General features: G+C 36.1%; 3 protein-coding genes across 3 annotated transcripts; 2 read left to right on the top strand and 1 right to left on the bottom strand.

Moving 5' to 3' along the window:
• The first annotated feature begins 26,937 nt into the window (after positions 1-26,937).
• LOC123526889 (uncharacterized) lies at positions 26,938-75,045 on the top strand. Its single transcript, XM_053522724.1, has 18 exons — positions 26,938-27,670; positions 32,196-32,267; positions 39,300-39,704; positions 45,776-45,994; positions 47,139-47,222; positions 47,622-47,793; positions 47,913-48,046; positions 49,643-49,758; positions 50,400-50,555; positions 53,251-53,473; positions 56,389-56,639; positions 57,269-57,409; positions 59,192-59,348; positions 61,137-61,296; positions 61,786-62,741; positions 67,406-67,621; positions 67,996-68,066; positions 74,920-75,045. The coding sequence occupies exons 1-18, from the start codon at positions 26,938-26,940 to the stop codon at positions 75,043-75,045; spliced, it is 4,392 nt and encodes a 1,463-aa protein (XP_053378699.1).
• A 16,488-nt stretch (positions 75,046-91,533) lies between these two features.
• Positions 91,534-107,299, top strand: LOC128545962 (macrophage mannose receptor 1-like). The gene is made up of 6 exons (XM_053523960.1): positions 91,534-91,808; positions 100,679-100,826; positions 104,325-104,390; positions 104,900-105,184; positions 106,308-106,493; positions 107,222-107,299. Exons 2-6 carry the CDS (start codon positions 100,754-100,756, stop codon positions 107,251-107,253), a joined length of 642 nt encoding a protein of 213 aa, XP_053379935.1. The 5' UTR covers positions 91,534-91,808; positions 100,679-100,753; the 3' UTR covers positions 107,254-107,299.
• An 11,227-nt stretch (positions 107,300-118,526) lies between these two features.
• Positions 118,527-143,543, bottom strand: LOC123526949 (serine/threonine-protein kinase 10-like). The gene is made up of 11 exons (XM_045306203.2): positions 143,371-143,543; positions 142,850-142,963; positions 142,301-142,407; positions 138,614-138,793; positions 137,889-138,022; positions 136,586-136,662; positions 134,545-134,621; positions 130,486-130,566; positions 123,726-123,819; positions 123,490-123,566; positions 118,527-119,610 (listed from the first exon to the last, which is right to left on the bottom strand). The coding sequence occupies exons 1-11, from the start codon at positions 143,510-143,512 to the stop codon at positions 119,470-119,472; spliced, it is 1,224 nt and encodes a 407-aa protein (XP_045162138.2). The 5' UTR covers positions 143,513-143,543; the 3' UTR covers positions 118,527-119,469.
• Between the last annotated feature and the right edge of the window lie 636 nt (positions 143,544-144,179).

The following is a 144,179-nucleotide window of genomic DNA, read 5'->3' as shown; positions in this document are numbered from 1 at the left end:
TTTGATGTATGCCTTCAGGGTCTTATGATATTTGGAAGATGCACATTACTGTTATTTGCGTGTCATAGCATGCTATTTGACAAAGGGATTAATAGAGCTACTACATAAAAAGACCTTAATTAATACACATGCCCGAGCATGTAGTTCATTTGAAATTTTAAAATCAATTTTGACTGGAAGGACAATTCTCATTTCTTCTTCTTTTCCTTCTTCTTCTTCTTCAAAAAAAAAATGACTGCAATAAGATTACATAGAATAAAGTATAAGTTTTCAACTTTATTTAAATGACTTTCATACTTAATGTACTTGACATTACAGCATTTTACATAAAACTAAATAAAATATATCGTACAAAGTACATTTCAGAAAATGGCAACAATATAATTATTTCAGAGCATTAAAACATTTAGAAAATCAGCTTATTTAAAAAAAAAAAAACATAAAAAAATCAGAAAATTAATTTACTTATTTATTTGATCTGTTCATTCTTGAAAAAAAAACAAACATTCTTTTTCAAGACACTTAAAAGATTCGCTGAAAGATGAAAGAAACAACTGCTACGATTTTAAGCAAAGAAGTTGAATAAAAAAATGTTATGTTCTCAGATATTTAGTTTAGTTTAATATTTATATATGCAAACTGAGAAAATGTTGAATAAGCTTGGAAACTTGTTTTAATTATAACTTATCCGTAGCGCCGAAGAGCTGACAATACATAATGTGTCACTTTTTCCAGACCCTTTTAAAATGCCACAAAATCGATTATTACAAAAACCTTACTTTTTTTGAAAAGTATATAGATTGTACCACAGCGTAAGGACTGTAGATAATAAAATAATGACTCTTGATTTGTTTTATTTGAAAATAAAAACATCACAACCCACACCGCTAGTTAATTCGCTACGAATTGCAGGGTCCTGCTTTCACCTCCAAGGTGATTTGCATAATCGATTGCTCCGGATGTGACGTCATGCCGACCTGATCAATAAATAATGTAATAGGGGGCATTATCCTGTTATTTGGTCGGCGGACCAGAAACTTTCGGGTCTTATTTTCTTGTAATAATGTAACTTTCTTGAAATTATTTATCATGTTTCTCACAGGTAATGGCGGTAGATGTTATTGGGGTCAAAAAGTAGTCCATCCTAAAAAGTAGTTCCTACAGTGTTGCAAAAAAAGTCCCTAGGCATACAGACACTAAATAGCCTGAGCACCTATGAAAAAATGGTAGTCACATAATGGCGGATTCAAATAGTTCTCAGTTTTTTTTGCTGTAAGAAGGATTTTTCCTTGAAATCATTGCTATATATTGGTTGAAATCATATTGCATGCCTATACTTGACATACTGGTAGCATTTGCATGTTGAAAAAAGACTCCAGACTGATTTAACATTTGAAATTTATTCATACACCCCTACCCTAAATTGTGATTGTCATTTCAGTGTAAAAATTACGGTGTGTCCGTTTGACCAGAAATATTTTTCTTGCATCAAAGATGACCCCTACTTTTCTTTGGATATTTTTACAGTATAAATATTGCTCTACAAGAAAATGTAAGTTAAAGAAATTTAAAATGGGTCTAGGTGTGTATTGCAGCATTGTGAAAACTTGTCATTTTATATAGAATATATAGTGATGGCTATTTAGTGTGTTGTAACCTAAAAAAGTCTTTTTCATTCCTCTATAGTCTGTATCAAAAGACTAATGCTATTAATTCCATACAGTGTTGAAAAAAATAGTCCCTAACCTCAGGTGACTATAGTCTGTATCAACAGACTAATGCTATTTATTCCGTTAAGTAACCGAATACAAAAACTACTTACATGTCAGTTAGCAGTCCAAAATTACTTCCACAGCAAATGAACAACGAAATATATTAAAGACTTATGCAATTTATACAGTAAAGTAAACGGAATATAAAAACTACTTTCATGTGAGTTAGCAGTCCAGTCCAAAATTATTTCCACAGCAGATGAACAACGAAATTATATTCGGTTTGCTTTACGGAATAAATAGCATTAGTCTTTTGATATAGACTATAGTCACCCGACGATATATACTCCTGGTATTTGGTCTGCATCAGAAAACTTCTACTGGTTCGAGTCGTAAATTCGGCCACTTTTTGCGGTTTTTCATAAATATTTCTTTCTTTATACAATTGATTTGTACAAAATTTCTACCACATGTGCTTTAATACAAGCAACATTGATTGTTATCATTTACAGCCGTTTACAGTATGGTAAACAATAAAACCGCGCTTAAAATAACGGACAGGTTTAGCCTCCACATTTTCCCTTCTAGAGGTTGTAAATATTCGGCCACTTTCTGAACATAAAGTTGGTTATATTTTCAACATTGTCTTGGATATAAATCAATGCTACAGCCAAAATCGTTCTTTTTTCAACAATGCAATCAATTTTCAATAGCATACCTCGGGAAATATTTGCCAACAGAGATTTAAAAAGCGCTTGTCATCCCTCTCACACCAGCAGGACGTAGTTTAATTTTTACGTCACTGTTTATCACACATTCTAGCACAAAACTGCTCTTCTTGTCACTTTTCGGGGGTGTTTTAATAGGAGAGTAAAGAGATTCTCGCGCTCACAAGCTGTTATAACACCTTTTTTTATATTTGCGCGTTCCGTGGCAAAGCATAAACGTATTACAGCCCCAAAACGGATAATTCAAAATGAAATGATGTTAACGTGATTAAACAACGTAGACATGGAAATTCAATGACGTTGAGGGACAAAATATTCATTTACTTGGTTTTAACGCGTTTAATGCTAGTTAGCGAATGTTCTTTTCGTGTTATAAAGTTTAGATTTGAATTAACCCTTGCCGGGCCTCAGCATAAACGAGCGCGTGTGATGACGTCACGCGACCCGTGAGACAAAATATTTGCTATTTAGAGTACACAACTTTAGGGATGGACAACTTTTTTCTACTCGCCTCAACTTGTTGTTTTTTGCCAACTTTGTTGCTAAAGCAAGTGCTTGTGGTGACACAGATGCGTTTTCAAGCATCTGGCTCGAAAAAAAGCTTTAAATGGGTGGCCGAATATTTACGACCTGGACGAATTTACGACTCGAACCAGTATACATTAACAAATTATTCCAATAGTCAATATCAAAAGACTAATGCAAATCGCGAAAATGTTTATATCCGCTCTCATCCCTGCACAAATTTGTCAGATAAGCCCACTCTAGAAATATATCTGGATTTAATCCATTGACATACACGAATGCAGCTAATAATAAACGATCAAAATGTTTAACACCTATCTTCCAAAACAGTCTTCTTATCAGCTTTGGCCACTTTTTAGCATCTCCAATAATGTCTTGTAACACTTGCAATCAAAATCCAGGCATATTAACATCTCTGTGAACTAGGTTAATGGGTTCATTCGAAGTACATGATTATCTTGTGATCTGAACGGAAAATTATGGGTAAACATTGTCTGCAGTATGCCTGACCGGTGCTATACTTTAGGTATTTGGTCCGCTGTAAAAGTCTAGTTTCATAACAAAATGTTTCGATGAAAACATATCTTCTTTCTAAAAATTCCACCCTAAGCCAGAAATGCCCAATTTTGCGGACCAAATAAGTTCGTCGTTGCTATATATACTCCTGGTATTTGGTCCGCATTAAAAAACTTATAAATATATTAACGAATTATTTTAAAAATGTCACCCCCAAAAGACTACCAAGCCCCATTGTCTGAAAAAATGCTCCCCCAAAGAAAACCCTTTTCTTGGGGATACTTCCCCTTATAAGGCATTAGAATGAATCTATTGGAAAACAATTTCGTCTCTCTATATATACTCCTGGTATTTTGTCCGTGGACCAAATAAATTCTTCGTCGCTATATATACTCCTGGTATTTGGTTCGCATCTGAAAACTTCTATATTAACGAATTATTTTAAGAATGTCACCCCCAAAAGACTACCAAGCCCCATTTTCTGAAAATATGCCCCCCCCAAAGAAAACCCTTTTCCCGGGGATACTTCCCTTTATAAGGCATTAGAATGAATCTATTGGAAAACATTTTCGTCACTATATATATACTCCTGGTATTTGGTCCGCACATGTATAATTTATTATGTGTATTCCTACGCGACCTTACATGACCTCAACAGTGAATGGGGGATGGATACACTATGATTTTTTTTACAGAACCGAAGCTAAACATACCATTTAAATGTTGTGGAATTTATTTGGTCCGCGGACCAGATAACAGGATAATGCCTAATAGGGGTTCCCTATCTATTTATGCGCCTTATTACAGTCAAAATGAAATATGAAATACTAATGATTATGCCAATACTTACTAATGTGTTACTTTTCTAGTACATGTATTAAGTATTTGTAATGATTACACCTCTGATAATGAATTTATGTTGACCTTTTAAAAACTAGTTAAAGAATAAACTTGTCTTGCTGACATTTTATGAATGTATATTTTGTGTTTTGTTTCTGCAGGTTGGTGTCAACAGCTGTCTGTTTTTCAGTAAAGCCAGTATCAAGGTAGATATCTCTTTGCACCTGTCACATGAAACTTTTTCATATATTTAAAAATTAAAGTCTCTTATTTAAAAATATGATTTTTAATTCAACCCATTTCAAGTTTCTACACCAATAATAATTAATGTTTAATTTATTAAAGCAAGTAGCCTGTTCCCCTATATTCTCGCGGTACTAGTGACACTAAATACAGTAAGCAAGCAAATAAAAATGTAACAGTTATTTTGTTTAATAACTAATTTAAAATAATTCATTACCTATCAAAACATACAAGTTTTGACACAAAATATTATTAAAATACTCCCGACAGTCACGTGTCAACATGTACACTTTCTACCATTTTGATTTTGTATGTCCTTGGTATTTTCTCGTTAAAGATGTTGTTGTTGTAGTTGTAGAATTATTGTTAGGTTACATACCACGATATTTGTTTATTTCCAGTACACTATACTAAGGAATTCTGTGTCTGTTTGTAAAAATAACAGTTTAATTATAACAATATTGGTAAAATTATGTGAAATGTTCCACACCTGGTGCTTAACAATTTACTCATTTTGACAACGTGTAAACCTGATAGAGCTGTCCCTTCTCAGAACCCTGACCTTTGAACCTTTGTATGTGACCTCTAAAATTAGTCTGTTTCGGAAATTATGGTACCAAGGCAGGAATTAAATGGAAGCGGGGCATTATGGGATCGTCGTTCATCCGAATAGGGCCTATTTATAACAGACAACATAAACAAAACATTGGCGAAAACGATGTTAACAAGTGAAAAATACAGGATATGTGTTTAATTGGATAGAAATTTAAGTATTTCAACTATTTTGAAAGTAACTCACCAAAATTCTATGCATTCTGGATAAATTGATTAAAATTTGAACTGAAAACGAAGTAAGTTGTTTGTAAACAATGTCAAGATGGCGCTGCAGTGCAAAACGGAAATAACGCTAAATTACCAATGACGCGAGAATACCGCGGATGACTATATATCTTAATATATTACGACTTGGATTTTTAACCAGGTTTTCAATGAAAACCTGAGTTATTCGATTGGAGTATGTCGTTGGTCGGGCGGATGGGCGGGCGGCGGCGTCAAACTGGTGTTTCCGGTCAATAACTTTTGTTTCGGTAAAGATATTTGAATAAAACTTGGTATGTATGTAGCTTATATCAAGACAAAGGCTGGGATTGATTTTGGGGTTTCTGGGGTCAAGGTCAAGGTCACTGTTACTTAAAATAGAAAAAGGGTTTCCGGTCAATAACTTAATTTAGGAATGAGCTATCATGATGAAACTTGGTGTATAGAAAACTTATATAAAGTTGTAGCTTGGGATTGATTTTGGGGTTTCTGGGATCAAGGTCAAGGTCATTGTTACTAAAGATAGGGTTAGGGTTTAGGGTTAGGTTAGGGTTAGGGTTGTGCTTTAAAGTGGTGCACTGTGATTCAGTATACTTTTTTATTCTTATGAAAAGTGTTGAAAACCTGGTTTCGTGGCATTGCCGCTTTTCTTGTTTAATGTCTTCGTTTTCTTAACAGTAACATGCAGATACCAGTTAGGCTTAAATTAAAATTATGTTTGTTTGCCCTTTACCTACCGACCCGATCAAATTGTCCCGACTCAAATAATTTTATTGCATTCCAGAGAAAACAATTATTTTTATTTGCTTATCAGAGGGAAACAACTTATTTGGTGGTTGGAACTGGCGATTATTTTATGTAGCAAATGCATAAATAATTATGCCAAGTGAGAAAGTAACCCACGGTCAGCTAGTAGAAAATTGATAAAGCGGACTGTTTATTATCTTGTGTATTCCAAACGTGTCAACTATGCCGATAACGTTGTCTAAGGCCGTAGGATGCAGACCACAATTAGGCAATCTGACCAAAGGACATAATTTTACAAATCTAGTATCTAATTTACCCACGAATCTTAAAGATATCAAAACGTCAAACCGGTAGTTTTCCATTCCACGAGCACGTGCGACCTGTCATAATAAAATTATCTAATTTACATTGCTCGATGTTACTTTTGGTTACACACACACAGACAACGCGCGTAGTGCATTCATTTTTAGCTCATCTGATTTTTTGAAAAAAAATGATGAGTTATTGTCATCACTTGAGCGGTTGTCGGCGTCGGCGTCGGCGTCGGCGTCTGCGTCGGCGTTGCCTGGTTAAGTTTTATGTTTAGGTCAGCTTTTCTCCTAAACTATCAAAGCTATTGCTTTGAAACTTGGAAGACTTGTTCACCATCATAAGCAGACCCTGTATAGCAAGAAACATAACTCCATCTTACTTTTTGCAAGATTTATGGCCCCTTTTGTACTTAGAAAATATCAGATTTCTTGGTTAAGTTTTATGTTTAGGTCAACTTTTCTCCTAAACTATCAAAGCTATTGCTTTGAAACTTGGAATACTTGTTCACCATCATAAGCAGACCCTGTACAGAAAGAAACATAACTCCATCTTGCTTTTTGCAAGAATTATTGCCCCTTTTGGACTTAGAAAATCAGTTTTCTTGGTTAAGTTTTATGTTTAGGTCAGCTTTTATCCTAAACTATCAAAGCTATTGCTTTAAAACTTGCAACACTTGTCCACCATCATAAGCTGACCCTGTACAGCAAGAAACATAACTCCATCTTGCTTTTTGCAAGATTTATGGCCCCTTTTGGACTTAGAAAATATCAGATTTCTTGGTTAAGTTTTATGTTTAGGTCAACTTTTTCTCTGAAACTATCAAAGCTATTGCTTTGAAACTTGCAACACTTGTTCACCATCATAAGCTGACCCTGTACAGCAAGCAACATAACTCCATCCTGCTTTTTGCAATAATTATTGCCCCTTTTGGACTTAGAAAATCATTTTCTTGGTTGAGTATTATGTTTAAGGCAACTTTTCTCATAAACTATCAAAGCTATTGCTTTAAAACTTGCAACAGTTTTTCACAATCATAAGAGGACACTGTACATCAAGAAACATAACTCTATCCTGCTTTTTGCAAGAATGATGGCCCTTTTTAGACTTAGAAAATCATGGGTAGGACAATATTTCTATTATACAAAAAAAATCAGATGAGCGTCAGTACCCACAAGGCGGTGCTCTTGTTTAATATTATCGCTTCAGGCTTTTAGCACCGCTCGAGAAGTACCTATAGTTTGAATTCTATAACAATTTTAATAAGATACTGACAGGAATGTAGTCAAAATTCTATAAAAACGGTCGAATAAATTTAAATTTAGTTATTTGTAAAATTTCAAACTGTGCGATCTTAATTACTTATTTCTTTCTAAGAGTAAATAAATGATATATACTATGGGCATAAAGTTCAGACTTTTGACCAGAAAGTACAAAAAAAAGAACAGAATAAAAAAATCTTAAATAATGAAAAGGCGTCAGCAATTTAGATACATGGGGTAAAACGATTTTTGGCAAAGAGATTTATGTTAATGCGGCAGAATAGGTTACCAGTTTTGTGTGGTATCGTTTGACACATTTACCTGTCAGTTTGTACAGGATATTGCATTTGCTTTAACAACTTAAAGAAGACACTTTTTATACGCCCAAAGGGACGTATTGTGTTATGGTCCCGGTGTCCGTCTGTCCCTCCGTTAGCAATTCTGTGTCCGCTCTGTAACTCTTGAACCCCTCGAAGGATTTCAAAGGAACTAGACACAAATGTTCACTACACCAAGACGACATGCAGAGCGCATATTTTGGATGTGTCATTTCAAGGTCAAGGTCACACTTAGGGGTCAAAAGTCATATGAGTGTGTTCCGTGTCCGCTCTGTAACTCTTGAACTGCTCGAAGGATTTCAAAGAAACTTGGCACAAATGTTCACCGCACTGAGACGACATGCAGAGCGCTTGTTTCGGATGACTAGCTTCAAGGTCAAGGTCACACTTAGGAGTGAAAGTTCATATGAGTGTGTTTCGTGTCCACTCTGTAACTTTTGAACTGCTTGAATGATTTCAAAGAAACTTGACACAGATGTTCACCACACTGAGGCAATGTGCAGAGCGCATGTTTTGGTTGACTCGCTTCCAGGTCAAGGTCACACTTAGGGGTCAAAGGTCATATATGACTTTGCTTTGTATATATTGCTCTGCATTGCAGTGCTCGTTTTTATTTTGCAGATCCTTTTTTGTTCTCTTACAATAATTTTTGTTTTTTAATTACTTCCCTTTTTTTGTTACTATAAATAGCTTATTTTGAAACTTTTTTATTATTGGCCGTAGGGAAAAACCGAGACCACCTTTTTGTGGTACAACATGGATGGATGTATTTTGACGTAACTTTAACTGGTAAGAATTTTTTTGTGGACTTAGAATTTTTATACGCCCAATTGAAAAACGGGACGTATTATTGGAACGCCCCAGGCGAGCGGTTGGGCGGGCGGGCGGCATCCACAAACTTTGTCTGGAGCATATCTTCTTCATGCATGGAGGGATTTTGATGAAACTTGGCACAGTTGTTCACCATTATGAGTCGGAGTGTCATGAGCAAGAACCAGGTTCCTAGGTCTAAGGTCAAGGTCACACTTAGAGGTCAAAGGTCAAATTCAAGAATGACTTTGTCCGGAGCATGTCTTCTTCATGCATGGAGGGATTTTGATTTAACTTGGCACAATTGTTTACCATCATGAGACGGAGTGTCATGCGCAAAACCAGGTCCCTAGGTCTAAGGTCAAGGTCACACTTAGATGTCAAAGGATACAAGAATGAAAACTTCGTCCGTTGCATATCTTCTTCATGCATGGAGGGATTTTGATATAACTTGGCACAAATGTTCACCACCACCAGACGGAGTGTCTTGCACAAGAACCAGGTCCCTAGGTCTGAGGTCAAGGTCACACTTAGATGCCAAAGGTCCGACACAAGAATGACTTTGTCCAAAGCATTTCTTCTTCATGCATGGAGGGATTTTGATGTAACTTCGCACAATTGTACACCATCACAAGACGAGGTGTCATGCGCAAGATCCAGGTCACTAGGCCTAAGGTCAAGGTCACACTTAGAGGCCAAAGGTCAGATACAAGAATGACTTTGTCCGAAGCATTTCTCCTTCATGCATGGAGGGATTTTGATGTAACTTGGCACAATTATACACCATCATGAGACGAAGTGTCATGCGCAGTTCCCTTCTTTAGAATTACTTCCCTTTGTTGTTACTATAAATAGCTTAGATTGTAACTTTTTCATTACTAGTCGTAGGGAAAAATTGAGACCACTTTTCTGTAGTACTGTAAAGTTAGGGGAATTAACTCCTGATTTTATTATGATAACTAAAAAGTCAACCAACAATTCCATTTTACTATGTACCTTTTATTTCTATGGTTCTAAGATATATATGTAATGTTCATGTCCATCATATTAAATAACAAAATATATTTCCAAAACATTATTTGAATCTTTCACTTCATTATCTCATTAATAATATTTTCTTCGTAATTTCTGATCTAACTCCAAATTTTGACCTAAACAGTTCTTAGTCTTAGAGTCTTCTGACCACAACAATTTGCAAACTTCAGCAGCTTCTGAACTGAGCCACACCTACAGATATCATATCTCACAGGGCTGACCCTTATTATACCTTTGTAAAAGAATAGGTAACTTATAAATATTCATTAATTAGGATACTAATGATGATTCCATCTTTTCCCACCAAAACTAAAGATCAAAGGCACTTTCAACTATGTGTGATTTTTGACAAGTAATACCATAAGAAATTGCAGTATGTATATCATGCTGCTTTCTAGACAAAACCAGCATGGACATTATGTTATATCAAAGACAAGCTATGTACACTTAATTAGCTCACACCTTGCCTAACTTAGAGATGGTACCTACCCAAATAAATCAAAGGGGGACAACTCTGAATTGATCAATAAACTGAAGCCAACATTAAACATTGATCAAAAGTGAAAGAAAAATCAGATAGGTCCTTTTTCAAACAACTTATCAGGCAGACAAAATATGACCTACATTTGTTTAAATCCCTTTGTATTCAATACATAATATGCACGCTTTTCTCAATGAATGACTTACATTGACAGTTATTTTGTAAGTTGTATTGAGGCCCTAATAGAAAGTTTAGTAATGCATGAAGATTATAAAGAATAATGCATACATTCTTCTTTGAAGAAAATTAACGACATTAAGAAATGTTATTAAGTTTTGATCTTCTAGCCAAAGTTTTTTATTTATTGTTCTCAATGGTGATACATTGGTTTACACAACATTTATATATCAAAATGTAAAATGTATATATCCAACAATGAGAAATAACAAAAAAAGTTAAATTGGTAACACAAAAAATCATTGTCGTCAAATATAATTACAATGTTTTAAGGTAGTGGTTGTAATTACTACATGTTAAGGTAGCTGACAGGTAATGACTCTATGCAATGTATTTTAAGCAATTCTCAATTTAAACATTCTCTGGAGGGAACTAGCACGATCATTTGCTTTCCTTGAAAAACGAATAAATGCTGAAAAAGCATATGGAGATTACTCTATTTGATGATTTTCGTTACAGGTCGTAGTTAAACAAACTAAAGGGTGTTTTATTTATTGTTGAAAACAAAGTAATTGGATAATTTCAGATATCAACATTAATTTAAAACATATACTGTTTACACAACTTGAAAAAAAGGTTTCTGTTGGGGCCTCTCATTTACAAATATATCAACAATTATCACCTGAATTGAGAGCATTCATGAGTGGAAAATATTGATGGTAAATTGGTGTAGGGATTTGTTTACAATATAAAATCTTTAATAACTTCTTTAAGGTACATTTTTGGTATGGTTTTGGTAAGCTTATAATAAAGACCATGTCATTGTCTTTCACTCAGAAATTGTTCAAGCGTTTTAGACTCTTGGCTAGTCTTGGAATTTGACTTTATTAAAAGACAAAAGGAAGTTCAGTATAGGCTCTTTCAAAATGTTGAAAGTAGAGTAAACTTACCTTATACTCTATTGAATTTATTTAGCTGTGGGAGCTTTTGATATAGACTATAATTGGGAAAGTCCTAAAATCTTTGAAAACGGTCAATACAAGAGTTGTCCATTTTGCTTCAGATATTTTGAGAAAGTCATTTTTTAGATATCAAATATTTCTATTTTGACATGGAGAAGACGAAAACCGTAAATATATTTAGGAAATTGGTGCACTTAGCTATCATTTCACTCTGAAAAAACCTATAAAGATGAATTTGATTTTTTTAGGTACCATCTCTACCTAACTTATACTTAATTCTGTCCAGACCATAATAAATATGCAGCTGCTGTGCATTCTTGATTTGACCCAACAAGTACTTAAAAATTTATCAAATATTAATAATGCATAATATCAAATTCATCAAAAATAATATTCATAATCATAACTCTGTGACAGTACAACATGCATGTTACATCCAATTTTGAGGTGTATTTTAACAAATCTCTTCCTGGTAAGGATTTTTTTGTGGACTTACAATTATTTTTTTTTTTTAAGATTAACTTCCCTTAGTTGTTACTATAAATAACTTATATTGTAACTTTTTTGTAATTGACCATAGGGAAAAACCAAGACCACTATTCTGTGGTACAACATAGATGTTACTTTCAAATTTTAGGTGTATTTTAAGGTATCTCTACCTGGTAAGGAGTTTTTATGTGGATTTAGAAAAACAAAATAATTACAATAGTTACTAAACAACCACAAAATTAAAATTCCATTTGCAAATACAGGTGCTAGAGTAAAGAAATTTGCTGTGACGGGCGTATATTGTGACATTCTGGCACTGGTTTTTTTTTTGGAATTTCTTCTTTTTTGTTGTTCCTGTCCTTTGGGCTTCAACAGTCAAGTTCTTTAAATTTTGCTCCCATCCTTTGATTTAACCCTTTGGGCATATATTGCCCCAATTGGCGGCACTCTTGTGTATTGAATAATTTAAAGAAACGAGGCGGTACGATCAAACAGTGATTTGTCACATGGCGCGAAAACATGACGTAATTCCATGACAATCTCGGGCAACTATACCGCTTTGATCTCCACTTCAAACATGCCATGATACCGACACACTTCTTTTAGCTCTTGGAGTGGGTGTTAATTGATGATGAAAACAAGGCCAATTACTTAGTTTATCAACAGAATAATTACCGATAACCGTTAACGCCTTTTATTTCGCTTTCAGCACTGTGGGTGGATGATGATTACTGTGTCCATATTTCATAAGTCTTGAGAAAGTGAAAATAACTAGTCCTAACAATTTCGGAAAATAGGGTAGGGGCTAGACTGTGATTATTAATACTATCGATGCAGTTATTATGGAGGGCAACTGGGTGGTGGAGATGACAAAAACACAAATAAAATTAATAAATTACAAGAAATGTAATTTATTTAAGTAATATAAAGATCCTTACTACCTTGACTTACATATTTATATATGATATGTATATATAGAGCCGGCTACCTAGACCTTTAGTCTGGGTAGCTGGAACTGGCTATGTAGACTAAAGGTAGGTAGCTACACATCTAGGAAGCCGAACTTGCTACCTAGCCACTGCCTTGCTACTAATTTCACTTTAAAGGTCACTTTGACACAAAGTTTGTGAGGACAGCAGAAAGACTTTTTAGCTCACCTGTCACATAGTGACAGGGTGAGCTTTGTGATCGCCCTTTGTCCGTCGTCCGTCCACAATTTCTTGTCTGCACGATAGTGGTTTCATTTATGATTTTATTTTAACCAAACTTGCACACAACTTGTATCACCATAAGATCTTGGTTCCTTTCTTGAACTGGCCAGATCCCATTATGGGTTCCAGAGTTATGGCCCCTGAAAGGGCCAAAATTTGCTATTTTGACATTGTCTGCACAATAGCAGCTTTATTTATGATTTGATTTTTACCAAACTTGCACACAACTTGTATCACCATAAGATCTTGGTTCCTTTCTTGAACTGGCCAGATCTCTTTATGGGTTCCAGAGTTATGGCCCCTGAAAGGGCCAAAATAAGCTATTTTGACTTTGTCTGCACAATAGCAGCTTCATTTATGATTTGAATTTAATCAAACTTGCACAAAACTTGTGTCACCATAAGATCTCGCTTCCTTTCTTGAACCGGCCAGATCCCATAATGGGTTTCAGAGTTATGGCCTCTGAAAGGGCCAAAATTAGCTATTTTGACCTTGTCTGCGCAATAGCAGCTTCATTTATAATTTGATTTTAACCAAACTTGCACACAACTTGTATCACCACAAGATCTTGATTCCTTTCTTGAACTGGCCAGATTCTTTTACGCGTTCCAGAGTTATGGCCCCTGATAGGGCAAGAATTAGCTATTTTGACTTTGTCTGCACAATAGCAGCTTCATTTATGATTTGAATTTAATAAGACTTGCACAAAAACTTGTGTCACCATAAGATCCTGGTTCTTCTCTTGAACTGGCCAGATCCCATAATGGGTTTCAGAGTAATGGCCCCTGAAAAGGCCAAAATTAGCTATTTTTACCTTGTCTGCACAATAGCATCTTCATTTATAATTTGATTTTAACCAAACTTGCACACAACTTGTATCACCACAAGATCTTGATTCCTTTCTTGATCTGGCCAGATTCTTTAATGGGTTCCAGAGTTATGGCCCCTGAAAGGGCCAAAATAAGCTATTTTGACCTTGTCTGCACAATAGCAGCTTATTTATGATTTGATTTTAACCGAACTTGCACACAACTTGTATTACCATAAGATCCTGCTTCCTTTTTATACGCCCTAAGAGACGTATTGTGTTATCGCCTCGGTGTCCGTCAGTCTGTCTGTCTGTCTGTTGGTTTGAACCCCTTGAAGGATTTCAAAGAAACCTGACACAAATGTTCACCTCATCGAAACGATGTGCAGAGTGCATGTTTCGGATGGCTCACTTCAAGGTCAAGGTCACACTTAGGGGTCAAAAGTCATATGACTTTGTTTTGTGTGTATATTGCTCTGCATTTGCGTTGCATTGCAGTGCTCCTGTTTTTATTTGGCAGATCCTTCTTTTGTTCACTTACTATAATTTTTTAATTACTTCCCTTTTATGTTACTATAAATAGCTTATTTAGTAACTTTCTTATTATTGGCCGTAGGGAAAAACCAAGACCACTTTCCTGTGGTACAACATGGATGGTACCTCCAATTTCTAGGTGTATTTTGACATATCTGTACCTTAAAGAAAATTTCAACTATATTTTCTCATGATTCTTTTGATTGATCTTGATTATGACTTTTTGACCTTCTTGTCCCTAAGTGCAATGATGACAGGTGAGTGATATAGGGCCATTATGGCCCTCTTGTTTGAATAACTTACCATAGTTAACCATATTTTATAACTAATACAGGTTATAAAATGCTTGAATTAAGTTGAAAAAGTAACTGAAATAGGCTACATAACTTCAAACAGTTACACTTCAGACAGCTTATAGGGAAGACAACTATAAAATATCAGATCATAAAATAAGTCATCCCGATAAGCCAAATGATTAAGGGTAAATGCATATGTTCCTTTGATTAATGAAATTTTAAAGTATATTCCATTGAACAGTATTGAAACAATGTTCACATAGTTTAAATGACGTGTCATGCACTTTCATTAACAATCCAACATGGCATCTGTGCAATATCTGGTACAGCGTATAGTCTGTTTTCTTTATAGTGTCTGGCATTTAAACATATATTTATGCATTGAAATATATATTAACATGATTCAAGTATTTCATAACTTCTTAACATAAAAATACATAAAAAGAAACTGACTATAGAAGTGTGCAGCATTTGCTGACAAAGCATGTGACGTAAGCATAGGTATGTCATCACAAAGCCCTGAAATTAACCAATACTTTATCCTTAAATCAGTACTGGAAAGTGTACTGCATGTTAAGAAAAATAAGTCAACAAAATAATAGGTAAGACTTTTGGATACGGGTTTACCCTGCTACAAAAGTTACAAGTGTATTTCTGACAATCATGCATATAGCATCTTTATTTTATTCCAAATCACATCCAAAGGATGTTCATGTGCTACACAAAATAGTCCCATTCATGAACAATGCAGATGAAATATCAGTGATCAAGCAGTTATAATTCAACATGTGTCCATTCAAACTGACCATTTAGGTTATATAAGATCTATCAATGGTAAGGTTTCCCATCTATGAGGCACACTTGTATTTGTTTCTAATTCATGTAACTATATTTATAGACTGGCATTTAAACAGAAAATAAATTTACTAAAAACACGCAACCATTAGAACCACCAGACATCTCAAGGTTTTGATAGCCCGCCCGCTTAGCTCAGTAGGTAAGAGTGTTGGTCTACGGATCTCGGGGTCGCGAGTTCGATCCTCGGGCGGGGCGTATGTTCTCCCTGACTATTTGATAAATGACATTGTGTCTGAAATCATTAGTCCTCCACCTCTGATTCATGTGGGGAAGTTGGCAGTTACTTGCGGAAAACAGGTTTGTACTGGTACAGAATCCAGGAATACTGGTTAGGTTAACTGCCCGCCGTTACATGACTGAAATACTGTTGAAAAACGGCATTAAACCCAAAAAAAAAAAAAAAAAAAAAAAAAAAAAAAAAAAAAAAAAAAACGAGGTTTTGATTTATTTAGTATGAGGTCAAAATATGAAAACATGTTTTTAGCTCAACTATTTGAAGAGTAGTCTAGCTATTCTACTCACCCTGGCGTCGGCGTCACACCTTGGTTAAGTTTTTGCATGCAAGTTGCATACAGCTATCATTCTAAAGCATATAACTTTGAAATGACTATTCGGAGAATAGGGGAGCTATCCTACTCGTCCCGGCGTGAGCGTTAGCGTGAGTGTGCACAAATGTTAAAGTTTGCGTACCACCCCAAATATTTTCAAAGTCCATTGAGATATTGCTTTGATATTTTGCATACTTGTTTACCATCATGACCCCAGTCTGTAAAAAGGAGGAGGCAACTCTATCAAGCTTTTTGACTGAATTATGGCCCCTTTTCAACTTAGAATAAATGTTAAAGTTTGCGTACCACCCCAAATACTTTCAAAGTCCATTGAGATATTGCTTTGATATTTTGCATACTTGTTTACCATCATGACCCCAGTCTGTAAAAAGGAGAAGGCAACTCTATCAAGCATTTGGACTGAATTATGACCCCTTTTCAACTTAGAATAAATGTTAAAGTTTGCGTACCACCCCAAATATTTTCAAAGTCCATTGAGATATTGCTTTGATATTTTGCATACTTGTTTACCATCATGACCCCAGTCTGTAAAAAGGAGGAGGAAACTCTATCAAGCTTTTTGACTGAATTATGGCCCCTTTTCAACTTAGAATAAATGTTAAAGTTTGCATACCATCCCAAATACTTTCAAAGTCCATTGAGATATTGCTTTGATATTTTGCATACTTGTTTACCATCATGACCCCAGTCTCTAAAAAGGAGGAGGCAACTCTATCAAGCATTTTGACTGAATTATGGCCCCTTTTCGACTTAGAATAAATGTTAAAGTTTGCATACCACCCCAAATATTTTCAAAGTCCATTGAGATATTGCTTTGATATTTTGCATACTTGTTTACCATCATGACCCCAGTCTGTAAAAAGGAGGAGGCAACTCTTTCAAGCATTTTGACTGAATTATGGCCCCTTTTCGACTTAGAATAAATGTTAAAGTTTGCGTACCACCCCAATTATTTTCGAAATCCATTGAGATATTGTTTTGATATTTTGCATACTTGTTTACCATCATGACCCCAGTTTGTAAAACGGAGGAGGCAACTCTATCAAGCGTTTTGACTGAATTATGGCCCCTTTTTGACTTAGAATATGCTTATTGTAATGTTATAGTTTTACTCATAGCTTATATTATACTATCAAGCACTGAGAATAGTCAAGCGCCCTGTCCACTGACAGCTCTTGTTCTTTTTCTAGGTCAATTACCAACCTCACTGGGTCAAGTTTCATAACTCTGACATATATTTTGAGCAAATTATGCCCCCTTTTGGACTTAGAAAATTCTGGTTAAAGTTATACATGCAAGTTACTATCTCCAAAACTAATGCAGATATTGAATTGAAACTTCACATGTGTCCTCGGGGTTATGAAACTAGTTGATAGCACCAAGTCCCATAACTCTGACCTTCATTTTGGCCAAATTATGCCCCCTTTTGGACTTAGAAAATCCTGGTTGAAGTTTTGCGAGCAAGTACATACAGCTATTACTAAAAGGCATATAGATTTGAAACTTATTTTGTCTTTTTCTAGATCAATTTCCAACCTCACTGGGTCAAGTCCCATGACTCTGACATGTATTTTGGGCAAATTATGCCCCCTTTCGGACTTGGAAAATTTTGGTTAAAGTTTACATGCAAGTTACTATCTCCAAAACTAATGTAGATATTGAATTGAAACTTCACATGACTGTGCCTTCAGGGTTATAAAACTAGTTGATAGCAGCAAGTCCCATAACTCTGATATGCATTTTGGTCAAATTATGTCCCCTTTTGAACTTAAAACTCTTGATATTTAACCTTTTTATGCCCCCGAAGGGAGGCATATTAGTTTTCAACTGTCCGTCCGTTCGTTCGTTCGTTAATTCATTCGTCACAACGTTAACTTTTTGCATGAAGGCACTTTTCTCGCGAACCAGTGCACCCAGGACCTTCAAACTTCACAAGCTGATAGTACTTATTGAGTATACCACACCTACTGACGTTGGGATCACCAGGTCAAAGGTCAAGGTCACAGGGGCCAACATTAACTTTTTGCATGAAGGCACTTTACTTACGAACCACTGCACCCAGGACCTTCAAACTTCACATGCTGATAGTACTTATTGAGTTCACCACCCCTACTGACTTTGGGGTCACCAGGTCAAAGGTCAAGATCACAGGGGCCAACGTTAACTTTTTGCATGAAGGCACTTTACTCGCGAACCACTGCACCCAGGACCTTCAAACTTCACATGCTGATAGTACTTATTGAGTTCACCACCCTTACTGACCTTGGGGTCACCAGGTCAAAGGTCAAGATCACAGGGGCCAACGTTAACTTTTTGCATGAAGGCACTTTACTCGCGAACCACTGCACCCAGGACCTTCAAACTTCACATGCTTATAGTACCTATTGAGTGCACCAACCCTACTGACTTTGGGGTTACCAGGTCAAAGGTCAAGGTGCTGCAGGGGCCAACATTAACTTTTTGCATGAAGGCACTTTACTCGCGAACCACTGCACCCAGGACCTTCAAACTTCACATGCTGATAGTACTAATTGAGTACACAACCCTACTGACTTTGGGGTCACCAGGTCAAAGGTCAAGGTCACAGGGGCCAACGTTAACTTTTTGCATGAAAGCACTTTACTCGCGAAGCACTTACACCCAGGACCTTCAAACTTCACATGCTGATAGTACTTATTGAGTACACCACTCCTACTGACTTTGGGGTCACCAGGTCAAAGGTCAAGGTCACAGGGGCCAATGTTAACTTTTTGCATGAAGGCACTTTACTCACAAACCACTTCACCCAGGACCTTCAAACTTTACATGCTGATAGTACTTTATGAGTACACCAACCCTACTGACTTTGGGGTCACCAGGTCAAAGGTCAAGGTCACGGGCCAACGTTAACTTTTTGCATGAAGGCATTTTACATGCGAACCACTTCACCTTAGGACCTTCAAACTTCACATGCTGATAGTACTTATTGAGTACACCACCCCTACTGACTTTGGGGTCACCAGGTCAAAGGTCAAGGTGCTGTGGGGGCATTTGTCACCATTAGTGACAGCTCTTGTTGGGTAATATTTTCCTGCTTCTGGGGCAATATTTCCAATAGTCGAGCTTGGCTGTCTTACGGACAGCTCTTGTTGGTTTAAGAATAGGCTGACACTATTTTGTCTTTTTGGTTCTGTAGACAGCAAAGTTATTCGTCTGGAATCTGTTCATTAACCAAAGTAAGTGCATATGCTAGGGAACGAGAAGTTTATTATGTCTCCCACCACACAGTGGTGTGGGAGACATATTGATTTACTCCAGTCTGTGTGTGTGTGTGCGTGTTTCTATGTGTCTGTCACAAAGCTTGTCCGCACTCTAAGTCGAACATTTCTCATCCAATTTTCACCAAACTTGAACAAAATGTGTTTGACCATAAGAGCTCGGCCAAGTTCGATAACTAGCCAAATCGGTCCAGACGTCTTGGAGTTATAGCCCTTGAATTACCAAAAATCGGCCTTTTTACTCTTGTCTGCACTCTAATTCAAACATTTCTCATCTGATCTTCACCAAACTTGAACAAAATGTGTTTGATCATGAGACCTCGGCCAAGTTCGATAACTAGCCAAATTTGTCCAGGCATTTTGGAGTTACGGCCCTTGAATTATCGAAAAATTGGCAGTTTTACCCTTGTCCGCACTCTAAGTCGAACATTTCTCATCCGATCTTCACCAAACTTGAACAAAATGTGTTTGACCATGAGACCTCGGCCAAGTTCAATAACTAGCCAAATCTGTCCAGGCATTTTGGAGTTACGGCCCTTGAATTATCGAAAAATTGGCAGTTTTACTCTTGTCCGCACTCAAAGTCGAACATTTCTCATCCAATCTTCACCAAACTTGAACAAAATGTGTTTGACCATAAGACCTCGGCCAGGTTTGATAACTAGCCAAATCGGTCTAGGCATTTTGGAGTTACGGCCCTTGAATTACCGAAAAATCCGCCTTTTTACTCTTGTCCTCTCTTTAAATCCAACATTTCTCATCCGATCTTCACTAAACTTGAATAAAATGCGTTTGGCCATAAGACCTTAGCCAAGTTCGATAACTAGCCAAATCCACCCAAGCACTTTTGATTTATGGCCCTTGAATTACTGATTAGATCCACTCATCCAGACCATATAATTGGATCCACTCGTCTAAACCATCTAAAGAAACTAGACATTTTACATAGGGGCAGTTGTGGGAGACATGCGCTTTTCTCAAAAGCATCTCTAGTTTATATATGCATAAAGCTGTCAAAATACTCTAGTCCATAAGGACACTATAATTATTCAAGGACCCTTTTGGAAATTATAATTAAGCTGTAACTTAAGGCTTTAATAGGTTATCCTGTGTATTACATAATTATGTCATAGTACACTGGTCTAGTCACAAAAAATATGTTTTTGATATCTCACTATGTTAATTATGTGGTATTTGTAACTGTATGACTTATTTATTTGCATGAATAATGTAACCCAATTTTGGTTGTCTAACCAGTGTCAAACCACAACATCTGTGCACTGACTCTCATTAGAAACTGATTAATGTCATTTAAATGTGTATATTTATGACAGGGTTCGCACAGGCCTTGAAAAGTCCTTGAAAATGACAAAAACCCTAAAAAACCTTGAAAAGTACTTGATTTTTGAAAAAAACTCCTTGAATTTGACCTTTCACTCCTTGAAAAAATTCTTTCCGTAACTTTGCTTTGCAAAAAGAATTTAAGGCTTAAAATAAATCGGAGAAAATGAAAATAAATTCGTAAAATTGCAGGATCGGGTCACTCGTATGCTATTATAGTGGTCTACGGCCACACTTAATCGTTATTTACAGAGTGCTATTGTTGTTGTTGTCTTGAAATTTCCTCCGTTGACTTGTCGGAGCACCCAAGAGATTCTCTTGGTAGATATCGAAGGCGGGTAGTAATCCTTTCCAAAAAAATTATTATGAACCCTGAGTCGACGAATCGAAGACCACCACAGAATAATATATCCAATCCAAGAATGAAAACACTTTTTATCCAGGAATTACCTTATGGTTGATTTTAATCTTATTTTATTAAATCTTAATACTTTCGCAGCTTGTAACTAATTTCAAGTTAAGATGAAATTCACTATAGTTCATAGATACTTTAAGTATATTACAATGATATTAATATTTTAGTGTATACAGTAGATATACATGTTTCACTATTATTCATAAGTGCCTTACTGTAGTATGTTTCCCTGATATTAAAATTTTATAATATACACTGAGCATATACACATGTGCCTCCCAAAATTTATTCTCTATTATCATCTGTATGTACGCTATATGGGACCTATTTACACAGGTATTTAACTGTCCGATATACATATCAGTTTATTACATAACTCCATCAAGCAATTTTGATCTTAGAACATGTAGATCAAATAGGAATTTTCTCGAATATAGTTCTAAGTACTCTATGCTAGAGTCTTTGACTGGTATTACTTTTTGAAAATCTGGATGAGAGCAATCTAATACCATTTGTGTAAATAAATTTGGAGTCAATGTTTGTATGATGTGAACTGACTGATTAAGAATACTAGCAGTTCTTAATATAAATTGATTTCTAATTGTTGTGTATTTTTCACAAGTTGCGATTAAGAGTTCACGAGTTTCTGGGTGTTTTTTACATACACCACATGTTGGATCAACCTGGAACTGATTAAATTTTGCTCTGTTTGCCTGTAGAGTATATGTACCTGTTAAAAATTTAACTTTCAACTCTGCTTTCTGAATATGGGTGGTTTTCAAAATAATGAAGCAAAAGTGTGACATAGGGGTTGAAAATTCAAACTTATTTCTTATGGTGGTCACCTATTTTTTATTATAGCAAATACTTCAAATTTCAAGGAAATAACTTTGGGGAAGTGTTGAGAAATGCCAATCAGAAAATATTTCAGCCTTTAATTCGAAAGTTCAGTGAATTTCCAGTAAGGTGGGTGATAAATGTTGCATGGTTTTATGACAAGGAAATATGTATAACAGTAATTTTTTCAACATAAATGATAAGTAATGGGTGTATGTGTATGGTTTGAAACTTATTTAAACATATGTTTGTGGACATTGGTTTTTAAAATCACCCTTTCTGCACAAATTTGACATGAAAATAAAACTTTACCTAGAAAAGTTGTTGCTGAATGCAAAATAACTATCATATAATTATAAAACCAACTTTTTTCTGACATGTTGCATGTTTATAAACCACATGCCAAATTTCAAGAATGTCCAGTAATTCTAATTTCTAGAATTGTCTACTCAAAATTGAGTTATTTTAAAGATGCACAGGGGACACATACTGAAGATCAGTGTAATATTCATCCATTATTAGTTTTCTATTCATAAAAAGACTACTGGTAATAAACTTTAGACAAATACTATCAAAAAATAGTTTATTCCACAAAATAACTACAAAATTGAAAATTTTCACTACAAAAACATGAAAATTCAACAAAATGTAATGCTTTAAATGAAAAATAAGTGACTTTATACATAACTAACAAATTGAAATCATTTAATTTACATGAACTGCTTATTCATATTAGAAAAATGACAAAATACCATGCATGATAAAATGGAATAGTAAAATTCATACATACTTTATAATGTTACTAAAAAGGGTGCACAGGGACAGATTGTATCAAAATTTTATTCATAGAATATGTTCATGGTAAGTAAAATTCTTTTAACTACATAATATTTACTAGTGAACATTTACATATTTAGGTAAACTTAAGAGCTTAAGAAGCAATAAACTTGATATTTCCACTTTTAAACTTGAAAATTGGCAACTTCGGAAAAAAATGCAAACAATGAATTTTTAATTGTCCAGGGTTTCTTATATAATGCTAAATTATCAAGTAATGCCTAAATTTTGCATACACACTGCTAAGAATATAGAAATGCCACCACAAATTACAGTAATGCTATGATAATTGATATATGTCAAAAAAAAGGGTGCACAGGGGACATCACTTTTGGCCTTGTGAATGTTTAACAGTCAGTAATATGTGAAGTTGAAGGCTGCTTTTGTATCTGTTGTAACTCCTTTTCAAGGAAAATAAAGTAAAATCCCATTTTATTTAAAGAATAAAAGAAATCTGACACTTAACAACTGAAAAGGTGCACAGGGGACATTTTTAGGTGTATAGACATTCATCAAGTTTCTGAGAAAGTCGATTTATTAAAGAAAAAAATCATACTGTGTCTTCACAGCTGAAAGGATAAAGATCTTAGAAAAACATTAAGACTTTAGAAAAGTAATAGGGTTATGAAATTGTAGTGTTCAACATTTAAATTTAGTATTTTTTTCACTATTTTTCGTGAAAAAGGTTCCATCACAAGATGTGAAATATTGGTAACAATAAGATGTAGGTAATGAAAAGAAGTATTTTATTTAAATGTGCAGAGTTTAAGTTACATTAAAAAGCCAAAGCTGTAACAATAAATCATGGTTTTAAAAAGTAAAGCTCAGTTGAAAACTATACTTCATGCAAAATGTCACACTTTTTTGGGTGCACAGGGGACAAAATTAGCTATATAATTTAATATAACTTTAAAACTGCTTGAGCCATCAAGATAAAATTGCACACATTTATTGAGTACATTGATTTGGATATATTTTGCTCCAAAACACATTCTAAAACTGAACTGAATTAAAGTAAGGTGAGAGAGAAGAAAAAGCTTCATTATTTTGAAAATCACCCATATCATGAATGTTCGGTCTGACAGTTGCATATACTGAATGTATCTTTCCAACTTTCAGGGTGAGAGGGTTTAGGTACTTTAATGATGACTTCTCTCTAATATCCTTAATCCAGTCCTGTTCTATGCTATGGTTAGTTTCATATCTTAGCATATCTTTCCATCTTTCCTTGTTTGGTGGATCAGATAAGATTTCATAAGCTGTGGGGAGGTTATACTGTATCAGCAGACGTCTTGCTCTGGAAACCATACTGTTATCTTCAATTGATTTCACTGCCATTTGTCGGACTGCGATATCACATTCTTTTGTGCCAGGGTTGGTCAAGATGGAGTAAAATAGATTTAACAGATTTTTGTGAATTACAGTTTGAACTGGAAGTATTCCTAGTAGAGCTGCTGTTGCAGATGTTGCAGTACGGTCAGGTAGATGCTGGATTTGCTTTAAGATTTTAATTTGAAATTTTTCCAGGGTCAGTTCATCTTTCTTAGTAAGTGGTAGTGTTTCAAGCCCATATGTAAATCTTGGGACTACATACATGGTCCAATAGTGTGCTTTTATTTGTTGTGAAACCCCTGTTTTCCCATGACATCCTGTTCCCATTAAAGAATACACAGTCGTCTTCCACGTTCGACTCTTTCTTGGATGTTTACTTTTCCATCTTGACGTCTAGTAATACCTAGGTGCACAGTTTTGTCAGCCAGATCAATGGTTTTGCCATGTAATTTTGGATTATCTATAGTTTTTTTTGAGTTATATTGTATAGTACTGCTTTTTGTTGGGTTTATTCTATACCGAGTGTCATTACTATATTCTTGAACTTGTAAGACCATCTGTTTCATCTCTTTATCTTTTGTAGATACAAGTGCAAGGTCGTCTGCACAAGTTACATGTTGAATTTTAGTTGTTCCTATTCTAACACCATCAAAGTTTTGTTCTAATTGTATAAGTAATGGATTGTTGTACCTTTTATAGTGACCAGATGATAACACCCCTCCTTGTCTTACACCCTGCAAAAGTGGGAAATTTTTAGACATTAGTCCTTTCCATTTGACAGCAGAGGACATGTTTTGATACAAATCTTTGAGAAGCAGCCAGTCAGCATCCACAATTCCATCAAGATATAATCTGCGTAGCAAAATACTATGGGATACCACATCAAATGCCTTTTGTGTGTCCAGTATTTCTACTGTATCACCGTTTGCATGTTTCCGTTTCCGTTTAAAAAAGTACGGGGAATAATAACTCGCAATTTTTAGCTATTTGCGAGTGTTTCCAGTGAATTAAAATGAGTAAGAAAAATAAACATGTTTACTCAAGTAAGCGGGAGACAAAAGACGAATATAATCAGTGGCTGAAGCCCTATAGAGCAGACAGAACGAAGTGTATTTGTACGTCGTGTGACAAAATTTTGAGGTATCAGTAGGAGTGTGCTAAAAAATCGCAAGAAAAGCGATAAACCTCAGCAAAATAGTGAATCACATCAATCTGATAATCGAATTACGTCATTTTCAAAGGTGTCACAAGTGATGGTTGTTTTATTTTTGCATTACATAATAAAAGTTGTTAGATTAGGTCGTGGTTTTGAAAAAAAATAGTGCTTGAAATATTGTAAAAAGTCCTTGAAAAGTACTTGAATTTTGTCTCTGATATTCTGTATGAACCATGTATGAATTTTAACCATTTCAGACATGTGTTTATAAATAACTTCTAATTTATTGCATGGTTTATTTTATGTAAGTTAAAGGAAAATGGGATTAGAAATATTTTAAGGTAAAAGATGAGTCCATAGCATTTAATTTGGCGAAATAAGAGCGTGAGAGACTTCTGGCATGATTTCTGATTAGGTTTCATTTTGAGATTCGTGACAGCATAATTATTAACCTCTCTGAGCTGATTTTTTTTAACTGGGTAACTTCATGCTTTAATGTCAACATAAATTCACTATTAGAGATGTTATCATATCAAATACACTGCACATATACCAGATAACATTCCCAATGGATTTCATTTGGATTTTCTAACAGAAATATGCAGAAAAAGTTTGACGTAACAGGGACAGTCAGAAGTTATCACAAATCTTTGTGAAAGTGACTCAACAATTTTCTATATTTGACCTGTTTTAGCAGCTGGCAAATGGAAAAGACAGCTGAGCTTTGGCCAGATTTGAACAAATTCATGAGATTTGGTAGGATTTCTATCATTTTATTTAACATTCCCAAATTAAATAGCTCCTAGCATCACACAAAGTCATTAACATATACAGTCAATGGTATTATAGCTAAGATCAGCTGTCATTCATTCATTCATTTCACATAAAATTACTTGTTTCCTTTTCAGGGATAGAGTCCATTTCTGAAATCAAAGTATGCGACACACTAAAATATTACAGTCTTGACATAAAGGCCTCTGGGCTTAAAATTGTTTCTTACACTATCAATAAATGGAGAAGGCTTGGTCTTAAAGAAACAACACTAAATAGAGTGTTCTCATATGGTTAGAAGATGATTTAAGATTATATTTATTTAAGATTGAATAAGGGGGCCTTTGTGGCCGAGTGGTTAAGGTCGCTGACTTCAAATCACTTGCCCCTTATCGATGTGGGTCCGAGCCTTACTCGAGGCGTTGAATTCTACATGTGAGAAAGCCATCAAGCTGGCTTATGGATGGTCGCTGGTTCTTAGTAACTTGGTTCCCGCTCATGATGAAATAATGTATGGAGAGGCACCTGGGGTCTTTATCCACCATCAAGCTGGAATGTCACCATATGACCTATAATTGTGTCGATGCGATGTTATAGCCAGCAAAATAAATGAATAAATAAATAAGATTGAATAATCTATATCCACTTACCTCGGCATGCAAGCATGTGTTTAACAAATAGCTCTTATTATTGTATATTTAAGGTTCTAACATTAAACAAAGATGACAACAGCAGAAGAAGAAAATTACTTGAGGTCATCTTTCCTACTGCTGAAAGGAGGAACGTTCGCAGCAAGAAAGGTTGTTATTCGAGAGGAACAAAAAGAGATCCAAAAGTCTGGTCGAGATCTTGACGATCTGTTGATGGATAACAAGGGAAGGCTTGAACATGAATTCCGAAATTATAAACACAGGGAGAAACTGTTTCCCGCTGATGGAAAGACTAAGGTTGAGGACTGGGATATTTCATTATTGACTGGTGTCTTGCGGATTGTTTTTCGTTCAACACTGAGTGAAGATGAAAGGAAAGCCGTAAGGTCTATAAAACTTCAAAGGAATGATGTTTATGCTCACAGAGCCACAGCAGACCTTTCTTGTGATGATTATTCGGATGTGTGTGATGAGTTAAAGGAAGCATTGAGGAATTTAACATCAGAGTTTTCTGAAGGAGTTAAAACTGAATGTGAAGACATAATCAATTCATGTCTTAATGGCCCAATTGATATAAAGTCACATATTGAACATCTGAAACGTGTGTCTGATACAGATAACATGTTTCGTACAATCTTAGAGAAAATAGATAAAAATGGAAAAGAAACAATGGAAAATATCAAAGAAGTTGTTGGACAACAGCATGTAAGTTTAAAGAAGGATATTGCAGAAGATATATCCAACAGTCAGGATGTTATTTGCAGAACTGTCAGAGATACACAGTTGACTAAAGCAGGTAGTACTGGTAAAATATACTGAACAGCAAAAGAAGCTATCCAGTTTTACAACTGGGGTATTTTTTATTAAAAAACTTTAATTTATAAATCACTTGTGTTTTTCAAATCTCATTACACTTGAAGAATTTGTCTTCATGTGTAAAATTTTAAGAAATCAATCAACTGTGAAGTCAGTAGTCCCACAATAGGCGTTCTGCACGCAATTCACGTGTGCCTGTAATTAACAATGTTCTTTGTGAAATTTTATTGCTATTGGAAATACTGATAATTGACTAACCGAAAAAACAGCAAAAAGTTTAAAAAATATTGTTGGTTGCACCGCCCGACTGAATCAAGTTTAGCGCGAACGCCCAATTGGGATGTTACAATGCAACTGACGTGCAGAAGATATAGCCTTTCAAAAGGCTATTGTGGGACTACTGACTTCACGGTTGATTGATTTTTAAAAATTTATCAAGTGAAGATCCTCAAGTGTAAATTTGCTATGAAGAAACAATTCAAATTTGAAAAATCAATTTTTTATTTCAAAATATACCAGTTATACATCTGGATAGTCTTTTGCTGTTCAGTATAGTAAAATACATTTTGCTTTCTAGTTAGAACAGCATATTGGTTATTCTGTGATTCTTTTTACTTTTTTCCTGCAATATCAGATTATCACTGAACAAGTGCCTGTAGATATAGTTCATTCTCACTTGTGGTTACTAAGATAACAGCATACATACTGGGCTGTCCAAGGCTGAGTGGTTAAGGTTTCTGCCAACTTGCTGACTTCAAACCTGAAGCCCCTTGCAGAATGATGTGGGTTGCAGCCATTTAATTTTCTTCCATCCTCTGATGTAACCCTTCGGGCGTATATTGCCCCACTTGGCGGCACTCTTGTTTTTAGCTCACCTGTCACATAGTGACAAGGTGAGCTTTTGTGATCACCCTTCGTCCGTCCGTCCGTGTGTCAGTGCCTGCGTCCGTCAACAATTTCTTGTCTGCACGATAGTGGTTTCATTTATGATTTTATTTTAACCAAACTTGCACACAACTTCTATCACCATAAGATCACGGTTCCTTTCTTGAACTGGCCAGATCCCATTATGGGTTCCAGAGTTATGGCCCCTGAAAGGGCCAAAATTAGCTATTTTGACATTGTCTGCACAATAGCAGCTTTATTTATGATTTGATTTTTACCAAACTGGCACACAACTTGTATCACCATAAGATCTTGGTTCCTTTCTTGAACTGGCCAGATTCCAATATGGGTTCCAGAGTTATGGCCCCTGAAAAGGCCAAAATTAGCTATTTTGACCTTGTCTGCACAATAGCAGCTTCATTTATGATTTTATTTTAACCAAACTTGCACACAACTTGTATCACCACAAGATCTTGCTTCCTTTCTTCAACTGGCCAGATTCCATCATGGGTTCCAGAGTTATGGCCCCTTAAAGGTCCAAAATTGGCTATTTTGGCTTTTGCAGCCATATAGAGACTTCATTTATGGTTTTATTTAATACAAACTTCTAAAATATCTTCAACAACAATAAATCTTGGATTCCATGACAAATCAGATCCAATCATAGGTTCCAGAGTGATTTTATATCTGCTTACCTGTCCTGATTTTAATCAAAATGGATTTATATCAGTAAGTACTTACAGGACTTATTTAAAATTTCATTATTGTTATTAGTTGGACTGAGATGACCAGGGTAGATAACTATGGACTGATTTATGTCAAATTACCTCCCTTTATTTCAAATTAAAATTGTTGTATCTCCATAACTAATGAAGATACTGATCTGAAATTTCATTTATGTCAACAGATTTATTTGGCAGATCCTTCTTTTGTCCACTTCAATTGTTTTTAGCTCACCTGAGCAATGCTCAGGTGAGTTTTTCTGATCGCTCGATGTCCGGCGTCTGTCGTCCGTCGTCTGTCGTCTGTCGTCTGTCGTCTGTCGTCCGTCGTCTGTCAACATTTAGCTTGTGTATGCGATAGAGGCTGTATTTTTCAATTGATCTTCATGAATTTTGGTCAGAATGATTGCCTTGATGAAATCTAGGCCGAGTTCGAAAATGGGTCATCTCGGGTCAAAAACTAGGTCACTAGGTCAAATCAAAGAAAAACCTTGTGTATGCGATAGAGGCTGTATTTTTCAATTGATCTTCATGAATTTTGGTCAGAATGATTTCCTTGATGAAATCTAGGCCGAGTTTGAAAATGGGTCATCTCGGGTCAAAAACTAGGTCACTAGGTCAAATCAAAGAAAAACCTTGTGTATGCGATAGAGGCGGTATTTTTCAATTGATCTTTATGAATTTTGGTCAGAATGATTACCTTGATGAAATCTAGGCCGAGTTCGAAAATGGGTCATCTGGGTCAAAAACTAGGTCACTAGGTCATATCACGTAAAAACCTTGTGTATGCAATAGAGGCTGTATTTTTCAATTGATCTTCATGAATTTTGGTCAGAATGATTACCTTGATGAAATTTAGACCAAGTTCGAAAATGGGTCATCTGGGGTCAAAAACTAGGTCACTAGGTCAAATCAAAGAAAAACCTTGTGTATGCAATAGAGGCTGTATTTTTCAACTGATCTTCATGAAGTTTAGCCAGAATGATTACCTTGATAAAATCTAGGCCGAGTTCAAAAATGGGTCATCTGGGGTCAAAAACTAGGTCACTAGGTCAAATCGAAGAAAAACATTGTGTATGCAATAGAGGATGTATTTTTCAATTGATCTTCATGAAATTTGGTCAGAGTGATTGCCTTGATGAAATCTAGGTCGATTTTGAATATGGGTTATCTGAGGTCAAAAACTAGGTCACTAGGTCAAATCAAAGAAAAACCTTGTGTATGCGATAGAGGCTGTATTTTTCAATTGATCTTCATGAATTTTGGTCAGAATGATTTCCTTGATGAAATCTAGGCCGAGTTTGAAAATGGGTCATCTCGGGTCAAAAACTAGGTCACTAGGTCAAATCAAAGAAAAACCTTGTGTATGCAATAGAGGCGGTATTTTTCAATTGATCTTTATGAATTTTGGTCAGAATGATTACCTTGATGAAATCTAGGCCGAGATCGAAAATGGGTCATCTGGGATCAAAAACTAGGTCACTAGGTCATATCACGTAAAAACCTTGTGTATGCAATAGAGGCTGTATTTTTCAATTGATCTTCATGAATTTTGGTCAGAATGATTACCTTGATGAAATTTAGACCAAGTTCGAAAATGGGTCATCTGGGGTCAAAAACTAGGTCACTAGGTCAAATCAAAGAAAAACCTTGTGTATGCAATAGAGGCTGTATTTTTCAACTGATCTTCATGAAATTTAGCCAGAATGATTACCTTGATAAAATCTAGGCCGAGTTCAAAAATGGGTCATCTGGGGTCAAAAACTAGGTCACTAGGTCAAATCGAAGAAAAACATTGTGTATGCAATAGAGGATGTATTTTTCAATTGATCTTCATGAAATTTGGTCAGAGTGATTGCCTTGATGAAATCTAGGTCGATTTTGAATATGGGTTATCTGAGGTCAAAAACTAGGTCACTAGGTCAAATTAAAGAAAAATCTTGTGTATGCGATAGAGACTGTTTTTTTCAATTGATTTTTATGAAATTTGGTCAGGTTGATTGCCTTAATGAAATCTAGGTCGAATTTGAATATGGGTCATCTGAGGTCAAAAACTAGGTCACTTGGTCAAATCAAAGAAAAAACTTCTGTATGTGATAGAGGCTGTATTTTTCAGTTGATCTTCATGAATTTTGGTCAGAATGATTGCCTTGATAAAATCTAGGTCGAGTTTGAACATGGGTCATCTAGGGTCAAAAACTAGGTCATATCTAAGAAAATGCTTGTTTTATCGCAAGAGACCAATTTTTTGGTCCAATCTTAATGAAAATTGGTCAGAATATTTGTTTCCATGAAATCACTAGGTCAAACGTGTTTTACACTGTTATGGAGTGTTTCTTAGGTGAGCGACCTAGGGCCATCTTGTTTTAATTACTTCCTTTTACGTTACTATAAATAGCTTATTTTAAGTAACTTTTTTATTATTGGCCGTAGGGAAAACACAAGACCAGTTTTCTGTGGTACAACATGGATGGTACCTTCAATTTTTAGGTGTATTTTAACATACCTATACCTTGTAAGATTTTTTTTTCTTTTTGGTTAAATTTCTTCCCTTTGTTGTTCCTGTCCTTTGGACTTAGATATTTTTTCTGAGGACCTTCTTGTCCTCAAGTGCAATGATAACAGGTGAGCGATATAGGGCCATCTTGGCGGCACTCTTGTTTTATTGTTAACTTTTCAGTATCCTTGACTGATTACAATTATTTATCCAAATGTTAGATAAGACTTCTGAAATCAAACACATCTGATTGCAAAAAAAAAACCGTTACTTTCTGAATTTCATGAAAAAGTTTTGATGCAAAGTTATAAGGGTAGGGCTACATTTTGTATTGTGGCTTTTATGCAGAATTGTAATACATTTTACTAATTTACATGTTTGTTTCACATGGTATCTGTTTTGTTTTGCAGACTTCACTACACTTGTAAGAGATGCAGTTCAACAGGCATTACAAGAGCAACGAAGTACAAGAAAAGTGAAAGGTAATATTGGTGTATTTTTTTAAGCTTTGTCTTAACTATGGTTCTCCTTTAATCATACTCCTGCAAAAGAAGTTTAGGAGAAGTCACCACGATCACAGTGACATTAAGAGTAAGTTGTTTCAGATTAATAGCTAAAGATTACATGGGTTTACGGCCTTCAAAGTCATAGGATTTTTGCCTGTCATCAGCTGATATAAGTAGATGGCCTCTATTGCTTAAGGGTAGCCTGGTTCTCTGGCTGCATGGTTATTTTTAGCTCACCTGAGTTACTGTGATCGCTCAATGTCTGGCGTCCGTCGTCTGTCTGTCTGTCGTCTGTCAACATTTAGCTTGTGTATGCGATAGAGGTCAAATGATCTTCTTGAAATTTGGTCAGAATGATGACCTCAATGAAATCTAGGCCAAGTTCGAAAATGGGTCATCTGGGGTCAAAAACTAGGTCACTAGGTCAAATAAAAAAAACCCTTGTGTATGCTATAGAGGCTGTATTTTTCAATTGATCTTCATGAATTTTAGTCAGAATGATTACCTTGATGAAATCTAGGTCAAGTTCGAAAATGGGTCATCTGGGGTCAAAAACTAGGTCACTAGGTCAAATGAAAGAAAAACCTTGTGTATGCGATAGAGGCTGTATTTTTCAACTGATCTTCATGAAATTTTGTCAGATTGATAGCCTTTATGAAATCTAGGTCAAGTTCGAATATGGATCATCTGGGGTAAAAAACTAGGTCACTAGGTCAAATCAAAGAAAAACCTTGTGTATGCAATAGGAGCTGCGTTTTACACCGGATCTTCATGAAATTTTGTCAGATTGATTGTCTTTATGAAACCTAGGTCAAGTTCGAATATGGGTCATCTGGGGGTAAAAAACTAGGTCACTAGGTCAAATCAAAGAAAAACCTTGTGTATGCAATAGGGGCTGCATTTTACACCCGATCTTCATGAAATTTGATCAGAATGTTTGTCTGGATGAAATCTAGGTGGAGTTTGAATATGGGTCATCTAGGTTCAAAAACTAGGTCACCCAGTCAAATTAAAGAAAAACCTTTAGTATGCAATAGGGGCTGCATTTACACTGGATATTCATGAAATTTAGTCAGAATGATTGCCTTGATGAAATCTAAGTCAAGTTAGAATTTGGGTCATCTGTGGTCAAAAACTAGGTCACTAGGTCAAATCAAAGAAAATCCTTATGTATGCAATAGAGACTATATTTTTCAGTTGATCTTCATGAAATTTGGTCAGAATGATAGCCTTGATGAAATTAAGGTCAAGATTGAATATGGTCATCTGGGGTCAAAAACTAGGTCATTAGGACAAATCAAAGAAAAATGTTTTGTATGCGATAGAGGCTGTATTTTTCAATTGAGGTTGATGAAATTTGGTCAGAATGATTGCCTTGATCAAATCTAGGTCAAGTTCGAATGTAGGTCATCTAATGATCTTGGCTCAAAAACTAGGTCACTAGGTCAAATTGAAGAAAATACTTGTTTACACTTAAGAGACCACATTTTTGGTCCAATCTTAATGAAAATTGGTCAGAATATTTGTTTCCATGAAATCACTAGGTCAGACATGTTTACACTGTTATGGTTTGTTTCTCAGGTGAGTGACCTAGGGCCACCTTGGCCCTCTTGTTTTCTATAAATACAGGAAACATTTTATTAGAAAATTTTAAGACTCTAAAATAGCACAATTTTATCTGATGGCTGATGTTTGGAGCCAGCGCGAATAAAAAATATCAATGTAGAAACAACCTTCTGGAGTAACTTCCCTCTTAATGAAGACAACTGACATATGTAAATAAGAACAAACATAGGGACAGGAGCCAGTCTAGCTTTAGGGTTCAGCAGGTCAAAGGTAAAGGTTAAACAATCTGACTCAAGTACATCTCCTATTACACTACGCTTAGGATCTGAGAACGAGCTATTGATAGCCTCGTTCTGACGACCCTTTCGCTAGCCAATCAGAGCTTAGCTTACAACATTTTGCAAATCTATATTTAGCCTTTGTTTTTTAAAATAAATAAAAAAATTCAGTTAGCTTCTTACCTGTTAGTATCCTGCCACTGCAGCAATCTACTATACAACAACCCCATCCAGCGCCTCCTCCCCCCATGATTTTAGCTCACCTGTCACAAAGTGACAAGGTGAGCTTTTGTGATCGCGCGGTGTCCGTCGTGCGTGCGTGCGTCCGTAAACTTTTGCTTGTGACCACTCTAGAGGTCACATTTTTTGTGGGATCTTTATGAAAGTTGGTCAGAATGTTCATCTTGATGATATCTAGGTCAAGTTCGAAACTGGGTCACGTGCCATCAAAAACTAGGTCAGTAGGTCTAAAAATAGAAGTCTAGAGGTCACATTTTTTGTGGGATCTTTATGAAAGTTGGTCAGAATGTTCATCTTGATGATATCTAGGTCAAGTTCGAAACTGGGTCACGTGCCATCAAAAACTAGGTCAGTAGGTCTAAAAATAGAAAAACCTTGTGACCTCTCTTGAGGCCATACTTGTGAATGGATCTCCATAAAAATTAATCAGAATGTTCATCTTGATGATATCTAGGTCAAGTTCGAAAGTGGGTCACGTGCCATCAAAAAGTAGGTCAGTAGGTCAAATAATGAAAAAACGTTGTGACCTCTCTAGAGGCCATACCCTTTATTGGATCTTCATGAAAATTGGTCAGAATGTTCACCTTGATGATATCTAGGTCAAGTTTGAAACTGGGTCACATGCCTTAAAAAACTAGGTCAGTAGGTCAAATAATAGAAAAACCTTGTGACCTCTCTAGAGGCCATAGTTTTCTTGGTATCTGTATGAAAGTTGGTCTGAAAGTTCATCTTGATGATATCTAGGGCAAGTTCGAAACTGGGTAAACTTCGGTCAAAAACTAGGTCAGTAGGTCTAAAATTACAAAAATCTTTTGACCTCTCTAGAGGCCATATTTTTCAATGGATCCTCATGAAAATTGATCTGAATGTTCACCTTGATGATATCTAGGTCAAGTTCGAAACTGGGTCACGTGCGATCAAAAACTAGGCCAGTAGGTATAAAAATAGAAAAACCTTGTGACCTCTTTAGAGGCCATATTTTTCATGAGATCTTCATGAAAATTAGTGAGAATGTTCACCTTGATGATATCTAGGTAAGTTCAAAACAGGGTCACGTACCTTCGAAAACTAGGTCAATAGGTCAGATAATAGAAAAACCTTGTGACCTCTCTAGAGACCATATTTTTCAATGGATCTTCATGAAAATTGGTCAGAATTTTTATCTTGATAATATCTAGGTCAAGTTCAAAACTTGGTCACATGATTCTTATGTACTAATGTTTCAGCCGGTTAGCTCAGTCGGTAGGCCACTTGCTCTGTAAGGGAGGGGTCCCGGGTTCGAGCCCTGGAATGACTGCACATGTTTCTTACTCTTTGACATTCGAACAAGTCGTCTGATTGGTTCAAATAAAAATAGATTACGAAAATAAAAATAGCAATATTGGAAATCCAAAATATACAGAAAACGAATGTGAATGGGTCAATCTCAGATCTTCGTTTAGAAGATCAAGTACTTTAGTCAGATTGAGGTTAAACTCACCATGAGATTGCAGATGATTTCCCTTCATAAAATAGAGAATTGTTTCAAGATCCTATGTCTACCAGATTTTATTTCATGATTGTCTATGGTCAGTGGGGATCAGTTTTTCAAAGGTCCAGATCACATTAACCCTATTTCTTGAGCATTATTTGGTCTACAGCCTCGAAACTTCATAGGATGATTGCCTGTTGTTAGCTGATGATCCATTTTGTTGAAGGGGTCAGTACATCAAAGGTTAAAGTCACAATGACCTTGAGAGAGAAAATAGTTTTAGGTCAGTAACTGGAGCAGGCTAGGACATTCAGCCTTCAAACTTGATTAAATTAGTTCTTGTGTTCAGGAGATTAGCCATTATGTTTTTAGCTCACCTGTCACAAAGTGACAAGGTGAGCTTTTGTGATCGCGTGGCGTCCGGTGTCCGTGCGTCCGTCCGTCCGTAAACTTTAGCTTGTGACCACTCTAGAGGTCACATTTTTCATGGGATTTTTATGAAAGTTGGTCAGAATGTTCACCTTGATGATATCTAGGTCAGGTTTGAAACTGGGTCACGTGCCATCAAAAACTAGGTCAGTAGGTCTAAAAATAGAAAAACCTTGTGACCTCTCTAGAGGCCATATATTTCACAAGATCTTCATGAAAATTGGTCAGAACGTTCATCTTGATGATATCTAGGTCAAGTTCGAAACTGGGTCAAGTGCCGTCAAAAACTAGGTCAGTAGGTCAAATAATAGAAAAACCTTGTGACCTCTCTAAAGGCCATATTTTTCATGGGATCTGTATGAAAGTTGGTCTGAATGTTCATCTTGATGGTATCTAGGTCAAGTTCGAAACTGGGTCACATGCGATCAAAAACATGGTTAGTAGGTCTAAAAATAGAAAAACCTTGTGACCTCTCTAGAGGCCATATATTTCATGAGATCTTCATGAAAATTGGTCAGAATGTTCAACCTGATGATATCTAGGTCAAGTTCAAAAGTGGGTCACATGCCATCAAAAACTAGGTCAGTAGGTCAGATAATAGAAAAACCTTGTGACCTCTCTAGAGGCCATATTTTTTCATGGGATCTGTATGAAAGTTGGTCTGAATGCTCATCTTGATGATATCTAGGTCAAGTTTGAAACTGGGTCACGTGCCTTCAAAAACTAGGACAGTAGGTCAAATAATAGAAAAACCTTGTGACCTCTCTAAAGGCCATATTTTTCATGAGATCTGTATGGAAGTTGGGCTGAATGTTCATCTTGATGATATCTAGGTCAAGTTCGAAACAGGGTCATGTGCGGTCAAAAACTAGGTCAGTAGGTCTAAAAATAGAAAAACCTTGTGACCTCTCTAGAGGCCATACTTGTGAATGGATCTCCATAAAAATTTGTCAGAATGTTCATCTTGATGATATCTAGGTCAAGTTCGAAAGTGGGTCACGTGCCGTCAAAAAGTAGGTCAGTAGGTCAAATAATGAAAAAACATTGTGACCGCTCTAGAGGCCATATTTTTCATGGGATCTGTATGAAAATTGGTCTGAATGTTTATCTTGATGATGTATAGGTCAAGTTTGAAACTGGGTCAACTGCAATCAAAAACTAGGTCAGTAGGTCTTGAAATAGAAAAACCTTGTGACCTCTCTAGAGGCCATACCCTTGAATGGATCTTCATGAAAATTGGTCAGAATGTTCACCTTGATGATATCTAGGTCAAGTTTGAAACTGGGTCACGTGCCTTAAAAAATTAGGTCAGTAGGTCAAATAATAAAAAAAAAACTTGTGACCTCTCTGGAGGCCATACTTTTCATGGGATCTGTATGAAAATTGGTCTGAATGTTCATCTTGATGATATCTAGGTCAAGTTTGAAACTGGGTCAACTGCGGTCAAAAACTAGGCCAGTAGGTCTAAAATTAGAAAAATCTTTTGACCTCTCTAGAGGCCATATTTTTCAATGGATCTTCATGAAAATTGATCTGAATGTTCACCTTGATGATATCTAGGTCAGTTTCGAAACTGGGTCACGTGCGGTCAAAAACTAGGCCAGTAGATATAAAAATAGAAAAACCTTGTGACCTCTCTAGAGGCCATATTTTTCATGAGATCTTCATGAAAATTAGTGAGAATGTTCACCTTGATGATATCTAGGTAAAGTTCAAACCAGGGCCACGTACCTTCGAAAACTAGGCCAATAGGTCAAATAATAGAAAAACCTTGTGACCTCTCTAGAGACCATATTTTTCAATGGATCTTCATGAAAATTGGTCAGAATTTTTATCTTGATAATATCTAGGTCAAGTTCAAAACTGGGTCACATGAGCTCAAAAACTAGGTCACTATGTCAAATAATAGAAAAAACGACGTCATACTCAAAACTGGGTCATGTGGGAAGAGGTGAGCGATTCAGGACCATCATGGTCCTCTTGTTTATGTAAGTAAGATGAAGGTGAGAGTCACTGTGGCATTGAGGCTGAAAATTGTTGCTCATTAGTAACTAGAATAAACAAGGACATGCAGACTTCTGTGATTGCCTAAGCTCATTAGATAATCCCTATAGCTTTTGTTGTCTTTTGGTCATGGTAAAGGCTAAAGTGATAGCATACTGAACACAGAAAATTACATACCTAGTTACCTCTGATAAGTTGTTCTGTTGGGCAGATGTATATTAGAAACAGCTCTTGTTTAATTTTTGCTGACTTTAATGGTTGTATATAATTTCATTTAATGCCAAAATAAAATAAATGCCGCTGTTACTTTCAAGCTGTATAAACTTGTATCACACAACAAATAGTATGTTGACTCTTCTATTTGTCTGTCTCCAAACACATGTCTATGTACTATGGCTTGATTTTGCATATCAATTCACATTTCCAGTTGGATGGGGAAATGTGTTTCTGCTAAAAACTGTCACTTGTTTCACTAATTCTGATACAGACAGCTTTTAATTTGAGTATGCAGAATATCAAGACATTTGCTTTCTATTAGTTAGTCAACATTTTGACTGCTGACTTTTTGTTACAAACATGTTTACCTAATAGGTAAAATATTGTAAATATTGATGGATGAGTAACTTTTAAAAAATTTGGTGGCCTGATGGTCTTGTTTTATCCAGCATGACTCAGTCTTGAGGTACTTGGTTCAGGCACTTTGAATTTCTGAGATGACTTTCAGTGTTGTCCAGTCAATTTTAAAAGTGACCAGTGCTTGTTCTTCCTAGGAAAAAGTGCTTTAAGTGTGTTGGAGCTATATAATACACTGACATTGTAAAGATTCAGAGGGTCTGTTTGCAAAGAGCTAGGCTAACTTAGCTGGGGGCTTTCTCTAGCACTGTCCCTCTAGTCATTTTGCTCAGTGTCTTTACGGGTAGAAGATGAATTTGATCCCCGATGGCTGCTTTTGTATGTAAAGCACCTTTGATATCTGGTATTACAATGATAGAAATAAAAATATTACAATTTAATTTGCAGTTGTTGATTCAGAGCTTGAAGTAAGTGGAAAGGACGTTGACAAACCCAATATTGACCTGGCAGAACAAATGATAAAAACAGTGACAAATGAAGCAATCAGGAGAATGCAGACGTCAGAAGAACTTGTTGATATCCGGGAAGCCATCCAGGAAATCCTAGATGAGATAGCTAGTAGGACAGGTGTCAAAGCACTTGAAGCAGACATAGCCTGTGTTGTGATCCGATTCAGTTATAAGACATACGAACAACTGCTAAAACTTCTTGTATATCTGGACAGTGACGATATAAAACTTCGTTTAGCTAAACTAGCTGCGTTACTGAGTCATCGCTTACAGACAAAAGAGCAACTGCATTTGTCAACAAGTCTTTCCATTAAATGTTTACAAAACATTTTGGATGAGTTAGGTAAGTTATTTACGTTTGTTAGTAATGTCAGTAAGTATTGACCTGTCACTCATTAATCTCCGCTTATATTTATACCCCCACCAAACATGTTTGGAGGAGGGGTATATAGGAGTCAGTTTTGTTGCGTCACGTCCCGTCGCGTCCCGAAATCTATTATCTCAGTTATTACTAAATGGATTTGATTCAAACTTAAAATAGATGTTCCATCTAGATGAAACTTGGCACAGTTGTTCACCATCATGAGACGGAGTGTCATGCGCAAGAACCAGGTCCCTAGGTCTAAGGTCAAGGTCACACTTAGAGGACAAAGGTCAAATTCAAGAATGACTGTCCGGAACATATCTTCTTCATGCATAGAGGGATTTTGATGAAATTTGGCACAATTGTTCATCATCATGAGACGGAGTGTCCTGCGCAAGAATCAGGTCCCTAGGTCTAAGGTCAAGGTCACACTTAGAGGTCAAAGGATACAAGAATGAAAACTTTGTCCGGAGCATTAATTTTCTTCTTCATGCATGGAGGGATTTTGATATAACTTGGCACAAATGTTCCCCACCACAAGACGGAGTGCTGTGCGCAAGAACCAGGTCCCTAGGTCTAAGGTCAAGGTCACACTTAGAGGCCAAAGGTCAGATACAAGAATGACTGTCCGAAGCATTTCTTCTTCATGCATAGAGGGATTTTGATGTAACTTGGCACAATTATACACCCTCATGAGACGAAGTGTTGTGCGCAGTTCCCTTCTTTAGAATTACTTCCCTTTGTTGTTACTATAAATAGCTTATATTGTAACTTTTTCATTACTAGACGTAGGGAAAAATCGAGACCACTTTTCTGTAGTACAACATGCATGTTACATCCAATTTTGAGGTGTATTTTGACCAATCTCTACCTGGTAAGGTTTTTTATGTGGACTTACAATTTTTTTTTTGGATTTTTTTTTTTTATTATTTATTTTTTTTTTTTTAAAGATTAACTTCCCTTAGTTGTTACTATAAATAACTTATATTGTAACTTTTTTATAATTGACCGTAGGGAAAAACCAAGACCACTTTTCTGTGGTACAACATAGTTGTTACTTTCTAATTTTAGGTGTATTTTAAGGTATCTCTACCCGGTAAGGAGTTTTTTTGTGGACTTAGAAAAACAAAAGAATTACAATGATTACTAAACAACCACAAAATTAAAATTCCATCTGCAAATACAGGTGCTAGAGTAAAGAAATTTGCTGTGACGGGCGTATATTGTGACATTCTGGCACTCTTGTTTATTATCAGTCCTATGTAAAAAGTAAATACATTTTTCTGCGGTAACATGGGTCGGTAAGAGACTTTTTTTGTATTCACTTTCAGTGTATCTCTAATATTAGAGATTTTTTATATTTACCTCATCCCTCATCCAGGGCACATAATTATACTAGTATTACTTATATGTGGAAGCCCAGGATGAAGTACTCCAAAGACGAGTAAACTTCTTTTTAAGTATTAAGTTTTTTTGACATTTTTATATTATTCTAAGTGTTTTTAAGATTACTTATGGTTGCCATTCTTCTGTGACAAGACGGTATGGTGGGGGTATGAGTCACTCCTGTGACAGTTCTAGTTTTTGATGTTTTCCTTAGTTTGCACAATATTTGTATCCTGAGAAAATATCTATACTAATTGAAATAACTGATAAGTTAACCAGTGGAACAGTTTCGTAGTGGTAACCTCTCCCACTTCTACGCATGTTACCATGAGTTCGAATTCAGTTCAGAGTATGTTTTTTTTTTTAGCCCACCTGAGCCAAACGCTCATGGTGAGCTTTTTTGACTGCACAATGTTCGTCGTGCGTCGGTCGACAATTTCTAAAAAAATCTTCATCTTGAAAACCACTGGGCAGAATTACACCAGACTTCACAGGAATGATCTTTGGGTGGTCCCCTTCCAAAATTGTTCAAAGAATTGAATTCCATAAGAACTCCGGTTGCCATGGCAACCGAAAGGAAAAACTTTAAAAATCTTCTTGTCTAAAACCGCAAGGCATAAAGCCTTGATATTTGGCATGTGACATCATCTAATGGTCCTCTATGAAGATTGTTCAATTTGTACCCCTGGGGTGAAAAGAGGTCCTGCCCTGGGGGTCACAAGCTTTACATAGACTTATATAGTTGGAAAAAACTTTAAAAATCTTCTTGTCTAAAACCACAAGACCTAGGACTTTGATATTTTGTATGTAGCATTGCCTTGTAGTCCTTTACCAAAATTGGTTTAATTTTAACTCTGGGATGAAAAGAGGCCCTGCCACAAGGGGTCTCAAGTTTTACATAGACTTATATAGGAAAAAACTTAAAAAATCTTCTCGCCTGAAACTGGAAGGCCTAGGCTTTTGATATTTGGTATGTTGCATTGCCTTGTAGTCCTCTACCAAAATTGTTCAAAGTATGCCCCTGGAAGGAATAGAGGCCCCGCCCTGGGGGTTACAAATTTAACATAGAATTATATAGGGGAAAAATACAAATCTTCTTGTCTTTAAGTTCAAGGCCTAGACCTTTGATATTTGGTACGTAGCATTGCCTAGTGGATCTCTAACAAGATTGTTCAAATTTTGTCCCTTGGGTGGAAAGAGGCCCTGCCCCGAGGGTCACTTGTTATATGAGTTATATAGGAATATATACTTCAAAAATTATCAGATCATATTACCTAGACTGTTTAATTATAATTACCTGGTGACCCCAATGGATTAGGGGTAACTTGACTCTGACCTTGACCTACTTTCTTGTGTTTTAAGATACAGCCTTGAAATTTGGATGACTTGTACAGTTTTGCACACTGATCTTAAAACTGACTTTCAGTGACCATGAATTTAACCTACTGACCTACTTTCTAATATTTTAGCCTTAGTGTGCCATTTTAAACATGTGGCTCATATTACTCAGGTGAGCGATTCAGGGTCATCATCACCCTCCTGTTTAATTTTATTGTAATGCATTTGTGTCAATAATACTTTTATTCTTACTGTATCCAGGGTTCCCACGCTTTCTGGAAAACTAGAAAAGTCCTTGAATTTTTCATTTCATTTTCAAAGCCTTGAAAGTACTTGAATTTTAAAGAAAGAGCAAAAAACCTGGAAAAAGTCGGGAATTTTGTTCTTTCTGTATGCTCACAATATTGCCAGTGTACATAAAAAGCAAACATATTTAAATAGAGAAACACCGGCATTGCTATCTCTCTTCTTGAAAAATTTGCATCTTCAACTGTTCACATCAGTTGAGATTTTAGTGGTGTTACACCTACTTAGTCTATATGGAGTTGTCTTTCTTTGTAAAGCGTCTGGTGATTAAGATGAAAGAAAAATGTGGCACACTTCGAAAAATGATTTCTTTCCTACAAAGAAGAGAAATTGGCAAAGCTAGTGTAAAATACGACCTCAAAAGTCTGAAAATTGACAATAAATCAGTATGACTACATTGTCCATGCTTATAATCTGACTGAAATACATCTGACAAATTGCAGAACACCCCTAAAATTGAACCACAAGGTGAAGAGATGCTTATCAGCACAAGAAGTCAATCTCAAAAGCAACCTACTGACAACTTTGAAAAGTCTTAAATGCTTGGTGAAAATTGAGTCCTGTTTTTTAGTTTGATGACATTTACATGTATTATACCCTCACCGTTAAGTTCAAAGGGGGTATATTGGAGTCTGTCCATCTGTCCATTTATGTCTGTCCATGATTCTTGTGATTAGAACCTAACTCTATTTAAAGGGTTTTGTTGAAACTTTACAGATCGGTAGTATATGACATGAGGATGTTCATATTACAAGATAATGTGGCAAAGGGGAGATAACTCGGACCTAGATATTTTCCATTATGTCTCTTAAACAGTACTACTTTTACCAAGTGACAGTGAGCGAGGCAGAAGTATTCATCCCCTTTAGGGATAGCTCTAGCTTATTTTCTTAAAGTTCTAGCACCTATTAAAGATCTTAGACATGTTAGAGGCAGTGAAAGAATTTCACTTCTGATGGAACTTGAACCTACAATGTCTGGATCAGGTTTGGGCGCTCTACCTTTGAACCACGAGGCGCTCTATTAGTCCTTGAATTTTGTAAAAAAATGCTTGAAAAGTCCTTGAATTATTTCCACAGAAAAGAGTGGGAACCCTGTGTATTTAAGATATCATTTTATTGATGCCAGCTCTTTGAATGGCCGATGGAATGACATCCAGTCTTGAAGATTTAGTCGACATTTTGTAGAATCGTTTACTGACATGTATGTAGAAGAATGTTCAGTAATAGAGTGCTTCTTTCAATAAATGATCAGCAAATCAAATTAAAATCAAATTAATTATGCGACATAATGATTACAAGAAAGTGTATTATTGGTTTTTAGCTCACCTGAGCACAAAGTGCTCAAAGGTGAGTTTTGTGACCGCCCTGTGTCCGTCGTCTGTCCGTCGTCAACAATTTGACTGTTAACACCCTAGAGGTCACAATTTAGGCCCAGTCTTAATGAAACTTGGTCAGAATGTTACCCTCAATAAAATCTTGGACGAATTCGATATTGGGTCATCTGGGGTCAAAAACTAGGTCACCAGGTCAAATCAGAGGAAAAGCTTGTTAAACCCTAGAGGTCACAATTTTGGCCCAATCTTTAATGAAACTTTGTCAGAATGCTTTTTATTTCGAGACAACCGAAATTCGAGTTATGAGGAGGGACGTATATTGACGAAATGATGAAAAAACGTTGGTTCCAACTCCTTTTTGTACCCCCCGACAACAAAGTTGTAAGTGGGGGTATACTGGTTTCAGGTTGTCTGTCTGTCTGTAGACGCAGTCTTGTGCGCACCATCTCTCCTTATCCCCTTGACAGAATTTAATGAAACTTCACACAAGTGATCAGTACCAACAGTAGTTGTGCATGGGGCATGTTAGGTTCTTTTAGAAAAAAAATTTGCAGAGTTATGGGACTTTGTTTTTTTGTTACTATACTATACACATAGACACAATCTTGTGCGCACCATCTCTCCTCATCCCCTTGACACAATTTAATGAAACTTCACACAAGTGATCAGTACCAACAGTAGTTGTGCATGGGGCATGTTAGGTTCTTCTAGAAAAAAAATTTGCAGAGTTATGGGACTTTGTTTTTTTGTTACTATACTATACATATAGACACAATCTTGTGCGCGCCATCTCTCCTCATCCCCTTGACACAATTTAATGAAACTTCACACAAGTGATCAGTAACAACAGTAGTTGTGCATGGGACATGTTAGGTTCTTTCAGTGACAAAAATTTGCAGAGTTATGGGACTTTGTGTTTTTGTTACTATACTAAATACATAGACACAATCTTGTGCGCACCATCTCTCCTCATCCCCTTGACACAGTTTAATGAAACTTCACACAAGTGATCAGTAACAATAGGTTCTTTCAGTGACAAAAATTGCAGAGTTATGGGACTTTGTTTCTTGTTAACATACTATGTACATACAGTCTGCATATGCAATCTTGTGCGTGCCTAATCTACATACCTTGCACACAATTTAATGAAACTTCACACAATGTGATCAGTACCAACCCTAGTTGTGCATGGTGCATGTTACATCTTTTAGATAAATATTCAGCATGTATGGGACTTTGTTTTTGTTACAGTCCACATAATTATGCAATCTTGTGTGCGTCAAATTGCTATGTACTGTGTCAGTGCATGCGGTGGAGGGGGGGGGGGGGGGGGGGGGAATCGGGGTACATTCATCACCTTTAGTGATAGCTCTAGTTTAATCTCCAGCTATTGGGTGCACTATAAATGTAGTATACCTTGCAATAAATCTTTTAAAACGCAACACAAAATGATTATACATTTTGTATTTTACATTCAAACCTGTGGTAAAGACCACCTCTGAACAGAGACCACCTGGCACTAAAGACCTTATGTTTTGTTTCCCATTCTAACGTTTACAGTGTAAACCCAGGTGATGATGGACAGATATAAGGATAAATAAAGTAAATCAGTACAGAGCAGCCAGTATTAACTTTACAGCCAGACATTTTCCATAATGTATGAATGCTGTAGTTTTTGTTACAGAAACAGAATCTCGAAGCGAGTACAAGCGCACTGTTCGTTTACCAATCCAGTTTGAATCTGTAGAAGGAATGGCACATGTCTGGAACTATTTTGAAAATGGTGGGGCTACAAACAGTTTAAACAAACTGTCGGAAGCATTATCAGCAAAGCTTGGAACAAAGATAAAGCTGACATCATCACTAAATGTGGATCAGTTTAAATCAGCTTTGGATGATTTTGGTATTTTATTTAGTTTTCAAACATTAAATTATTTATGAACATATTCTTTGCCCTAATTAGGCTATCACACATTCATAGTTTAAACTTTAAAAATATGCATTGCTAATTCATTTATAGATAAAAAAACACATGGCATATACTGTGAAATCAGATATATTTGTGGAGGACTTATTTTGAAAAAAAATATAGGTAGATGGCAATGAGACGATGTGCAAAGTACTTGAACCAACTCTATTGGTCAAAGGTCAAGGTTAAAGAATCATTTAGTTTCTTCCCCTTTAGTATCCTGTCACCACCACCAACACACCCACGCACCCTGCTGTCCCCCAAACCTCACAAAAGAATACGTAATCTTTAAATCTTCTGTTCTCCTCTGATATTACCTTTTGGGCATATAATTTATTGATTCTAGCTTTAATCCAGAAATTCATGTCACATAAAAATAGTTGCTTACACAATGAAATTTTAGTAAGAAAGTATTTTGGACACTATTAGATTACAGAATTTTAAGTACCATATACTTAGCATTTACAATCTTTGCCGCCTCATAAATATACAAAGTAAGCTAGACATATGTACTATAAGTACAGTTTAAACTCAATATCTCGAACTGGCAAGGGATGGCTTATTTTGGTTCGAGATGAACATGTTTGAAGATATTTTTGAGTCAGCTGGAATTTTGAGATAAGGGAGTTCAAGATAAAAAACTTGTTGTAGTTATTTATTTTAATTTTTATTTGTTAATTATTTGTGTTGAAAGTTTTGATATAGGTACAGAATAAGGGCTACAGTCAGGGCTTTTTCGATAACCAGACAAAACGCACCAGGCTGTCTTGGATTATGGCCCTTGAATTACTGCAAATTTAGCCTTGTCCACTCTCTAGATTGAACACTTTTCATCTGATCTTTACCAAACTTGCTGACATTTTGTTTGTGGGCATAATATCTCGGTCAAGTTCGATAACCACCTAAATTGCTCCAGGCACTCTTGGATTACGGCCCTTGACAGTCTGGCATTCTTGTTAAAATTGATTTTGAAAAGCCATAAAATCATATTTTTTTAGCTTTATTCTGTTTAAAATTGTGTTCATCATAATATAAATCAGAAGTATCATATCTTTTTTTTTTCTCTAATTGACAAAAGGTTCCGAGAATACATCAACCCGATTGACAGACCAGTTGCGAGTAGGTGATGATACTACACAATCAGTTGATGAAGACAATCAAGGTACCTTTTAATCATTACAGCATGAAGGTTTGATTGTTGTGCCAAGCCATGTATCAGTTGAAACTTACATAAAATATGCTAATTTCTCTACCTCACCATTTTGCATTGATCTGTTGCTCCATTAAACAACATAAGAAGGGAAAGTTTTATGATTACACATTGTTGTCTCTTTAAAACTTGTTTATGTCAGGCTCTATCTTTCCATTACTTTAACTTAAAGTGACAAGGCTTTGAAAAGATAAAAAATTGCAGTACTCTTCGACAGCTCTTGTTTTAGCACCAGATTTTCATGGGATAATGAATAAGTGTGTGACAAGCAGTTTAGTTCACATTTGAAGTGACTTCATAACCCAGTTTCAGATACAGACAATGAGACAGCTTCTTGTGTGGATTTGACAGACACGAAATCCAATGAAAGTCAGAAAAACATAGGCGGAATAGAATTATATTCCTCTATAAGCGGATTAGCTCCCCGTAAACTCTATGAGCTTCAAAATATTCTAGACAGTAACCCAGATGACACAAATTGGCGGGCACTGGCATACGTTGTACACAAGAAGTATAACATTAGGTACGATTTTATTTAGTGATAGTAATTTTATACTTGGACCTATGATACAGGAACCAAATGTTGCATGACAAATTTTAATTTTAATTCAGAATTTGACACATAAGTTTTGTATTTTGCAGGCCATATTTGATGGATGGCTTTAAACGTGAGGGTAGTGCTTCATCAGCGTTACTTAAACACTTACAAGAACAAGGGATGACTGTCAAGGAATTGCAAGACTACTTGAATGAAATAGGAGTCAAATTCTGTTTAGGTTAGTGTGAAAATCAGAAGGTAGTTTGCATGTTTAGAAAACCAGAAGTAATGGCATATTAGTTTTTCCCCTCTAACATAGAATAAAGCTTTGACTCGGCATACAGAAATGAAAATCAGTTTAGGAATAAATGACATCCTGGTACTGAATTTATTAAAATGGCAGCTTTATTATAAGATAAACAATAATATTAAAATGTTTGATAAATTAAATGAATAAATTTTACCTTAATATCAGCTTGAAATGTATGGTATCTTATTAATCATGGGCAGCTACATGTATCTCAAAAATAAGCAATGGACCTATACATTGTAGTTAACAATATTATAAGCCATATGTTTATTTATGTTGTGAGAAGTTTCAAACTACACACTTTTAGTAGAAAAAAATTCTATTCACTAAAATGTGATCGAAATTATTTTTTCTCATAGATTCCCATTATGGCATTTTGCTGGAGATCAAACATTTTCTTTTGCTGAATTTTCTAAGGACATCAGGAAGTTTTGAAAAATCTGCAGTTTTATCAAATTCTACATTAAAGAAAAAATTTTGATTTGAATGTACAAAACTACCTTAAATAAAATTTGGAAAATGTCCAGGGACTAGGATTTCATACCTTTGTTAGATAATGCAGAAATAGAAATAAATGTTTTATATTTCACAAAAGCCGTGTCGTTCAAATATCCTTCGTCAGATTTAAAGTGTGTTCAGTAACAATGCACTACAAGTTTAGAGAAAATCCTTATTCTAGGATTTACGTTAAATCAACATTTTGTGAGCTGGGTTTAACACCAGCACAGTTATAGGTCATATGGTGACCTTCAGCTTTTGATGGTAGATGAAGACCACAGATACCTTCCAGGCATCTTTTTAGTCACAGGTGGGCACCAATAAGCTGGATGGATGGCTTCCTTACATAAAAGAATACTTCACTCTAAGCACGTAGACATAGAGTCACAAAACTTTACAGGAATGTTGGTCAGCATGTGTAGTTGTGCACCTGGGGTTTTGCGTCCTGATTCATCCAGTCATGTAGGAGTTATGGCCCCTGACTTAGTAAAAGATTGGACATTTTAATGTTGTGTCGTGCGTAGCTCCAAAAGTATTTGACATAGAGTCACCAAAGTTTACAGGAATGTTGATCAGCATGTGCAGTTGTGCACCTGGGGTTTCGCGTCCGGATTCATTCAGTCTTGTAGGGGTTATAGCCCCTGACTTAGTTAAAAATTGGTCATTTTAATGTTGTGTCGTGCGTAGCTCCAAAAGTATTTGACCTAGAGTCACCAAAGTTTACAGGAATGTTGGTCAGCATGTGCAGTTGTGCACCTTGGGTTTCGCGTCCGGATTCATTCAGTATTGTAGGAGTTATGGCCCCTGACCTGGGAAAAAATTGTCATTTTAATGTCATGTAGTGGGGGCATCTGTGTCCCATGGACACATTTCTAGTTATGTTTGTATATCTAATATAACTGGAGTACATGCTAAAGATTTCAGAGTTTTACACTAGGTACCATATTAAAATTAGCATTGCAAAGGTTATATATCAGAATGCTATCATATCTTAAATATCAAATGTTTTGTTATGAAATGTTTCAGAGGATAAATTACAAGGTAGAAAAAGCAGCATTAGTATTAAAACATGTCATGGTGAAGAGTGGTCTGAAGTTAGGCTAGAAGCTGACCCAGAAGACGATGGAAATGCACAAAGCAAGGTATATTAAGTTAGGAATTGAAGGGACATGCGCAGCCAGATTTGTACACAACTTTCAAGACTTTAGAAAGTACTTTTCAGCTTATTTAAATAAAAAAAATATATACAGTTTTGATAACTTAGTGATGGAAAAGTGTGTTTTGATTTACTTTGAGTATGCTAGCATCACTTCCATGTCATACAAGGAAAAGCAGAAACTTGAATGCAATAATATCTTGCGAATCAGCTGTTAATTTGAAAAAATTTAACATTTTAGATTTTGCTTTGCTTACTGATAATTGGTTATTGCCTTTTGTTTCTCCAGCGATGTTTCTGTGTACGTCAAGTCGGAGAATATATTACTAGAATAGCTAGGGAAATAGCTTCACTAAGCAAAGAAAACGTTTCCCAACACAAAAGTGATGCCACACAAAAGTTTTTATAGCAACAATTTCATACAAGTTAGTGTTGGATATAACCAACTTGATGTCTACAAAGGCACTGCTTATCTGTTAGTTAAAAGTAATGCAGCAGCTATGAAGTAAATTACTTCTTATTATAACTAGCTTGTAGTAAAATCCAAAATACGAATTGAGGTAAGACCTATTTCCTAATCCATAAAATGATTATGAACACTTTATGCTTAATGTTTTTCCTTTTTAGCATCAATTATTATTTTCCGACATTGAGAAGATCGAAGACATGCTCGATGCTTTACAATTGGCAGATCATTATGGAGTTCTTATAGACAATTTGGAAACATTGGATGAAGTTAAAAAAGCATTGTACTTGCATTTTCAGAATGAAGAAGGGAAGAAAGTAAATATTTAGGTTTTGCTTTTCTGTCATCTAAGCTATACACTGTTAGATTTGTTTGATCAAGTAAAGCCTAGAAAAAGTAGATTTCTGATTGAAATTCTTTATGTGATTTTTAGCTCACCTGAACACAAAGTGCTCAAGGTAAGCTATTGTGTCTGTTGTTTTTCATGTGTTTCCAACAATTCTACTGTTACCATTGTAGGTCACAATTTTTGGCCAAATCTTAATATCTTAATGGAACTTGGTCAAAGTATTGCCATCAAAATCTCGACAAAGTTTGTTACCGAGTTATCTGAGATCTGAAACTATGTCAACTAATAGGAAAGCCAGGTTAACGCTGTAGATACCATATTTTCTATCTAATCTTCATAAAGCTTTTGTCAGAATGTTTTTATACGCCCGTTTGAAAAACGGGACGTATTAGGGGAACGCCCCTGGCGGGCGGGCGGGCAGCGTCCACAGACTATGTCCAGAGCATATCTTCTTCATGCATGGAGTGATTTTGATGAACCTTGGCACAGTTGTTCACCATCATGAGACGGAATGTCGTGCGCAAGAACCAGGTCCCTAGGTCTAAGGTCAAGGTCACACTTAGAGGTCAAAGGTCAGATTCAAGAATGACTGTCCGGAGCATATCTTCTTCATGCATGGAGGGATTTTGATGAAACTTGGCACAGTTGTTCACCATCATGAGACGGAGTGTCATGCCCAAGAACTGGGTCCCTAGGTCTAAGGTCAAGGTCACACTTAGAGGTCAAATGATACAAGAATGAAAATTTGTCCGGAGCCTTTCTTCTTCATGCATGGAGGGATTTTGATTTATGTGGATTTAGAAAAACAAAAGAATTACAATAATTACTAAACAACCACAAAACTAAAATTCCATTTGCAAATACAGGTGCTAGAGTAAAGAAATTTGCTGTGACGGGCGAATATTGTGACATTCTGGCACTCTTGTTTTCGCAATGGATTCGAGTTCACGTTTGAAATTATGTAGCCTGAGATCTGAAACTAGGTCACTGGGTCAAATCATAGAAAAACCTTGTTATCATAAATGATTGTCAGAATACATATATTTGTCTCTATGAAATAAAGGATAAAGTTTAGTGACCTGAGGTCATAAGCTAGGTCATGGGGTCAAGTCATAGAAATACCTTGTTAACACTCTAGAGACCACATTTTCTACTTGATCTCTACAAAACTTTGTCAGAATGTTTGTCTCTATGAAATTCTGTTGAAAACTCTGTTACCTTAGGTTGAGAATCATAGAAAAACTGTTGTGCTACATTTTCCACTAGATTGTCATAAAGCTTTGTCAGAATATTTATCTCTGAAACATAGATCAGAATTAAAACTGGGTTAACCAAGGTCTTAAACTAGGTCGCTAGGCCAAAACATAAGAATCTACAGGACATTTTTTGTTTGGTCTTCTTAAAGCTTTGTCAGAATGTTTGTCTCTATATAGTCTAGATAAAGTTTAAAACTGTGTCACATGAGGTTATAAACTTAATTCACTAGGTCAAATCATTGGAAGACTTGTTACCACTCTAGAGGCCACATTTTCTACTTGATCATCACAGAATTTTGTCAGTGTTTGGCTCTATAAAGTCTAGTTCAAAACTTGGTTATCTGAAATCTTGCACTAAGTCAAAAAATTGAAAAACATTTTTCATACACTGGAGGCCACATTTACTTCTTGATCTTTATAAAACTCTGGCAGAAGGTATAACTCTTTGAGATCAAAGTCAGATTCAGAACTGGGTTACCTGAGGTCTTAAACAAGGTCACTAGGTCAAATCATAGAAAAACCTTGTAAAACTCTAGAAGTCTCATTTACTACTGGATTCTTATACATGTAGACCTTTGTCAGAATGTGTGTCTATGAAATCTTAAGTCAGGTTCAAAATCAGATTATCTAGGTCAAAAACGAGGTCACTTTGTCAGATCATAAATCTATAAATTATATGTTTTAATTATGTCACCCACCATTCAGTGGTGTGGGAGACATATTGATTTACTCCAGTCTGTGTGTGTGTCTGTCACAAATCTTGTCCACACTCTTTAAGTCGAACATTTCTCATCGGATCTTCACCAAACTTGAACAAAATGTGTTTGACCGTAAGTCTTAGGCCAAGTCCTATAACTACCCAAATCGGCCCAGGCACTTCGGAGTTATGGCCCCTGAATTACTGAAAATCGGCCTTTTTACTCTTGTCTGCTCTCTAAGTCGAACAGTTCTCATCCGTTCTTCACCAGACTTGAACTAAATGTTTTTGACCATAACTCCTTGGCCAAGTTCATTAACTAGCCAAATCGCCTGAGGCACTTCAGAATTATGGCCCTTGAATTACCCAAAAATCAGTCTTTTAACTCTTCAAAGGTATTTAAAAAATTGTAGTGTGTAAACAGTAATATAAAGACTGACTTACTATCTAGATGATTAGGCAGTTGTGGGAGACATGCACTTTTCTCAAAAGCAGCTCTAGTTATTTATACTTGCATATATGAACTTTGGGTCTAGTATACCTTTAAAATGACATCAAGACATTTAAGTAATACAATTTAATGCAAACAGTTTTCAAACTTTACACATGAATTCAATACCGTTATAAGCAAGAGGAAAACCCCTATTGTGTTTCAGTTGCTTGAAGTTCAAACTGTTTCATGTAGCAGTAAATATCCTTAATCATTCCAGGCTGTGACCTCCTTTCCTCATGTGTTTAAAGATACTACATATAGAAGTAGGGAACTGCGTTCCATCATGACCAAATTTTTAGACATCATCCACAAAAAAGGACCATATAAGATAGCCAGTCAGTTGGTAGAAGAGATGCTTAAAACTGATGGGACTAGTGAAAACATTACAGATGACTGTGAGACAAATATTGATGGCCAAAATTGTGCCATAATCTTTGCAGGTAAGCACTGAGAGAGTAGGACACTTGGAGCAGTAGTAATTGTTGTATCACTGGAATCAAAGTTTCAGAAGGTCATAAGAGTCTTCTTACAGTTTGTGGGTTAGTTTGTCTGGTTAGTCTTTTGATGAGTTGGAAGTACTTGTTAGAATTGTCACAGATTTGTTAATGAACTTGATCAAGGGAAGAATAAACTGTGCTTAAATTGGTCATATTCGCTCACCATACTAGTACAAGTGTTATTATTTCAATGATTAACATTATATTTATTATCTATCTTAATTTTTAGCTCGACTACACGAAGTGGGCGTCTTTCCGCATCCCCACCTTGGTTAAATTTTTTTTACACTTTCTCTTTTTTCAACTTATCTCTGTAATTACTTGATGGATTTGATTCAGACTTGAAATAGTTATTCCTCATCATCATCCACATCATCTGACATAAGGGCCATAACTCTGGCACCAACATTTCATGATTTATCTCCCCTTTTCACTTAGTTTTTAAGGTTAAAGTTTTGATGCACTTTCACTCTATCTCAGTTATTACTGAATGGATTTGATTCAAACTTAAAATCGTTGTTCAACATCATCACCCATGCCATATGACACAAGGTGCATAACTCTGGCACCAATTTTTCATGAATTATTCCCCCTTTTTACTTAGAATTTCAGGTTAAAGTTTTGATGCACTTTCCCTTTATCTCTGTTATTACTGAATGGATTTGATTCAAACTTAAAATAGTTGTTCAGCATCATTACCCTTATCATATGACACAAGGTGCATAACTCAGGGACCAATTTTCCATGAATTATGCCCCCTTTTACTTAGAATTAAAAGTTAATTTTGATACATTTTCACTATATCTCAGTTATTATGAAATGCATTTGATTCAAACTTGAAGTAGTTGTTCCACATCATCACCCACATCATATGATACAAGATGCATAACTCGTGTACCAATATTTAATTATGCCCCCTTTTTGCTTAGGCTGTACTTGTATAGTGTTTTGATACACTTTATCTGTACTTCTCTTATTACTTAATATTTTTGACACAGACTCGGGCTATTGTGCAATATCTTCACCCACCATTGGAGTTAATAAACACTCCAGTGACAGCTCCAGTTTTCTCAGATGTGCCCAGTTTCACTATCCAGCATCGAAATAGTCGAGCACGCTGTCTCCTGTGACAGCTATTGTTAGCTCACCTGTCACATAGTGACAAGGTGAGCTTTTGTGATAGCGCAGCATCCGTTATCCGTCTGTGAGTAAACTTTTGCTTGTGACCACTAGAGGTCACATTTTTCGTGGGATCTTTATGAAAGTTGGTCAGAATGTTCATCTTGATGATATCTAGGTCAAGTTTGAAACTGGGTCAACTGCGGTTAAAAACTAGGTTAGTAGGTCAGATAAGAAAAAAACCTTGTGACCTCCCTAGAGGCCATATTTTTCATGGGATCTGTATGAAAGTTGGTCTGAATGTTCATCTTGATGATATCTAGGTCAAGTTTGAAACTGGGTCAACTGCGATCAAAAACTAGGTCAGTAGGCCTAAAAATAGAAAAACCTTGTGACCTCTCTAGAGGCCATACTTGTGAATGGATCTTCATGAGAATTGGTCAGAATGTTCATCTTGTTGATATCTAGGTCAAGTTCGAAACTGGTCAGGTGCCGTCAATAACTAGGTCAGTAGGTCAGATAACAAAAAAACCTTGTGACCTCTCTAAAGGCCATATTTTTCATGGGATCTGTATGAAAGTTGGTCTGAATGTTCATCTTGATGATATCTAGGTCAGTTTTGAAACTGGGTCAACTGCGGTCAAAAACTAGGTCAGTAGGTCTAAAAATAGAAAAACCTTGTGACCTCTCGAGAGGCCATACTTTTCAATGGATCTTCATGAAAATAAGTCAGAATGTTCACTTTGATGATATCTAGGTCAGATTCGAAACTTGGTCACGTGTTTTCAATAACTAGGTCAGTAGGTCAAATAATAAAAAAACCTTGTGACCTCTCTAGAGGCCATATTTTTCATTAGATCTGTATGAAAGTTGGTCTGAATGTTCATCTTGATGATATCTAGATCAAGTTCGAAACTTGGTCAACTGCAGTCAAAAACTAGGTCAGTAGGTCTGAAAATAGAAAAACCTTGTGACCTGTCTAGAGGCCATACTTTTGAATGGATCTTCATGAAAATTGGTCAGAATGTTCACCTTGATGATATCTAGGTCAAGTTCGAAACTGGGTCACATGCCATCAATAACTAGGTCAGTATGTCAAATAATAAAAAACCTTGTGACCTCTCTAGAGGCCATATTTTTCAATGGATCTTCATGAAAATTGGTTAGAATTTTTATCTTGATGATATCTAGGTCAGATTCAACACTGGGTCACATGAGCTCAAAAACTAGGTCACAGTGTCAAATAATAGAAAAAACGATGTCATACTCGGTTTAAAACTGGGTCATGTGGGGACAGGTGAGCGATTCAGGACCATCATGGTCCTCTTGTTTTTGATAAGTACATGCAATAGTTTATTACATTAGGTCTTATAATTGCATAGATTATATTAGAACTGTACTGTTAAAAAGGCATTTTATTTCTAGACTTGTGCATGCTACTTTAACACATCCAGTGAAAATATTGCTTGTGAATTAATGGTTACTGTGATTATTTTGGTAAAGCATGAATCACATAATAAAGTCAGACTTTGTTATAACATTTCTTATATTCCTTAATATACTTAATAGATAATACATGTACATCTTAAAGGTATTTGGTAACAGTGAGTGAGAATTTTAAGAATAAACCGTATTTGTTGCTATGAATAAAGTTTGTATCATTCATTTTATGAAGTCAGATTTTCTCCAAACACGCTCAGTAGAGGAAAATGTTACATGATTACTTTTATTGTCCTCAGGTGATCCCTCTGCAGAAACATCATGTATCCTGAACCTGGTCCTTGGTGAAGACCTTTTACCACTGGATGACTGTTTTTCTCCTCCATGTACTGTTATACGTTATAGCCCTCAGAGATCCGTGCGTGTGGTACATGCACACGGAGAACCAGATGTGTTACATGATTTAGATGGAGAAGTAATTAAAAGGCTCAGAAAAACGACACAGATTATGGATCACTTGGAACTAACTTTACCCCATCCGATATTGCAGGTGAATCAAACAATGAACACTATATAAATCCTTTTTAAACTACCTTTATTTTCATAAGAATAGGACAAAAGACATTTCAAATCACTGCAGTGCACACTGTCTTTCAAGCCGTTCATTAAGAAAATATAAGATTTTCATAACATTAAAAACTACATCAAGTAATATTTGAAGGATGACCATTCAAACAGCCAATATATTTCATATACATTGTGTTCCTGGAAATTTTACATCTTGTGTAATTCATATGAATTGAAAGAAGGAGGGGCCTCCGTGGCCGAGTGGTTAAGGTCGCTGACTTCAAATCACTTGCCCCTCATCGATGTGGGTTCGAGCCTCACTCGGGGCGTTGAATTCTTCATGTGAGGAAGCCATCCAGCTGGCTTACGGAAGGTCGGTGGTTCTACCCAGGTGCCCGCTCGTGATGAAATGCACGGAGGGACACCTGGGGTCTTCCTCCACCATTTAAGCTGGAAAGTCGCCATATGACCTATCATGTGTCGGTGCGACGTTAAATCAAAAAAAAAAAAATTAAGGAACTACATTAAGAATATACATAAATGACAGATAATAAAACTTGATTTATAACTACATTATCATTTATAGATGTGTAACGAATATTTCTCTTCCAGTCAGGTGTCATACTCATTGATGATACCTCTTTATTTGATCTGGATCTGGAATTTCTTCTAACGCACACATTAAAGCAAACAGCTGTTCTTGGACTTGTGTATGTTAGTTGGATAGACAGTGTTGGAAGCATACAAGACAGGGTTTGTAAACAACTTAACTATCTTAAGCCTGTTTCTGATGAAATAAGCAAGAACTTATTGTATAGAAATATGACTACTAATTTTAATACTCTTAAACATTTCAGTAATAATTCAGCTTGGTGTACAGGTACTTCTTCTGTATTAAGTCAAGTTCTTTAATTTTAACAGAGCTGAAATTTGTTCAGGGTGTGCTACTCATGAATCATCTAACAGATTATTGCAAGTTTGTGGCAACTGTTATGGACCATTCTCTCAATTATGAATGTTCAGCCCGACCCCTTACGAGTTTGCCAGAGCTAGATCGGCAGATCTTAAAAAAAAAAAGAAGCATTTTTAAACAGATTTTCCTAATGAACCACTTGATGTTATTTCATCAAACTTGGTTTGTAGCTCCCTTTATGGACCTCTGAGGCTCTCTTACTTACGATTGTTCAGCATGTCCCCTCATAAGCCCCCCCCCACGCCCCCACAAAAGCTTAAAGATTTAAACAGTCTTCTCATGAACCACCAAACTTGGTCTACAGGTAGCATCCTTGTGTAGCCCAGTGGTCTGATGGAAGCACAATTAGTCTGAATGTTTGAGGTCTGAATCACCAGCTTGGCTATGGAAATAGTATGATCAATTAGCATGTGATAGGTCGGTTTATATAATTTTCAGTAAATTAAATACTTTCTTTTTCCAGCTGATAGAATGAAATGAATGGAAAATATCAAACACAGTTGTTTGCACCATACTGGATATATCCGAAATGCTAAACAGAAACATGACATGCTCTTCTTTGGCAGAAATATATACCGTATTTTGGTGTGTATAGGTCGCGGTAATGTATAGTCCGCATCTAATTTTTGCGCTGGAAATGGTCGGAAAATTTAACTTCTAGCGTATTAGTCGCAGTTAAATTTCGGATTTTTTCCCCAGCAATATTTAATACTTACCGGCAAAAAAGTTATGGCGGTGGCCATATTGATGCCGCGGACTGAATTATTATCAGAACCTGATTGGTGGAAATCGGACTGTGTTATTTTCGTTCCCAACCGTTTCGTACCAACAGTAGTATCGGTAACAGACTACATCAAAGAAAAGCGGCTTTTTGACACTAATTGGCAGAAGACGGTTTGCGTTTACATTCTGTTATCATGCAAGTTTAAGTGTGAATTGTTTGCACAGCAATTATAACACCTTTCCGTGTCATGTAATTAACCGCGTTCTTTTGATTCTGAGTAAAAAGATTAACAAAATATCTCTTTTTGGATTTTTTTCTTTTATTTAAAAATCAAAATTAAAAAATAATCATTCAAGTTTTTTAATACGCTAAGAATTAGTATAAACAATGTTTGGAATGGAGGACGGATCTGTCCGGATTTTATCCAACCCGGAGTACATGTCAATGGCGTCCAGTAAAACGAAAGTAGAAACAAACGTAATTCAGACTGCAAAAACATCTTTGAATTAAAGTCATTCGTAATTTTAATAGTCTGTATGAGTTATTTACGATATATTTTATTGAAAGTAACCGCTGTTGGTTGAAAAGCCGCCGATATTGATATTTTTTATCCATTTTGTTCGTTCGTAACAGATGCACGTAATTTTGCGAGAGCTACGGTCAGAAAATTGGCCCGAAAAAAAAACTGCTGGCAATGTTCTGTCGTATAGGTCGCAGGAACTTTTTTAGGCAGCAAAATGGGTAGAAAAAGTGCGACCTATACACACCAAAATACGGTATTACTTACCATATTTTACTAATACAAAAACAACTTGTATTAAATTATTTCCAATTTCAGGTATGCGGACTGCTGACTATACTGGACCGACCAGTTTCTCCAGAGAGTGATAATTACTTTCATACCAGTTTTGATCCAAAATCTGCACTGTTTGTATTTAATCATTTGGACCGTATACCAAAAAAGCACATAGACTTTGTAAAAGTACATGCTATAGGTAATTTTATTAGTCTGTAAAATCCTCTCCTATCGTTTTTTCTGCTGATACATAAACTTGCATCTTATTTAAACTGTAAAGTGGTCTTTATGATAAAGGTTCCTGACTTCAAAACACTTGCCCCTGACAGACGTGTTTTTTGCTTGGTGCATAGAATTTTTCATGCGAGGAAGCCATCCAGCTGACTTACGGAAGGTTATTGGCTCTACCCATGAGTCCATATGTGATGAAAAAATGGCCTTATAGAGACCTGGGGTCTTTCTATGCCATGAACAGCTAGAAAATAGCCATATTTCTTATAAACTGAGTCAGTCTTAAAGTTATATAAAACCATCAAAATAATATTGAAAAGTAAATTGTGCCTACATTTTCTCAACGTATCTTCTTTGTTTAAAGAAGTTGATAATCAGTGTTTAAAGAGAGCATTCTAGCAACATTCTATGACATAAGATATCTGTATACTACTACGAACAAAGTATAATATTAAGCGCTGAAAGAGTGGTATTAAACATTTGATCTGTGACCCAGGTCATTTTGTATTCAAGCTCCTAGCAGTCGTCTTCAGAGTTAGTTCTAGATTTTAGCCTTACAGTTTGAGCTATTCTACTCGCACTGGTGTTGTTGTCAGCACACCCTTGTTAAAATTTTGCAAGTAGGTTTAGCTATCTTTCCAAAGCATACAGCTTTGAGACATCTTTTCTCTTTTTTTCTAGGTCAGTAATCAGTCTCATTGGGTCAATTCCCATAACTCTTACATGTATTTTGACCACATAATGCCCCATTTTGTGCGTAGAAAATCCTGGTTAAAGATTTGCATGTAAGTTACAATTGCCAAAACTAATACAGATATTGAATTGAAACTTTAGGGTTATAAAAATAGGTAATATCATCTAGTCCCGTAACTCTTGCATTTGTTTTGGCCAAATTATGTCCCCCTTTTGGACTTGGAAAATCCTGGTTTGACTTTTGCATGCAAGTACATATAGCTATTATATAAAAGCATATATTTTTGGAACTCTTTCCTAGGTCAATGACCAACCTCTCAGGACCAAATCCTATAGCTTTGACATGTAATATTGGTTAAAGTTTTGCATGTAAGTTACTATTTCCAAAACTAATGCAGATATTGAATTGAAACATCGCATGTGCTTTTGGGTTATAAAACTAGGTGATAGCATCCAGTCCCATTATTCTGATATTAATTAGGCCAAATATAATGCCCCTTTTGGACTAGGAAAATCCTGGTTTTAGTTTTACATGAAAGGTTCAATCTAAAAATCTAAAGTAAATATTGAATTGAAACTATACATGTTTCTTTTGGTTTATAAAACTAGGTCATACCATACAATCCCATTAATCTGATATGTATTTTGCAAAATTATGTCTTCTTTTGAACTTAGAAACTTATGGGTAGAGTTTTGCATGAATCTACTCTACTACTATCTCTTAAAACTAATGCAGATACTGGATTGAAATTCTAAAAATATTTGAAACTTTAGGGTAATATTCCTGCTTTGGGGACAACAATTTGAATAGTCAAACATTGGCTGCTTTTATTGACATGACATTTATTGATTTAAACTGCTGACGACTCAAAGTTGGATCAGTTTTTAACACAAATGTTTAATGGTTTCCATGTGACTGTAATGTGGCATTTTGTGTTGCTTGTATACATTTCTTTATTATCTGCTTTGACTTTAAACTACTTTTATCATGCAAAAATCATAAGTTATAGTGAGAATGTAAAAAGTCGCTGATTACAATTTTTCTAGACATGTATACTTCCAGGTAAACTTTTGAAGTATTGGCCAAGTTTTGAGGAGTCACAGGTTGTTTTCTGCTCCATGTTGAAAACACATCAAGATGGAAACTTCGACAAACAGTTACTGGTCAAGTTAAACAATCTTTTCACATCTGCAGTGCAGATACTAACCAAGCAGTCTTACAAGTAAGTTTGCGGAACAGTTGTTTCGTGTTTATTGTCTAAGGTATAAATGTTTCTCTCTAGGATTTTTTATTTATATAGCATTAATTATGCTTGCAACTTGCATTTCGTTTCTTATCAGTTTAATAGGTATTAAATGGTAGTGTGCATGCATATTTGTAAAAGGTTAGAAATTTTGTGCTGTCCATGAATAAATATTTACAAAATGGATAGAATTTTCAAATTATTTTGTGATGGACGTTGATTTAAGTAGCACCATTACAATTAAGGAAAACATGTTTGAAATATGTTTTCTTGTAATCATGGTTCTATGACATTATTTACAGAATTCATTTCCTGCCTGTTACGATTTACACTTAGATGGAACTATCTTATTAAGGCTGTCCAAAAACGAAAATGAAGTACATTTATATATACACACAATTATGTATGATAATAATATACATCTGTCGGTACCCTGCAGGAATATTAAATTAATTTTGATGTTTTCAGATGGATGGAAAAGGTCATTAAACAGACGACACATTATCTAGTCACAACTGAAAGACTCCTGAATATGACTGAACATGACCGACGAAGAGAGTGTGAAGTATTAGAGAGACAGCTGAACAACCTGAAAGATAAATTGTCAGTATTTAGGAAACTTAAAGAAAATGGAAATGTTGTCTTTGTAAAACTGAATGAGTACATCAAATCTAAACCTTGTGAACAAATACTTACACAAAGTTGGTCAGTCGAAGAGATCCCATCTGTTGATTCTGAAGTTGTAACCTTTCAGTGGCCAACGATATGGATGGGAATTCGTAAAGCTTTCTATGATAAATTGAATGAGTGCATTGAAAAGTGGTACATAGAAGAAAGGAGTATAAGCAGTTTTGAAGAAGAACTTCGTGTTACAAAAAATGATTTGGAAAAAGAACTGAAAAGCATAGAAAAAGAAATGCATTCTGATATGGCACACAAAGTGATGGAACTCTCTGAAAGCTTGCTACCACCAGTTCCAGACAAAATGTCCGTTCTTTTACACTGGAAACGAGTATGGGGAACAAAGCTCTTTGGTAGACAGATGGATCATTCAGTGAAAGAAATCGAAATGAAAATTAGCGAATACACAGCTGATCCATTAAAATTTGCTGAGACAATTGCAATGGAAATGTATCAGGGACTTTTATGCCAGTTCAGCCAAATTGAGTCGGAACTGATATTTTCGGAAGGTAAACGCACTGGTCTTCAGCAGATTCCTCTTGTTGAACATTTTGCAAAGTGTTTTGTTGAATATATAGATGCCTTGGAAGAAAGATTGCTAGACATTATTATGGCAAATTGCAAACTCCTTAACCAGCTTGGTGGTACTGCTGAAGAATACAGAAGAGACAAGCAACAGTATGAAAATATGATGTGGTCCATGATTACTCTGCAGAATTCATTGATGGAGTATAACGAGAAAGGTAAATTTTGAAATTGCCAGCCTATATTTGCGGATGTAATGATGCTTAGTGTCAGTTCTGCAGCAAGTAATTATAAATGTAGAGGATTATGAAAAGAAGCTTAATATTTTCCTAAAACATAATTTTAATTTTTTACTCACAAACTTTTAATTGATCAAGAATTGGGCATTTTTTAGTTTTGTACAATGTTACGTACACCTATCTTTAATTTTAGGAAAATGGGCTGTTTGGTATGTGTTTCATCATTGGTTGCATGAAAGTTACTTTAAGTAGTGAGCACTGTTTTCTTCAAGGATTCATGGGAAATTATTTGCCTTTGTCAGTCTGTCTGTTTGTCTCAGTCTTTTTAGCTCACGTGTTACATAGTGACAAAGTGAGCTTTTGTGATCACCCTTCGTCCGTCGTCCGTAGTCCGTCCGTGCATCAGCAATTTCTTGTCTGCATGATAGAGGTTTCATTTATGATTTTAATTTAACCAGACTTGCACCCAACTTGTATCACCATAAGATCTTGGTTCCTTTCTAGAACTGGCCAGATCCCTTTATGGGTTCCAGAGTTACGGCCCCTGAAAGGGCCAAAATGAGCTATTTTGACCTTGTCTGCACAATAGCAGCTTTATTTATGATTTGTTTTTTACCAAACTTGCACACAACTTGTATCACCATAAGATCTTGGTTCCTTTCTGGAACTAGCCAGATTTCATTATGGGTTCCAGAGTTATGGCCACCTGAAAGGTCCAGAATTAGCTATTTTGACCTTGTCTGCACTATAGCAGCTTCGTTTATGATTCGAATGTAATCAAACTTTCACAAAACCTGTGTCACCATAAGATCTCGGTTCCTTTTTGTACCCCCCAACAACCAAGTTGTAAGGGGGGTATACTGGTTTCAGGTTGTCTGTCTGTCTGTCCGTCCATAGACAAATCTTGTGTGCACCATCTCTCCTCATCCCCTGGACACAATTTAATGAAACTTCACACAAGTGATCAGTAACAACAGTAGTTGTGCATGGGGCATGTTAGGTTCTTTCAGAAAAAAAAATTGCAGAGTTATGGGACTTTGTTTTTTGTTACTATACTATATACATAGACACAATCTTGCGCGCACCATCTCTCCTCATCCACTTGACACAATTTAATGAAACTTCACACAAGTGATCAGTAACAACAGCAGTTGTGCATGGGGCATGTTAGGTTCTTTCAGAAAAAAAAAATTGCAGAGTTACGGGACTTTGTTTTTTTTGTTACTATACTATATACATAGACACAATCTTGTGTGCACCATCTCTCCTCATCCGCTTGACACAATTTAATGAAACTTAACACAAGTGATCAGTAACAACAGTAGTTGTGCATGGGGCATGTTAGGTTCTTTCAGAAAAATTTTTTGCAGAGTTACGGGACTTTGTTTTTTGTTACTAAACTATATACTTAGACACAATCTTGTGCGCACCATCTCTCCTCATCCCCTTGACACAATTTAATGAAACTTCACACAAGTGATCAGTAACAACAGTAGTTGTGCATGGGGCATGTTAGGTTCTTTCAACGACAAAAATTGCAGAGATATGGGACTTTGTTTCTTGTTAACATACTATGTACATACAGTCTGCATATGCAGTCTTGTGCGCGCCTAATCTTCGGAACCCTTGCACACAATTTAATGAAACTTCACACAAGTGATCAGTACCAACCCTAGTTGTGCATGGTGCATGTTACGTTCTTTTAGATAAATATTCTGCATAGTTATGGGACTTTGTTTTTTGTTACTATACTGTTTGTTTGTTTGTTTTGGGTTTAAAGCCGTTTTTCAACAGTATTTCAGTCGTGCAATGGCGGGCAATTAACCTAACCAGTGTTCCTGGATTCTGTACCAGTACAAACCTGTTCTCCGCAAGTAACTGCCAACTTCCCCACATGAATTATCAGAGGTTTGAGGACGAATGATTTCAGACACAATGTCTTATCAAATCGTCACGGAGAACATACGCCCCGCCCGGGGATCGAACTCACGACCCCGCGATCCGAAGACCAACGCTGTCCCTACTGAGCTAAGCGGGCGGGCTTGTTACTATACTGTATACATACAGTCTATATACATACAGTCCACATAATTATGCAATCTTGTGTGCGTCAAATTGCCATGTACTGTGGCAGTGCATGCAGGGGGTACATTCATCACCTTTAGTGATAGCTCTAGTTTGAACTGGCTAGATTCCATTATGGGTTCCAGAGTTATGGCCCCTGAAAGGGCCAAAATTAGCTATTTTGACCTTGCCTGCACAGTAGCAGCTTCATTTATGATTTGAATTTAATCAAACTTGCATTCAACTTGTATCACCATAATATCTTGGTTCCTTTCTTGAACTGGCCAGATTCCATCATGGGTTCCAGAGTTATGGCCCCTTAAAGGTCCAAAATTTGCTATTTTGGCTTTTGCAGCCATATAGAGACTTCATTTATGGTTTGATTTGATACAAACTTGCAAATATCTTTAACAACAATAAATTTTTGATTCCATGAAAAATCTGTCAGACCTAGTCATAGGTTCCAGAGTTATCTGATTACCTCTCGATTGTAATCGAAATGGATTTATATCAGTAAGTACTTATAGGACTTATTTGAAATTTCATTATTGTCATTAGTTGGACTGAGACAATCAGGGTAGATAATTATGGACTGATTTTATGTCAAATTACCTCCCCTTATTTCAAATTAAAATTGGTATATCTCCGTAACTAATGAAGATGCTGATCTGAAATTTCATTTATGTCAACAGATGGACTTGGACAATCAGTGGAGATACATATTGACAGAATTTATGACAAATTACCTCCCTTTATTTTTCATCTAAATGAATACACCTTAGCAGCTTCTATTGAGATTGGTTCAAAACATTATTTATGTCTTCCATGGTAAGAAATAGTCATATTAGATACATCTTGATTGAACATTTATCAGAATGAATACATTACTAATATATTATTGTATAGGCTTGTACTCTGTATCTTCTAAATGCATAATACCAATGCATGATTACCTCACCTGATTTTTATAAAAATGGATTTATCTTGGTAAATATTTATAGAACTCATTTGAAATTTCATTATTGTCATTAAGTTGGACTGAGGCAATCAGGGTAGATAGCTATGGGCTGATTTTTTGTCAAATTACCTCCCTTTGTTTCGAATTAAAATTGGTGTATCTCAGTAACCAATGAAGATACTGATTTGAAATGTCATTTGTGCCATCAGATGAACTCGTACAATCAGGGTAGATAACTTTTAACTGAACTTATGACAAATTACCTGCCGTTACAAGAAAATGTTTGTCCTGATGATATTTAATATGTATGCCTATGTTCTCTATGGCAAAACTTGATCATACCAGTTTGAGCAATGGTACTCAGGTGAGTGATACAGGCCATCATGGCCGTCTTGTTTCAGATAGTGAAGTGTGTCCTGGAGACAAGAAATTTTGCAGAATTAATTATCATGTAAAGTTATGCAGTGTGTGTTTTCTTTCTGATTTTATTTTGTGACCACAGAGTTATGGCTCTTGAATTACCATTTTAGCTCAACTATAAGAAGTATAAGGAGAGCAGTCCTACGTGACCTGGCGTCGGCGTCCTCCCGCGTCCCCACTAGGTTAAAGTTTTTTTTACACTTTCTCTTTTTTCTTCTTATCTCTGTTATTACTTGATGGATTTGGTTCAAACTTAAAATGATTATTCCTCATCATCACCCACATCATCTTACGTAAGGGCCATAACTCTGACACCAATATTTCATGATCTATCCCCCCTTTTTACTTTTTAGGTTAAAGTTTTGATGCACCTTCACTCTATCTCTGTTATTACTGAATGGATTTGATTCAAACTTAAAATATTTGTTCATCATCATCACCCACATCATATGACACAAGGTGCATAACTCTGGCACAGATATTTCATGAATTATTCCCCCTTTTTACTTAGAAGTTCAGGTTAAAGTTTTGATACACTTCCACTATATCTCAGTTATTACTAAATGGGTTTGATTCAAGCTTAAGATAGTTGTTCAGCATTATCACTCACATCATATGACACAAGTGCCGGAACTCTTGCACCAGTATTTCATGAATTATCCTCCCTTTTACTTAGAATTACAGGTTAAAGTTTTGGTACTCTTTCACTCTATCTCAGTTCTTACGAAATGGATTTGATTTGATTCAAACTTAAAATAGTTGTTCCACCTTATCTGAAGAATTTGAAGAAGGTGGTTCTATTATTTTGCCGAGAATCAGTTGGTCAGCATGTCTGTCTCTATACACCATAAGGTTTCTGATGAATAAACAAGAATGGTTGTCTTACGTGGTCAAATTTCAAAGGTCAGAGGTCAAGGTTGAAGTTACCTACAGACAGATAATTGTATTTCTACTCAATAACTAAAGAACGCATTGGCCTACAATTGTCGTCATACTTCATAGGAGGATTGCCTGTAGTCAAAAGATGACCTCTATTGTTTTCAAGGTCTTGAGGATCAAGGTCACAGTGACCTCAAGACTGGAAGTGGTTTCTTCAAGCTTCATAGGATGATTGCCTTTTGTAAGTTCAGTAGATCAGAGGTCAAGGACACAGTAACAGCTTTATCCAATCAGCTAGTTGTATCCAGTTTTTGGCTGATAGTTTCAGATAGTGACATATGCAGTGGCCCCAAGGTGATAAGATTCAAGTCCCCAACGCATATCGTTACAACAATAAATAAGTCTGAAGAGGAAAGAGAATCTGATGAACACCTCCAAGGACATGGTCTGATGAGTTATGTCACAGCAAATAAGGATGTAGGATACAGTAGAGACACAAAAGAGGTTGATTTCCAATGGCAGAAAAGCAGTAAAATTGGTATGTATTAGTTTTTACAGTTATTTTGACACGATTTCTTTGCTAACATATTGTGTTACAGATATTTTCAGCCCTGATTGACAGCTTTTTTCATGACTGTGCATTTAGTGAAATTTGATACCGTAACTATATGTTCATGGATTATTGCAAAATATGTCCAATTCTTTCTTGACTTGAATTATTAACTTTGCAAACATGCATTCATTATCTTTGAAAAAAATACCCTAAATGGAAATTAGTACTTCAGCTCGATCTTTTGAGGGTTTGTAGAGCTACTACTCTTCTTGTATTCATTTAAAAAAATTAAATAAAAAGGTTTGCTGTCACCTAGACTGCTCTTGTTTTGAAATCATATTCTGAACAATACATTTCAGGTGAAGGGCGATTTGGCAAGGTGTATTCTGTTGTAAATGTACGTAGGGGTGAGCTGATGACAATGAAAGAGGTTTGTATCATTGCCTCAAAAAATGCTTATGTTGAGTTATTGTGATTACTTAATGGTACTTTCGTCTATTTACCATGTTATCCAAAGTCATTTTGTCTGAAATATGATTTTTAGATCACTTTAGGTTGAAGAGTGAACATTTGGTTGACTGTGTTCCTAAAGTTCTTTGCTGTCTAAATTGAAGAATTCTTATCCAGTGTTCACTAAACTTGGTAACAATATTCATGGGCATAATATCTTGGCCACGTTCAGTAGTCAGCTGGATGCTGATCCTAGCGGCTTTAGAGTAACAGCCCTTGAAATATGAAAAATTATTAAAGTTGATAGTGTCTACACTCAAACTTGAGAAGTTCATATGCAATATTCACCACACTTGGTCATAATGTTTATAGACATAGTGTCTTAACCAAGTTCAATAATCTGCCGGATCCTTCAAGACTTTCTGGAGTTATGGCCCTTAAGTGACCCGAAACCGCAAATAATTGACAACGTTAGCTTTGCAATTTGAGCAGTTTTTATACATTCTTCACCAAACTTTGTCACATTTTTTTCTAGCATAATATTTTGGCATGTTTGATAACCGGCTGGATTGTCTCAGAGATTCTGGAGTTAATGGCCCTTGAAGTACTCAAAATTGCCAAAAGTGTTGCTCTCTAACTTGAACAGTTCACACCAAGTGTTGATAAATTCTTATAAACAATAATTATAATGGGCATAATATCACAGGCATTTGTGATAACCAATCAGATACTCCCAGTCACTCTTGAGTTATGTCCCTTGAATTACCTAGAATTGCGAAAATAACACAGTCTTCCCTTTATAACTTCAGCAGTTCTTTGATTAAATTGAGAAAAATAACAACTACTGTGCTTTATGATTCAAAATGTTTTTTGGCCGGGTTTTTGAAGAAAAATCCGGCTTATAGATTAGGGCTGTTCAGGCGGATGGATGGGGTAATGAGTCTCATGTTAACCTTTTTGTTCATTCACTTTTCTCAGCAACTATTTCACCTAGGACCTTGAAACTTCATAGGTGTGTTGCGCTTGATGTGTACATGACCCCCACAGGGACCTGAACATTGAAAATGGTTTCCACTCAATATCTGGACAAGTATTTCACCTAGAACCTTGAAACTTCATACTTACGTTGGTCTTGGATGTGTACATCACCCCTTTTGATTTCGGGTTCACTGGGTCAAAGGTCAAGGTCACAGGGACCTGAACATTGAAAATGGTTTCCGCTCAATATCTGGACAAGTATTTCACCTAAGACCTTGAAACTTCATATTATTAAGTACGTGGTCTTGATGTGTACATGACCTCTGTTGATTTTGGGGTCAAATGTCAATTTTCTGGACCTATTTTTATGCAAATATTTTTTCGATGACCGTTTCGAAAGGTTGTAAAGGTTATTTTTATTGGTCAAAAGCTGTTGGCCACCAGAGCTGAAAAGAGAAAGGCGTCTAAACCACTGATTTAACAGAAATGTTCAAGGTGACACTGTACCAAGATTTTTCAAATTATTCCCATTTGTCAAAAAACATGGTCACTAAGGTTTGGGTCACTTTTCACAACATGTGTTTTGTTGAAATTAACTTCAAAAATCTTATCAGGAATTGTTGGCCCAATTTTAAAATAATTTCACACAAATGATCCTTGGGTGACTTTCTACCTGGATTATTTGATTTTATTCTGATTGGTCAAAAACAAACATGATCACAATGCCCTGTTTGTATTTATTATTTTAAAAAAATCTTCTTTTCAGAAACTGCATTTGTATTTAAAAGTCTTCTTTTCAAAAACAGAAACTGCTGGCCTAATTTTAGAACAAATTTGCAGAGATGTTCCTTGGGTGACCTTTCTTAGGTATATTCTAATTCCTTTAAAAGCATGGTCACCAAGGCAGAAAATCCTCAAACAGCATAGACTAGCATCTCCTAAATTGTTTGTCCAGTCTTTAAATAATTATACCCCCCCCAAACATGTTTGAGGGGGGTATATAGGAGTCAGTTTTGTCGCGTCCCGTCCCGAAATCTATTATCTCAATTATTACCAAATGGATTTGATTCAAACTTAAAATACATATTCCACCTCATCACCCACATCATGTGACACAAGGTGCATAACTCTGACACCATCTTTTTTTATGAATTATGCCCCTTTTTACTTAGAATTTAAGGTTGATTTTGATGTATTTTCACTATATCTCAGTTACTACTGAATGGATTTGATTCAAACTTTAAATAGATGTTCCACCTCATCACCCACATCATGTGCCCACATCATGTGACACAAGGTGCAAAACTCTGACACCAAGTTTTCATGAATTATGTCCCCTTTTACTTAGAATTTAAGGTTAATTTTGTTGTATTTTCACTATATCTCAGTTATTAATCCCCCGCCGTGGCGGAGGGATTATAGGAATGGTCTACTTCCGTCTTTCCGTCCTTCCGTTCGTAACAAAATCGTGTCCGGTCCATATCTCCTAAACCCTTTGAAGGATTTTCATGAAACTTGGGTCAAATGATCACCTCATCAAGTCGATGTGCAGAACCCATGAGTCAGCCTTGTCGGTTCAAGGTCAAGGTCACAACTCAAGGTCAAAGGTTTGAGCCTGCCATTTTGTGTCCGCTCTATATCTCCTAAACCCCTTGAAAGGAATTTTATAAAACTTGGGTCAAATGTTCACCTCATCAAGACGATGTGCAGAACCCATGAGTCAGCCATGCCGGCTCAAGGTCAAGGTCACAACTCAAGGTCAAAGGTTTGAGCCTTCCATTTTATGTCCGCTCTATATCTCTTAAACCCCTTGAAGGAATTTTATAAAACTTGGGTCAAATGATCACCTCATCAAGACGATGTGCAGAACCCATGACTCAGTCATGCCGGCTCAAGGTCAAGGTCACAACTTAGGGTCAAAGGTTTGAACCTTCCATTTTGTGTCCGCTCTATATCTCCTAAACCCCTTGAAGGATTTTCATCAAACTTGGGTCAAACGATCACCTCATCAAGGCGATGTGCAGAACTCAAGGTCAAGGTCACAACTGAAGGTCAAAGGTTTGAGCCTTCCATTTCGTGTCCGCTCTATATCTCCTAAACCCCTTGAAGGAATTTTATAAAACTTGGGTCAAATGATTACCTCATCAGAACGATGTGCAGAAATTATGAGTCAACCATGCCAGCTCAAGGTCAAGGTCACAACTAAGGGTCGAAGGTTTGAGCCTTCCATTTGGTGTCCACTCTGTATCTCCTTAACCCATTGAAGGATTTTCATCAAACTTGGGTCAAATGATCACCTCATCAAGAACTCTTGAGTCAGCCATGTCAACTCAAGGTCAAGGTCACAACTGAAGGTCAAAGGTTTCAGCTCTGTATCTCCTAAACCCCTTGAAGGATTTTCATGAAACTTTGATCAAATGATCACCTCATCAAGACGTTGTGCAGAATTCATGAGTCAGCCATGTCAGTTCAAGGTCAAGGTCACAGCTAAAATCAAAGATTTTAGCCTTTCACTATCCATAGCAGTGGCGGGGGATTTAGCTGTCTTTCAGACTGCCTTGTTACTAAATGGATTTGATTAAAACTTAAAATAGTTGTTCCACCTCATCACCCAGATGATGTGACATAAGGTGCTTAACTCTGACATAAATTTTTTATGAATTATGTCCCCTTTGACTTCAAATTTAAGGTTGATTTTGATGTATTTTCACTATATCTCAATTATTATCCCCCGACGAAAGTCGGAGGGATATAGTTTTGGCGTTGCCCGTCCGTCCGTCCGTCCGTCCGTCCTTCCGTCTTTCCGTCCGTCTGTCCGTCCGTCCGGAGCCATATCTAGGAAATGGTTGGGAATATTTATTTAAAACTTCATATACATGTTCACCACAATGAGTTCTTGTGGCCCGTCAAGTTTCAGTCAGATTGCCCAATTAACACCAGAGTTATGGCCCTTAGAGTTTCTAGTGTTAACTATATAGGGTACTATAAATATGGCAATTTCTGCATCATAACTTTTGATATATTTGACCTAGAACTATGAAACTTAAACAGAATTTAGATCACCATAATGTGGTTGTGTACACACAATTTCATTTGGATTTATTTGTAAATTAAGAGTTATTGCCCTTTAATTGTATAAAAATCCACATATTTGTACATAACAAACTTACCATTTTGTAGAATTTCATTAAATTTCTTTCATTCTTTTCCATGAACATTTATTGTAAACATGTGAAGTTGTGTACCCACACCTGGTCGCCCCCTTACCTTGATCACACACCTCCCCCCCTATCCCCTCCCCCCCCCTCCCCCCCCCCCCCCAAAAAAAAAAAAAAAAAAATTCATTCCTTATTTTAGATTTTTTTAAACAAACTCATATACATGTTACACATGAGGTTATGGGCCATCAGTTTCAACAGATTGCCAAGTAACACCAGGGTTATGGCCCTAGAAGTTCAGTTTAATTTAAGGTACTATAGACATAGATTGCCAATTTCTGCTCATAACTTTGATTATATTGACCTAGAACTATGAAACTTAAACAGAATTAGAGCACTATAATGTGTTGTGCAAGGACAATTTTGTACATTTCTTTTTTGTAACTTCAGAGTTATTGCCCTTTAATTGTCAAAAAATCCACATATTTGTACATAACAAACTTTACATTTGCAGAATTTCATTAAATTTCTTTCATTCTTTTCTGTGAACATTTATTATATAACATGTAAGTTGCGCACCCACACTTTTTTTTTTTTTTTTCTCATTATTATTTTAGATTTTTTTCAAACCTTCCAAGTTGTACTATTCCCCACCTCACTTCTCCACCCAGTCATGCCCACCACTGATCATGCATCCTCTGCCCCCCTCCCCCACTCCAACTTAACCCTTTTACCTTTTTTTTTTCATTTTTAATTTTCAATCAATATTTATAATCAGCATGTGAAATTTTGTTTCCTCTCCCGTTCCCCTGCACCCCCACCCCCTAAAAAAATAAATATATACATATATCTATATATAGATATATATATTTCCATCCTTTTTTTTTTTTTAAATGTTCAAACCTTCAACATGTTAAGTTGTGACTGCACAAACCTTGCCCTCAGCCATGTTCAAGATATCTTATCTGTGTTCTCTTAAGGACATCTGATCTTTTAAGTTCAAATGTACATGTAAAACAGCAACACCTGGTGCCAAACCACTCAAAGACAATATTTCATTCCAGTTAAACTTCAAGCTCACATTTCAATTAACTGCATGTAATTTTAAAAGCTAAGCTTATTACAGTAAGCATATCCCATTCAAAATAAATTCTTTACTCCGGATCAAAGTATCATACATTTATTGTGTACTCTTTAATTAACATCCTTAACTTTTTGCCGGATATATCTTTTTGCCATTCCTCACCACAAACCCTTTCGGCGGGGGATACCAATTCATTGAATTTGCTTGTTACAAAATGGATTTGATTCAAACTTAAAATAGATGTTCCACCTCATCACCCACATCATGTGACACAAGGTGCATAACTCTGACACCAATTTTTCATGAATTATGCCCCTTTTTACTTAGAATTTAAGGTTAATTTTGATGTATTTTCACTATATCTCAGTTACTACTGAATGGATTTGATTCAGACTTTAAATAGATGTTCCACCTCATCACCCACATCATGTGACACAAGGTGCATAACTCTGACATTAATTTTTCTTGAATTGTGTCCCCTTTTACCTAGAATTTAAGGGTAATGTTGATGTATTTTCATTATATCTCATTCTGATTGGCTTAGAGCCAAAGGGAAGTAACCTTTTTTTAACTTTTGTACTGAGTTTCTTCCCCTTAAATTCCAGGAATTAGTCTATTTTTAGAAATCCTATTTTTAGATTTTCAAAATTTTAGGTATTTTTCTAACTTTTTTATTATAAGTCCTATGTAAAAAGTAAAAACATTTTTCTGTGCTAACATGGGTCGGTAAGACACTTTTTTGTATTCACTTTTAGTGTATCTCTAATAGAGATTTAATATATTTACTAGTATTACTATACTAGTATTATACTAGTATTACTTATATGTGGTAGCCCAGGATGAAGTACTCCAAAGTATTTTTAAGATTTCTTATGGTTGCCATTCTTCTGTGACAAGACCGTATGGTGGGGGTATGAGTCACTCCTGTGACAGTTCTAGTTTGACAAGTGTTTCAAGGATAACCCTCTGCAAAGGTTGTGCAAATTATTTTTGTTTGTCAAAATATATGGCTGCCAGTCTCCCCTCTGTGTGTGTAGTTTGAGTATAGAATAAACATTCTGGTCAGAAACTGTGCACCCGATTTTAAAATAAGTTTATACTGATGTTCCTTGATCAGATTTGTCAACAAAAAAAAAACATGGTCATAAAAGGCATAGTCATTTTCCTCTTTATATTTGTGAATTGTAGTGGAAACCTTAAAGTTTGAAACATTTCATCAGAATCTGCCTGCCAGATGTTAAAATAATTTTGAACAAAGATTTCTTGGGTGATCCTTTTCCAGTATTATTCTAATCATTCTGATTCATGAAAATCACCAGAGCTAAAAAAAAAGTAAAAATAGGGAAAAAATCAGATGCCAGCTGCTCCTGGAACAGCGGTCTGATTTGAAAATTCTTGCCCAGAATTTAATTCAATGTTCCTTAAATGAACCTCTACTAAAAAAAAAACCCAAGAAGGTGGTGATTTAGTTTTCACAAGCTCAGTGTTATACTTCTCTTCTCAGACTCTGCAGGCGATTTTTTACCAATTTGAAAGTAATTAGGCAGAAACTACTTCTTGTGATATAGCTGTTTAAGCCAGTTTCATTAATGATAATTCTTATACAATTTCAGATGATATTCGCATTATCTGATGAGCAGTACCACATAAATGACATCATAGATGCAGTAAAGATACTTGAGGGAGTGAATCACCCAAATCTTGTCAAATACTACGGTGTTGAAGTTCACAAAGTATGACATTAATTTTCTTTTTTATACAGGGTCCCGACGCTATCCGGGAAAGTCTGTGAATTTCAAAAATTGACTCCCGGCCGTGAAAATACCGGGAATTTGGCGAGAAAACGGTAAAGGTACGGGAAAATACCGGGAATTATCCTTTTTCGAAAATACCGATGTTTTTGTGGTTGATGGGCCTATATAGGTAGCTATGCTTGAATTTTTAAACAGTAATTTTAGGCTTTCGGTCATTTTTGTGTCGATTTTTAAGAAGCCCTGTGAAATTCCGATTATTTTTCAAGAACAATTGTGAAAATCGTGATTAGTGACACGCTTGAATTCAGTGATCAAACATCAACTTGACTGAAAATAATTTAATTGCTAGAAGTGTATCAAGGCCTAACTAAACTAAAGGAACCAGCGTGGGAGCCATCTGGTCTAGTCGCGTAATGGCTGCCAGGTATTTGAACACTAATTTTTCACTTGGCATGGCAACAGAGGTCTAAATTGAAGTTAGTTTCTGTTTAAATTTCATTGTGGGTATATTTTTAGCACACCTGTCACAAAGTGACAAGGTGAGCTTTTTTGATCGCGTGGCGTCCGTCGTCCATGCGTAAACTTTTGCTTGTGAGCACTCTAGAGGTCACATTTTTCATGGGATCTTTATGAAAGTTGGTCAGAATGTTCATCTTGATGATATCTAGGTCAAGTTTGAAACTGGGTCACATGCGGTCAAAAATTAGGTAAGTAGATCTAAAAATAGAAAAACCTTGTGACCTCTCTAGAGGCCATATTTTTCATGAGATCTTCATGAAAATTGGTCAGAATGTTCACCTTGATGATATCTAGGTCAAGTTCGAAACTGGGTCATCTTGGGTCAAAAACTAGGTCAGTAGGTCTAAAAATAGAAAAACCTTGTGACCTCTCTAGAGGCCATATTTCTCAATGGATCTTCATGAAAATTGGTCAGAGTGTTCACCTTGATGATATCTAGGTCAAGTTCGAAACTGGGTCACGTGGGGTCAAAAACTAGGTCAGTAGATCTAAAAATAGAAAAACCTTGTGATCTCTATAGAGGCCATATTTTTTATGAGATCTTCATGAATATTGGTCAGAATGTTCACCTTGATGATATCTAGGTCAAGTTCGAAACTGGGTCACGTGGGGTCAAAAAACTAGGTCAGTATTTCTAAAAATAGAAAAACCTTGTGACCTCTCTAGAGGCCATATTTCTCAATGGATCTTCATGGAAATTGGTCAGTATGTTCATCTTGATGATATCTAGGTCAAGTTTGAAACTGGGTCACGTGCGGTCAAAAACTAGGTCAGTAAGTCTGAAAATAGAAAAACTTTGTGACCTCTCTAGAGGCCATATTTTTCATGGGATTTTTATGAAAATTGGTCAGAATGTTCATCTTGATGATATCTAGGTCAGGTTCGAAACTGGGTCACGTGCGGTCAATAACTAGGTCGGTAGATCTAAAAATAGAAAAACCTTGTGACCTCTTTAGAGGCTATATTTTTCAAGAGATCTTCATGAAAATTGGTCAGAATGTTCACCTTGATGATATCTAGGTCAAGTTCGAAACTGGGTTATTTGCGATCAAAAACTAGGTCAGTAGGTCTAAAAATAGAAAAACCTTGTGATGTCTCTAGAGGCCATATTTCTCAATAGATCTTCATGAAAATTGGTGAGAATGTTCAGCTTGGTGATATCTAGATCAGGTTTATAACTGGGTCATGTGCGGTCAGAAACTAGGTCAGTAGGTCTAAAAATAAAAAACCTTGTGACCTCTCTAGAGGCCATATTTTTCACGAGATCTTCATGAAAATTGGTGAGAATGTTCACCTTGATGATATCTAGGTCAAGTTTAAAAGTGGGTCACGTGCCTTCAAAAACTAGGTCATTAGGTCAAATAATAGAAAAACCTTGTGACCTCTCAAGAGGTCATATTTTTCAATGGATCTTCATGAAATTGGTCAGAATTTTTTATCTTGATGATATCTAGGTCACATGTGCTCAAAAACTAGGTCACTATGTCAAGTAATAGAAATAACGACATCATACTCAGTTTAACACTGGGTCATGTGGGGATAGGTGAGCGATTCAGGACCATCATGGTCCTCTTGTTGACATTTTGGTAGGAAAAATGGGAGAGCAGGTTGTATTTGGTGAAGTCAAGCTCAATTTTAGTATGAGTAGTACTTCCAGGTCACAGCAGCGTGATTTTGATGTCAGTTTACAGTAAGCAAATGTGACCAGAAAAATCTCTCTTGGAAGATACATGACCCCTACTTTTCTCTTCATTTTTAGCTCACATGTCACAAAGTGACAGTGTGAGCTTTTGTGATCGCGCAGCGTCCGTCGTCCGTGCGTCCGTCCGTGCGTCCGTGCGTAAACTTTTGCTTGTGACCACTCTAGAGGTCACATTTTTCATGGGATCTTTATGAAAGTTGGTCAGAATGTTCATCTTGATGATATCTAGGTCAAGTTCGAAACTGGGTCAACTGCGGTCAAAAACTAGGTCAGTAGGTCTAAAAATAGAAAAACCTTGTGACCTCTCTAGAGGCCATATTTTTCACAAGATCTTCATGAAAATTGGTCAGAATGTTCACCTTGATGATATCTAGGTCAAGTTCGAAACTGGGTCACGTGCCATCAAAAACTAGGTCAGTAGGTCAAATAATAGAAAAACCTTGTGACCTCTCTAGAGGCCATATTTTTCATTGGATCTGTATGAAAATTGGTCTGAATGTTCATCTTGATGATATCTAGATGAAGTTCGAAACTGGGTCAGCTGCGGTTAAAAACTAGGTCATTAGGTCTAAAAATAGAAAAACCTTGTGACCTCTCTAGAGGCCATACTTTTGAATGGATCTTCATGAAAATTGGTCTGAATGTTCACCTTGATGATATCTAGGTCAAGTTCGAAACTGGGTCACGTGCCCTCAGAAACTAGGTCAGTAGGTCAAATAATAAAAAAACCTTGTGACCTCTCTAGAGGCCATATTTTTCATGGGATCTGTATGAAGATTAGTGTGAATGTTCATCTTGATGATATCTATGTCAAGTTCGAAACTGGGTCAACTGTGGTTTAAAACTAGGTCAGTAGGTCTAAAAATAGAAAAACCTTGTGACCTCTCTAGATGCCATATTTTTCACAAGATCTTCATGAAAGTTGGTCTGAATGTTCACCTTGATGATATCTAGGCCAAGTTCGAAACTGGGTCACGTGCCATCAGAAACTAGGTCAGTAGGTCAAATAATAGAAAAACCTTGTGACCTCTCTAGAGGCCATATTTTTCATGGAATCTGTATGAAAGTTGGTCTGAATGTTCATCTTGATGATATCTAGGTCAAGTTCGAAACTTGGTTAGCTGCGGTCAAAAACTAGGTCATTAGGTCTAAAAATAGAAAAACATTGTGACCTCTCTGGAGGCTATACTTTTGAATGGATCTTCATGAAAATTGGTCAGAATGTTCATCTTGATGATATCTAGGTCAAGTTTGAAACTGGGTCACGTGCCATCAATAACTAGGTCAGTAGGTCAAATAATGAAAAACCCTTGTGACCTCTCTAGAGGCCATATTTTTCATGGGATCTGTGTGAAAGTTGGTCAGAATGTTCATCTTGATGATATCTAGGTCAGGTTCAAAACTGGGTCACATGAGGTCAAAAACTGGGTCACTATGTCAAATAATAGAAAAAAATGACGTCATACTCAGTTCAAAACTGGGTCATGTTGGGACAGGTGAGCGATTCAGGACCATCATGGTCCTCTTGTTTATCAGTTTTATCATAACTCTTTAAAATGAGGTAAGGATTTGTTCTCTGAAATGGGTCTAGTTGTGTTTGGTAGCTCGTTAAAAAAGATCAGTTTTATATAGAATATATAGGGAAAACTATTTAGCTTATTTTGACCTATAAGAAAATGAGGGCAGAAATTGAGATTTGGCCAGATATTGTTATAAATAGGCCGCGGTTCTTTGCCACGCCGGAATTTGGCATATTCAGCCCATATTTATACGGCGCTTTACAAAAATGAATATTGCCTTAAAATTGTTACATTAACCACCACTATTTTAAGTTTGTCTGTTTTGATTGATATAATTACTAGTTTTTTGGTAATCAAGTACGAGAAATGTACATTTGCCATGGCAAAAAGCGGTTTTGCCATGGCAAATCGGTCTTTTGCCATGGCAAAATGTGTTGCCATGGACGAATATAATTTTGCCATGGCAAGGAAATTTCATGATTTTGCCATGGCAAAAAAATTTTTTTCATTTTTCTTAAAAAGTGAGTTTTATACTATTTCCAAACGAATGTATTTGTAGATAATATGTTGTTTCTTATCGTACAACTCTGTTTTTTTATTTTGCCTAATGGCAAAAACTGCCATGGCAATTTTGCCATAGCAAGATTCTGCCATGGCAATTTTGCCTTGCTAGGTTCTGCCATGGAAATTTTGCCATGGCATGTTTCTGCCATGGCAAGAGTCTGCCCATGGCAAAATTTTTACCATGGACAATTAATTTATTTTTCGCTCAAATATTTATAGGAAGTTTGTTAATTTAGGTTGATTTATTGAAAATACAATACTGACAGGAACAGAGAAGATTTTAGATTGCTGTGTGGGCATTTAAATCAGCAAAGCACAGAATCTTGCTACAGATGTTGTTTCACCATACTGGTTAAATGCTGTTTGATATTCAGTGGCAAGAAGGAGTTTTTTACTTCCTTGTTTTAATGAATAAAAAATTGATGAATTGTAATTGTATTTCATATAACGGTGCTCATATGACTTATATTTTTTCTGTTTAGAAACAATACATATATTTCTCGTAGTACTATATGAAAAGTAAGTTTCTTTCGTTTATATGAAATACGATATTAATTATTATCACAGTATCTTATTCTTTGATGTTATATGTGGACGAGAGGATTTTGTAAGGCTGGTAATCTAAGCGCGCAAGAATGAAAAGAAATCGAATAATAAAGGTTTAGCGCTTTAAAGTTTTCTGTCGATTCTTTATCTAATTAATTGCGATCATTGAGGTACGTAAGCTTTTGGAAATTGATTTGTGAAGACATCAATTTATACTACGAAAAGAAAAATATTGTATCAGATAGTTTTGGTGCAAAACATATGCTTGTTATCTAAATGAGCATTTTTGCTATTACCCGTAGAAAGTCACCCAGGCTTATAATTGGGGCCGCCGTCAGTGACCCCGCATTATTATTTCGTCTACTGTCGTACATTTTTTTCTGGGATTTACTATCGAGTGCAGATAGATAGGCATTTGTTCGGAAGTTTAAACGTGTCAGGCAAGTGATTTTTTAGTCATGGTGCATTTTAGTTGTATTTTAATTGAATTTATTATTAAGATGGACAATACTTAAACACAGAGACTATTTTTGCGAGAGATAGAGCTCTTAAATTGTGGTTATGAATGACAAGGGGAAACCTTAGTGACAAATCGAGCTATGTCCTACACGTTCTGCTGGGAATCATTAGTATTTAAGTTGGTTTTTAGGATGACAAGTTAGTATTTTTATTATCATCATTATGATTATTATTATTATTATCATCATCATCTCATTATTCATTCATCATCATCATCTGGTAAACACGTTCAACGGCGCTTCACTAAAGAAAACGCAGCCTCACATGGCGAGAAATTTGAGGTATTATACTTTCGGTTTAGCAAGTTATTTAATATTTCTGTTCTACATTTTCAAAGATATTCTCAAATATTTGCATGCTCCATGTGATTTTCTTTAACAGTGCACCGTTATGACGGTTACGCTTGGGCGTAAGATTCTGACGTACGATCTGTATGTGTTTTGAATAATAATAAACAGTTTCAGTCTTCTTTGTTTTAGTATGAAATAACTCGGGGGTGTTAGAATGTGCTATATAACGAATGTGAAGGTCATATAATGACCATATTTCATTTTGCAAGTATCAGAACAGTGTATTTACGTCAATTTATAGAAATTAGAAAATATGTATTTTCCACAAAGCAGCGTCCACATCTATATGATTTTTTCACTGAGGAAACTGACGTATCTGCATTTAACATACGGCCCAAAACTACGCTAACTTACTGTAGCACTATTTACTTTTCGCACTAGCGTTAAGTGTACGACAAGTACAGTTAACGTCGCAAGAATTGAAATTAATGTTGGCATCCACCGTTAGCAAAATCATCTGCACTAGATGTTGCCACCACTCTTTTGCATAAATGTTGGCAAGAATTTGTACACAGATATATATGTAATATGAAACTTTTAATGTCGACAAATGCCTATGAAAAACTAAGGACATGTATTTATTATCAATTATGTAATAGGCTTGGTCCTTCAATAGTAAAATAATGTGGTATTGCTTTAAGCCAATGGAAGTTATAATTCTATTACATGTGTATACTTTTGAATACAGCAGTCTTACATGTCATAATTATCTAAATTTTACTTCCTTGTACATCAATCCCTTCTCTTCCTTGCCACCCTTGCCTTATAGTGGCAATGTTTTGATAGAGGGTCACGCAAGAAAAAGGTGAAACTATTTTGAAATAGGGAGAGTGTTGTGACAGGGATATGTTCAAGTTTCACTTAAATGATACGGATGGTAATGTCGTGCTTTTGGGGTGTGGTAGGATGGGGTGAAAGGTGGGGAAAGGAATGTATGAATAATGATAATATTTTTAATTATTAATAATGATAAGGAAATCTAAAATATAGTAAAAGAAGTAATTTTATTGTCAAACAGTTATAAAAAAAAACCAATCAAATATTTTATTAGTAGATGACTAAGGGATCAATTTGAAATGTAGAATGTAATGTGGGGGTGATACTAGGAGGCCAATGCAAGAAACTAAAGATATGCAAAATATCAAGGCACCCTGCTAGGTATTTGAAATTGTAGCAATGAGGACAACACATGATCTTCCGTGGCCCATCCCTGCTCGTGCCTATGAATTTCCTAAATTTCAACACAGAATTTGAACCATGATCACCTTGGCAGGAAATCATCGTTTTCCACAGCTTCACTGGTACCACAGGAATACTTCATTGGACAGATTAGAGGTCTTCATTTGTGCAATGGCACAGGCGTTTTCTATATCGGCGTGCAGTTTACACTTCTTGGCATATCAATCAGTTTGCCCATTGGTTGTCTATCAAAGACATATTCGAGTGTGATCCCTCGGTGGCTAAGGCCTTTTCTATAAAGCATATATCATTACATTTTCAGTAGATATAAGGTGTAAAGTGATCGAGACGTGATTCGTGCGTTCGAATTAACATGTCGAGTGCTGGAGTTAAAAGGTCATGCTCTGATGATTGGGATGTTGTGCGATTGAAACAAGATGTCTTGCCCGCTCAAAAATATAATGTCATACTGTCGAGTTAGATGTCGACACCTCGTATATAAATATATACTGAGCGTGCGTGAAATTGAAGTTGTATACCCGAGGGCAGAATGGTCAACCGAGGCGAATGCGCGTGGTGACATTCTGTCGAGGTTGACAATACCAGTGTCACATACGCCTGCCATTGTATTTGTTTTATTCTCGACCCACCCCTTATGTACAAGATGTGTTAAAATGTTTTTAATAATTTAATTTAACAGTTTTATCTTTAGCCGCGGTTATTGCCTGTGTAACACTAATTGTGACGTCTCTATACTATAAATTATGTGTACATGGGAGCAATCATTTGGCTAAACGTTGAGGTTTATATGCAGTGATTGTTACAATAATGTGCTTCCGTGATGTAGTCGAAAAGAGTTCCTGATAAAAGAGATCTTCGATTTTCCGTTTTTCGCACAGATTTTGGCGCGTAAATCAGGGCCAAATGGGCATTCAGTTGTGAAATGAATTTTACTAAAATAGTACACTTTTCTTGCTAGTATTGCATGATTTTCGGAGTTGTATACTTGAAAGTAGAGTGTTATCTGCGGACCGCTTTTCTGAAATGCGGCGAAAATGAGGGTACCTGACTTCAGTTGACTTGCATTTCACTGCATACTACAGGTATTTCAACATCCCTTTTTCTTTTCGTTTTCCTCGAAGCAAATGTATGGATATGTTGTGGGAAAACAGGTCTACGTCGAGTGAACATCTAAAACTGTAACAAATTGTCTGAAGTAGCTGTATTTTATATGTAACAAGAGCAATTTCTTTTATTGGTATATAGCATGGAAGCAGTTAATTGCCCTTATGTTGAGATTCTAATATCAGTGCGGTCAATGGACCTAACGGTCACTTTCGCTTAGTCACGTGATTATAAAAGGTTGAAAGTTTTCGATAGTCCAAATTATCTCTTTCTCGGGTAATGGGGAGTTTTATCATTGTAGACAAAAAATAGTATAAATAAAGATGTTCACATCTCGAAAATGAGACATAAGATGCCATCGAGTAAAATGCCTCGCGCTCGAGTAAAATGTAATGCTCTCGAGATAAGATGTCGTGCCCTTGAGTTCAGATATCATGCGCTGGAAGATGTACACGCATGAGATACGTTTTCCTTAAACCCATGGAGAGTTATAATGGCCTGATGATTCATTTATGTTTCACATGGAAGTCTTGCCCATCCAACCTAAAAAATTTGGTATAGATGATTTTTAACTAAGTAATTGGTAAAACTATGCTAAGGGCGCGTTGTTTTGATTTTAACGGGCATGCGCTCTTACGTGGTGGCCAAAAGAACCCTAACCATAAGAAAACCTACATAAATATTATTATCATTTTCCGAATTGTTTTGTTATTATAAGATAAGTTATTCTCGTAATTTATCATACAGTATACTTTGGATTAAAGACTTGTGTTGTTTATTAAACATATCTTACTGAAAAGTCTGCTTTATCTTATTTTCGTCAGAAAAGAAACAAGCATTTCCAGTTTTTTCCACACTCATACAAAAATATAAACTTGTTCCATACGTTTAAAAGTCATATTTTTTTCAGATATCAATTTTTACCACAAATTAATATAGTTGTTATATTACATTTTTTTCCACTTGAATGACATGTCGCGGTCTATGTCACTGAGGGTTGCTATTTTAAGTGATTTCCCGAAATCATTGCGTAATATTATGTCATGATAAAACAATAGGTCACCTGGGTAATCAAGACCGTAACTTTAATTTCGAGAGTGTCCCCTAATTAGGGTGGATTATAAAAGTTACTGAAGCTGATGTGATTATACATTAATGCCTTTCGGTCATCAGTGGCTTTTTTTTTTTCCATAATAAAGAACGCACACGGATAATATAGCACGTGGCGGTGCTTGTTTTGTGAATAAAATAAAATAAACATTTCACGTGATATCTAGTACATAAAACATCTTAAGAATATATGTTATTGCTATAGATTGGAACTTTAATGGACATTTCCTTTTAAAAGGATGAAAATGTAGTTACAAAAAATCTAAAATTCGTAAGGATTGAATAACACAAGGGATATAACTTACACGCTGAAGGAAATTGCCTGATATAAATATTTATTTTTTTTTATGTTTTCATGCTGGATCATTTTCATATCGAAAAATGTACCGCGCAAGAAAGTCATTATCCGTGATTTAGAAATAAGTTGTGAATAAACCCTGGAATTCCCCGCCAAAAAATAGAACAGATAAAGAATGTAGTCTAAAACACCCCCTCCCCGCTACCCGCTCCTTTCTATCATATGTTACCGTTGCATTGACATTTGGACACTTTGATAATGTCAAATAAAAACTTTCAAATTCGAGAAACAACAGAAATAAAAAATACTTTTTTAAGATGGTTATTGTTATTAGTTTGAATACTGATTGAATTGATCCCATTGAGTTATTTTATTGGATATAAAACCAATAGGCCTGAACTTTGTTAACTGAACATTTATTTTCAAGTTCGACATTTAACAATATGTTTTGTAACTGCGAACTGTGTATGTTTTGTGAGATCACGTTAGGAAGTGAAAAACACGGACTTTTCCGTGCGGAAAAGTACGGAAATACAGCTTTTATCTAAATACATACAGACGGACGAAACTGAGGTAGTTTTTGTGTGACATAAGTTTTCGATTTTGTCCTTTCTATCAAAAACAGTTTTATTCGCAGTTATTTACCCATATAAAATAAATATTTTATAAGGCACTTTTTCAGTTTACGGCTAATATTTTATAGCCAAAAAATGGCAATGTTCAGCAAATGTCCCGGACGGAGTGTCCGTCGGAGAAGAAAATTGTTTTTCATATCGATTAGACAATATTTTCAACTTACTTATTAAAAGAATTGTAAGTTTGATACCTTACTTTTAAACGCTTTTTTACAATAAAATGAAATTAATAATTTTTTTTTCGGAAAAACAGATTAGCATTATACAGTCCCTATAGAAGTCCCTGCCAGATGTACAGACTGACAAAACTTAACTAAGCTAATTTATTTCCATAGAAATAAATGATATTTACCAAAGTGTGTGCTTTGAGCCTTAGTTGATGTAAAATCCTTTTTTGTAGCGAAAAATTAGGTGTATTTTCGTGCATTTTTTTTCTTTTTTACATCTCCAAATAAAAAACTGGCACCCATGTTCGAGCAGAACGACCTTAGGGTTGCGTTGGAGAATTGCGCCCTACTTTTTTAAATAGTTCCAGAGAGTTCTACAAATGCATGTAACTTTTATTAAGATACCTTAAATTATTGAAAATAAAAAAGGAATATTTAACACATCTGACCTAAATTACCTCGACATGTGACAATTCCTTCGAGTGTCGTTGCCGTTAAAGTGGCCTTATGCGATTTAATACTGGCCACATAGCTGTGTTTTGGGTTGGGTGTTCTATTAAGCAATTTTCGGTTGCTGTGCAATTAGATGTGTTAAATAATGATAATGCAGCATTGGTATTTGAGATGATGCTTTAAAAAATAAAGAAAATCGGACAGATAAAATAATAGATATTTCTTCATCTTCTGCGCAATGATCTCATTACTGAAAATGGTAATTCTGAAGTAGAAGGGAAGCAACTCCGGCTTGCAGTTTGGCGTTTTTAAAGGGGGGGGGGAAAACTGTCCCAGCCCAAATAAATATGTCATATCTCGAAACTTATAATTTTGTACTGGTAACAGGAAGAGTTTGGTATGTTGGTTAATAAGCTATAAGTTCCTCACCTTTTTACATACACATCTTTTAAGCTTGATTTTTACTTGAAAAATGCTTATATTCACTTTAAACTTGGAATCTTCATCTTGAATCCCGTTGACGTGTGTCGATTTGAATGTGTGTGTCGTGGGTTAATGTTGTGTGTCGTTGTACATTGTCGTGTGTCGCGGTTAATGCCGTGTGATCGCGTTTAAGAGCAAACCACATTCAAATGTGAATAATGTGTGTTCTTGTATACATTGTCGACGTCACGTTGAATGTCATGCGTCGTGTGGTGCCGCGTTGATTGTCGTGTGTCGCCCTCAATAAAATTACTTCGACATGCGACAATTCGCTACAATTTGCGCATTAATTAATGTCGAGTGTTCGGTGTTCATTGTAGTGTGTCGCAAACACTCAATTTTTACTGTAACATTTTTGGCCAAAACCCGTTGCGCGACAATGAGAAGATTCAAAGTTAAAACTTCGTTGTGCCGTTGTAACAATGTTGGTCCGTCGCGTTGCAATTTCATGTGTCGGTCGTTTTCGTGTGTCGCGTTGATGGTTAATGTGTCGCCTTTGATGTGGCATTTAACAGTATTCCGTATACAGCGATAGAACTTATATAATATTGCATGTGCAGGTTGCTGTATGGTTCAAAACCTTTACCTGCTTGATATGAATTTCGAGACTACGTCTTCCGTATTATTTATATAATATCCTCCATATATTATGATGATACACATTAATACAATTTCAGACAATTTGAATACCCGTTTATCCAAGTAAAAACACATATTAAACATATTAGCAAATAAATCTTGATCTCTGGCTATAATTTCTACGTATGTACATATACATAATTGCACTTTTAATCATGCATTAATCTTGCTTTTTTCAAACTTTTCTGTAAAATTAATAGTCAGGAAAATTCTTCATTTCCGAGCTAAATTTATACTTCATTTATTGAGTGAAATACGCTGTTTTCCTACTGTTATCAGTTAACCGTTGTAGAGAATGTCGATTAACAAGCGGCTTACTGACAAATTATGGTCACCTGCTTTCCCAGAAAATATATAATACTACAAGTAATCATTAAAAATCTGTGAATATGTTCAATAAATAATGTTAGTGTAAAAGCAATTTTGTTAACATCCATTACAGTTTTTAAAAAATGTATTTGAGTTGATTTCGAACCCGAGATAACATGCGTGGAGACTGACACTTTTACACTCATCGGTTTAAATAACTTACTAGGATTTTTTAGCTATACAAGTACTAATCTTACGTAAACGAACAAAACGCCGGAAAAATTAATGGCTAAGATCAATGACTGCGATGTAAATACTTACGACTAATAGCTATACTTATGATTGCCCGATATATCATGCCACTCCCCTGCTTATTAAGGTTGTCTTTTTCATCCCAATCATGTTCAAAGACAAAAAAGTAAGTCACACCTCTAGGCCATGTCATAACAGGTGTATAATTAACCCGTTATAGTTCGGCAGAAGTCAACGATTAAGTCGTGTATTGTCTATTGTCGTAATCCCCCCCCACCCGGGCCCGTTTATTTATTTAAAATGTAGTACGCATCAAATTATTTATGGATATGTCGTAAATGAAAATGAAATGTTATTTAACTTCCCTTTCAACTATCCATTCAAAAGTACACAACATATACTATTTTTATGCTTACGTAATTTTTGTATTTGTTGGTGAAAGCTATTTTGACCTGAACATAAGAATTATATTATCCTCTAATAGGTTATAATTAAGTTTATCAATGGATGCTGTGGGTAGATATTTTGTAAAATAAATACAAACCTGTACTAAGAAATCAAGGGTTTCCTAACCATAAAATTAGGGTCAATATGAAAGATTTTGTCAAGTATTTAAATTATTCTCAAAATATATGATTTATGAGAGCTAAAGGTTACAGAAATAAAGAAAAACAATTAAATAAGAATGTAAAACTGTATCCAGTCGGTTGTCGGGTTAGTGAAATTACATTACATCATTTTTGTTTTAAAACTTATACAGTATAAATTACACGTATTCGGGATTAAAATTGAACTCCCCAAAAATTATAAAACGTACAAAATAATCTAGTTAAAATATACATCAGTAGGCGAAGACGTATGTAAATACCTACAAAGAAACATAGAGGGATGCGCTCATCGTTCTAAAAATGCAATGAATTATTAAATTTTTTATAGATGCTCTAACCAGGATTTCATGTTTTCAAATGTTACTATTAGTGACTTCATGGTTATAAGCTCATCTTTAAAGATGAAAAGATACCCTGACTTTGAATTTATAAAGTATCAGTTATACTACAAAGATTGTAATCTGTATTTTACTTCATTTTAATATGAGTATGCACCGCCTGCTTTGCTATGTCAATACAAAAACGCTGGAGACATGCGTTCGATCCTATCACTTCTGTTTTTTCTTTATTATTATAATTATTATTATTATTATTTTGTCGATTAGGTCAGATTCCGTAGAATGTGTACATGTAATCATTGTGACATAAAATTTATTCACTTGATGATAACAGCCATATTGCAAGCGAATCACTGCAAGTTTTTAATGAGTTCATAATAGCAATTCTATTCAACATTATCTTTTACCACTCTGCAATTAACGTATTAATACAATACACAGAATGGCAACTAGAGATAATCTCGCGTTAAAGCGCCTCAGGTCAAAAATACCCCGCCGCGATCACAGCGTTACTGTTATTTGTGTCACTTTTAAGCGGATAATTAGTGAGAGAGGAGCTTAGGGATTTATGCAGGTTTGTTGTCTCAAATATACGATTTTGAACATTGCACTTAAATTTTGCGGGACATTTACCAGACAATTTTTGATGTTATGTAGAGAATAGGGAAAAACTATTACACTAAACTTGAATTTCTTCACTTTACAAGACTAAGAAGGGGAGGAGGCGCCTTAATTAATGCTGGGATTATTGTCACAGTCACAATCCTGAAATCATACAAGATATTTTCCAAACGGGAGAATTAAGTGTGTATATTTGCTTCTTTTTTTTTAAAAAAAAAAAAAAAAAACTGTATAATTATTTATGTGCGTCATCATTTTTACTTTTCTTGTCTTTCATACCTAAAATTTTGTCTTTAACATAGTTTCGGACGGACTGTTTCTCGAATATTGTCGCGCATAAAAGCGAGGTTATGATCGTTAAGTTAGTCATTTTTTTTTTCTGTTTCAGGATTGCTTAACATAAAATAATTATTACACTCTTCCAAATACATATAAACCACTGTTAGATTGTTTTTGCATTTGACTTGCGTATATTTTAATAATATATTGTACGAAAATAAAGACAAAACCTGAAGTAAAATGTGAAAACTACTTCTACTGCAGTGAAGTAAACGCTTTCTGAATGTTAGTAGTCAAAACTATTTGCACTCTGCTCTATGAACCTCGGGTAATAGTTTTTACTGTTAGCCGACATGCCATTCAATCAGGTAGTGGCCAGGGGTCCGGTAACCCGACCTCTAGTCTAGATGTTCGGTTACTTGTCCTCCAGACAACCCGTGCATGGCAGGCTAGAGGTCTAGTAATCCTTATAGATACTGAGACTTTTCTTGTATTACAAAGAGAATAAAATCATGATAAAGTAAATATCAAATTACATTCTATTTTATTTAAAGTTAGGCCAGAAGTTAATATTATATGTAGTAGGGACCTATGGTGGCATAAACAACGCCCGGACCGAGAAAGCATGCACTAGAAAGACGCCACCATAGGAAAATCCAGTAGCGATGGTGATCCGGAAACATACAGACGTCTACACACAATGGTAAACAAACAACAGGTAAACAGGTAAATTTTAAGTAAGATTTTTTTACGCGTAATTTAGACGACGGGTACAGGATTCGCGTGTAAAACATTTATTAATACATAGATTATCTTGAAATTTTCAGTATCGTTAAAGAACACATATCGCTAGATTGCTAGATCATTTTTAGTAAAATAATAACTTTAAAATAAGTAAAATCACAGAGAAACGGTCGAATTTTGATAAATTCAAACGCAAAATTTCATACAGCGCGATCGTAAATGTCTTTTTTATACAATATGTAAAGTAATTAATACGGCTATAATCATTAAATATAGACTTTAGGTTATAAAGTGCAAAAAAACAGATCTGAAAACATTAAGAAATGACAAAATGACAGCATTTTAAAAACATAGAGTAAATCGGTAGCGGTATAGTACATTCAAAGTTTACGAGAATATAGAATAAGCATATTTATCGAATTTATCGATATGACACATTTATGCAGTAGGCGTGGCGTGTAATCTATAAATAACCTGTGTACTGTCAACAATCGTACGTATATAGATCTAAATGTTATGTTTTATATGGGTTTTTAAAGTTTTAAAGTTTTGAAGTTTTCTGTTAATAAAAAATAAAGAAGTAGGGGTGTATATGTAGTTCATTGACTGTGGCAGTTTTCTTAGGCGTATCAGAGTGTAAGTAAAGGGAATCGCGGCTCTTACCTGGATGACTAAATTTAATAAATTTAAATATAAATCTCATAATTTATTTATTATTTTGGCAATTTAGACATAATTTAGGCGGGGGGGGGGGGGGGGGGGGGGGGTATAACATTTCAAACATTCAATAACATAAATACTACAGCCAAAATCCGACATGTCCAAAAATTAACACGGGGCTTTGAATTAAGGCCCCTTTTAATTATATATATGAATCTAATTTCTTTGGAATCAATCAGGCGCCGACCTTGTATCTGGGCAAAGGGTCTCAAAATTCATAGTGGGCCTCGGTTGTTTTTTTGGGGTTTGGGGGGGGGGGGGCGGGGGGGGGGGTTCATGCTGGTCGCAAATGCACTATGTTGGTTTTCCCATGGTGCGGCTCAAATTTTGTTAGCTTTCCTTGTACAGATTTACCTAATATGTTGAAGTATAATTAGTTGGTGTAGCTTCAACATTGTTTCTATGTACGTCTAAGAATACCTCGGATATATCTTAATTAACAAGAATCAGAGCAAAAGTTAGTCTTAAAAAGTTATCAGTCTGTAAACCGGAATTAAGGTTAACTGGTGAGAACATATTCTATTCTTTTTAAATGCTTAAAAGGGAGAGACAAGAGACTGGAATTTAATACATCCTTTTTATTTTGCTTTATCGTCTTTTCTTTACACAGGAGAGCTTCCTGACATGTGTACACACAAATGTTGTTTGTTTCTGATTTAACACACTCTGTATCCGCTTATGGTGGGCAATGTTTAAGAATGACCAAACTAGTTTGCTTCCTGTTTTATAAGCGTTGATCGTTGTTTAACTTAACTGACGAAAACACATCAATTAATTTCTAAATTTCAGGGAATGTAGATCTGTGTTCAGATAAAGTACGGACTTTTGCTCAGTCACACCACGGAATCGTAGCACAGTTTCAAAATAACTGCTACGTTTTAGTCAAAGATATTCAACATTGGCTTCAAGCAGAACAAAGCTGTAATTCAGCTGGAGGTCATTTGGTGCACATTTCAAGCCAGATGGAGCAATCGTATATATATTCCTTTCTTAAAACACATTATGATCACTCTATCTGGATAGGTCTAAGCGACATACAGCATGAAGCACATTTTCAATGGTCCTCAGGTAGTTTACTTTTATTTTTTTACTTTTAGTATATAAGTTTAAACAGGTTCAATTGCTGTATAGTGAAAATTAAGCTACACGTAGTATGACTTTTAAAATCAGTTTCTAAAAGAATTTCTACTGTTGTAACCGGCCACTTAAAGATATCTGATATTATATAAATATTGCATTCTGTCAGGATACTGGTTATATGACCCAGGGAAGTGCCTACGCCTTTAGTATCTTGAACAATGGTTTGGGTCCAATCGCTAAGGTGACTATGTCTTAGACTAGCTGACAAACGATGTAGAATGTCCTTTGTTAAAACGCAAAGCTGGTGAGACCAAATATCTCAGATATAGAATTTTCCTCTGGCTACCTTGCCTAAATGATTCGTGTACCAATGATTCGTAAATGATTTCTTATTATGAGCTAGACAATTTCAGGGATCAGGCAAATCACTAAATGTTTCAAACTAACAATCTTCAACTAAAATGATTAGCTCAAACTCCTATAGGCTGGAGACTCTATACTTGACTGGTCTTTTTGTTGGAGTTCCCGTCAGACAGTGTCTTTGAATCAACAACATACGAGTCCTATCGCATAGATGCTCGGCCTCTGTCCTCTCAAACTCTATAAGATTGCCCTGACTCCTGGATGCTCAGCGCCTATATGCTATCATATATATGCATTCAACTACCATATAGGTATTATCCCCGATGCCTTGGCTGTACTTCGCCAATAATGCTGAACCGTCTATAAGCTGGAACTCTCCTACTATCTCAGTAGATTACCAAACTCTGGTCTCTGTCTCAGCTTCCCGATGCTCAGCCTATATATGCTATCGTCTATAGCATTCAACTACTCTTAAGGTAAAACTCCTATGCGCTGGCCCTATAGCTCGAAACCTTATTGAAATTCTGCAACTCTTCTTTAGTCTTAAACTTCCAAAGTCTTCTTTTTAATAATTTATCCGCCCTGACAGGGTTACTGCAATAGTCTCCTTATCAAGGTACTGGGATAAATTATTAGTTGAATCCTCGATGTGTCTTCTTCAACCGCTGGATACCGAATGTCCTCTCTGTCATCCATCCATCTATTTATACCCCAGCAGACGTGCTATTTTTAGACGTGCTATTTTTAGAACTTGTTTCTGATTGGTGCAAATTTAAACACAACGTCTTACAACGAGTACCTGCTCTATTAACTATCTGGTTCCCTTTTAACTTTTGTATATGACATAATGTGCGAAGCAGGGACCCAGCCATCCATATAATAAACCCAAATCAGATATAAATGACCCAAATTCTATTATTAACAGCAACTCAACAATAATTATAGCAAAGATAGCATGAAAAGGGAGTCGAGCACTATCTGTGCTTATGTGTTACGTTAGCAATACATTAATTATACAAATTATTCTGACAACAGCCCCCTTCTCAAGAAAATACTCTAAGTTTTTCATAAACATGAAGAATAATTTGTAAACAAATCTCTTTTTTTTTTTTTTTGTTTTTACTATTTCTTGATTTTTTGTGTTAAAATCAGTCACATCATATTCTGTTTCAAGTAATCAATTATTGTCTACTTAAATAATCAGCGCATACATTTTCTGTACCTTTAATAGATTCAATTTTGAATCTGTAACATTGCAAAAACAATGCCCATCTCATAATTCTTGAGCTTTCTACTTTACATTTCTGTATGTAACTCAGTGGGGCATGATCAGTCTGCAGGATGAACTCACTGCCGTACAAATACTTCTGAAATTTCTTAACACCAAAAACTATTGACAAACATTCTCTTTCAATTACCGAATAGTTCCTCTCTCTTTGGAGCAATTTCTTACTGGCATATGCTATGGGAAATTGTCCATCTTCATACCTCTGAAGAAGTGCTGCTCCAACCCCAGTATCTGAAGCATCACACTGTAATATAAAAGGTCGTGAAAAGTCTGGTAACCGTAAAATAGGTGCTTGTGTAAGCAAGGTTTTCAAAGTATGAAAAGCTTTGGCATGTTGTTCCTCCCATACTACAGTATTAGGTTTCCCTTTCTTGATTAAGTCGGTCAGTGGTGCTGCAACTTCGGAGTATGATGCTATAAATTTTCTATAATAACCAGTTAGGCCAAGGAAACTCCGCACTTGTCTCTTAGTCTTAGGTTCTTCTGCATTCTTTATACGCTCTAATTTATCATCTTCCATCTCCAGCTGATCATTTCCGACCTTATGCCCAGTGAATGAAACATTATCATATCCTATGAGACACTTTGATGGTTTTAATGTAAGCTTTGCATCTCTAACCCTCTTAAAAATATTTTGTAACATTGAGACATGTGTGTCCCGCGTTATGGTGTGACCTAAAATATCGTCCACATAATTGTCAGCATGTTTGCATCCTGTCAATAATTTTCGCATCATTTTATTAAATGTAGCACCAGAATTTATCATACCAAATGGCATTTTTCGGAACTGGAAACTTCCCTCAGATGTTGTGAAGGCTGTCAAGTGCCTAGATTGCTTCTCGACAGGAATCTGCCAGTAACCTTTGCTGAGGTCTAATTTTGTGAAGAATTTATCTCCATGAAGTTTAGACCGAATATCTTCATCATTTCCCATAGGCTCCGTATCAAATTTAGTTATAGAATTCAACCGCCTAAAATCAATACAAAATCTGTTTGTATTATCTTTCTTTTTCACCATAACGATAGGGGAGTTGTATGCAGAGGTGGCAGGTTCAATGATTCCAGCGTTTAACATGTGTTGAACCTCTTGGTTAACCTCATTACGTTTCGCATATGGTATGGGGTATTGTTTGACTCTAACAGGTTCTGTGGTTGTAAGTTCGACCTTATGTTCTACAAGATTCGTCGTTCCAGGACTTTCTGTGAAAATGTCTTGATATTGTTTTATAAGCGACTTAATTTCAGTAATTTGGCTTTCAGACAAATGAGGATTAATTTGCACATTTTCATATGTTTCTGACCCTCCTATTCTGACAAGGTCGAGCAAATTTTCGTCATCAACTACCCCAGTCTCTGTGCTAACATCGGCCTCGATCACGGCGACATTTCCTGCAAAAATATCTTGTCTTTCTTCGTACTTTTTGAGTAAATTGATATGGTAAAGCCCTATCTTGTCACCGACTTTTACTTTAAAATCCATTTTGTTGACCACATCAACTACTTCATAAGGTCCTTTCCACTGAAGCATTAACTTATTATGGTTAGTTGGTAAAAGTAACAGCACTTTATCCCCGACCATTAAATTTCTGTTTCTGGCACTCTTGTCGTAATGGTGTTTGTACGTTTCTTGTGCTGAATGAAGACTTTCTCTAGCTATCTTACATGTTTCCTCCAGCCTATTCCGTAAGTCTAATACATACTCATATGTGTTTCTCGTTTCTGGTGTTTCAGCTTCAGTCCAAAGTTCTTTAAGTACTTGCATAGGTCCCCTGACTGTCCTGCCATAGAGAAGTTCAAATAGTGAGAATCCTGTACTTGCCTGTGGAACCTCTCGATATGCAAACAGTACAGCTGACAAATATCTATCCCAGTCTTTGGTTTTTCTTGACACATCTTTTTCAACATACTCTTTAAAATACCATTCATACGTTCACAAAAACCATTGCACTTTGGTTATACGGAGTTGTGAACATTGTTTCAGGCTGATCAGCCTACAAACTTCTTCCATCAGCTGTGAGGTAAACTGACTTCTTCTGTCACTTAAGATTTCGGATGGAAATCCTACTCTGGAAAATATATCTAGCAAAGCTTCAGCCACCCGTTCTGTCTCAATCCTAGGTAATGCAACTGCCTCAGGATATCTTGTGGCATAGTCGACCACGGTAAGAATATACCGATTTCCTTTTTCTGAAATAGGAGCAATAGGTCCTATTAAATCCACAGCCACCCGATGAAATGGTGTCTCCATTATTGGCATATCTCCCAATGGAACCTTTCTAACTTTTCCTTTTGGGATCATTTTCGGACATATATCACACGACCTACAAAACCTTGTGACATCAATAGTTAACCCAGGCCAGTAAAAACTTGTTTGTATCCTATCAACTGTCTTTCTTATTGATAGGTGTCCTCCAACTATTGATTCATGAGCTAAAGACATAACCCTTTTTCTGAATTGAGTTGGAACTACAATCTGCTTTATCTCTTTGATAATACAGCCTCTCTTTTCTTCGAAGGTTCTATACAATACATCCTTCTTGACTTCGTACATAAATGTAAACCCACTCTTTGTCTTCATTTTCTTTTTATCAGAGGCATACGTCCACAGCTTTCCTAAGGTATTGTCCTCCTTCTGAGCTTTTTTTAAACGTTCGACATTAAGTTCATCATGTTTAGGTTCTGTGACCTTCAAAGGTTTTATTGACTGTTTTTCTTTCTCAGCCTGTGCTCTTGTTACCACAGCTGCAACAATGTTTCTTTTGATGGGAGACTGTTCTCCATCCCTACTACTCCAGTTAATGTCTGGTCTATCAGAAGCCCCTTTTATATTTCCTATAACTAAATCGCAGATCAAAGTTGTCAACACCATGGCTTCAACTTCTCCTGTAAAATATGGTGTATCAACCTGTATCCTTGCTGAAGGAACTATCCTTGTACGCCCATCAATTGCAACCATAAGATACTTCTTATCTAACATTTGATTCTCTGATACATGATCTTTCATGACAGCTGCCAATTCACACCCTGTATCTCTCAAAACTTGAACTTCTTTATCACCAATATATCCTTTCTTCAATATCAAGTTCCTTTCACCGTTTGTTGAATCAATGGTACAGGTGCTTGCTATAATCGAAATGGATTTTCCATGTGCTAACATAAGTCGTCCATCTTCTATGCAGTCTTTTAACCGTTCGTCATCTAATGATATTGCTACAACTGAGGCTGCAACTTTTCTTTCATCCGACTGTCTGTCTTTCTGCGCTTGGCCTTCCTTTCTCCAGTCTTTAGGCGTAGACTCTTGCGTTCCATGCCTATTTCTCTGTCTTTCCTCGTAGGATCCCCTACTAGCTAAAGCTGCACCGCTTACCTTCCTCTTGGATAGGTCTCTGCATTCTCTAGCGATATGTCCTTCCTTGTTGCATATAAAACATACAGGCTTTTTAAAAGCTAGCCTTTCTCTTTGTTGAGGCTGAGATGAAGGTGTCATACTTAGACGTTGTGGTGGCCTATTGGATGAGGAATTATTTTTCAAAACCCTGTTCGAGGTTATAGTACCACCATGTGCTTCAATGTACTGTTCTGCTAACTGCGTGATCTCAGCTCTCGATTTCGCAACTCTTTCCTTTAAGAACAAAGCAAGGTCTGTGGAACATGTTTGGATGAACTGTTCTCTGATCATAAGGTCTTTCAGCATTTCAAACGTATTGTCAACTTCTGCCATTTCTGTCCATCGACTGCCATCGACTGAAATACCTGTCCAGCCTTGCCATAAACTGGAAAACAGTTTCACCACGCTCTGGCTTGCATTCTCTGAACTTCAATCTAAAACCTTCCTCTGTCAACTGATAACGTTTCAGCACTGCTTTCTTCAATGCTGGGTAGTCATTTGCATGGTCTGGAGGCATGCTTGTGTATACGTCCAGGCCCTTTCCTGTAAGTAATGAGCTGAGGCTCACAGCCCATGTTTCTTCTTTCCATCCCTGGCTTTTTGCAAAACGCTCAAATCGCTCGAGGTATGCATCCATATCATCTTTACTTTCCTCGAACTTTGGTAGTCTTGGCCGTAATGTTTTACTGCTCAAGTGCTCAGCACCTTTATCAGCTCCCAAAGCTCCGGCATCAGCCTTTATTTTAAGCATCTCCAACTCCTGTTCCTTCAAAGCTCGTTCTTCCCTCAAACGTTCAATCTCAAACAATCTTTTCTTCTCAGCCTGTTCTTCCTCATAATGCCGTAACTTCTCGGCCTGCTCAAGCTCAAACAGTCTCTTCTTCTCAGCTTCTTGAGCCTCAAACCTCCGTTGTTCATCATCATGACGCCGCCTTTCCTCATCTCGTCTGTGTCTCTCGTCTTCCCGTCTCAACATACGTTCCTCACGTTCAGTATACTCCTTCTCTTTCCTATCCACAAACTCTATGAGCTCTGAACCTGAGAGACCCATACGTTCACCCATCTCAACCCATTTATCGTAGTTCATCTTTAAGCTTAAGGCTGGAACTATCTCTCGAACTAAAATATATGTCTCTCAGGCTATCCTCAGTCACAGTGCCTTTGGTACACCAACACAACGTTAAAACCACTAGTCTCTGTACCTCCTTGGATATAGATCCCGGACGAGCCCCCAAATTGTCAGGATACTGGTTATATGACCCAGGGAAGTGCCTACGCCTTTAGTATCTTGAACAATGGTTTGGGTCCAATCGCTAAGGTGACTATGTCTTAGACTAGCTGACAAACGATGTAGAATGTCCTTTGTTAAAACGTAAAGCTGGTGAGACCAAATATCTCAGATATAGAATTTTCCTCTGGCTACCTTGCCTAAATGATTCGTGTACCAATGATTCGTAAATGATTTCTTATTATGAGCTAGACAATTTCAGGGATCAGGCAAATCACTAAATGTTTCAAACTAACAATCTTCAACTAAAATGATTAGCTCAAACTCCTATAGGCTGGAGACTCTATACTTGACTGGTCTTTTTGTTGGAGTTCCCGTCAGACAATGTCTTTGAATCAACAACATACGAGTCCTATCGCATAGATGCTCGGCCTCTGTCCTCTCAAACTCTATAAGATTGCCCTGACTCCTGGATGCTCAGCGCCTATATGCTATCATATATAGCATTCAACTACCATATAGGTATTATCCCCGATGCCTTGGCTGTACTTCGCCAATAATGCTGAACCGTCTATAAGCTGGAACTCTCCTACTATCTCAGTAGATTACCAAACTCTGGGTCTCTGTCTCAGCTTCCCGATGCTCAGCCTATATATGCTATCGTCTATAGCATTCAACTACTCTTAAGGTAAAACTCCTATGCGCTGGCCCTATAGCTCGAAACCTTATTGAAATTCTGCAACTCTTCTTTAGTCTTAAACTTCCAAAGTCTTCTTTTTAATAATTTATCCGCCCTGACAGAGTTACTGCAATAGTCTCCTTATCAAGGTACTGGGATAAATTATTAGTTGAATCCTCGATGTGTCTTCTTCAACCGCTGGATACCGAATGTCCTCTCTGTCATCCATCCATCTATTTATACCCCAGCAGACGTGCTATTTTTAGACGTGCTATTTTTAGAACTTGTTTCTGATTGGTGCAAATTTAAACACAACGTCTTACAACGAGTACCTGCTCTATTAACTATCTGGTTCCCTTTTAACTTTTGTATATGACATAATGTGCGAAGCAGGGACCCAGCCATCCATATAATAAACCCAAATCAGATATAAATGACCCAAATTCTATTATTAACAGCAACTCAACAATAATTATAGCAAAGATAGCATGAAAAGGGAGTCGAGCACTATCTGTGCTTATGTGTTACGTTAGCAATACATTAATTATACAAATTATTCTGACATATTCCTGAGAGGGTGATATGAAAAATGTTCACCGCGAGATATATGAATATTGACCGAGGCGCCAGCCGGGGCGCCAGCCGAGGTCTATATTCATATTTCGAGGGGTGAACATTTTTCATATCACCCTCTCAGGAATGTAATATTTATTTTATTATACCGAAAACGTATAAGGGTCAAAGCATTTACTGGAAAATCAACATAATAATGTATTTAACATTAGAAAGTAATTACTAACCAAATAATGCAGACAGAATTAAAGAGTCTTTACTTGTTAGCACTCAGGTGGCGACTGTGCTGTGTAATAAGACTTTTTTGATAGATTTAGTCGGGACGTTTACATATCGCTGACTCCTATAATTATTCTAATATTTCAAAATTGCGTCAATCAGTAGCATTCGAAAAACGGCGATAACTTTGTTTTCTAAATGAAGCATACAAGTGTGAGCACTCATGTTCTTAGTTAGATCATTTCCAAACCTATTGTGGTAGTTTCGATTCAATATTTGATGAAAAATTATTTCGAAATATTTTGCACGTAACATAAAAAAAAATTCGGCCGTGTTCGCACATGCAAGAGAAACCAAAAATGGTAATTTAAGCCTAACATATAATTATATAAGCGCCTCGTCTGAAAATTTATCAACTCCGTCTTTTATTCAATGCCAAAGTATCAATCACTCAACGGGTGATATGAAAAAATAATACCAGATGCGCAGAAAAACAAAATAACGCTGTTGCGCATGTGATATGAAATTATGGATCATATCACCAGCGCAGAAATTGAAAATAACGATTTTACAGCATGTGACATAAAATCACTGGGGAATATGATAAATTATTTCAAGTTAAACTAATGGGAAATTTGCATTGGACATTTATGTGAGGTATAATAGTACATAATATTGTTTTAAAATGTAATTTTGACATTAAAAAATGTTAAATTGTGATATGATTGTAAGGCAACACTGACAATTTTATTACATTTGTCTTGTGAAAATGAATGTTTAAAGTCAAAAGTGTAGGGTGGAGGACAAAGCACACGTAATCCTAACGCTCCTTTGCTTATTGCTTATAGATTGTACAATAAGATACATCACCAGGCGAACTTAATTATCTATGTCATTGAAAGGTCTGCATCAATTCTCGAGTCGCATTTGTACAAAAATCCATTCATCTAATGAGATTTCTTTTCAAATCAATATGAAATTTGGTAATCGCACTCAACAATAATTTTAAAATGTACATGTGTAACGAAAATCGTAAGGAAATGAACATATCAGCTTTAAGCAAGGCTACCTAATGTAATTTTGATTTGCCCAAATAGATAAATAGTGTCAATATTTTCAGGACAACAGTTTTACTTTGTAAACGGGGCAAACCACACCACTTCTCCGACACGTTCGAGGATTGTGTTGTAATGACATGCATATTCATGGCGGAAAATGGGACGACAGAGAGTGTACTTTTGAATTCTACCCTTATATTTGCCAATATGGTAAGACACCAGTTATAACTAATGGATAAAGGGATCTTGATGAGATTGAAATTTAATATCGGTCTCCACAATTCCTCCATGAGGCCCGAACATTGTCTCGGTCTCCATAATCCCTCCATGAGGTCCTAGTGCTAGTATCGGTCCCCAAAGTCAGTCCATATGGCCCGGACATGTGTTTCGGTCCGGTCCATACAACTCCTCCATGAGGCCCGAACACTGATCTTGGTCTCCATAATCTCTCCAAGAGGCCCAAGTACGGGTCTTGATATTGGTCTTGGACCATACAATTCCCCCATGATGCCCGAACACTGGACTCGGTCCACAAAATGCCTTCATGAGGCCCGAGCACGGGTCCCAGTACCTAAGCGCTGGTACCTGTCTCGACAATATTTCTATGAGGCTTGAACACTGGTCTCGGTATTCACAATCTCTACATGAGGCCCTAGTACTGATCTTTGTCTCAACAATCCCTCAGTCAGGTCCAAGCATAGATCTCCGTCTCGGCAATCCCTCCGTGAGGCCCGAATACTAGTTTTGGTATCCACAATCTCTACATGAGGTCCGAACACTGATTTAGACCGTCAAAATCTCTCCGTGAGGCCCGGGCACCGCTCTCTTTATCCACAATCTCTCAATGAGATCCGAGAACTGATTATGACATACACAATCCCTCAGTTGAGGCTCGGTCACTAGTTAGAAGTGAAGGAAGCAGTCACTGAATAGACTTGTGCTACACGGGAAGAATTTAAGGATGTAGAACACCTTGTCACCAGGGTAAATTTATTGAACCGTAGCAATTCGTTTTACTGATCATTTTGTTGAATAGATAAATGTTATAACGTTTACTATTTAGTATGAATACTTAATCTCTAAAGAGTATAAGAATTCTATTTAAAACTCGTATTTGTTTATCGCTGCGTCTTATCCTGGTTTGAAGTACATGACCTTCTAAAAATATCTGTTTCAAAGAAGAAGAAAACGTGGATATTTGACACTTTTCAGCTTATTTAATTTTTTTTATCCGTTGAAGTATGCATACATGATATTCGTATTACTGTATGCGATACATGTTGCGGGGCTTGTGTTTCCATGATGACGCAGTTTCTCACCTTGTTAAGAAAGTATGAATCACAACAAATATTTTGACGGATGTGATGCCATTTTTTCTTTGATCTATTTAAAATATCAGGCATAGTTTCTGAACAGAATATTAAACATTTAAATTACAATCAGGCTTTTCTCTTAGTTTAAAGTAAACATGTTAACAGAGATTGTATTTCTTATATCTTTCATTTTTTATGATATCTTAAAAACTTTGAAAACTTTTCCTGTTTCATAAAACTTTAAAACCTTCTACTTTATGCCCACTTATTCCGATTGCTTGCAATGCTACGGAATTAGTTTCTTCACACACTGGTATTCTGATTTCGTGCTCTATCACGGTGTCAGGTATTGCATACATTGGTATTTCTTGCATCGCCGCGGTTTTATGGTCTTCACACTCTGGTATTCCGATTTGTAGCATTGCCGTGGTGTTAGGTACTTCACACTCTGGTATTCCGATTTGTAACACTGTCGTGGTGTTAGGTACTTCACACTCTGGTATTCCGATCTGTAGCACTGCCGTGGTGTTAGGTACTTCACACTCTGGTATTCCGATCTGTAGCACGGCCGTGGTGTTATGGTCTTCACACTCTGGTATTCCGATCTGTATCACTGCCGTGGTGTTAGGTACTTCACACTCTGGTATTCCGATTTGTAGCACTGCCGTGGTGTTAGGTACTTCACACTCTGGTATTCCGATCTGTAGCACGGCCGTGGTGTTATGGTCTTCACACTCTGGTATTCCGATTTGTAGCACTGCCGTGGTGTTAGGTACTTCACACTCTGGTATTCCGATTTGTAGCACTGCTGTGGTGTTAGGTACTTCACACTCTGGTATTCCGATTTGTAGCACTGCCGTGGTGTTAGGTACTTCACACTCTGGAATTCCGATTTATAGCACTGCCATTGTGTTGAGTACTTCAATCTCTGGTATTCCGATTTGTAGCACGGCCGTTGTGTTGTGACCTTCACACTCTGGTATTCAAATTTGTAGCACTGCCATTGTGTTGGGTACTTCAATCTCTGGTATTCCGATTTGTAGCACGACCGTTGTATTGTGACCTTCACACTCTGGTATTCCAATTTGCAGCACTGCCGTTCTGTTAAGTACTTCACAATCTGTTATTCCGATTTGCAGCACTGGCGTTGTGTTGGACACTTCACACTCTGGTGTTCCGATTTGTAGCACTGGAGTTGTGTTGGACACTTCACACTCTGGTGTTCCGATTTGTAGCACTGCAGTTGTGTTGGACACTTCATACACTAGTGTTCCTATTTGTAGCACTGCAGTTGTGTTGGACACTTCACACTCTGGTGTTCCGATTTGTAGCACTGCAGTTGTGTTGGACACTTCACACTCTGGTGTTCCGATTTGTAGCACTGCAGTTGTGTTGGACACTTCACACTCTGGTATTCCGATTTGTAGCACTGCAGTTGTGTTGGACACTTCACACACTATTGTTCCGATTTGTAGCACTGCAGTTGTGTTGGACACTTCACACTCTGGTGTTCCGATTTGTAGCACTGCAGTTGTGTTGGACACTTCACACTCTGGTGTTCCGATTTGTAGCACTGCAGTTGTGTTGGACACTTCACACTCTGGTGTTCCTATTTGTAGCACTGCAGTTATGTTGGACACTTCACACTCTGGTATTCCGATCTGTAGCACTGCAGTTGTTCTGGGCACTTCACACTCTGGTATTCCGATCTGTAGTACTGCAGCTGTGTCGGACACTTCACACTCTGGTGTTTCTATTTGTAGCACTGCAGTTGTGTTGGACACTTCACACTCTGGTATTCCGATCTGTAGCACTGCAGTTGTGTTGGGCACTTCACACTCTGGTATTCCTATTTGTAGCACTGCAGTTGCTTTGGGCACTTCACACTCTGGTATTCCGATCTATAGCACTGCAGTTGTTTTGGGCATATTTTGATTGACGTCAGGTATTGCTTAATCATGGATCGCTTGATTATTCAGCCATTGCCATTAGTATATTAACATGACAGTGTAATAAACGGTTTTGAATATAAACTTGCTTAAAGACATGTCGTATCGCTACGCATAAGCTTTACTCGCAATAAAGGGATCTTTCATTTGATATATGAGCGAGCAAAATATAAAATCTGAGTTTGAATTCACTTCTTATATTCCCGCTACGTCTTAATTTTTCGTTTCATGTCAATGTTACATACACATTATGTAAAAAAAAACGACAATACAAGACCAGCAATAATCGTTTTGTATAGCAGATTAATCTCTTCAATACAGTTTTAAAAGATTATAATCAATGACACCGGTTTTTCTGAGTTTCAATATAAAAATACTATTGCTACACTTTTTTTATGAATTTCTTCAATCATGCAAACATTTCTACAAAATGCTTGCTATTTCAGGACATGCAGGGACCGAAGTAGCAATAACGACACAGACGTCTCTACAGAACTCAAACTTCACAGATGGTATGTTTATTTCTCTAGTTATACGCCCCGCCAAAAGAACAAAATTAACAAAACATACATACACGGGGAATTTTTAATTTTATGTACGAGAAAACTAAACTTACTCTATACTAAGATTTGAGTAACGTGGAAAAAATAAATCCCCAAACGTAATAAAATTTTCTGATGATTAAATAAATGTCCGATAATCTAATCAAGTTACATGTGGTCAAAAACTTAAATTTAGTTTTGTTCTTTTTTCATACGTGCATTATGGAAGCATATGCCGAATGCGATTAAAACTCCAGTGGTCTGTAACTTGACATCACAGTTGAAATATCAAAAATACAACCTCGCTTAAGTTCATCACAAATGCATTTCAGTTTATGAAACAGCTGATTTTCCATTATTTTTATTATCTCTTGTAGGCCATTCCTTAAAATCTAATGCAGACTGATCGCTAATAAAAGGGTTGTAAGTTTTCCTATCCTATCATTTTAATGGGTGACATTGAAGTTTTTCTTTACAAGGTAATACTCAGCTTTGTCCAGGTCAGATCAGAAGCGATGCTGCCTTTCATGGAGCAGTACTCGGACAGTATGAAAGAGGATGCTACGAACTTCTTCTTAACAAGAAAGTTTCCTGGGAACATGGTGAAAATATTTGCCAGTCAAAAGGAGGCCATTTAGCACACATCAGCAATGCACAACAACAAGCGTTTGTAGAAAGCTTTATGCAGCGTCACAATCCAAGTCATGCGGTCTGGCTTGGACTTCATGATACTATAACAGAAGGAACGTTTCAATGGACAGCAGGTTTGATTACATTACATGTTGGCACTATTATCCTAAAGTCGACGATATCGTGGGTATCTTTATGTGACACTATTAAAGTGACCTTTTATATGAATTTATACCATAATCATACATTGAATGTTGTACATTATAATGATATTTTTTATGATACCGCAAGATATGACATTGTATCGAAATTGACGATATTTCCTGAATAGCAACTTCGTCAAAATACGATTGTTGTTGATTTCCTTTGTAACTTCCTTCAAGCCTAATTACACGAGTTAATATACATTCTGATTTTGGTCAAACCCCGAATTACATGGTCAGTCGCAGGCCATAGTAGCTTTACAATGTTCTCTGGCCTGTCATTGTGAGGCATTGGCTTATCGGTCAATAACAAATCTAATTATAACAAATGGTATCTCAACATTTGGAAGGGTATAGAAGAATATTAAGTTTGTTTTGTTTTGTTGGGTTTAACGTCACGCCGATACATTATAGGTCATATGGCGACTTTCTAGTTTTGATGGTGGAGGAAGACTCCAGGTGCCCCTCAGTGCATTATTTCATCACGAGCGGGCACCTGGGTAGAACCACCGACCTTCCGTAAGCCAGCTGGATGGCTTCCTCACATTGATAATTCAACGCCCCGGGTGAAGCTCGAACCCACATCGGTGAGGGGCAGAATATGAAGAGTTCCAATTGAACTATGTTCCGAAAGCTGTAATTTTATGAAAGGACTTCAGCGCACGTGATTGTGAAATACAACGAATATTACATCACTTCGGCGGAGCTTATAGAGCATAAACGTTACTTGGTAAGAAAAAATGTACTTTATCAGGATAGTACCAGAAAAAGCTGCATACTACATTAAGAAACGTTAGTAGCTTTTTGTATGCGGGTTGGAGGTGAGGGCTTGCGGTTAACATAGTTTTTTCAAGAGTTTTCCGGCTGGCAGTTAACTTAACTAGTATTCCCGGGTTCTTTACCAGTACTAACCTGTTATACGCAAGTAACTTCCCATTGTCCATCACACTATCCTTTATCAGTTGTCACGGAGAACATACACTTCCAGACAGGCATTATTAATCTAATGTTATATACATAACATATGAGGTAATATTCTTCAGCCTGTTTGTAGGAACTAGTGTACAGTTTACGAACTGGATACCTGGACACAGTGACAACACCCTAGGTGGGCACAATCGTGAAGACTGTGTAACATTTGTACCACAAAGACAGGGTTACTGGGACGACGTATCTTGTGGATACGAGGAAATATTTGGTGACGATACTGGGGAAACTCACTATGCTTTCTGTCAGTATAGTAAGTACTTATATCATTACAACTGAACAGAATTCAGTATAATTTTCTTGTAAATTTAACAATTAATCGAGGGCTTAGAGCGAAACTGACCTATCTGTATACAGAAATAGAAACAGATAGACCAGTTTCGCTCTAAGCCCTCGTAATGCCATTTTACGAGGTTAGATAAACTGCTATTGTGTATGTTTATAAATATTTAGCGAAATCACGACGTTGCCTTAATTTCATTGGCGTTCAGAGAGCATTACCTTTTAATGGTTTCTTCTTTTTACATTTTACAATTTAATTGTAATCGATACTGCAATTTAATCAAAATACTGACAAGAACTATGATTAGAAATTGTTTGGCTACATACTGGTTCCCATAATCTGCAATATGTATATTAACTTACAGAATATCAATCTGGACATGTTCCGGGTTGATGTGGACAACTTTATGTTAAAGTACTTTTAATCATTAAATCGATTAGTAACGACAATACATAAATAATGTATTTTTGTGACCCATGTACAACTTTGACAAAGGACAAAAACATAACGTAATAATTTGTAGTCATACACTTTCTGCGTTTGACGACATTAATTGAAATACACACTGCTAAGTATTGAGAATTATATATCTTAGACTTAGGTGAAAATGGTGTAATGACATGTGTTTCGAGAAAGTAGTAAAATATGATTAACGGGAATGACGGACATCTAAAATCTTGTTTGTACTTTTTTTTCAGAAATCCATAGTGCTGTGCCTATCGTTGGATGAACAACTTATTTTCAAAGTCTGTGAATAAAGAACAAGTTACATGGAAGTTATAATATTCTATTAAATAGAAGTACTTACTAAATCGTAACCTGTAATAGAGCGCGGAAGGAAAGTTTGAGCTAGCTACCAGTATTGGTATCGGCTGACTTATATTTTTTCTTCTACAATTCAAAACAAGTCCCGGTTAATATTTGTTTTTGAAGTGGGAATATTACAGTCGGTTTTAAGTGTCAAGGTATTTTAGGAAATAAATACCGTTGCAATAATTATCACGTGATAAAGACTAAAATTCGAAAATATGCTTCGATATGAAAATACAATTACTGTGTTTAACAGGAGTAACATTTTTTATCAAATTGTATTCCTGTAAACGTTTATTCTCATATCATATACTAGTATTTCAGCGATTTTGATTTATTCATCAATGGTAAGTAAGCCAGTAAAATTAATATATCTGCATACGAATCAATGTCACAATGTTATCCCCCGCTGAAGGCGAATGAATTTTCTTTTTGCGTTGTCCGTCCGGCTGTTCTTTCGTGCGTGCGTCCGTCCGAAATTAAAAATGCCTATAATCCAAGAAGTAATTTAGCTAGAAACGCCAAATCTCGCATAACTATTAATTAACATGCGGTTTTTGCCAGCATGTAGTATGCTTATAATTCAAAGAGAATTTTAGCTAGAATCACCAATCCTCACATATTTTGTTATAAGCACATTACCATTGTTCACATACAATATTATCCCCCTTGACCTAGTTAAAAACATACCCCACCCCCACCCTATTTGGTAAAATGCTTATGATTCAAAAAGTATTTTTAATTTAGCTAGAAACTTAAGTAACTAGACTTATTGCCTTTTAATAGTTATACAATGCATAAATTCCCACATAACAATGTAATCCATTGATGAATCTTCGTAACATTTAACACAAATGTAGGTTTTGCATGCACATTGTTTATCGGGATCTCTTCAAATACTGCAGGATTATTGTTCTTTAGTTGTTTTAAAATTCGTAAATTCATAAATTGATGGATCTCCTTGAAACTTAATACAAATATAGATCAGTAGTGGGCAGAGCTTTCCCCTTGATTTGGTAAATTACAGGAACCAACAAACCATGCACAGTCCAATAATATATATCTCGAAATTAAATGTCTTTCAAAATGTATATGATAGTCCCCTCATTTACAGAACAACATATTCGGTGACGGAAATAAATTCACTGAATCTGCTTGTTATTTTTCTGGGTTTTACGTCACACCGTCACAGTTATAGGTTATATGGCGGACTCCAGGTGCTCCGCCATGCATTGTTTTATCATGAGCAAGGACTTGGGTAAGACCATCGACCTCAGCTAGATGCAGATTTAAACTTATCAAGCGAGGCTTGAAACCACATCGATAAGGGGCAAGTGATTTGAAGAACTTAACTACACGGCCTCTGATGTCACAAAGAGCTGTTTATAAATACCCCCATTCTCCAACACATGACGGCAAGTAGGACGTTACTAAGTAAGTAGTTTTCAGGCTCAATTTTACGGTGACCTTGACCGTTGAGGTACAAACAATGACGAATCCTTTACAGACCACAGCCAATCGTCGATTGGAGTTTGGCGGCCGTAGACCAAACGTTCATCTATATATTGTGCCCAAACCATTCTCAGTCTCAAAGTCATTTACATTTTGACATTTATCGTTTTCAGTGTTAAGACTTTTTGTGACCTTGACTTACTGACCCATAAACAATCACGGTCGTGTGCTGAACGTAGGCAACCGAAGTTTGATCCGAAGCCAAATGATAAACGACAGACCGACGAACAAGAAAGTGGGAAACTAAGAGCACATAACACTGGATCTTTGATCTGTGTTCCTTGTAATGATCGTCTGTAAACTAAATCAACTGGTTGCTGAATTAAGTTGACATTATAATATAAACCGACACGAAAAGTAAAACGGCCCCGTACTTTTTCCGTTTTGAGTACTTTAATGTAAGAGAGAGGCAGAGTTCCGCACATTTCCACATTTTATTGCCTCTCATGAACTGACACTCAATAATAGTCACTATCTGACTTGGTTGTATTCAGTGCTTCCGGAGGATCTTCTAGAATACATGCTTAAGTATTACTGTATAATGAATGGTAACAATAAGCGGACTATGATTAGATTTCGTTGTCGGATTTCTCTATCTGGCTTACAGTAAAGGTGTCAAGCAAACCATATGATTTTAAAACATGTACTAGGTTATTTGTGGCAACTTTGAGCGGTTCATGCATGTAATTCATTAAATACATTAAATATTTTTCTGTGGAACTATTTGAACAGCAAGAAATTGGTCCAATAAAACTGCAACAGACGAAAACCAATGTAGTGCTGACTAGTTGTTTTAAGCGGAGAACACGTTTATGTGAAAATACTGACCTCAAAACAATAGAGGCCGAACCATCCACTTACACTAACACATCTTCACTAAAATCCCATCTTAAAAAAACTTCCAATGGGCTAAACATTTCATATGAAAGTCCCAACAATATGCGCATGTCCTCTTTATGTTATTCTTGCATAAATTTTATCACTGCATCCGCCCATGTATTAACGGGAGAAAAATAGTGTTCAAACAAGGCAATTCACGTGCTGTTAATACATGATTTTTGAGTCGGCTAAAGGCTGAAAGCCTTTTGACGAGTCCTTGCTATCCAACGATTCTCTAAATGGACCAAATAACACAGTGAAGGGATGTAGTTCCATTAGATTTCTCAAACTTCAAACAGTTCACTGCATGAATGAAGTTAAGTTGTGTCAATTCCCTTTGCTATGACCAATATACGATGTAATCTGTCATATTTATGACTTGTAATTGTGCAATTCTCGAATGTAACTCATTAAGCATAAATGTGCATTTTAAGAATTGCGCAGGCTTACAAAGCTTGGGTAACATCCAGCGAAAGACAAAAAATAGTTCCACAGGGCTCCAGATAAGATGCGTATTAGCGTAAATTACGTATAGAAATAATGCAAATACGCATGTCTAATAATTTCTAAGCGTATAAAAACGTATATAAAATTACAGAAACGCACACAATGCTTTTTAAAAAACAAAATCTGAATCGTCTGGATGCGTTAGGTAACATAGCCGATCAGCCTTAATTATCCCACATTGAACGTAAACACGCATCGTATGATTTCTATAAACTTTGCGTGGGTTGAATTTTGCAGTCAGTAAACGGATAAATTATCGGAAGAAGAAGCTCTTACTGGTTTGTTTAGTTACTACTGATATTAAAAATGATTTTAATTCTTATTTTTCGAGAAATAAACAAATCGGCGAAACATTAAATTGTATTTTCTTGTAGTTTTTGAAATCGAAAGTAGATCGTCTATGTTTGGCTGCTTTCGCGAAACGAAATAACTTTTTTATGAAAAGATTTAAATAAGAGGTAATTTAACCGTAAACTTCAATGTCAGATACTGCCAATTGCTGCTAAATTTGTAAAATATATTGTTCAAACTGGAGAAAAGTGTAAACGTATCCGGATATAATATTTTGGGTAAATATCGAGCTGTGTTATGAAATTTTAAGAAAAAAACTAAAAACAAACTGAAACTGGTAGACTATACTGTCAGTACATCAATCATTAGCCGACTCAGGCCATTCAGGCCTTTGATTATTTTTGAAATGTTTTTCTATGGACGTATATGTATTTCTCCGCAGACTGACATCCTGTATAGATCAATGATTTTGGTAAGTATCAGTCGGTTTGTTTTTATCTAATTTCTCGAAGAAGTTATATAAAGGTAGCAGGGTACACTTACATTCGAAAATTTTGGGCACGGCCAGGCTTACATGCAGTGAGTCGTGATATTGCACTTCTCTAATGTGCAGGAGCAGGGTGGCCATTTTATAAACTGTGTGCATGTTTTGTGCTTTTAATTAATGACAAGATCAGGACTCTCATACAAGAATACAGAAGTTATCAAAACGAAAGTTTTACACCATCCATTAAAAATAACATGCCAAAATCATCAATTTTGCACCTTTTTCAACAGCCTGCAATGATCCCATTGCATGAACAATGTCCAATTTTATTGCATTTCTCAATTGAATAGTCCCTACTGAACAACAGGATATTAATGGAATGGGGGCCCATCCATCTCGGTTTTTTTTCGACAAAATAGCAAAAATGTTCCGGAGTATCAATCAACAAGCATGGAACCCTTCTATGATTTGAATTTCCCGCGCCAAGGTGACTCATCGATTCATACAAAGCTATCAGCAGTTAGTTTTACAACTGACATCAGAATTTTACATGAATCAGCTGTTTAAATTTTCTAAAGAATTAACAATCATTATCTCTCACTTAAATTTACAGACAACCAAAATCACGAAGTTCTAATTATAACAAATATTGAGGGGGAAATAAAGGAATAAGGTCAGTAATTCGGTCGAAAGAAGTCCATAATAAATAGATCCTAATTTTCCCATTTCTTGCGCAAATTCGTGTAGAACGAGTGCTTTAATCACACCTTTCGCTACAAGAATACATTCTGCATGAAATGAGACGGTTTTCATGTTCATACAACCCCCATGGCAAGTATTTCAGATCGAAACCGGAAGTAGGTGTTTATAGGAATAAGGTCAGTAATTCGGTCGAAAATGTGCTTCCGTGGTGTAGTCGGAAGAAGTCCATAACAAATAGATCCTAATTTTTCCATTTTTTGCGCTAATTCGTGTAGAACGAGTGCTTTAATCACCATTTTCACTACTAGAATACATTCTGCATGAAATGAGACGGTTTTCATGTTCATGGCAAGTTTTGCAGATCGAAACCGGAAGTAGGTGTTTATTGCGCGGACGAGAGCAAATATGCGCCATTTTTAGGGTAGCAGACCACAATTGACTGGCATTTCACTAGGAACTACATAACCCCTTATTTTCTTTTCATTTTTTCGTTAATTTGTGATAGAACTTCCATGAAAAATAGGTGTAGGAAAAAGTGATGTTCTCTAAAGATACGTAAAGATGACCTGAACTTGTTATTTTTTATATGAAACAGAGAAGGATTTGAATTACTGACCTTTAACCATTTATTGCGCGGAGGACAGCAACTATGCACCATTTTTAGGGTAGCAGACCACAACTGACTGGCATTTCACTAGGAACTATTCAACCCCCTATTTTCTTTTCATTTTTTCGTTAATTTGTGATAGAATTTTCATGAAAAATAGGTGTAGGGAAAAGTGATGTTCTCTAAAGATACGTAAAGACGACCTGAAATTGTCGTTTTTTATATGAAACAAAGAAGGATTTGAATTACTGACTTTAACCTAAAACGTTTATAGGCCTAACTAAACTAAAGGAACCAGCGTGGGAGCCATCTGGTCTAGTCGCGTAATGGCTGCCAGGTATCTGAACACTAATTTTTCACTTGGCATGGCAACATAGGTCTAAATTGAGGCTAGTTTGTGTTTAAATTTCATTGTGGATGTATTGTTGACATTTTGGTAGGAAAAATGTGAGAGCAGGTTGTATTTGGTGAAGTCAAGCTCAATTTTAGTATGAGTAGTACTTCCAGGTCACAGCAGTGTGATTTTGATGTCAGTTTACAGTAAGTAAATGTGACCAGAGGAATCTCTCTTAGAAGATATATGACCCCTACTTTTCTCTTCATTTTATATCAGTTTTATCATAACTCTTTAAAATGAGGTAAGGATTTGTTCTCTGAAATGGGTCTAGCTATGTTTGGTAGCTCTTTGAAAAAGGTCAGTTTTATATAGAATATATAGGGAAAACTATTTAGGCTATTGTGACCTATAAGAAAATGTGGGCAAAAATTGAGATTTGTCCAGATATTGATATAAATGAACTAGTTTGGTCAGATTTTGGTAAAAAATGAGCATTTCATTGAAATTTTGCTGCAAAAATTGATGAAAACCCAAAAAATCACATTTTCACTGTTTTGGGGGTATTTTTTTAAAAAAAAAAATGCAAATTTGCACTCTAAATTATGCCCATCTATACCTTTCAGAGGGGACATTTGGTATATTTCAAAGTGTTAATGTGTAATTTGCTTGCAAATTACGGTGAAAATTTAAGAAATAGGGCAAAAACCAGCTCTGGCTAGAAGAACTGGTTAAAAATTATGTCGCGACATCAGTTTTGAAGGAAAATTGGCGCAGGGACCCGTGTTACTGAAAATGCCATAAAACCTGAAAAACTGATTTAATCAAGCTGAAACTTGGTATTTTTCATGCAGATGTGTTACTGGTACTATACAAATGAAATTGAGCCTATTACAGAAAAACAGTTTTTCTTATAGGCCTATCTAAAGTATAGGAACCAGCGTGGGAGCCATCTGGTCTAGTCGCGTAATGGCTGCCAGGTATCTGAACACTAATTTTTCACTTGGCATGGCAACATAGGTCTAAATTGAGGCTAGTTCTTGTTTAAATTTCATTGTGGATGTATTGTTGACATTTTGGTAGGAAAAATGTGAGAGCAGGTTGTATTTGGTGAAGTCAAGCTCAATTTTAGTATGAGTAGTACTTCCAGGTCACAGCAGTGTGATTTTGATGTCAGTTTACAGTAAGTAAATGTGACCAGAGAAATCTCTCTTAGAAGATATATGACCCCTACTTTTCTCTTCATTTTATGTCAGTTTTATCATAACTCTTTAAAATGAGGCAAGGATTTGTTCTCTGAAATGGGTCTAGCTATGTTTGGTAGCTCTTTGAAAAAGGTCAGTTTTATATAGAATATATAGGGAAAACTATTTAGGCTACTGTGACCTTGAAAACTTGTCGATACGTTCGGACTCATCCGCACTCGAAATGTGTTCGTACTCAAAATAACTCGAATGTAATTATTCTTGAAATTGTGCTCCTGTTTACCAAATGAACAACAAGGATGGTAATAAACAAGAGGACCATGATGGTCCTGAATCGCTCACCTCTTCCCACATGACCCAGTTTTGAGTATGAAGTCGTTTTTTCTATTATTTGACATAGTGACCTAGTTTTTGAGCTCATGTGACCCAGTTTTGAACTTGACCTAGATATTATCAAGATAAAAATTCTGACCAATTTTCATGAAGATCCATTGAAAAATATGGTCTCTAGAGAGGTCACAAGGTTTTTCTATTATTTGACCTATTGACCTAGTTTTCGAAGGTACGTGACCCTGTTTTGAACTTGACCTAGATATCATCAAGGTGAACATTCTCACTAATTTTCATGAAGATCTCGTAAAAAATATGGCCTCTAGAGAGGTCACAAGGTTTTTCTATTTTTATACCTACTGGCCTAGTTTTTGACCGCACGTGACCCAGTTTCGAAATTGACCTAGATATCATCAAGGTGAATATTCAGATCAATTTTCATGAAGATCCTTTGAAAATATGGCCTCTAGAGAGGTCAAAAGATTTTAATAAGTTTAGACCTACTGACCAAGTTTTTGACCGCAGTTGACCCAGTTTCAAACTTGACCTAGATATCATCAAGATGAACATTCAGACCAACTTTCATACAGATCCCATGAAAAGTATGGCCTCTAGAGAGGTCACAAGGTTTTTTTTATTATTTGACCTACTGACCTAGTTTTTACGGCACGTGACCAAGTTTCAAACTTGACCTAGATATCATCAAGGTGAACATTCTGACCATTTTTTATGGAGATTCATTCACAAGTATGGCCTCTAGAGAGGTCACAAGGTTTTTCTATTTTTAGACCTACTGACCTAGTTTTTGACCGCACATGACCCTGTTTCGAACTTGACCTAGATATCATCAAGATGAACATTCAGACCAATTTTCATACAGATCCCATGAAAAATATGGCCTTTAGAGAGGTCATAAGGTTTTTCTATTATTTGACCTACTGACCTAGTTTTTGACGGCACGTGACCCACTTTCGAACTTGACCTAGATATCATCAAGATGAACATTCAGTCCAACTTTAATACAGATCCCATGAAAAATATGGCCTCTAGAGAGGTCACAAGGTTTTTCTATTATTTGACCTACTGACCTAGTTTTTGAAGGCACGTGACCCACTTTCGAACTTGACCTAGATATCATCAAGATGAACATTCTGACTAATTTTCATGAAGATCTCATGAAATATATGGCCTCTAGAGAGGTCACAAGGTTTTTCTATTTTTAGACCTACTGACCTAGTTTTTGACCGCACATGACCCAGTTTCAAACTTGACCTAGATATCATCAAGATGAACATTCAGACCAACTTTCATACAGATCCCATGAAAAATATGGCCTTTAGAGAGGTCACAAGGTTTTTCTATTATTTGACCTACTGACCTAGTTTTTGACCATACGTGACCCAGTTTCGAACTTGACCTAGATATCATCAAGGTGAACGTTCTGACCAATTTTCATGAAGATCTTGTGGAATATATGGCCTCTAGAGAGGTCACAAGGTTTTTCTATTTTTAGATCTACTGACCTAGTTTTTAACCGCACGTGACCCAGTTTCAAACTTGACCTAGATATCATCAAGGTGAACATTCTGACCAATTTTCATGAAGATCTTGTGAAATATATGGCCTCTAGAGAGGTCACAAGGTTTTTCTATTTTTAGACCTACTGACCTAGTTTTTGAAGGCACGTGACCCAGTTTCGAACTTGACCTAGATATCATCAAGATTAACATTCTGACCAACTTTCATAAAGATCCCATGAAAAATGTGACCTCTAGAGTGGTCACAAGCAAAAGTTTACGGACGGACGCACGCACGGACGACGGACGACGGACACCGCGCGATCACAAAAGCTCACCTTGTCACTTTGTGACAGGTGAGCTAAAAATGTACCGGAATCGTAAAGTCATCACATATGAAAACAATATATTTAGTGGTCGTGTAATGTTTTTTATGCTACACGTTTTTTTGTGTGTATTAACTTCTGCAGAAACCCTTGGGATATGTTTGAGACATCGACCTTCGGTCTCGGGCTCAAACATTCCCGCAAACATTCTACAATGATGCATAGCATTATATTTTACTTGATGGAAACTGTAAGAATTCAAGACACACGAGTGATGGGCTAACGGTCAGTTCAAACACTTTATGTCTCCTGTCAGGGTATCAGTCGTTCCCGGTATGACTGAATAGCGAAATCTAGTAGATTTCGCGAAATCTAATCAAATTAGCAGTTACGCAAAATATGATAAGACGTTTTATATCAACCTCGTCACTTGTATTTAAACTACAATACATTGTCTAACTAGTGTTAAAAATATAAGCAAGTATTTATTCTGAATCATTGCGAACTGCAAAAACTAGTTGTTTTACTAGGTACTGACAGTTCTCACAAATAGCTACTGACAGGACAGGGATTTCTTCGCAACTAGTAACTGAAAGGAAATCCTTCACAACTAACTACTGACAGAGTTCTTCTCAACTGGTTGCTTATAGCGAGTCCATATGAATAGTTACCTACAGGGAGTTCTTCGCAGCTAATAACTAACTGAGAGTTCTTCACAAGTAGTAACTGACAGGGCGTTCTTCACAACTAGTAACTAACAGGGAGTTCTTGACAATTATTTATTGATCGGAAAATATTAGCAACGAGTTACTTACAGGGAGTTCTTTACAACAAGTTACAGGCAGCAAGTTCTTCAGAACTAGTTACTGACAGGAAGTTCTCACAAATAAATTAGTGACTACTGAGTGGGAATTTTCACAGTTACTGAGTGGACAGGGATTTCCTCATAAGAATGAATGAGTTGGGCTTTAAGACAAACCGACACAAAAAGGTCATATATCGCCAAGGAAGTAACTGGTGGAGTTATTCACAACTAACTATTAACTGGGAGTTTCCACAAATACTAACAGGACAGGGACTTCTTCACAACTAATAACTGGAAGGGAGTTCTTCAGAACAATTTACTGAGAGTGAGGTCTTTACACCTAGTAACTGACAGGACAGGGATTTCTTCACAAGTAGTAACTGACAGGGCAGGGACTTCTTCACAACTTGTTCATGAAAGGAAAGGGAGTTCTTCATAACTAGTTACTAACAGGACAGGGAGTTCTTCACAACTAATTACCGACAGGACAGAGTAGTTACTGACAGAGTTTTTTACAGCTGGGTACTGACAGAAAGTTCTGTGCAACTAGTTACAGACAGGGTGTTCTTCACAACTAGTTACTGCCAGGAAGTTCTCAGCAATTTCTTATTGACAGGGAGTTCTTCAAAGGGAGTACTTCGAAACTAGTTACTGACAAGTTCTTCGCAACTAGTTCCTGAATGGGAGTTCTCACAAATACTCACAGACAGGATAGGGAGTTCTTCACAACTAGTTACTGACAGAGTTCTTCACAACTAGTTACTGACAGAGTTCTTCACAACTAGTTACTGACTAGGAGTTCTCACATAGAGGATAGCGAGTTCTTTAATACTAGTAACTGACAGGGCAGGAAGTTTTACAGTAAGTTGAGAGGGTGTCATTCGTAACTAGTTACTGACGGAATAGGGAGTTCTTCAAAACTGGTAACTGACAGGGACTTCTTCACAACTAGTCATCGACAGGACATGGAGTTCTTCGCAACTAGTTACTGACAGGGAGTTCTTCACAACTAGTTACCGACAGGGAGGTCTTCACAACCATTTACTGACCGGGAGTTCTTCAAAACTAGTTACTGACAGAGAGTTCTTCACACTAGTTATTGAAGGGGAATTCTTCACAACTAACTACTGACAGGAAGTTCTTCATAATTAGTTAATGACAGGGAGTTCTTCACAACTAGTCACCGACAGGACAGGGAGTTCTTCACAACTAGTAACTGACAAAACAGAAAAGTTCTTCGAAACTAATATATGGCTGGGACTTCTTCATAACTAATTACTGGGAGGAAATTCTTCATAACTAGAAACTGACTGTGGGTTCTCCACAACAAGTTACTGACAGGAAGTTCTTTGCAAGTAGATTCTGACAGGACAGGGAGTTTCCCGCAACTTGCTAAAGTTCCTGACAAGTAGTTACTGATAGCGGAAGGAGTTCTTCACAACTAGTTACTGTAAGAACAAGGTGGTCTTAACAACTAGTTACTGGCATGGCAGGGAGGTTTTCACAGTTGACGCTGAGTTCTTGATAACTAGTAACTGACGGAACAGGGAGTTCTTCATAGCTAGCTACCGACAAAATATTCTTCACTAGTTGCTGACTGGTCGTTAATACAATACCGAATTATTCAGAAAACAGGATACTTTACTCTTGCAGACATAAATTAAAATCAGGAAAAAAAAAACAAGACAATGACATAATATAAAATTTAATAGAAAAATATGTTACTCTATAAAATCATTTGGTAAAACTTACGCAAGCAACAAGAAATAATGGCAACATATACATGTACTTCAATTAAATAATATAAACAATAATACAGCAATCCCTTTTTCTAAAAATTGCCTCAAAAAGGTACAAATATTAAAGATAACAATATCCAATATAGCTAATAGGAAATAAAATCTGTAAAAAGATCCTTTGCACATTTTTTTGGCATTAAATGTTATAAAATACCATCTGTACAGCCCCCAAAACATTCTGATAAACATTCCTCACTTTCGGTTCCCTCACCTGAAGTGTTGTTGCCTGATGCATTAATGGGAGGTATTATTACACAGACAACACTTTGATCAAATCTATGTGCAGAGAAAAGATAATGCAGTTTAAGCAGATGGAAATATTGGTTGTAAATACCTAGCATATCAATTGTGGTTCTTAACACATTGCAAGAATTCACAGTAAACTCAACTTTTCATTTACAATAGACATACGTGTATCACTGTTTCACTATTATTATAGGTTATTAGCTTTGTATCGGGAAATATGCACGAGTTCTTCAGCGGAAATACTGCGCGACTTTAGGAGCGCAATATTCTTCCGCTGAAGAACGAGTGCATATTTCCCGATGCAAAAATAATAACCTTTTTATTACATACGCATCTACACGTACAAATATGTATATATCATAAATATGTACAATCACCTGAATAGGATTGACGATACAGAACTAAATAGAAAAAAAATAGTGCAACAACACACACTGAATTACGTCACGCACCCGATATGAAATTCAGGCGTCAGTGTATGTAAAAATATTGACGTTTCCAGTACCAGTGTAACTTAACGGGGAATAGAAACGAGTATGTAATAATAGCTTATATCAGCGCAATGATATTTGTTGAAAAACCTAATAATCTATTTGTTCCAGTCATATCTGTTCACCATTCTATTGAATGCATCTCTTGCCTCTGCCTCACCGTACTCTCTGTCTGGATTCGAGTCTAGACGCATGTTTGGGTCGCCCATAATCTCTGATCGTATTTCAGCAAGGATACTCTGAAATACACAACCCCGAAACTGAACAGTTTATATCATAAACAAATATTAATTCATAAATTTAAATGAATAAATCAGCTGTAACTATAATATTTATGTATTATGTCATTTAAGTGGCATAAAGGCAATCAGTTAACCTACCCAGTGTTCTGGATCCTATTCATGTTCTTATTTATACGTAACAAGTAAGTGAAAACTCTTTTGCATGAAAAAGAAATTAATGGTGAATGACTTCACACAAATTAACTGCTGTCTAATCAGTCTGGAGAACATCTGCCTTGTTTGGTATAAAAACTTGTTTAAAAATCTGCAGTGGAGGGTAAAGGCTTAGTGTATATTCATGTTGAATGATTCTCTATGGTGACACTAAAATTGCATGGAAATTTCTTTTAATTACTATATTTATAACCCACTCTTTACACACACTTGCATTGGTAGACAAGGAACTGGTAAAACCGAATGATGCTCCCCGTGCATGTGCTTGTCCCAAAAGAAATGGAGATAATCAAGAGAAAAAAATTGAATAAAGGGAGATAATTAAAGCAAGGGACATATCATTATGTGTAATTTTTGCCTCTATGATTTGTGAAGTTTCAATGAAATGCCATTAATACTTTTCAAGTAATGCTTCGGACAAGCCTTATTTTTGTTTAAACATATTTTATTTTGCAATATTTTTACAATATGATTACAAATATACAATAAAGGAATGGACAGGAAGCTTTATATAAGGGGAGATAATTAATAAACTAGGTAAAATACAGCTATGGTTCTTTCACACTGCACTTCCCGTCAATGGCCTCTATCATTTTTTTTTGAAGTTTCAATGAAATGCCAATAATACTTTTCAAATAATGTTCCGGACAAGCCTTATTTTGTGTAATAAAGGGAGATAATTCAAAAACTAGGTATGGTAGAGTTATGATTATTTGACACTGCACTTTGCAGGGTTCCCACAATTTTCTGCTGGTAAAATTCCAGACTTTTTCCCGACTTTTTCCAGGTTTTCTAGCAAAATTCCAGGTTTTGCAGTCGAGGAAAACCAGACATTTTTCAAACCTTTTTTCCAGGCTATTCAAGGCTTAACACTGCAGGTTCTACAGTATTTGTATACTATATCTTTGGGATAATATATATACATGATGCATGCTTGTAAAATTGCATTCTGGTAGTAAAAGGCATACTGAAACACTGGTTTGTATTTCTGGCTTCCAAGGTTTAACGCTCCTTTTCAAAAATATTCAGTCATAAACAAGTGGGTTGCTTACCTAACCATCGTTCCTGGGTGTAAGCCAGTACTAGACATCAACCTCCTTCAGAAAGGATCAAACTTTGTACTGTATAATTCTAGACACAAAGTTTATCTGTACTATATATTTTAGGATTAGGTGACGGTAATTTTGACACACTGCTACAACTTATTGGCTATGATGGACTTTTATTGTCCAACACATTATATCAGAACACAAGGAGCTGACGCCAATTTCTTGCCAAAAATGCCGCGCAATAGTGCAGACATCGTGACTGTACATGATCAAGTAAACGCTTGCAAAACGGTCCGTTTTATTAACACGTTATGACAACTAGTTTTGTACTCAAACCGGTTCGTACTTTTCCCGAGTTTTTCCCTATTTTTAACAGATATCGTAAAAATCCCGGCATTTTCACGACCGGGAAAAGATTTTTCGAAATTCCCGACTTTTTCCCCGTTTCCCGGTAGCATGGGAACCCTGACTTTGTCTCATTTGCCTCGGTCTATGATTATGTGAAATTTTAATCAAATGCCAGTTATACTCCGGACAGAAGTGTGACAGACGGACGGATGGACTGAAGGCATAGTGGCAACAATGCTAGCCCTTCGGGAAGCATAAAAATAACAAGAGATCACAGAGTGATCTTGGCACCCACCATTGAGCCATTTTTAAATGTTCCAAATTTAAAGACTAGCTCAAGGTCAAAGTCAAGGTCAAAGTTCATTTCGGTACACAAAACTGTGCATGTGGCCCATGCATGCGGTCCAAATTTAGAAGTTGTAGCTTGAGAAATGTGAAAGTAGGTCACTAGATCAATTTCAAGGTCAAAGTTCATTTCGGTACACAAAACTATGCATGTGCTTCAAATCTGAAGGCTGTAGCTTGAGAAATGTGAAAGTAGGTAATAGGTAAAAATCAAGGTCAAATTTCAATTCAGAACACAAAACTATGCATGTGGTCCAAATCTGAAGACTGTAGCCTGAGAAATGAAAAAGTAGGTCACTAAGTCAATCTCAAGGTCAAAGTTCATTTCGGTACACAAAACTATGCATGTGGTCCAAATTTGAAGGCTGTAGCTTGAGAAATGTAGAAGTAGGTCACTAGGTCAAAATCGAGGTCAAATTTCATTTCGGAACACAAAACTATACTTGTGGTCCAAATTTGAAGTCTGTACCTTGAATAATGTGAAAGTAGGTCACTAAGTCAATGTCAAGGTCAAAGTATATTTCGGTTCACAAACCTATGCACGTGGTCCAAATTTGAAAGCTGTAGCTACAGAAATGTGAAAGTAGGTCACTAGGTCAAGATCAAGGTCAACTCATGTAAAGGTTCATCTAGCCACTCAAAACTATACACGTGGTCTAAATTTGAATTTGAATGGACAAGAAGTTTTTTCCTATGTAAGTCTATATAAACCATATGATACCCGGGGCAGGGCCATATTTGACCCTAGGGGGATAATTTGAACAAACTTTGTAGAGAACCACTAGATGATGCTACATTACAAATATCAAAGCCCTAGGCTTTGTGGTTTTGGACAAGAAGATTTTCAAAGTTTTTCCCTATATAAGTCTATGTAAACCATGTGACCCCCAGGGCGAGGCCATATTTGACCCTAGGGGAATAATTTGAACACTCTTAGTAGAGGACCACTAGATGATGTCACTAACAAAATATCAAAGCCCTAGGTTCTGTGGTTTTGGACAAAAAGATTTTCAAAGTTTTTCCCTATATATAAGTCTATATGAACCATGTGACCCCGGGGGCGGGGCCATATTTGACCCTAGGGAGATAATTTGAACAATCTTGGTAGAGGACCACTAGATGATGCTACATACCAAATATCAAAGCCCTAGGTCCTGTGGTTTTGGACAAGAAGATTTTCAAAGTTTTTCCCTATATAAATCTATGTAAATTATAAAAATAAACAAAGGGCCATAACTCACTTAAAAATTGTTGAACTAGTCTGATTTTCAGGGGGACATAACTAGGGTACCAATACATTATATTGACAAAATCCCCCAGCAGTTTCTGAGGAGATGCGATAACGAGAAATTGTTAACGGACGGAAGGACGACGGATGCAGAGTGATTTGAATAGCCCACCATCTGATGATGGTGGGCTAAAAAGATATATCTGTTTTGGGAACTTTCTTGAAACATGTAAACCTGCTGCTAGTGGACAAAAAGGGAATCAACCGTTGACACAACAGATTTAATAAAAAAATTTGTTTTTCTTATAACAGACAAGCCGAAGCCATAATATGTGTATGTGTAAAACTTACATATCTGAAACTAACTTAAAATGGTAAATTAAGATCCACTGTCTCCTAACATTTTTAGCATAGTTTTTGATAAAATGCATGCTGTAATCTGACCCACTGACCAAATGATGATTATTGCAACTAACTGTTTAAGTAATGAGTTGATAACATTGAAGGATACTGCAATATAGAGAAAAGTGCAAATCTGCTTGATTTACACCATTAGAATATGCCGAGCACTGTTGCCACCACTCTAGTTTTGTGTATCCTTAAAGAGCTAATCATGCTTGCCTTATCAAGTCACAAACAGATTAATTCCCATATAACTTTATTCTACTATCAATGCAAAACTGTTTACTATACCTGTAAGTCATTGGTTGGTGTCCATCCTGATTTTGTTAACGTCTCCATACATATACTGCCACCTATAGTCACATGACCTGGAAAAATATCAGTAAATTCCTTTTATTACCTTAGTCTAACAGTGTATATTGTATTATTTAAAAGTCAAAAATTACAAAATGTGTAATACAAGATTTGCACTTGTAAAATTTGCTACAGATATCATTACAAAATTAGTATACATTAAAATCATATACCTGAGAAAAATTTAAACCTTGGTCGTGTTACTCTTACAAATGGAGGTGCCATGGGGTATTCATCAGGAAACTGCATCTCTAAATACACAACTGGCTGTAACCAAAGCAACAGATTTATATAAATTAAATATTCATTAAAAACAGTAACAATTTACAGAAGTTAATACTCATTAAAGCATATACACTTTGTAACGATGACATGGTAGGCACTCATTTGTGAGGCATAATTTAATACATGAATGTCAACAATGGAAAATCTGCAGTAATACAGCAGAACACTAACTAAGACTTTTAAGTTTTTCAATCGATCCAAACATAAGACTAGATGTGTGTCCATAGGACACAGGTGCCCCCACTCCTGCCACTGTAACGTTGTTCAATGACTCAGGGTAAACAATTTTTAAGATGTTTGCAACACAAACTTTTAAGAACCTCATGTGTATTTTTCACTTAGTTGGCCATAACTCTGGCCTAGCTGAGTAAAATCCTAAAGAGAACACTTCATAGGCTATAAAACAATCCTCTAATATTTTATGATTCTAGGTCAAGTACATTTTAACATTTTAACATACATGTTTCACAAACTTTTTTTCTATGTAAGTCTGGACAAGAAGTCTGGTCTTGTGTAGTGAAATAATGACTGTTGCAGAAGGTAAAATATTTTTGGAGCTACACGCGACAAAACATTAAAATGACAATTTTTTCCTAGGTCAGGGGCCATAACTCCTACAATACTGAATGAATCCGGACGCGAAACCCCAGGTGCACAACTGCACATGCTGACCAACATTCCTGTAAACTTTGGTCAATCTAGGTCAAATACTTTTGGAGCTACGCGCAACACAACATTAAAATGACCAATTTTTAACTAAGTCAGGGGCCATAACTCCTACATGACTGAATGAATCCAGACGCGAAACCCCAGGTGCACAACTGCACATGCTGACCAACATTCCTGTAAACTTTCGTGACTATAGGTCAAATACTTTTGGAGCTACGCGCGACACAACATTAAAACGACCAATTTTTAACTAAGTCAGGGGCCATAACTCCTACATGACTGAATGAATCGGGACGCAAAACTGCACATGCTGACCAACATTCCTGTAAACTGTGGTGACTCTAGGTCAAATACTTTTAGAGCTTTGGCAACAACATTAAACTGACCAATTTTTTACTAAGTCAGGGGCCATAACTCCTACACGACTGAATGAATCGGACGCGAAACCCCAGGTGCACAACTACACATGCTGACCAACATTCCTGTAAAGTTTTGTGACTCTACGTCAAATACTTTTGGAGCTAGGTGCAACACAACATTCTTGGAAGGACGGATGGACGAAAGGATGGACAGACAAGAGCAAATCTATATGCCCCCACCACTTAGGGTGGGGGGCAATAATATATGGCTATTGGCTGGAGCCCATACAAACTGCCAATGTAAGCCCAGGTACTTGAGTCATAAATGCTCAAGCCAGTGCTTCTTACCTGTACAAATAATTATTTAGTATTTTCACAAGAAATTAGTCCGGCTGATCTGATGACACAAACTACAAGACCTCGTGCTAGTTTCTCTTTGGTTGCTGACTCTAAACTCAATTAATACACATTATTATTGTTTCTTATGATAAAACTAAAATAAACAAGTGAATGAAGTATTGCCATGCAATACAAAGTCCCCTACTGGAAGGCACCTTAATTTTCTCTACTGCAGTATAACATAATGAACTGATATCTGTCAATGATGTATAAACAATATTGTACTATCGAGGGGTTAAAGCCAGAACGGTATAAGTCCACGTTTTACTGAAAATCACTTTTTTAGACTTTTTAATACTATTTTTAAAGCTCCTTCTTTTGCCCTTATCTCTGGCCCCATATTAGGTATAAAACCTAAGATATCAAAGGGAACCATATCGCAATAAGTGCTAATCAACAGTATCGTTGTATGCCAGAACGTTATAAGTGCATTAACATGAAAACCAGAAGGATTTAAGTGCACTTAGTCCCTTCTGGCAGTATACATTTTAATACATTATGTAAGGTAAAAAATGTGCCAAAACGATACAAGTGCACTTAAACCATTCTAGAAGTAACACATTATGTTGATAATTCAAGGTGCAAATGAAACATGATCACTTAATACATTCTGGAATTAACACCTTTGGTTAATTAGGAAAGAAAAGACTTTCAGAACTTGTATCCACAAGGTATATAATTGTTAATTGTAAATGGAAAGTAATATTTTTATTAAGTTTTATGTTATATTCACATGATAACTTATATTGTTCCCTGCTAAAATTGTGAAAACTCCCCAGATTTAACAGTATTCTGCCATATTCATATATATTAAATAGTTTTGGCAAAGAAAAGAATTAAAACTATGAGAGGGAATTATAAAAGGAGGCAAGTTACTATCAATTTTTTGTCAAGCTTGTGCTGTGAACAGAAAACAAGAGTTGACAGAACAGGTGATAAAACAGTTGAGACTGTTTAATCAGGAACATAGTAAAATGAAAACCAGAGATAGAGAAAAAAATCAAACAAATTGAGCGCAAAAAATCCCCAACCATCCGCAGTCAAAGTAGTTTTACTGACTCCATGTTCCATTGTCAACCAAGTTTATTACATTTATAAAGAGAAAGTTAGGTTGCTGCAATTTGTTTTTCTTCACTTTGCCGAATTTAAGTTCAACATGTAAATTGTAGAAAATATCTGAAGAATAAAGAAACTCTTGTGAACTTTGAAGTTGGCATACATGTACATGGACATTAAAGCATATGTGTTTTCATTGTGATTTTTGTGAAGGTGAGAATTGTTGCTGTAACATTAAAGTGGAGGACAATCAAAATTGATAATTATTTTTACTGAATTTGCCATTTAGTGATATAAGTGTTTAGCTGGTATAATTCAACGTCAATTAGTGAGGCGTGGCTTATCCGTTATCCTCGGTGTTTACCGCAGTATTGTTATGAGCTAAAAGTTCAGACACACTTCAATGCATAAAGTTGATCTATACTTGTTTGTCAGAAAATTCTACTGTTTATTTGATAACACTGATAATAATTTTAATGAAAACGATAAGAGAAATGTATTATTCAGTTTGTTTAATATTAATTTTCACTTCCACCGTTTCAGTTTATCAGTTGTTAAAACACAAAGTTCTATTTTGTTGCATTTTGGAAATAAAATGGTTTAATATAATACTTAAAGTTAGTTCATTGATTATTTTCACTTTATCAAAATAGGAACCACACAATTCTTCAAATATTAACTTAAAAGTTACCCTTGTTGATATTTTCTTCAGTAGAGGGTATCTCATACCCTGTCAGTCGGATAGAATTGTGAGAATGGCAAAAACAAAAAATCCTTCTGTTGTAGCACATTTACCAGTGAGAGTTTTTTCTTTCTGTAAAGGGCATTGCAAAGTATGAATTCCAAAAAAAAAAAGCCAAGATAAAAAGGGACAGAAAAGTGGAAAAAAAACTAAAAGGTTAAAATTTAAAGAAGGTAAACCTACAAATGAATATGTTTAGTACAGTTTCGATGACCTACATTTCGAATGTATAAAACTGAAATCGTCAAGGAAATGAGCTTCTATAAAATCTGATTTACTGCCGATCTACAATGCAAAACTTCCCATTATACAAAAAAGAAAGGACTTCTTTAGCTTTGTTCTGATCTTCAGAATTCCATCAGTATTTCAAGATATTCATTCTGAAAAAGCAGACAGAGACTGCCTATCAGAAGCAGACATGTTGGAAGTAAGTGATGAGTCTGATATTGAATAGTTACTATAAGTACAAAAGAGTTGTTTTGTTTTAAGAGGTACTTTATAGTAACAGATGGGAAAACGTTCTTTTACTAATATCTAGAATGGATTGTCGAAACTTTGTGTGGTGTAATTGTTATACAATTTTAAACATAATTTTTGATTTTATACACATTTTACTCAACATTTTTATTTGAGTGCACATATTTCCTTAGTCTTTGTAAATCATGTCATAAGATTTGATAGTTTTGTTATAAGTGCACTTGTGATAGTATGGCATCAAATAAAATCAGCATTATTGCAATATTTTAGAGTACTAAGTGCACTTAACACATTTGAACCCTCAAATTATTTTCCATTTTGTTGTACGCCAGATTGAGTTAAGTACAATTTTAACTATAAAACCAATTTAGTTTGTGAGTAGTCCTTTTATATTCTTCATATATTATAACAACATTATTGTCTATAATGTAACCAAATCTTACCTAAATATTCTCATTCAGTAAAAAGTTTTATGTGTCTAAAACCTTCTTTTGCGTTTTTCTCCACTATTTGAAAAATGGACTTATACCGTTCTGGCTTTAACCCCTCGCTATATATACAATATGTTATAACAACACACTTGGATTAAAATGTGCATACATAAAAACCCACAGTTGTTTTCATACTGAATTGTTTTGGCTGATTGTAAAAAACGTTATCAAATAAGTTATTTATAGTAACAACAAAGGGAAATTAATCCTAAAAAAGTCCAAAAAAAATCTATATAATACTAGTCCAAAAGAAACTCTTCACAAGGTAGAGACAGGTCAAAATACACCTAAAAATTGGATGTAACATGCATGTTGTACCACAGAAAAGTGGTCTCGATTTTTCTCTACCGCCAGTAATAAAAAAGTTACAATAAAGTCTATTTATAGTTACAACAAAGGGACGTAATTCTAAAAACAAGGGTGCCTCATGATGGTGAACATTTGGTCCAAGTTACGTCAAATTCCCTCCATGCATGAAGAAGAAATGCTCTGTACAAAGTCATTCTTGAATTTGACCTTTGACCTCTTAATATGACCTTGACCTTAGACCTAAGGACCTGGTTCTTGCGCATGACAATCCGTCTTATGTTGGTGAACATTTGTTCCAAGTTACATCACAATCCCTCTATGCATGAAGAAGAAATGCTCTAGACAAAGTCATTCTTGTGTCTGACCTTTGGTCTCTAAGTGTGACCTTGACATTAGACCTTGGGCCTGGGTTGTGCGCATGACATGTTGTCTCATCCAGGGGAATATTTGTGCCAACTAATATCTAAATCCTGTTTTGCATGACAAAGTTATAGACCGGACAGGAAAAAAATCCTCTTGACCTTTGATCTCAAAGTGTGACCTTGACCTTTGAGCTAGAGTACTGGGTGTTGCGCATGACACGTTGTCTCATCATGGGGAACATTTGTGCCAAGTAATATTAAAATCCCTTCATGGATGGCAGAGTTATGGACAGGACAGGAAAAAAACTCTGTTGACCTTTGATCCCCATTTGTGACCTTGACCTTTGAGCTAGGGGTCCGAGATTTGCGCATGACACGTCGTCTCATCATGATGAACACTTGTGCCATGTTTAAAAAATATCTTAATGAATGTGAGAGTTATGGATCGGACACAAAACAGACCCTGTTCATGCTATGTTAATATTTGACTGCTAAGTGTGACCTTGACCTTTCAGCTAGGGGTATGAAAGTTGTGCATGACACATCGTCATATTATGAGGTACATTTGTGCCAAGTAATATTAAAATCCCTTCATGGATGGCAGAGTTATGGACCAGACAGGAAAAAAGCCCTGTTGACCTTTGACCTCCAATTGTGACCTTGATCTTTAAGCTAGGGGTCCAGGTTTTGCGCATGACACGTCGTCTCAACATGGGGAACATTTATGCCAAGTAATATTAAAATCCCTTCATGGATGGAAGAGTTATGGACTGGACAGGAAAAAAGCCATGTTGACCTTTGACCTCCAACTGTGACCTTGACCTTTAAGCTGGGGGTCCGGGATTTGCGCAGGACACCTCATCTCATCATGGGGAACATTTGTGCCAAGTAATACTAAAATCCCTTCAAGGATGGGAGAGTTATGGACAGGACAGGAAAAAGCCCTGTTGACCTTTGACCTCCAATTGTGACCTTGACCTTTGAGCTAGTGGTCCGGGTTTTGGGTATGGCACGTCGTCTCATCATGGGGAACATTTGTGCCAAGTAATATTAAAATCTCTTCATGGATGACAGAGTTATGGACCAGACACGAAATTGCGGACGGACGGATGGACAGACGTTCTAACGAAACGGTATTTATGTGACACCCCCATTGTTCTCTCTATTGTTCTATCAGTCACATAAAAAGAAAAAAGTCACATAAACAGAACGGAATGAATGACATCAAAGAGAAAGTACCGTTATGAAGTCACTTAACCATCATTTCGCGGGCACGGACAGACGGAATGACGGAAAAGCGCATTCCTATAGTCTCTGAAACTGGTTTTCAACCAGTAGGGGACTAATTAGCAATTGCTAAATAAGTCTGTATTAAAAACGAAGTTGCCTTAATTAATGTGGGCCGGTGATTTAGTGATAACACGCTGGCCTGTCAATCCAGAGGTCCGGGGTTCGAATCCCGGTCCAGGCACTAGCAATTTCTGAGATGCTATGCACCAGGCATATTAAAGAACCAGACTGTCTATTCGCAAAGAACTAGGCTAAGTTAGCCGAACAGGCCTGTATCAAAAAGGATTTCTCTCTATCGATCTGTCCTGGGGGCTTTACCTCACTCTGTCCCTCTGGTCAGATCACTCTGTGTCTGTACTAGTAGAGGATGAATTTCGCACCCTGTGTGGCTGCATTTGCTCTATGTAAAGCGCCTTTGAACGTGTTTATCATGAAAAGGGCGCTATATTAATCTTGTATGATAATAATGATAATAATAATAATAAATACATCACCTCTCTTTTATGTTTTTCTGCCCAGTTTCTGATATCTTTTCCTAATGCTGTGTCTGCTGGAAACCCTGTTAATTTCACATCCTGAAACATGCATTTACAACCAACTAGCATAATCAAACAAGAGGGCCATGATGACCCTATATTGCTCACCTGAGTACCATTGCTCTTAATGATAAGATCAAGTTTTGATACAGATCACATAGGCATACACTTTAAATATCACCAGGATAAATATTTTCTTGCAACAGTCCCTTTTGACCTATGGGTCATGTACTAGTCATAGCCAATCTCCATACCAAGTTTGTTGGACATTGGCTCAAATACTGCATTTTTGTACTAGCATGACTATTCCTTACCCTGGAAGACTTAATTAACATTTAAAACCAATCTCATTAGATGCTGCTTAGGTACAGTCTAACCCCGCCTAAAGGCCACCCCTGATTGGCGGTCACCCCTTCCCAACAGTCAGTCTGTGACACCCCCGTCGATTTTTATTACCCTCTTCAGCAGTCACCTCTCATCCGCGGTCAGCGGTCAACGATTTTGCCCCCCGTCCACCGTATTTACCCCTATCAGCAGCCAATCGTTTTTATTTTTCCAAAATCTCTTGACCGTTCGAGCACTAAGGACGTATCCGAAACTATGTACATTTGTTCATTTAGCGATGGATTGTTTATTTCGCGGCAGTTTGATAATAATTACTGATTATGATCTCTTAATCAGAATTCTATGTGTTTACAAGGATTTTGTCTTCTAAACGAAGTGTATGACTTTGGATGCCCACTTCGCGGTCGTTGAAGATACAAAATGACAAGAGCTTCTCAATTCAAACTGATAACAAAAGGTGTGATCGTCTTTTTTCTTATGATCATACGGCCAGTAATTATCGGCAATTTTGTTATTCACAGTTTGATCTCGGTAAAAGATAATGCTCGATTAACAGATTTGTAATTTTATTCATAATTCATTCTCAAAATACTAATAAAATTTTGTTTTAAAAGAAATATAAACCACTCGATGCTTTACGGAACGTAACGACGATGTTTGATTTAGTCTTGACAAAAAGCGCATAGAGTAGTTTCCCTTTACCGAAGTGGTGAAAACAAATTTTGTTGTTTACAATAGGACAGGCCGGAGTTGTCGACTGTGAAGGAGACCATTAGTACTGTGAAGTTAAATGCACGTCAATGTATTCTGGTAAAATGGTAAGAGTAAATCGAAAAAGAAACGGGCCTCAAGTCATGACTGAACACTGGTCAGAAGTCTGAAATATATAAATATTCTGACTGCCCATCTGACATGGTCCTGAATCGCTCACCTCTTCCATATCCCACATGACCCAGTTTTGAGTATGACGTCATTTTTTCTATTATCTGACATAGTGACCTAGTTTTTGAGCTCATGTGACCCAGCTTTGAACTTGACCTAGATATTATCCAGATAAAAATTCTGACCAATTTTCATGAAGATCCATTGAAAAATATGGTCTCTAGAGAGGTCAAAAGGTTTTTCTATTATTTGACCTATTGACCTAGTTTTCAAAGGTACGTGACCCTGTTTTGAATTTTATCTAGATATCATCAAGGTGAACATTCTCACTAACTTTCATGAAGATCTCATGAAAAATATGACCTCTAGAGAGGTCACAAGGTTTTTCTATTTTTATACCTACTGGCCTAGTTTTTGACCGCATGTGACCCAGTTTCGAATCTGACCTAGATATCATCAAGGTGAACATTCAGATCAATTTTCATGAAAATTCATTGAAAAATATGGCCTCTAGAGAGGTCAAAAGGTTTTAATAATTTTAGACCTACTGACCTAGTTTTTGACCGCAGTTGACCCAGTTTCAAACTTGGCCTAGATAACATCAAGATGAGCATTCAGACCAACTTTCATACAGATCCCATGAAAAGTATGGCCTCTAGAGAGGTCACAAGATTTTATATTATTTGACCTACTGACCTAGTTTTTTAAGGCACATGACCCAGTTTCAAACTTGACCTACATATCATCAAGGTGAACATTCTGACCAATTTTTATGGAGATCCATTCACAAGTATGGCCTCTAGAAAGGTCACAAGGTTTTTCTATTTTTAGACCTACTGACCTAGTTTTTGACCGCACATGACCCTGTTTCGAATCTGACCTAGATATCATCAAGATGAACATTCAGACCAATTTTCATACAGATCCCATGAAAAATATGGCCTTTAGAGAGGTCACAAGGTTTTTCTACTATTTGACCTACTGACCTAGTTTTTGAAGGCACGTGACCCACTCTCGAATCTGACCTAGATATCATCAAGATGAATATTCAGACCAACTTTCATACAGATCCCATGAAAAATATGGCCACTAGAGAGGTCACAAGGTTTTTCTAATATTTGACCTACTGACCTAGTTTTTGATGGCACATGACCCAGTTTCAAACTTGATCTACATATCATCAAGGTGAACATTCTGACCAATTTTTATGGAGATCCATTCACAAGTATGGCCTCTAGAGAGGTCACAAGGTTTTTCTATTATTTGACCTACTGACCTAGTTTTTGAAGGCACGTGACCCACTTTCGAACTTGACCTAGATATCATCAAGGTGAACATTCAGACCAATTTTCATGAAGATCTCATGAAATATATGGCCTCTAGAGAGGTCACAAGGTTTTTCTATGTTTAGACCTACTGACCTAGTTTTTGAAGGCACGTGACCCAGTTTCGAACTTGATCTAGGTATCATCAAGATGAACATTCTGACAAATATTCATACAGATCCCATGAAAAAAATGGCCTTTAGTGAGGTCACAAGGTTTTTCTAATATTTGACCTACTGACCTAGTTTTTGATGGCACGTGACCAAGTTTCGAATTTGACCTAGATATCATCAAGGTGAACGTTCTGACCAATTTTCATGAAGGTCTTGTGAAATATATGGCCTCTAGAGAGGTCACAGGGTTTTTCTATTTTTAGACCTACTGACCTTGTTTTTGATGGCACGTGACCTAGTTTTGAACTTGACCTAGATATCATCAAGATGAACAGTCTTACCAATTTTCAGGAAGATCTTGTGAAATATATGGCCTCCATAGAGGTCACAAGGTTTTTCTATTTTTAGAGCTACTGACCTAGTTTTTGACGGCACGTGACCCAGTTTCGAACTTGACCTAGATATCATCAAGATGAACATTGTGACCAACTTTCATAAAGATCCCATGAAAAATGTGACCTCTAAATGTTTACGGACGGACGGACGGACGACGGACTTTGCGCGATCACAAAAGCTCACCATGTCACTTTGTGACAGGTGAGCTAAAAAAGGGGAAGTACTTTGTCATAAATTAAGTCAATAGTTATCTACCCTGATTGTCCGAGTCCATCTGATGGCATAAATGACATTTCAGTTGGTTACTGAGATACACCCATTTTAGTTTGAAACCAAGGGAGGTAATTTGAAATAAAATCAGTCCATAGTTGTCTACCCTGATTGTCTCAGTCTAACTAATGACAATAATGAAATTTCAAATGAGTCCTATAAATACTTACTGAGATAAATCCATTTTTATTAAAATCTGGGGAGGTAATCATGCATTGGTATATGCATGTAGAAGATACAGAGTACAAGCCTTTACAACAATATATTAGTAAAGTCAGTAAAAGTAGAAACTTCTTACCATGGAAGACACAAATAATGTCTCAAACCAATCTCATTAGAAGCTGCTAGGTATATTCATTTACATAAAAAATAAAGGGAGCTAATTTGTCATAAATTCAGCCAATATGTACCTTCACCGATTGTCCAAGTCCATCTGATGACATAAATGAAATTTCAGATCAGTATCTTCATTAGTTATGGAAATATACCCATTTTAATATGAAATAAAGTGAGGTAATTTGACATAAAATCAGTCTTCTTTCTTAAGTAATACAAGGTGGAACTATTAACTTAAGTTTCTGCATGGTCTGGTAACAGACATGGAACAGGATAAGACCAGTTTGCCAGTAAAAGCTTGTAAAAAAAGCATTTACTAAGTATCTGACTCTAAATGACAACTGTATTACCCAAATAAATAGATTATCTCCCCTGGGAGTTCCCTCAATTCCAAATTTGTGAGCGTCTTTTTTCATATTCCTCAAATCTGCAAAATGAAAATATATTTATCATTTTCTGTTCATATTAACAGTTACTGTTAAGATACTACTTAAGAAATAATTTATAGCAAAAGTGTGTTTTGACACTATTTATGCACGATGGGCGGTTATACGTCGGGCGTAATAATTTCACGAGGGCACAGAATTCAATTTTGGCAGAACCACGTATTATTCGAATGGGGTGTTCACTGAAAATTTACTGACTGAATAGCGAATAGGGGTCGTCTACTCCAGCAGCCCTACAACCCTATGAAGTTTGAAGGTTCTAGATCAAATGGTTCTCCAGTTATTGATCGGAAATGAAGTGTGACGTACGGACGGACAGGGCAAAAACAGTATGTCTCCCCCAGAGGGGGGTGGGGGAGACATAAATATAACTGACAAGTAAAATGACCAGGGAAACTTGTATATGTATGCATGTACTATATAATATATACACAATTCTAGGATGAATATGTAACGGTATCTTCTGCTGAAGTGCTCAATATAAACTGAGTACGATAATGTCCGGCTTTCAAATGATCAAAAAAAAAAAAAAAATTAAGGTTAATGTTAGGGCTGAAATTGACAAAACATGGGGCTGACAATGACTTTAAAGGCTAACCTGGGAAGATTACATGGGTGGGGGTGTAACAATAACCTTTTAAAGGTGGTCAATCACATTTAAACAACATTTAATGACATTTTTTACTTTTTGTATATTCTGGTAGAGAATTATTTAAGGAACAAAAAAACGATTACATAGAGTTAGATTCCTATTTGAAATGTATATTTTATTATTTTTATAAAATTTTGTAATTACTCCCCTTTTATATGAAAGTATATAAAAAGCTGGGTATTTCTTTTTATTTCGATACAATGTCTAGTTTTACATTTGCATTTGATAGACATATCAACTATTGAACAATCTGAACCAAAATGCAAGTTTAAAAGCTGTGTGTAGCTTCTGAATTCATTTATTTCCAATCTATCTTGGTTGCGCAACCAAGATAGGCAAAGGGAGGTAATAATAATTTTTCAAAATTGCGTTTCTAATGAATTCCATCTAAATACATAATTTTTAATGCAAATATTTTACAAATATATTACAATATGTCTAATATTTATACATTTCCTTAGGCAAAGTATGTTTATCAAATTTATACTTATGATAAAATAACTCTATCTTGGTTCTAGCAACCAGGATAGGAAAATACCTCCAGTGAAAATCTAATTTGTATTAAGTGTTAAGTGAACATAAATGAGTGTAAATGATCAGATGCTAAAGTTTCGAACAAATCCGTTCCATGGCCAAAATCTGATTATCCACCTTTAAGGACCAAATAGGTCTACATTACTCACCTGTGGAGATTTACAAGGAACTGATACTCATCAATCGTCTTTGTTTTTATTGAATGTCTTTCTTTAGCAAAATCCCAAAAGTTCTGTACAATGAAACTAGTTTAAAAACAAACTCTTCAGAGAAACACTAGTTTCTCGTGTTTCTGAAACATTTTATTTAAAAGCTTTAACTAAAACTACCAAGAAAGAGGCTTTAATTAAAGCGTTATCATAACATTTAGCCTTATGTAAAACATAACCCTTGTGACAGCCCCATATCTGAAACCAGGGACCCTTTTTGAATGTACTTTTAGGGAGACACTAGTCAATTTGATACATGCTATTATATCTGTTGTCCAATTCTTGCATTTTTGTTGTAACACAATGTACAAGTGGGTGACAGAGGTAAAATTCAACCAGCCGAAAGATTCAAACATACAACAGGAATCTGACAATTTACCCCTACATGCTATTTCAATATAACATGACAAGAACTAGTTTGGATCATTTAATTTCTTTGTTCTGAAAAAAGTTTTTTGTCTTTCCCGAAAAATTACGAAAATGAACATACAAAATGACTAACGTGCAGCTAACAACACTGCATGATTAAATTTATACATAAGTACAATACCTTTAACAAGTCTCTGGAATGCAGCAGGATTGGTCTTACCACCAAAAAATCTCTCGTCTTCCTGGTCGGACTCACCTCTATAAACAAATAAACTATTTCTGTAATACACGTAATATACCTATGTTCAATCAGAAGCCAAGAACTGGCTGCGAACCAGCATTGGCTCTGGCACCAACCGGCACCACAGAGTATATAAGCTAAATAAAGGAACGTGCTACGAAACTTGCCTAGTCTTAACAGTCAAATTCTGAGAAGAAGTTCACAATTGCTGAACGAAACTGGTCAGGGAAGATGTCCAGTCAACAATAGATGGAGGTAATACAGCAAAACATTCACACATCTGATTGTCCTTTTTTCACTAGCTGATATAACAGATATCCTAAGATAATATCATTCATTTGCAAAATTTCTAAATATAGCCATGTTGCAAACTTAACCAAATATATAGCAAGATTCTAAGATGCAAGGTTTTGAAATTTCATGCTTGAATAGAAGCTTTACTAAAACAACAGAAATATTTTTGAATGGGTGAAACTGAAATCAACCTTTCAAGTTAAATAGGGTGTACACAATCTATGTTCTTAAACACCACACACTTTGAAAGAAACAAGACAATTCTATGCGAGTTTACTTCCCAAAAATCAAATAACAACTTTTACTTTCAGGCTGCAGGGAAAAGCCAGTAACATAGATTTCCCTATGTTTTGCTAGAGACTGGAATCTTGCATGTGACATATCATCCTGTCATCGTAAACAAGAGCTCCGCCAAGCAGGGCAATCTAGGCCTGAAGGGTTACATCAGAGGATGGGAGCAAAATTTAAAGAACTATAGTTATCTGCAGTTACAACAACAGCTGTCCATAAGACAGCAAGCTCGACTTTTCTCAGTGCTTGAATCTGAATTAGAGCTTAGCCAGTAAAAACATGATAAAACTTTAACCAAAGAATTCTAAGCTAAAAAGGAGCATAACTCTGTCAAAATTCAAACCAGAGTTATGGGGAGTGTTTCTCCTAGTGTAGACTTTGATAGTAAGAGAGATATTTGACTTTATCAAAAACTTTAACCAAAACATTGCATAAGAAGAAGGGGCATAACTCTGTCAAAATTTAAATCAGAGTTATGCAGATCCTTTCTCCTGGTCTAGACTTTGATAGTAGAAATGACTCTTTTTAAGATTAAAGTTATAGCTTTGATAGTAACAGATATATTTGACTATCAAAATCTTGAAACATCGGCAATGCTAAAAAGCTAAAAATAGATGTTTATGAGTGTTGCATTATTCAAACATTTCAGTATACTAACTTTTCTGGTGTTTCGGATTTAACTTCAGCCTGTGCTTCTACATCTTGATCATCATTATAATCATAGTAATCATCATCGACATCATCACAATCATCATCACTTTCCTCATCAGTTGTTTCACATTTACTGAAAACCTGCAAAGTAGAAATTTACTGACATGTTGCAACTGAGCAATCGGACATATTCCATTTTCAACTAAAGTCTGTATTTTAACAGGACATTATTTTTCCTTTAAAATAAAATATATTTAAAAAAAGTTTTAGCCAGCCCGCTTAGCTCAGTAGCTAGAGCATTGGTCTATGGATCGCTGGGTCATTAGTTCGATCTTTAGGCGGGGCGTATGTTCTCCGTGACTATCTGATAGACATTGTGTCTGAAATCATTAGTCCTCCACCTCTGATTCATGTGGGGAAGTTGGCAGTTACTTGTGGAGAACAGGTTTGTACTGGTACAGAATCAAGGAACACTGGTTAGGTTAACTGCCCGCCGTTACATGACTGAAATACTGTTGAAAAATAGCATTAAATCCAAATCAAACAAACACAAAAAAGGTTTAATTTGTAAATGAAATGTCTAATCAATGAAATATATTTCAATTTTGCTTATATATAACAAAGTATTTGTATATGCAAATGTATCATGAATAGTCAAGTAGAAAATAAAACTAATGACCTTTACATCTGAAATTCTGAATCCTTCGTTGTATAAGTAAGCTAATAATTTACCTTGGCAAATGGGTGATCTTTAAGCTGACTTGCTGTCCATCGTTTATCAGGTTCTTGTTCAAGACAATGAGACAGGAAATCCTTTCCTGCATCACAGAGATTCTCTGGGGTTGGTGGAGTCTCCCCTGTTCCAACTCTGAACATAATCTGGAAGCTATTCCCTAGGTCATGCCACGGAGGCTGAAATAAATCACATTCCTGGTATCATCCTAATAAAAAATTCCCTAGAACTAAATTGCAAATATTTACTTTAATGAGCTCAAAAATAAGACTGGGTTGAAAAGAATGGTAGCTGAACACAATACAAAACCAGCAAACAGAGGCTAAAATGACTAAACACACACAGATCTATACAATTACTTACCAAGTTCAATACAGCAATTTGTATGTTTGTTTGTTATAAGTTTATAACTGTTTTTAGACAGTATTCCACTACATAAAGGTGGGCAGTTAATTTAACAAGTCTCCCTGGATTCTGTACCTGTTACCCACAAATAACTGCCAACTACTCCACATGGATCACAGGTGGAGGAAGAAAGAACTTTATGTTTTCTTGTCAACATTCCAGCTAGACAGAGGAAAACCAGACCTTCTGTACACCAGCAGGTGGCTTCCTTTACATTCAAAGCAAAGTAAGTAACAAAGCTCCTTATAAGACCGTAAGTTAATGAGTATCACAAGCCTTTTGTCACCTTGTAGAGTTTAACAGCAAATGCCTGAATCATTTTTGAATTTATATAATCTGTCTTCAGAATCTTGCCAATACTTCCTTTTACATTTTTTAAACCATAGCTTTTTGTCACCTGTAAATCCTAAAGGGTAGTTATGCAAAAGTTTGAATGTTTCATTGGAAAACGTAACTTCTGAAAAACACCAATTAATTATGTTACAATGATTGCACCAAATTGTATATTTTGTATCCTATTCTAGCATAACTTGGCAAAACTTAATGTACTACCAGGTGTAATCATGCTGTCATCTTAATAGGGAACATTCACTGGCCATACATAATCGTGATAGGAATTTTGATGGCAATATACTATGAAATATAAATGTAATCCCTAGCTAATACTTTCCAGCTTTGATGATGGAGGAAGACCTCAGGTGCCCCTCCTGCATTATTTCATCACGAGCAGGCACCTGGGTAGAACCACCGACATTCCGTAAGCCAGCTGGATGGCTTCCTCACATGAAGAATTCAATGGCCCAAGTGAGGCTCGAAGCCACATCGGTGAGGTGCAAGTGATTTGAAGTCAACGACCTTAACCACTCGGCCTCGGAGGCACCAATTTTGGGTCAAGGTCACTTTGACTTTGTTTATTTACCTAATGACACCCAATAAATATTGGTCATCAACAGACAAATTGTAATCAGGCTATAATATTTTTACTATAGGCATATGAGTTACTTCCTTAGTTAATGATCAGAAACAGTTTTAAGTCTCAAAAACTGTCACCTTTACTTTAATATTCGACCTACTAATCCCAACAACAATGAGGATCATCCAGTGAATAAAGGCTATCATCTGATGAGCTTCCTAAGCCAAACCATTCGTTAGAAACCGTTTTCTGTCTGAGACTGTGACCATGACAAACTGAAACCTCTAACAAAAGGAATCATTAAGTGACCACAGGTAATCATTCCTTGAAGTTTTACTTCAGTAGGCAAAATAATTCTTCAATTATTGATCATAAACTGTGACCTTGACCATTTACCTTCTGATCCACAAGTTGCAATTATCTATTGACATATTAAGTCTAACAACTGAAGGCAGAAGTGTTCTCCAAAATACTGATCATACACACAATTTTCTTAAAGGAGTTCATCACAATATTTTGTGCGCAGCTCAATCGCGCAGCAAGCGATATCTGCTGTAAAGTTCAGAATTCGCCGCCGAAAGTGCATAATTGTCGGATATGCAGCGCACTCGCGCAAAATATATCGTATGTACTGACAATATAGGTCGTGCATCCATATTTTACCTTTAAAAGTAATGGTGTTTTATTGGAGGAGTAGTTGTAGGAAGTGCTCGAATCGAATACATTGTGGACAGCCAATTTGAAAGTAAACTATTTCGTCCAGTAATGATGCAGCCGACTCCAAGTCAAATAAAATTCCAGAAAATCTTAACGTAGATATATCTCCTTCAAGTTCAAATGTGACTTCCTAAAAATGTTGTTATACTTTTTGTGTCCCATCCCGCATTTCACGTAATAAGACCAGAGTTATGGCCCTTGATAGTCAAATTGTACATAAAGTGTCTAAACATTTGTGTCGCATGTACCTCAAAATTATATGTGCCAAGAGTCATGAAATCACACAAGAATTAAATTCAGCATGCGAAGTTGTGCACCAGTGCTTTTATTTGAGGTTTCACTCAATAAAAACAGATTTATGTCCCTTGACGTGGTCAAATATATACGTAAATGGGATGTGAAAGCTTGTGTAGCACGTATCTCAAAAAGTATTTGACCTAGAGGCATGCAACCTTAAAGGAGCATTATTCCGCATGTGAGTAAGAATATTGGTTAAGGAACTGATAATAACATTGTGCAATTTGTTTTGTAAGAAAAAAAATGTTCATAATTTTTAGGTGGGTGGGGTAATGAAAAAATACTTTTGTGGGTGAGTGAATATTTTTTAATTTTTCTTGAAAACAAGCACGGGTCGATATTATTTTTTTGGTTTAGATTTTTTTTTGTCTTAGTTCTAGCTTACATAATATAAAATATGGAAAAATTCTGTCCGCTAGATTTTTCATATCATTAAGAAATACTTCGTGTTTTTCTCAGTTTCAGATACTTTCGACATCTGTCAAGAGTAATTTTTCTGAGTTAATATATCTATATGTTGACATTTTATGCATAGTTATAGTGGTGTTATAAATTCGGATGCATAAACAGTAACATCAAAGTGAAACTTCGAATAAATATTTGTTTGCAGTAGTTTTATTATGACATGTATGTACTGTTTCTTCGGACAAAAATACCGATTTGGTGTTCTTAATATACTTTGAGTATTGAAAAAAGAAGCATGGGTACCTATTATTTTTATTTTTTATTTTAACTTGTCATACATCAATCTATAAATATGCAGAGTTACAAAAAATTCTGTCCGCTAGAAATAATTGTGAAAAACATCTTTAAATCATTGAAGTTAAACATTGGCAAAAACTGAGTGTGTTGGTTTCTGCTTAAAATGATCTCAGGTTTAATAGTTACAAAATGTTGGTCCATTAAACTGTGCTGTAGGGATTCGCTGGAAACTGATTAGGGTTGTTAGAACTAAAAAAATAGATCTGTTTAAAATCACCTCAAGTATACAGATCTATGGGCAGGCATGCATTTCAAGAAAATGTTTCCTTTATGCTATCAGGTTTAATTTTCACATATTTGTTTTAAAGGTTTGACTTCCATGTTTCATACACATTTGTCACCTTTTAGATTAAGTTTTGTTTTTAAAATTGGTAAAAACTTGTAATGCAAAAAACAAAAAACAGTGTTGGCTGAATATCCTCAACAAATATAGCTATAAAAGGAGAGAGTTTCAAATAAGCTTTCAGCTTCCTACTCAATCCTGTATCCTTTTTGATATAATTATGTATATGTTTTAAATGAATTATGATTAATAAAATATAGTTTAAACCAAATATAGCTATCGTCATTATCTACTGTTATCAAAGCTTACTTTTCCCGTTGCCATTTCAATGATCACACAACCAACACTCCAGATGTCCGAAGCTCTTATATGTTTCTCCTTACAAGTTTGTGTGATTACTTCTGGAGCCATGTATGCTTGAAATAAAAAACATAACAATACTGCAGGGTCCTCAGTTGTCTATAGCAAGTTTATAGTTATCAGTAGTAAGTCTTATTTAACCAACAACAGCTGTTAAGTTTTGCTGTCTTCAGATCGTTCAGCATTACATTTACGCGGTGTTAGTATACTGTTGAATATTTTAGCTTGCGCAGTTCCAATACTCACTCCCTCTTTAAAAGCTTTGGGTATTGTTCAGTCAATACTTGCTGAAAAACTACTAAAGGCTATTCTAGCCAAGTGTAAACATTATCAAGATTTCTTTTAGTTCTATGTTGTGACTAAAATCAGAAAATATTCATTTGAAAAGCAAGATTAGGTATTTATTGTTTTCTATCAATTAAAGCACTTAACATTTTCAGTGCATTATGAATTGAACATATCAGTGTTAGTACACATGCAACTATTATATAACAATACCTATGGTGCCGACGAGTTTGTCCATCTCATTTGTAGTTTGGCTTTTTAACTTAACGGCACAAGTTAAGTGACCCAACTTGAGACATCCACTCGATGTTAGGTATATATTGGTCCCTGCAACAAATATAGCGAAAGGCTGTATGTCAGAGTAAGTTTAATAAATTCATTAATGTCATGAAAATTTATTTATGTCTGTGTTATAGCAAAATGAAAACTTTAATCGTCTATAATCAAACAACAAAATATAGACCGCATTTAGTCAGAGAGTTACAAAAGAAATTTACTTAGGAAGGAATTTAATTCAGATCATAAATATAAATACAGATTGTTCATTAGCGCAACATTACTTTTAGAATTTGATACAAGGATACTTATTATAAAGGAATAAAGATGCTATTCACTTTTTAAAGCAAAATCAAATCAAGGTTTCGAAATTAAAACTGAATTAGTTTATCTAATAAGCTGGTTTTATTGTTTTCACTTTCACTTGAAATATGTTGTTAAATATCACAAAACATTACCTTTAATATCTCTATGAACAATGTCATTGTCATGTAGCATCTGTACTGCTGTGAGCAGTTCCTTTGTGTATACACGTATCCTGTCTTCCGTTAAGCCTTCTCGAGAAACCTGGTCTATAGTTCCCCCATCACAGTACTCCATGAACACCAACACTTTAGGCTAGAAAGTACAGAGAAGCAGATTTAAGTAAATTATTATATGTTTCTACATATCACTAAAGAGACCACATAACATTTAGGTAATTCTATACAACAATTCAGAGTATCTGAACAACATTCAACAGTTAAACCTTTTAATTATGTTCCACTATTCTTCATAACGATCATTCCTATTAACCTTCGCTCACAATCCAACAATAGTACAGTTGAAGTAGACTAGACAAAATTTATTCAAATGACTTTAAACGGGCCATAACTCTGCAAAAAAAAAACAGTTTGAACATGAACAACTAAGCTTCAAACTAATAATTCTTAGAAATTCAGTTAATTGTTTTTCGACAGGAAGCAATGATAAGCAAAATGCAGACAAGAAAGGAAAACAAGAGCTCCAGCAAGCGGGACAATATATGTCCGAAGGATTATATCAGAGGAGGTTTTAAGGTAAAGCAAAATTTAACAAAATTTAAAAAAATTTTTTGGTAGTGGGGTGAGGGTGATGAGACAATGTGCAGATTGCAATAATCTGCATTACCCCCGCCCCCTCCCACCTCCCTGCCAAATAAAAAAATAAATAAACAAGAGCTGTCGGATGACAGCGCGCTCGACTATTTGAAGAATTGATTGAAGAATGGGGTCAAAATATTTCCATA

The sequence above is a fragment of the Mercenaria mercenaria genome, chromosome 14, assembly GCF_021730395.1.
Source record: "Mercenaria mercenaria strain notata chromosome 14, MADL_Memer_1, whole genome shotgun sequence".
NCBI classification, from domain to species: domain Eukaryota; kingdom Metazoa; phylum Mollusca; class Bivalvia; order Venerida; family Veneridae; genus Mercenaria; species Mercenaria mercenaria.
This window is presented reverse-complemented; position numbering and strand designations above follow the sequence as displayed.

What these genes read in the sequence shown, in the direction of transcription:
- LOC123526889 (XM_053522724.1), top strand. Translation starts at nt 26,938, where the DNA reads ATGACAACAGCAGAAGAAGAAAATTACTTGAGGTCATCTTTCCTACTG. An exon ending in TACCCCATCCGATATTGCAG is followed by an intron (nt 56,640 to 57,268) that starts GTGAATCAAACA and finishes TTTCTCTTCCAG; the next exon opens with TCAGGTGTCATACTCATTGA. An exon ending in AGCTGATGACAATGAAAGAG is followed by an intron (nt 68,067 to 74,919) that starts GTTTGTATCATT and finishes ATACAATTTCAG; the next exon opens with ATGATATTCGCATTATCTGA.
- LOC128545962 (XM_053523960.1), top strand. Translation starts at nt 100,754, where the DNA reads ATGCATATTCATGGCGGAAAATGGGACGACAGAGAGTGTACTTTTGAA. An exon ending in CCCTTATATTTGCCAATATG is followed by an intron (nt 100,827 to 104,324) that starts GTAAGACACCAG and finishes TTGCTATTTCAG; the next exon opens with GACATGCAGGGACCGAAGTA. An exon ending in AACGTTTCAATGGACAGCAG is followed by an intron (nt 105,185 to 106,307) that starts GTTTGATTACAT and finishes GCCTGTTTGTAG; the next exon opens with GAACTAGTGTACAGTTTACG.
- LOC123526949 (XM_045306203.2), bottom strand. Translation starts at nt 143,512, where the DNA reads ATGGAGTACTGTGATGGGGGAACTATAGACCAGGTTTCTCGAGAAGGC. An exon ending in TTGAAATGGCAACGGGAAAA is followed by an intron (nt 138,794 to 142,300) that starts GTAAGCTTTGAT and finishes GATTTATTTCAG; the next exon opens with CCTCCGTGGCATGACCTAGG. An exon ending in AAATCCGAAACACCAGAAAA is followed by an intron (nt 136,663 to 137,888) that starts GTTAGTATACTG and finishes ATTTGTTTATAG; the next exon opens with AGGTGAGTCCGACCAGGAAG.